The sequence below is a fragment of the Micromys minutus genome (genome assembly GCF_963924665.1).
Source record: "Micromys minutus genome assembly, chromosome: 2".
Taxonomy (NCBI): Eukaryota; Metazoa; Chordata; class Mammalia; order Rodentia; family Muridae; genus Micromys; species Micromys minutus.
The window spans coordinates 82,967,798-83,111,976 of record NC_137971.1 but is presented as its reverse complement, the minus strand read 5'-3'; the positions used below and the strand labels follow the sequence as shown (position 1 = coordinate 83,111,976).

The window sequence follows — 144,179 nt, the reverse complement described above, 5'->3', positions numbered from 1 at the left end:
CCTGGCAACACCAAAACCAAAAGTAAAACAGAAAGGCCTAGTTAGGAAACAGCCAGATCTTCAGTTTGTTTAAGAGGGTTTAGGGGTGAGAAAGGTTCTCCAAGTTATACAGCATATCTGGAGCTCCTTGTGATATACTTGTGTTGTGAACATTCATCGCATGTGCCAGTCTCTGTCCATTTCCCAGCAATCAGCACATCATTGGGCCAATCCTGGCAACAGAACATGAAAAGATACCATCTAGAGAGCTCACGTTGATTGTTAAAGTTGATAGGTAGACAGAATGTTCTCTTCCTTCCTTTATCCTGTTTGCACAGGCCCTGGAACCACACCAGCCTCTCCATGTTTAAGGCAATCTATTGTTGAGTAAATAAGTAAGAGAATTGTGGAGTCCCTCCCTCTCCCCAACCACCACCAAGTCTGCTGCCCCAAAGGTGGAATACATTTCCCTTTGGTTTAGTCCAGTTTGAGTGACGCTTTCTGTCACTTGCAGCCAGACACATTACACATCTTTCATTTGGAGAAGCTACTTATCTTCATTGCCACAGAGCCTTTTCCTTTGCAACAGTCCTTGTGCCCTTGCATTCCAGAGCTTCATCTGCTTGTCGCACATGGGACCTACCTGCCAATTTGGCACATGGGAGAATGAGTCTGCCCAATGTAGTATAGCGTGAGTGAAGTGCCCTGTTCCTTGCAGCCAAGAGTATTCCAGATCTCTGTCTGGATCCTCTAAATCTCCATTCTTTTATCCACAAAGACGCCTGCATTCCTGTGTCCTGAAATTTCAGTAAACTGAATTGAAGATCTCAATTCAAGTTCATGAAGACAGCACCCCATTATTACAGCGAGACTGATATTTTATTGCTTGGGTAAATTACATTTGGTTATTTGTTTACTTAATGTGGGTGAGCACATTTATCACACGTGGAGGTCAGGGACAACCTTTGGGAGTCAGTTCTTTCCTTCCACAGTGTGGGTTCTCTGAACTGAACTCAGGCGGTTAGGCATCTTTACCTACTGAGTCATCTCACTAGCCTGCCCTCACCTAGTTTAAAGTATAGCCTCACAATGGATTTTAAGTTTGTGTAGATTCTCATAAACTGATGAATTTGACCCCATGCAAGATCTGAACTGAAGATCTTTGAATAGAAATAGATTTAGCTCCATAGGCTGCTGGGCAGCATAATTTATAGTTAATTGGAGAGTTTTGCTCAAACCTATGTATCAAATAAAGCTAAGATGGTAACTTATGGGGTGTGTCTGTGTTCAGTGCTTTATTACTTACTTATTTTGTTGCTGGGACAAAACACCCGAGAAAAGTAACTCGAGGGAGAAAGGGTTTATCTTAGCTCACAGTTTGTGGGTGCAGTCAATCATGGCGGGGAAAGGCATGGTGGTGGGAGCTGCTTCCTCTAGCTATAGTGTCAGGAGAGTAAGGAAGTCAGACACATCTTGTCCACAAAAAGCAAAGTGTAGATGCCGGCATCCAGTTCACTTTCTCCTTTGTCCCTTTTATTCCATGGGTCCCCAGCCCATGAAACCCACATTCAGAGTGAAGTGTTCCTCCTTCATCTAAGTCTCTGTAAATAGCCTTAGGGGTATACCCAGGGGTCCTGTAGTACTGCAACCCAGTACCTGGTGGGAAGAGTACATGACAGTGCTACTGCTGTGGAAAGAACATGGCTGTTTCTAGACTGGGGCATAAGGTGAGAGGAACTTGATTACATCTCGATTCAGTCAAGTTAGCCATAATGACTGTTCATCACAGATGGAACTTTTGTAGTCACTACACGTAATAAGATTAAATTCAATCTTAGCATTGATAAAAACTTTTTTCTTTAAAAAAAAGTCTATTATTAAGAGACCAAAAAGAAAGTGAACAGGTGCATAACACACTAAGAGAAAGTATCATAACACAGCTCCTTGTTATTTGGCTCCTTCCAATGTACCCCTCATAACTGTCTGGAATTTTGACTGCTGGGGGCTCAGCAGTTGAGTTTGTATCTACACTCTGTGCTTGGCCAGAGGGAGCTGCCAGGTAAAGGACACCTCAGTTGTAAAGGGTTTTGGGAAATTCCAGTGTAGATGTCACTGTTATTAACTGAATCTGTTGTTCTGTGTTGAATGAATTTGGAAGAAATGGTTGGAAAACAATATGTTTACCACAGTTTTGAGGGAGATCTACTATTTGACATTCAGGTAGGTGAAGTGGAAGAGGAGAAGGAATTGTGGGGATCAACAGGTGAGTGTGTGAAAGGGAAACTGAGGTTACAAGGAAGTCAGAGGGGGAGAATGTGTCAGAAAAGATGTAAGGTGTTTAGTGTTGCTGAGGTATGGTGTAAGAACGGCATTGTTCCATTTAGCAATGCTGAGGTCACTGGGCCATAAGGTAAGAACAGCCAGGTTACACGATGTGGGCAGAAAGCTTGTTGCACTGCGCCAATAAAAGAATAAAAGCAAGTGCAGCAAGAGGAAGAGGCGAGCGCTGAGTGAGAAGCCAAGGTGCAGGTGACAGTCTGGAATTGGTGCCTGGATCAACGGACAACATTTTACAAATGTAATGTGACAACTTTAACAAATATTTTCTAAAATAGCTTTCCAGAGAAGGCATTAGACCCCCTAGAGCTGAATTCACAGGCAGTTATGAGCTCCCTGATGTGGGTACTGGGAATCCAAGTGGGATCTTTGCAAAGCAAAGGAGCTCTTAATCTTTTTTTAAGATTTATTTATTTATTCATATGAGTACATTGTAGCTGTCTTTAGACACACCAGAAGAGGGGATGGAATCCCATTACAGTTGGCTGTGAGTTACCATGTGGTTGCTGAGAATTGATTCCAAGACCTCTGGAAGAGCAGTCGGTGCTCTTAACCACGGAGCCATCTCTCCAGCCCAGAGCTCTTAATCTTCAAACCATCTCTAGTCCAAGCTTTAGTTTAAGCTATTATCTCACATGTTATAAGCTAGCTTCAAACTGGCTGTGTAGATGAGCATAATCTTGAGGGTCTACCCTCTGTCACTGAGTACAGTGCAATCACCAGGTCTTGGTAATGGGAATTCAACTCAGGGCTTCATGTTTGCTAGGCAAGCACTCTATCAACTGAGCTACATCCCCAACTCAGCTTAGTGACCTTTGAAAAAGTCATTTATTCACTTGGTTTAAAGATCTAAAAATTTAAATATTAAGAAGTCTTACTCAAAGCTGGGGTGGGGGGTGGTACATGCTTTTGATCCCAGCACTCAAGAGGCAGAGGCATACACATCTCTGTGAGTTCTAGGCCAGCCTGGTTTATATAATGTGTTCCAGGATAGCCAGGGACTACACAGAGAAACCCTGTTTTGAAAAAACAAAAGCCAAAACAAAAAACAAAAACAAACAAAAAACAAAATAGCAACAAAAAGGGCCCTACTCAGATATATTCATTCCTTTCCTTCACCCCTGTGTATGATTACCATTCATTGTTTTCTTTAAATATCTTTAAGCATATATGGAACTATTCATCCAAATTATATTCTTCCTCTCTCACACAAAAGCAGCCTACAGCCTTTTCTTTCTGCCCATAAGTATACAGATCCTGCATCTCTTCAGATTAGGCCCCAGAGGACCGCTGTTTCCAGCCCTTTGTACACTGTGCTTCACCGAATCTTGTACAGATGAGAATTCATCTATGCATGGATGCATTTTTAGGGGAAAATCTTGCAGCAGATTTTGCTGTAATTCACGGATCCATTTCCCATGTTTCTTTCCATGCTTTTTGGATTTGTCTGACTTTTAATTGCTACTGCTGTTGATGTATAGTTCCATAATCATTCTCCTCCCCCACCCCACGCAGTTTTCCTTCTTTCCCTATATGGTTCTAGGAATTATATAAACCCTGGGATTTGTGTAAGCCAGGTGAGCACTCTATCACTGACCAGTCCTTTCAGCCTTCGGTAGAAGTAAATTTTCTGGATAATGTTTTGATCTTGACAGTCACAGGCAAACTGCCTTCCATAGGGTTTGTATTACTCTGCTCTCCAAAGGAAGTTTGAGGCTGGGCTTTTTCTGCTAGCCTCCAAACATAAAATGCGGTTGCATCTTGGAATACTTTGGTGTCTAATAACTAATTTTATTTTGTGCTTACCTCATTGTGGAATTTGTTGAACATACATATATATGTGATATATATATATATATATATATATATATATATATATATATATATATATATATATATTAGTTTAGAATCAACAGGAAACAACAATGTCTGGGTGCAGCAACTAGCCTTCTAATTTGTAAGCCATTCTAAATTATAAATCCCAACAGATCCGCCACCTGAACCAGGGGCCTCCCCTACCTACATGTTGTCTTCATCTTTCTTCCCATCCAGAAGCAAAGTCTTTTTCTCCCTTCTCCCCTCTTTTTCTCTCCTACCTGGAAGTCCCACCTATTCCTTGCCCAGTGATTAGCCTCCTGTTTTGTTCAGTTAACCTCCCCCCTGTCACAACACTGAAAGGACCACACCGTCATTAGCCTTTTGCTCAGTCATGCACATGTTCCTTACCAAGGTGAAAGGTTCTTCATGGTTTGTCAACTTTCAAAAAGCCTGAGCAGTTTTTTTCTCAGTGGTGAGTGTTAAATCCTTCTCCCACATTTGTTCTCCTATTCTTCTTCAGTCCTTGGAGAAGGGGAAGTTGAAGAGACTGATGACCAGGAACAATCTTACTCTCCATTTCAGTTGAGGCATCAAACGTGTGTGCATATATTAGAAACCCAATTCTTACTTTGCAAAACAGACAGTAGAAAAATATGAAATGCAGATATAAGCATTTGGGATCATATTTTTTGTGTGGCACGAAATATCCCTAAGTCAGGTAGTTCAACTGGATGACCCTGATGCTTAAATTAAAAAAAAAAAGTATTCTGAAAAAAAATCTGGCTTTCTTTATTTATGCTGACTGTAATTTTTGTTAGGTTTATTTCTCACATTTCTTGATCCTCTGGGTTGCCTGTGAAAGACAAATAAACCCTTTTCTTCCCTGCTTGCATTTGGTCATGGTACTGTTCCATCTCTGCAGAGTAACCCTGACCTGTCTTATTGCAAATACTAGGGTTCCAGATGCTCCCCTCACACTTGAGATACAAAGTCCCCTGTGTACCTCAAGGTTCTTTTCCTGTATACTGTGGAGCTCCGTGGCTTTCGGATATGGTGTAAACTACTTGTTCAGGGTATAGCAGCTTGTTTAAGGTATTCCTCTTAAACACGGCAGACTAAGGACACAGCCTGCTGTATAATGTGTAACTCTGAAGCAGTTTTGCTGGCCAGAGGCAACTTAATCAAAGATGAATTGGATTCTTTTTCTTCTTGACAGGATGGGCAAGTATACTTAGCAGGGAGCCTGGATTTTGTCGAGAAAGCAGGCTTGTTAGAGTCATCAGGAGGAACAGGCATGATTTGGAGTTTGACATCAGGATGATGACAGTTGCTGGGCTAAGTGGGCTATCCTCTCTGAAGACAGATATTTCTCCTAGTCAGAGAGGTCTTTAAGCTCATCGGACTTTACCTGAGCAGGTGCCTGAGCCTCGTCCTTTACTGTTAAACTTTCAGAACTGTTGTTCCATTGTTCTTCTTCTTTTCTTCCTTCTTCTTTTAAACCCTTTATTAGTTTTTTGTGAATTTCACACCATGCGCCCCAACCCCACTCTTCTCCCCATCCTCTCAGACCTGCCCTCGACCCTTGCAACACTCCCTTCCAACAGAAAAAAAAAATCTTGTTGTGGAAGCTATGGTGTGTCACAGTATGTCCCACAATATACCCTTTTGTCTATACTTCTTTGCTTGCATATGTTCACTGCAGTGACTCATTGGTCTGGAACGTGGGAGTGGCACTCTGGCCTCTGCTCTACCATCAATGTTGGGTTGTCTCTGGGACTCCTCTCAGACATCCTGTTGTTACTCTGTGCCATGGAGATCCTGTAGTTTTGTATCTGTAAACCAACCCCTTCATGCACTCCTGCAGTTAATAGATGAGGGAGATGTTGGGGTGGGCCATTCAAAGTCCTGGATCTGGGCCTGAGAGGTATTTGAGCTGGTCAGCCTGCCAGCTCTTCCACTCTCACACCCTCAGGGCTGGCTCACTGGCAGCCTCTGCAACCAGAAACAGCACTACCCTGCTGCCCCAGAAAGGTGCAGGACCTGCTGTCTAGAGTGCTACAACAGGTGAGGGGCAGGGCCAGCTCTCTTGCTCTCATGACTCTGGGATCAACTTTTCTCCCTGCCATAGGTGCCAAGTGGGTGGGGGATGACATCTCTTCCTTACCCAAATCACTGCATCTCAGACAAGAGGCAGGAGCCAACTTTCCCATGCTCAGGCCCCCAGTCCAGCTTACCTGAGCCCCACCATCAGGATCAGCCACACCTGAAAGGGAATTCATTTACCTTTCCGTAGACGCACTTAGCTGTTGATAGCTCCTCAGTTAATGTCAGAGGCTCATGAGCTCTTTAAACCCTCTGTGCCAGAATGTTTACTATCTTGGTTATGTATAGTCAACTGCAGCTGTGAGATCATAAGCTAAGCAGTCCTGCCATGTTTAGAAGGAATTGTTTCAGACATACTGCATCACCGCTGGCTCTGACAATCTTTCCACCCCTCCATGCTGTTAACTAAACACTGGAGTAAGGGATTGTGGAGCAGATGTCCCACTTGTGGCTGAGCATGCTCACAGACATTTATTCTTTGCACCAAGCAGCTGTAAGTTTCTGCACTAACTGCTATAGATTGCAGAAGACACCTTTGATGATGTATGATAGCTTCATATTAATATTTGGGTGTAGAGACACTAAGTCAGAGGGTAGTTGATGCTATGTTCATATAATTAGTTTTACCTATCTGGGGCCTGCAAGCTCTTCATCTATGAAGTTTTGGCCATACTTAGAGTACCAGTCACATATTTCGTCCTGTAGAATAGGCCTAAATCCAGAGAGTGGTCTGTTATTCCTATAATATTTATAGCCATGTCACTATTTCTTCTGTGGGCTTATCTTGCCACCATGATTGTTGTAGCTCACTCACTTGGTTCATAGCTGGGTCAAACTGTTGATGCCCCCCCCCCCCCCAGCAGCCTGCATAGCATCTGATACTGTAAAAAGCTAGCCAGTAGGGAAAAAGCTTCTAGGTCTTAATTTCTTCATGTCCTGTGACCAAAGAGAATGGTGTCTTCAGCAATAGAGTTTTACCATTAAGTGCTGGTGGGCAATCAAGAGCAAGAGTGACAGCTTGTGCTGTTATGGGGATCTCTGGGTGCTGTCTTTGTGTTTCTTTTTTAGTGTCTTTTCTACTGGATATCTTGTCTCTTTCAACTCATAAATCCCTTTCTTCTCTAAATCTATTCACTCCTGCTTTCCAGTAAAACTTTGCATTTGTATTGGATGCTTTGTCTTATGTTCCGTGAGATACAGTAGCCAAGTTTTCACCGTGATTGTGAGAACTGATCTGTCTATCCTCCTATTTCCTCTTCATTATCATTCTCTTCTTAATGGTTACACTTTCTTTCCAGACTCTTTATTATGAAAGTCATCTAGAATTTCCTGATATCTCTCTTCTCCACTCCCCTTTTTTTTCTCAGATCTCTGTTCCTTTGGGGGTTCTTTATCCCTGATATTACCCGTGTCAAGTAGAAATTTGTAGACTCTCTATGGCCCTTTTAAGAAGTATTTCAGATATCAGATTTCTGATCTCTTTTATCAGGATAAAATAAAGACTGACTCTTAGACTCACCTCTCTGAGTATTTCGTGGTGTGATTTGTCACCTCGAGGCATCAGGAAATTATATGATGTCTTCACCTCTTCTAGGAGGTACTGTGTTGACTTGATCCATTCTCAGCATTCCTTTCCAGACCCAGTCCTTTCAGGTCTAGGCTGAATGACTTATGGCCACTAAGAGGAGACATTTATTTGTTTGCATAGTCAACTTCACTGATCACAGAGGTTTATGCTCAAAATGTACTCTAACTGGGTTGTGTAACAACAAACGAAAGACAAGGAAGAGAACTGAAAGACCAAGTTAAATGTTACCAGATGTGGATGATTTATTAAAGTCATTCATAGATTCACAAGGAACATGCTCAAATGTGCTTTTCACTTCCTTCTATAATTTACTTTCACAAAACTCTTTTCAAGGTTCTCCTTAGCTTTGTTTTCTCTCGAGACCCCTCTTTTGGACAAATTTATCTGAGGACAAGTAACCAGAAGATGATGGACTTGAAGATCTGGGAAAGTCTCTGGATTAGGAAGATTTGCTCCAGGATCCTAGCAGAAACATAATTTTAGACTCCTGGAACACAAATGACCTTGGACAAGAGTTTGCAGTCATCTTGGTTATCTTCTTCTTTCTCCTTTACAATAACCTGTATTAGTCTATGTTTTATTGCTGTGAAGAGACACCATGAGACACCAAGGTAGCTCTTACAGAAAAACAGCATTTAATTGGGGGCTTGATTACAGTTTTAGAGGTTTAGTCCACTATTGTGGTGGACAATATGGTAAGAGGCATGGGAGATATGGAGCTGGAGATGTAGTTGAGAGCTACCTCCTGATCTGTATCTGTATATATCTATATCTATATATATCTATATCTATATCTATATCTATATCTATATCTATATCTATATCTATATCTATATATATCTATATCATCTATATCGCTATCTATATCTATATCTATCTATCTACATATCTATAGATATAGATATCTATCTATCTATCTATCTGTAGATATAAATATCTATCTATCTATGTATATATAGAGATAGATAGATAGATAGATAGATAGTTAGATAGATAAACTGAGCCTAAAATGGGCCATTTGAAACCTCAAAGCCTACCCCCTTTGACATACTTTCTCCAACAAGGCCACACCTCCTAATTTTTCTCACATAGTGTCATTCCCTGGTGACTAACCATTCAAATATATTAGCCGATGGGGCCCATTCTTATTCAAACCATCACATTCCACTCCTTGACCCCTGATATAGGCTTGCATCTATATCATAATGCAAAAAAAAAAAAGGCATTCAGTCCAGCTGCAAAAGTCCCTATAATCTATTTCAGTCTCAATACTTTTTAAAAGTCCAAATTCAAATCTTGGAGACTCATGGTAATCTCTTAACCATAACCCCCTGTAAAATACAAACCAAAAAGCATATCACAGGATTCCAACTACAATGGCACAGGATAGACAGTATTATTTCAAAAGGAAAAAAATATTTTTCCAAAGCAAGACTGAAAACCAGCAAGATGAAGTCCAAATTCTGCATCTCTATGTCTGATGTCAAAGTGCTCTCCAACTCCTTTCAACTTTGTTGATTGCAACATACTTTTCTTTCTTGGGCTGGTTCTAATTCCTGTTAGCAGCTCTCCTTGGCAGGTATCCCACGTCTCTGGCATCTCCAACATCCTAGGGTCTCCAATCCAATTCAGGTTTCACCTTCATAGCTTTACATCACGACCTCTCCGGGCTTTTATGCAGCGACACCTCTGATATACATCTGATCTTAGCAGGTTTTCCTTAGCCATGAAGGGAGATTCTACAACCCCCTTCTTGTAGTCTTGACTCTAAGACCAGAACCAAGTGGCCAAAGCTGCCAAGTTCTGCTGCTTGATGGGGCCAAAACATGGTTCTCTCCTTCGATTACATTTGATTCAGCTCTCTGCTCTTGATGGTCTATTTCACTGTTTGAACTGTCCTTTAGTTCCTTTTCAGAAGTTGGAAGCTTACTCCATTTATCCTCAGGCTTTTCTTTAAATTTTTCTCTTTGAACTGGACTTGGCTCTGTTAAACTTCCAAGTGCCCACTTTCCCCACAAACTGTACATTTTGTATTTCGCTTTGTCCAACTTTTTTCTTTTCATTACAGATATGCATACTAGTTATCACTAATAATCACATGGCACAGTTAATAATTGGCTGTCTTGAAATTTCCTCTGATGATGTGATATTAATTCAAAACTCTTCAATTTAGTCTCAGGCAGAGTTTTAGGACAGGGACAAAAAGCAGCCACACTTGTCACAAATATATCACAAGAATTGTCTTTATGTCATTTACTAATAGTCTTCCTCTATGAAACATTTTAAGCTGGGCCCCCACAGTTTAAATCATTCTAATCACTGTCTTCCATGCAGCCACTACAATGGCCTTATTTAAAGGGCATAACTACTTTTCTAGTTCAGAGTCCCAGTCTTCCATATTCCTCCAACGAGCATCATGGTCAGACCTATCATTGCAACACACTGCTACCTGGTACCATTTCTGCCTCAGTCACTATTTTATTGCTGTGAAAAGGAACCATAAGACACCAAGGCAACCTTGAGTTGCTTACCGTTTCCGAGGTTTGGTCCATTATTAAGGTGGGATGTATGGTAACAGGCATGTGCTAGAGAACTTGCTAAGTGATACAGTCGGATGCACAGACAGAGAGAAATGGGGGGACTGAGCTTGGCATGGGCTTTCTGAAGCTCAAAGCACACCTCAGTGAAATATGTTCTCTAACAAAGCCACACCTACTCCAATAAGCCACACCTCCAAAATTCTTCTCAAATAGAGCCCTGATGGCTAAACATTCAAACTAAGCCTACAGGGGCCATTCTCATTCAAACCACCACATACCTTTTCTCTACTCCTTCTGTCTGCATAAAGCCACCTTATTCCTCTATTATATCTGTAATTTCAGTGGTAATCTCTGTTATAAATATTATCCCTGCTGTGAGATCTTTAGTGTGCCCTATAACAAGAATGGTATCTCTTTGTCCAAGAGCCTTTATCTTGGTCAAGAACTACAGTGTGACCTACACTTTGATCCCGAAGAATGCTTTCTAGAACTGGAACAACACTGTTGCTACTTACCTTGGTCTTTGTGAAGGATCCAGAGGTCAGTGATGCCTGAGATACTACAGAAAGTCTTCCAAAGGTCAGGCGTGGTGGATTGTATGTGCAATCACTATGCTTGGGAGGCTAAGGCAGGAGAGTCTTATGAATTTGACTGAGGTCAGTCTGAATCACATAGTGAATTCTAGGTCAACAAGGTCTTCTGCACAGTAAAACGACCTCTAAAAAGACTATTTAGATAGACTTTTCTGAAAAATTAGACTGTAAATTCTAATTCTTGACACACTGAAGCATGATTCCTGAGATTTTTAAAAAAAATAATTTTTAAGGAATTTATGTATATATGTGTGTGTGTGTATGCTTGTATGTTTGTTTTTTTTAACTGTTATATTATTAGATCCCGTGGAACTGGAGTTACAGGTAGTTGTAAGCTACTCAACGTGGGTACTAGAATTAAATTCTTAACTGCTGAAGCATCTCTGCAGCTCCCTCTGGGATTGTTTTACAGACATTCTTTCAGCAGTTGGGGGTGTGCTGTTGCACACACATGCAGGTCAGAGGACAGCTTGTAGGAGTCAGTTCTCAACTTTCGCCTCATGAGTTCTAGAGATTGAACAGGTCTTCAGTCTTGGTGGCAAATTCCTTTACCTTCTGGACCCCGGTTAGGAATTTTAATAAGGTAGACTAACATTGGATTTTGTCACTATTAACCAGAAGGTTCTTCCAACTGTTGTAGAAGACTTGGCTTTGAGAATGGTTTTGTGGGAGGCAGGTTCTCAATGTCACCACAACACACAACCCCTTGTCTCATTGCCTTAAGACCTGTGGCACATCAGATGTCCCTTGTTTTTTTATGTTGAAACATTGATGTGCACATTGAAGGTGACTAAGGAAGAGTGGAGAAGACATAGGGTTGGAGAGAAAAGTCCTCAGTGAGTGGGAAGAATAGGAGAAAAGGAAAATCCCCTAGGCTCATATAAAAAGGTTACCCTTAAAACTGAGTGCTTGCTAAGCATCTATCCCTATTCTAAGTACATCTAGTACTCATGTAAGCCTCCTGAATAACATGGTGAAGAAGTTATATCTAAGCCACTGTATTTATCAAATGAGAAAATAATAGAAGTTAAGTAACTCTCCCATTGACGAGTCATTCTTACTCACACAGTATACAGCACAACAGGCCTCAGGGCAGCTTTAGCTCTCCCAGTCATGCCCTTACTGCTCTGCAGTCCCATTTCCTGCCAAACACCATCCGGGTCAGCCTGCCCCAGAAACTGCATTAGCATGCCTAGGGCTTCCAGAGTCTTCTCATCACCCCTCAAAGAGAATCTTAAAACAGATTATCTTGGACTGGGAAAAGAATTAAATTTGAGAGTTGGGGAGCAATAGAAGCTGTTTACAGCGCTCAGAAAACAATAGCAAGCAAAGGGGAGCGGGCACGAGAGAAAGCTCAGCGTGCTCAGCAAGGTGGAGACACAGTCAGGCAGTCAGAAGAGTTGTTTTCTGGTCTCTGTGACCCTCCCTTCTGTCGCTCTCTTGACGCTGCCTTTTGCAACTCTGTAAAAGTTATGAAGGCTGGAAGAACTCTCTGCAAACTGAGTTTCATGACGCAGCACTTCACACCTAGGATTTTAAAGAGACTTTATTTGTTGCTCTCAGAGTGGAGCTTAAAAATCTCTAAGCCCACAGTCAATTCTTTGGAGCATTAAAAGGATTCAGTCTAGATTACGTTGGTGTTTCAAAATATAGCAAAGTCTTTGCTATGACTATAATGCACCTGTTTTATAGGTTTTTTTTTTTTTTAGTTATTTTGTTTTAAACCAGTTCTTCAGGACTGCAAGTCATAAAACCATGCACTGTGTGAGACCTGATCTCCACACCCCCAGCAGCAAAGAATGTCTGAGTTTCTTTTGCTCTGCAGCCTCACTAACAGTTTATGTTTTGGTTTGGCCATTTTGATGATCCATTCTAACTGAGGTAAGGCAGCATCTCCTAATGGTTTTGATTTGTATTTTCCCGATCCAAAGGATTGAGCATTTAAAAAAACAAATGCACTGATTACTTCTGTGTCTTCTTCTGACAGATGTTTGACACACGTTTGACAGATTACAATAGCCATGCTATGAGATTGGTCAAGGTGTCCACTGCTGAGTGAATGGATAATGTTATACACATTGTGTTAAATTACCCCACTGGATCCCACAAATACACATACATAAATGTCTTCATTTTCATTAAGAGAAAAATCTTTTAGATGTCACATGTGACCAACGGTAGTCAACTCCAAAGAGCTATTCTGCAAGTTTCTGTATTCACTTTTTGCATTTATGTTTTCTTGGCTTTTGAAAATGAAATAAAAAATTTAAATAGGAAATTAATCATAACATCTAAAGTTAAGTAAACAAGAAGATTCTTCCAGAAAATTCTGTCTTGGAATCTGTTCCCCTGTGCATTGGATTTCTCTTAGAGTGGACCTAGGAGGTCAAAGGTGAGAACATGTCTTCGCTCTGTAGCCAATCACAGCTGGGTTTGAGTTCACCTGATTCTCTCTGATGTATTCCTATCTTGGAATCATCATATTGGTATTGTCAACTAGGCCTGGCCATGGTTCTCCATGCCCAATACCGTCACCCGAGGCGGGGAGCATGCTGCCCTCTCTACTGCACACAGTTCCATCCTCAGTCATATCTGGAGCTTTCTGCACCAACATTGCCCCCACTACTGCATTTCTGTCATTTCCCCGATGCCCCCCCTCAGTCATGCCTGGTCCCTGATAACCTACAATAGTAAATCCCATTTTCAACTTTTAAAGGGTAGGAGGCAGGGACAAATGTACTCCATGATGTGGGGACTAGAGAACAATCTGGGGTGTTGGTCTTCCCCTTCCATGACATCTCTTGTTCCTCCTCCCATGTAGACCAGGATAGCTGGTGCATGAGCTTTTAAGGATCCTTCTGTCTCTCTTCCCTCCCCCTCCTCCTTCTCCCCCTCCTCCCCCTCCTCCACAGGAGTGCTAGGAATAAAACAAGTGGGATACCACATCTGGCTTTATTTGTGTTCTGGGATCTTGGGTCTTCCTGTTCGCACAGTGAGCGTGGTGGACCTGTCTCCCACATCTCCATTGACACATTTAGTTTTCATGTCTCAGTAAATGCTGCTCCTAAAACTTCCTCTGGGGAGGTTAGCAATCCTCCCCTTGTCGGCCTCAAAAACAAAGTGTGGCAAAACCATTTGTGTAACTTTTCCCACTGGAACTTCAGTGGGGTTGCTAGGCCGGCACTATCCATATGCCTGTTTTCAACTTTTTCTTGCCTTTGACTTAAGTGAGCTGAGGGGCTGAGTCAGGCTCAGATGTCTTTCCTTGGGAATTCTAAACAAGAGTCATTTGAACCTGACAGGACAGTTCCCTGGAAGGGAAGAGAATTTCTGCCAGGCTGTTTCCCCAGATTTCTCTGAATTCCTAAACTTTTTGAGGTATCAAACCTGCTCAGGTCACATGCTCAGTGCCACATCATGTCATTTTTCTCCTAAAGAGAAACAGTTTGATGGTAAATATTAACCAGGACACACGAACAATGCCTGTGAGACTGAGCTAAGTGAAGCAGAGTGAAGAGAATTAAATGGAGAGAGATATGGGATTAACAACATGGCTTGATTAACAACAATAATTCTTGAGACTTTTTGCTAATTTCCTAAAGATGGAGAACATCTCATTTCCAGAAAATGTATTTCTTATAATGTGAAGATTAGGTTTTCATTATTTCAAACACCCAGAGCCTTTAATACATGGTTGAGACCATTAGGAAAGAAAAAGGGGGGGGGGGACAACTAGGGCTCCAGTTACACCACATCTAGTTATAATCTGAAAGACTGTTTCCTACTATAGAGATATTTGCATGTCTGTGAGTATTGCTAATTAATTCACAATAGATAAAAAAAAATGGAATGAGCCCAGATGTCTATAAACTGATGAGTTGATAAGAATGTGGTATATACAAAATGAATTTCATTTATCTGTAAAGAAAAATGATTATGAAACTCCTAGGGAAATGGTTGGAACTGGGCTGGTGATACAGCTTTTGCTGCCAAGACGGATGGCCTAAGTTTAGGCTCTGGAACCAAAATAGTGAAAGAATTAACACCTGAAGGCTCACCTCTGATGCCCTCACGCCAGATAAATAAATAAATAAAACGGAGAAAAAAAATAACAAAAATATTTAGAACTGGGAAGTGTTGTATTAAATGAGGCAACCGAGATTCATAAACAAATGTACGTGCTCTCCTCTTATATGTGGACTCCTAGCTTTCAGTTATTGTCTTTGTAGAGATCAGGAGGCTAGGAAGAGACGGGAAGAGGACTCATATCTGGTCAGCGTGCTGAGAAGAAGCGACTGAAGACTCACCCTACGTAGGACATATCTCTATCCCTTTCCAGTTGCCAAGACTTAGAGAGCATCATGGGAGATACGGTGGGAAGAACGTGAGAGCCGGAGGATCGGGAAGGGTGCAGTGAAACACTGTGTTCTGGGCTTGACACGGCACCTGGACCTATGGACTCTCACCCGTTGCAGTTGTCCACATAAGACCTGCGCAAGACTGAGCTGTCAAAATTCCAGCCCCTAGCTGAGAAACTATTGGCAATTAATGACTACCGTGAGAAAAGAGTCTTTTTAAGGGTATGATCACTATTAAGTTGCTCATGATCCAGTAAATAACCCCATTCCCCCACACATGCTAGCAACCACAATAAAACTCAGTGAGTTATAGTAAAAAGGAAGAGAGAGAGAGAGAGAGAGAGAGAGAGAGAGAGAGAGAGAGAGAGAGAGACATGAAAGTAAAGAAGGAAGCAGAAGTGATGGGAAGAAGGAAGCGTAGGGATAGGGAGGGGCTAAGAGATGTGATATTCATGTATGGCCTTGTCAAATGCTAAACACATTTTCTTTTTAACCAAGGATGAAATATTGGAGGAGAAAAAGTCAAAATCATGTGGAATTTTGATTGGGGAAAAAGTGAAGAAAGCCAGTGGGGGAGTGGAGAAAGAGGGGCTTACCTGATAGAAATGTCCCGCTAGAACACTATCCAATGCAGTGTGAGCCCAGGGGTTGAGGTAATTGCATGAATGCAAGGCAGGCTCCTGAAGGCTGTGGTTTGAGTATCTAAGGCAAAGGTTGCCATGACTGATGTGCACAGCCAAGTTCTCTCTGTACTGAGGATATGTGGTTCTGTGGCCATTCGTGGACTGAAGAGACCTTTCGGTGATCATTTTGGATTGACTGTTTGGATCTCCTGGATTCCCATATTTAAATTTTGAGCTTAGCTTTTCTTTGCAGTGGATGACTTGTAACACACTTCAGGAAGGCACAGAACACACCATCTGGACATGAATGCTGGGAACCATACACTTGGTCTTTTGTTTTGTTTTGTACTTCAAGACAGGTTTTCTCTGTGTCACTGGCTGTCCTGAAACTCACTCTGTAGCCGGACTGGCCATGAACTCAGAGATCACCAACATTGCCTCTGTCTCCTGAGTGATGGAACTAATATGTGTGGAGACAGATATACCTGGTCCATACACTTGTTTCTAAGCACTCTTAATGTGTGTTGTGACACTGTGACATTGATACTCTGAGTGTGACACATGAAAGTCTCAATGGGAATTTCTAATTCCTGACACTTGCACTTTTCAGATAATAATATTAAAAAAATGTGTTCTTTAAAAGATGGTCTGGGGTGGTGGTGCCATAGCTTGTGTGTGGAGCTCAGAGGACAGCCTTTGGGTGTCGGTCCCTGTGAGTCCCTGCCTTTTCACCTTGTTTAAGACAGGGTCTTCACAGCTGCATATGCCTCTGGAGATTCACCCATCTCCACCTCCATTTCTTGTAGGTGGCCCCATATTACAGATGCTTAAGCTACTGTATCTGACTTTTGCGTGGGTTCTGAGGACTCCAATTCAAGTCATCAGGCCTGAGTGGGAAGTACTCTTATCTACTGAGCCATCTCACCAGCCAGAACTGATGGTTGTTCTCAACTCCTGTGACAGTCAAGTTGAAATGAGGAGCTCTCACTCCTCCCCCCTCCCCCCTCCCCCCATAACAATGTCTGTGTATCCATTTAATTTCCTTTTCCAACATATAAAACAGATTCTGAAAACTCCTTGTCTATTCAGCTCTTCTTCATTGTGAAAGCATCTGCACTAATCTCCTTTATCTAACCCAGATAAAGTATTTCTTCATTGTTGAAAGGTAGCTCCCTTGCTCACCACTCACCTTGTTTTTGCCAAGGACATCCGAGTTACCACATCCAGCGACCCATTTTAACTTTGCCTCATTTCAGTCTGTGCTTCCTCGGGCAGAGCAGTCTACTGCCCACAGTGAGTACACTCTCCCCAGCACTTTCCCAGGGCATGCTCTAGGATATCTTAATCCTTGCTTCTGGGTTTCACAACCTATAAATACCTTCTCTGGGTCTTCTGTCTTAATTGTCCTATTGTGACCCATATTTTTTTTTTTAACTTTAATCTAATTAGTCAAGCATGTTGCCATATTCCAAATTAATTAAAACAATTCCTCCTGGAGACTTTATAGCGTTACTTGGTACATGTAGACAGAGCATCAGGTCACTTGGAATTTATTTTATATGCACATATTAGATATTGACATTTAATTGACCTATTTTTAATAGACCACAGTAAAACCTTTTCATGGTTAATATCTACCTTTGTGTGTGTGTGTGTATGTGTGTGTGTGTGTGTGTGTGTGTGTGTTTACCTGGATCTTCATCCTATTCTTCTGATCTATATGTCTATATTTGCAATAGTTCAACATGGTATGAATTACAGTAGTTTTATAAGGAGCTATGCTATCCTTCAGAATAGGAGCTTTATTTTATATGTGTAATGTGTGATTTTATACTTTTTAATATAAATTTAAATTATCTCATCAGTTTCTTCAAGGATACACATATATATGCTGGCATATTAATTACAATTGGATTAATTGCACTAAGGAGAAAAAATGATATTTTTAAGTGATTTATAAGGCAAACTGCACATAATTAGGGGTTTTATTTGTTTTTGAGGTACTGGGGATTCAACCTAAGATCTTGTACAAACAAGACAAATGCTCTACCACTGAACTGCATCCCCAGCCCCAAATAATTGGGCCTTAATTAACCATTCTCAGCATTTTGTCATTTGTGACTGAGTGCTGTGGTGCTGCTTTTGCTTTAGATACAGTGTGGCTCTAATTTAAAAGAAAATGACATAAAAATTCATTTTCTACTTGTTTATTACTGGTTCATACAAATAGCTCTAGATTGGGTTTTCTAATAGTTTGCTTAGGTTTGCCCACATGGCAACAGCCACCTGCAATATTCTTCCACGTACCATCATTGATATTAAGATATTCTTAGATTTATAAATGACTTGAGACATTCTACCTCATATTATGTAAGTATTTGTGCAGGATTGATATAATTTCTTCCTTAAATATTTACAAGAATTCACTTAGGAAGGTTTAAATTATAGGTTCAATTTCTTTAATAGATACGCTACTTTTCAGATTTCTAGAGCTGTTAAATATTTTTTATGAATTTGTCATTCTTATCTATATATAAAGATATTGGCAAATCTGATCGTCTCAAACTTTAAGTGGCTAAATCATGAAGATCTTGATTTTGGGGCTAGTGGGTTCTCTCTGTCTCTCTCTCTCTTGTCTCTGTCTCTGTCTCTCTCTCTCTCTCTCTCACTCACAGACACACATGTACACACACAAAGGCACATGCACACACAGAGAAATCAAAATGTGGCATACTGATGTTCCCACTATCCTCTTGAAATCATTTAGTGTCTATATTTTTATTCTCTGATATGGGTATTTTGTGTCTTCTCATATTTTTAGAAATTAATTGAAATAATGATTAATTTGTAAAATTTATCATATGTCAAAGAAACACTTTGCCTTGAGGATGGCTGCCTAGTTTAGCATATCTAATTTTTCTTTTTCTTGCAAAAGATGTGTCCAAGACCACCCATTTCCACTCTAACCTAACATTTTCACTATTATTTCTTTTTTAACTAAATTTATTTCAAAATATTCAAATATGCATGAAAAAGTAAAAACTAGTCATGGAGATGTAGCCCAATGATAATTTTTTCAGTGTTGCCAAATTTGCAATTTTGAAACATCTCTATAGTTAACAGTATAAAGACAAAAATAACGGTGTTTTGTTTTGAGTAAGGGTCTTACTATGGAGACCAGGATGGCCTCCATCTCAGAAGTATCTAGTTGCCTTGGACTTCTGAGTGTTAGGATTAAAGGCATGTGCCACTACTGAGCCCAACAAAAGCAATTATGCCATCAGAGTACATTTGGGTACATCAATTAACAAGACCTGAGACTGAAGAATAGATTCAGAGCCTGGAGGGGGAACGTTTGAGATTGGTGTCTCATCCATCATTCCTCAGGGAATCTTCTTACTGCAGTGGGCAGGGGTTAGCGCAAGAACACGACTGGCCACCATGATGACAGGAAGTGACACTGGAGTGCTTGGCCCTAAGTGGGACAATGGTGTCACCTCCTCCAAGGCTCAGAGAAATCATGGGAGAGAAGGCAGAGAGAATTATGAGCCAGAGGTTGGGGGAGTGGACACATGACAAACACATGTCTTCTGGACACAATGGCAGACTTTCTGTGCCATTAGAACATTAGTCAGCTTTCTGTCACTGTGACAAACTGCCCAACAGGAACCAACATAAACAAGAACAGATTTATTCTGGCATGATTTTAGAGCACCTGCTTTGGTGGCTTTTCGCTCTGTGGTGAGACAGCACATCACAGCAGATGTGTGTGGAGGACAAGCCAGGATAAGCCAGGAAGTAAAGAAAGAGAGGGGAATGTCCTACTTGCTCCATGTAGGTCCTGCCTCCTTGAGTTGCTAATACCTCTAAACAGCTCATTAACTTATCAATCTATCACTAGATTAATCTACATTGTCCATCTTTCAAGGGCCTTGCCTTAGCACAGTACTGTACTAGGGATAAAGTGTTCAACACATGAGCTTTCCAGGGACATTTAAAATCAAAATCATGCACAGAGACACAGAAGACAAATAAAGCAGTTTTAAAGAGTCACTGCAGATAACACTCCCATGTGCAATACACAAAATGTAGCAGGTGACATGATCTGCTATACAAATAGAAGCTTCAATAACAAGATTTCCAGTCTTACTGCTTGAAACAAGCTCTCCTGAGATATAGTCTTATATCGTCAGTGAGAACTAAAGGAGTTATAGAAATCACCAGAGACTCAATAATAATGAATAAATAAATCAAAGTGATTTAAAAAAAAAGAAAGAAAACCAGGAACTGTGAATGAGCCAAGGGGAGAAGGTACAGCAACGACATACAATGATGGAAAATCATCCACAATGAAACAGTCATGGAGTAATTGAGTGTTGAATGCTAATGTGAAGATCAGTAGATTCTTGCTAGGAGCTGAAGCACTGCCCCAGATATCTTTTCTCTTCCTGTGTAGCTTGGCTGTACTGTAGCTACTTCCAGTGGCCCAATGGTTAACGTATCCCTGGGTTCCAATGCACATGGAGCTGACTGTAAACAGGCGTTGCCAGTCACAGAACAGGTAGAATATAATACAATAACTAGTTAAACAGGCAATGGAAGCAATAAAAAGGCAAGTAAGATATAATCCAGCCCAGAGACTAGCACTAGTACAGGTGGACTGTAGGATGCCTATTATGGGCTGAATGATGACATGTCCCAGAAAAGGGCTTATGTGTGATAGGCTTGGTCCCCAGGTAGCAGACTGCAGAGGAGGACCTTGGGGAAAGCAATTGGATCATGAGGGCTCTGATCCTGTCAAAGGATTAGTTACCAGTATGTCACACACTGTCTAGAAGCTAAGTAGTGCAATGCCAAAGGAGAAACGTAGTATAACAGGAACAAGTGTTGTCCGGAGGGTGAGGAACATGTAAGGTACATTATAGCCTCAGACAATTGCCATTTGCTGTTTGAGCTTGCTGTGAAGGTCTGACGGCCCAACAACACTGAACCTGTTCTTTTATCAGCCCCACCACCACTAGGTTACTCTGGCTTGATGTAAATCTACCCATATTTGCCTCTAGGTGGTATGGGGCAGCCCCTCTGTTTGGCTTTTTTTTTTCTTTGTATTTGTTTTTACTTGTTTAAACACCTTACACATTTGGCTTACACATTGTCCTTAACAAGTTCAGTCTGCCAAAGGCTCTTTATACTTTACAACAATCATGGCCCAACACGGAACTCACCAAAGCCACTAAGGCTCCAGTCCCAAGGTCCCTGATAAATGCACCTCTTTCTTTTTCCTTCTATCATGCTAATTTTAAGAAACAGCAAGACAGAATTTTTGTCTCCCTTTCTCTTATATAAGGAAACACCCACCGAGCAGCCATTTTGTCCTTAGATGCACCATCTACTATACTTAGAAGTGGACATGTAACTCTGTCAGTCTGCCTACACTCTCTTGTACCATGTATGGATAGGAAGCCATATTAGCACTTCCCTCATGGACTTCCCACCCAGACTTTCCCTCTCAGTAGAGAACTCGGCCTTGGATGCATATCTCAGCACCTATTTCAGTGTCTGTGAAACTGATGACATAACCCAAAACAAACAAACCAAATAACAACAACAAAACAAACAAACAAACAAAAAACTCAGAAACTAAATCAACCAACCAACCAATCAACCACCCACCCAACCAACCAACCAAACAAACAAACAAGCAAACAAGTAAACCAAAAAGCAACCATTCTTTTAGGAATATAGAGGAAGATAGCCACATCAGATCATCTACCCCCAGCCTCTCAGATGCTCCATCCTCAGGCTGCTCAGTCTCAGTTTCTTGCCTTACTGCCTATGGTCAGCATCACACACTCCTTCTTCTGTGACTCCTCTTTGGTCCTCTGTCTGTCCAGGTTTCAGACGCCAGTTGTATCGTGTGATACCATTCCTGGAGCAGGAAAGTAGCAACAGACCAAAGTATAGATACCACAAAACCCAACTTGGAGAATCAATATGTTTCATTAGGATTACTTACAGGAATGGGCAAGAGGTTACTTACAGGAGCAGAAGTCATTCTCAGCTCGTATGAGAGTGTCTGTCAGCAGTCCTTGCTGCTGCAGGAGAAATGGACCTAGTAAGTATGGTCGGTTTGGGGAACTTCATGAAGCCTTTGTGTTGTTAACTTTCTATGCTTAGGGAGCCTCCCTGCAGGATGAAATGTGTCATCTCCCCTTAGAGTATCCTGTTGATTTTAATCCCTTCAGAACACCCCGTGTCTTAAGGCACTTCCCTCCAAGAGAGATGGTTTTATCTTAGAGGAAACTATGACAAGCACCATCCCCTCCCTTTGAATACCACGCTATAGAAATAATAAATGCTCAAGAAATTAGAATTTCTCCAGGAATCTCACTCACACTGTGGGAAGGAAAAGGTCTAGTGTTGTCCAGCAGGTCAAACTCCTATACAAAAAAAAGGGTACACACAGTTCTGGCAATTGCCAGGTCAACTTTCAAGAGAGACTGGAGCCAAGAAAATGGTGATGGGCAGGAACTCACTTTGACAGGCACTACTTAGTAATCCATACCCTTTCCCTCTATGTTGAACCTCATGCCAGGACCCTAATGATGACTTGGGGTGACAGCAAACCTCTCTGTTTATCCTCCCAATGTTTTCACCTTGAAGAAATCTGCATTTGTTGATTTTTTACTATTAACTTGTTTGTTTATTGACCTATTGAGGATGGGTGACTGAGAGAACCTTATTGGGATGCCAGGATCTGGCCAAGGTTACCTGGTTCCACCAGGGTAGTAGTAACTCCAGCAATTAAAAATAGTGGCTCCAGCAATTGTACACAAGACCCCAAGCCCATGAGGCAAAGTATATTCCCCTCTTACAGCTTAATTACCTTCCATGCTTCATTATGATGATGGAAGGTTATGAATTTACTATGCCACAGGAGACTGTATTAGACTCCACTTAAATAAATAATGCCGGATCCTTTTCTAAAATAGTTATACCAAGTATGTTCTGCCCCCAACAACAGCATATTGGAGCTGAAGGACTTTCAATTTGATATTTTCAATGATCATGCTTGTTATTTGATTTCTAAACGATGTAACATTCCTATAAAAGAGGCCTAAACTGTTTGGACACAGTGTGGGATTAGGAGTGCAGATGCTATTATTTAATAACGGTATGTGAGTCCTGCCTAAATTATTCAACTTCTTCTTAGCGCAGTTTCCTTACAGAACTATTTTTATGATTATGTGAGCTCACATAAAAAGCTCTGTAACTACCCCCTAGTATATGGTTAATGCTTTGCCTAATCAGATCTACTAAAGTATGTCTGTGGTCAAGGTCATGATCATCACTTTATGAGACTGGGTAAAGATAGGAGTATATGTTAAGACTAGCTCAGGATTGTTGCTGATGTGGATATTATACCCAGGAGTCCAGGAATACTTGAACTTATAGATGCTGAGAAGTCTAACTGCCTCTAGGTGGAATGAGGAAGCTGGATGTTTTTCCTTTCTTTGGTGTGTGTGTGTGTGTGTGTGTGTGTGTGTGTGTGTGTGTGTGTATGTCTTTCTGCCCCCTCTCTGTGTGTGTGGGGTATATATAAGTGTATATGTGTCTGTATCTGTCTGTGTCTGTCTGTGTCTGTCTGTCTGTGTGTTTTCGTACACATGTGTGTCATGCACATGTATTCAGAGGCTATAGGTTAACCTCAGATGTCATTCCTCAGGAAACTGCTCACTTTGTGTATTGAGGCACGGTGTCTCATTGGTCTGGAACTCTCTGATTTGGTGAGGTCACCTGGACAACAAACTTCAGGGATCCTTATGTTCTGTATCCTGGGATTGCAATCACGAGGCACAACTTGTTTTTTAACCTGGGTTCTAGGAATTAATCTCAGGTCCCTGTGCTTGAGCGGCCATCACTATATTGATTAAGCTATCTTCCCCCACTCTCTGTTTTTTTTTTCTCTTTTTTTAAAATTAGATACTCTGTATTTACATTTGAGATGTTATCCCTTTACCCCTGCCTTGCTCCCATTCCCCCTCCCCCTCCATTTGCCTTCACAAAGGTGCACTCCCTCCTGATCACCCTCTCCACCCCATTGCCTTGGCATTCCCCTACACTGGGAAAACATACCTTCTCTGGAACAAAAGCCTCTTCTCACATTGGCACAAGACACTGCTATCTTCTGCTACATATGCAACTGGATCAACAGGTCTCTCAAAGTGCACACAAAGGTTGGTGTTTTACCCCATGGGAGTTTTGTAGGGTTTGGTTGGTTGATAATATTGTTCTTCCCATAAGGTTGCAACCCCTTTCAGCTCCTTAGGTCCGTTCTTTCGAAACTTCAATGGGATCCCCCAGTTCAGACCGATGGTTAGCTGCAAGCATGCACAACTGTATCTATACGACTCTAGCATAGTCCCTGAGGGGGCATCTCTATCTGGTTCCTGCCAATAAGTACTTTTTGAGATCAGCTATAGTGCTTGGATTTGGTGACTACATATGTGGTGGATCCCCAGGTGAGGCAGCTTCTGAGTGATCTTTTCTTCAATCCCTGTTCCTCTATTTGACCTTGCATTTCCTCCCATGAGAGTTTTGTTCTCTTTTCTAAGAAGGACTGAGGCATCCCCATTTTGGCCTTTCTTCTTTTTGAGCTTCATAATGTCTATAAATTGTTTCTTGGGTATTGGGTATTCAGAGCTTTCTGGGTCTAGTATCTGCTTATCAGTGAATGCATACCATGTGTGCTCTTTTGTGACTGGGTTACTCACTCAGGATGATAGTCTCTAATTACATCCATTTGCCTACGAATTTCATGAAGTCATTGTTTCTAATAGCTGAGTAGTACTCCATTGTGTAAATGTACTAAACTTTCTGTATTCATTCATCTGTTGATGGACATCTGGGAATCTTTCCAGCTTCTGGCTATTATAAATAAGGCTACTATAAGCATGGTGAAGCATGTGTCCTTGTTATATGTTGGAGCATGTTTGGAGTATATGCCCAAGAGTGGAATAACTAGGTTTTCAGGTAGTACTATGTACAGTTTTCTGAGGAACCAACAGACTGATTTCCAGAGTGGTTGTACCAGCTTAAAACCCCACCAACAGTGGAGGAGTGTTCCTCTTTCTTCACATCCTTGCCAGCATCTGCTGTCACATGAATCTTTATCTTAGCCATTCTGATTGATGTGAGGTGGAATCTCAGGGTTGTTTTGATTTGCATTTCCTTATGACTAGGAATATTGAGCATTTCTTTAGGTGCTTCTCAGCCATTCAATGTTCCTCAGCTGAGAATTTTTTGTTTAGCTCTGTGCCCCATTTTTAATAAGATTATTTGATTCTCTAAAGTCTGGCTTCTTGAGTTCTCTGTATATATTGGATACTAGCCTTCTATCAGATGTAGGATTGGTAAAGATCGTTTCCCAATCTGTTGGCTACCATTTGTCTTTCATAATAGTGTCCTTAGCCTTATAGAAGCTTTGCAATTTCATAAGATCCCATTTGTGGATTCTTGGTCTTAGAGCATAAGCCACTGGTGTTCTGTTCAGGAAAATTTCTCCTGTGCCTATGTGTTCTAAGCTCTTCCCCTCTTTCTCTTCTAATAGTTTCAGTGTACCTGGTTTTATGTGGACATCTTTGATCCACTTGGACTTGAGCTTTGTACAAGGAAATAGGAAAGGATCAATTTGCATTCTTCTGCATCCTGACTGCCAGTTGAACCAACACTATTTGTTGAAGAGGCTGTCCTTTTTCCATTGAATGTTTTTAGCTCCTCAAGTCAAAGATCAAGTGACCATAGATGTGTGGGTTCATTTCTGGGTCCTCAATTCTGCCTGTCTTTGTACCAATACCATGCAGTTTTTATCAAAAATGCTTTGTAATGTAGCTTGAGTTTAGGGATAGTAATTCCCCCAGAAGTGTTTTTATTCTTGAGAATAGATTTCGCTATTCTAGGTTTTTTTTTTTTTTTGTTGTTGTTGTTGTTATTTCAGATGAATTTGAAAATTGATCTTTCCAACTCTTTGAAGAATTGAGTTGGAATTTTGATGGGGATTGCATTGAATCTGTAGATTACTTTTGGCAAAATGGTCATTTTTACAATGTTGATCCTTCCAATCCATGAGCATGGGAGATCTTTCCATCTTTTGAGATCTTCTTCAATTTCCTTCCTTAGAGTCTTGAATTTCTTATCATAAAGATCCTTCACTTGCTTGGTTAGGATTACCCCAAGGTATTTTATAGTCTTTGTGACTATTTCGAAGGGAGTCAACTCCCTAATTTCTTTCTCAGCCTGTTTATCCATTGCATAGGAATATGGTTCATTTGTTTGAGTTAATTTTATATCCAGCCACTTTGCTGAAGTTGTTTATTAGTTGTAAAAGTTCTCTGGTAGAATTTTTGGGGTCACAAGTATACTATCATAGCATCTGCAAATAGTGATATTTTGACTTCTCCCTTTCCAATATGAATCCTTTTGATTTCTATTTGTTGTTTAGTTGTTCTAGCCAGAACTTCCAGTACTATATCGAATAGGTAAAGAAAGAGTGGGCAGCCTTGTCTAGTCCCTGATTTTAGTGGGATTGCTTCAAGTTTATCTTCAATTAGTTTGATGTTGGCTACTGGTTTGATGTATATTGCTTTTACTATGTTAAAGTATGGGTCTTGGTTTCCTGATCTTTCCAAGACTTTTATCATGAAGGAGTGTTGAATTTTGTTGAATGCTTTCTCAGCATCTAGTGAGAGGATCATGTAGTCTTTTTCTTTGAGTTTGTTTATATGGTGAATTATGTTGATGGATTTCCATATGTTGAACCATCCCTGCATCCCTGAGATAAAGCCTACTTGGTCATGGTGAATGATTGTTTTGATGTGTTCTTAGATTCAGTTTGCAAAGATTTTATTGAGTATTTTTGCATCGATGTTCATGAAAGAAATTGATCTGAAGTTCTATTTTGTGGAATAGTTGGAGAATATAGGTATTAGGTCTTCTACCAAAGTCTGATAGAATTCTCCACTAAACCCATCTGGTCCTGGGCTTCTTCTTCTTCTTCTTCTTCTTCTTCTTCTTCTTCTTCTTCTTCTTCTTCTTCTTCTTCTTCTTCTTCTTCTTCTTCTTCTTCTTCTTCTTCTTCTTCTTTTTCTTCTTCTTCTTCTTCTTCTTCTTTTTCTTCTTCTTCTTCTTCTTCTTCTTCTTCTTCTTCTTCTTCTTCTTCTTCTTCTTCTTCTTCTTCTTCTTCTTCTTCTTCTTCTTCTTCTTCTTCTTTTGGTTGGGAGGCTTTTGATGACTGCTTCTATTTCTTTCAGTGTTATGGGACTGTTTAGATGGTTTATCTGATCCTCATTTAACTTTGGTATCTAGTATCTGTCTAGAAATATATACATTAACTCCAGATTCCCCAGTTTTGTTGAATATAGGCTTTTGTAGTAGGATCTGATTATTTCTTGAATGTCCTCAGTTTTTGTTGTTATACCTCCCCTTTCATTTCTGATTTTGTTAATTTGGATACTCTCTCTTTGCCCTCTAGTTAGTCTGGCTAAGGGTTTATTGATCGTGTTGATTTTCTCAAAATACCAGCTCTTGGTTTCGTTGATTTTTTGTATAGTTCCTTTTGTCTCTATTTTGTTGATTTCTGCTCTGAGTTTGATTATTTTCTGCCATCTACTCCTCTTGGGTGTATCTGCTTTTTTTTTTTGTTCTAGGGTTTTCAGCTGTGCTGTTAAACTGCTAGTATATGCTCTTTCCAGTTTCTTTTGGGGGGCACTCAGAGCTCTGAGTTTTCCTCTCAGTACTGCCTCCATTGCATCCCATAAGTTTGGGTATGTAGTGGTGTCATTTTTGTTAAATTCTAAAAAATCCTTGATTTCTTTCTTTAGCTCTTCCTTGACCATGTTATCACTGAGCAGAATACTGTTCAACTTCCATGTATATGTGAGATATTTGTTGTTTTTGTTGTTATTAAAGACAAGTCTTAGTCCATGGTAATCTGATAGGATGCATGGGAGTAATTTGATCTTCTTGTATCTGTTGAGGCCTGTTTTGTGACCAACTATATGATCAATTTTAGAAAAGGTATCGTGAGTTTCTGAGAAGAAAGTATATTATTTTGTTTTTGGATGAAATGTCCTATATATGTCTGTTAGTTCCAGTTGGTTCATAACCTCTGCTAGTTTTGCTGTATCTCTGTTCAGTTTCTGTCTCCATGACCTGTCCATTGATGAGAGTGGGGTGTTGAAGTGTCCCACTATTATTGTGTGTGGTATAATATATGCTTTGAACTTTAGTAGGATTTCTTTTATAAATGTGGGTGCCCTTGTATTTGGAGCACAGATGTTCAAGATTGAGAGTTCATCTTGATAGATTTTTCCTGTGGTCAGTAAAAAGTGTCCTTCCTTATCTTTTTTGATAATAATTTTGGTTGAAAATCTATTTTATTTGATATTAGAATAGCTACTCCAGCTTGTTTTCTGGGACCATTTGCTTGGAAGGTTTTAGTCCCAGCCTTTTACTCTGAGGTAGTATCTGTCTTTGTCTCTGAGATGAGTTTCCTGTAGGCAGCAAAATGCTGGGTCCTGTTTATGTATCCAGTCTGATAGTCTATGTCTTTTTATTGGGGAATTGAATTATTGATGTTAAGAGAAATTATGGAATAGTAATTTTTGTTTCCTGTTATTTTTGTTGTTAAAAGTAGACTTATGTTTGTGTGCTTTTCTCCTTTTGGTTCCTTGCATGATTACTATTATTATTATTATTATTATTATTATTATTTGCTTTTCCTTGGGTGTATTTTCCTTCCTTGCATTGGATTTTTCCATTTATTATCCTCGTAGGGCTGGATTTGTGGATAGATATTGTGTAAATTTGGTTTTGTCCTGTAATATCTTGGTTTCTCCATCTATGGTGATTGAGAGTTTTGCTGGATATAGCAACCTGGACTGGCATTTGTGTTCTCTTAGGTTCTGTGTGATGTCTGTCCAGGATCTTCTAGCTTTCATAGTCTCTGTTGAGAAGTCTGGTGTAATTCTGATTGGTCTGCCTTTATATGTTACTTGTTCTTTTTCCCTTACAGCTTTTAAGATTCTGTCTTTGTTTCGAATATTCAGTGTTATGACTATTATGTGTCGGGAGGAGTTTCTTTTCTGGTCCAATTTATTTGGAGTTCTGAGGCTTCCTGTATGTTCATGGTTGTCTCGTTCTTAAGGGCAGGAAAGTTTTTTTTCTATGATTTTGTTGAAGATATTTACTGTGCCATTTAGTTGATATTCTTCGCCCTCTTCTATTCCTATTATCCTTAGGTTTGGTCTTCTCATTGTGTCCTGGATCTCCTGTACATTTTGGGTTAGGAGCTTTTAGGTTTTTGTATCTTCTCTGACTGTTGTCTATGTTCTCTATGTTGTCTTCAGCCCCTGAGATTCTCTCTTCCATCTCTTGTAGTCTGTTAGTGATGCTTGCATTTGTGACTTCTGATTTTTTTTTTTTTTTTTTTTTTTTTTTGGTTTTCCATCTCTAGTGTTGTCTCTTTGTGTGTGTGTTTTAATTGTTTGTATTTCCATTTTCAATTACGCTATCTGTTTGGTTGTGTTTTCCTGTAGTTCTTTGAGTGATTTTTCCTGGTTTCTGTAATTGTTTAAGGGAGTTATTTATGTGTTTCTCCAAGATCTCCATCATCATCATGAAGCATGATTTCAAGTCTAAGTCTTGTTTTTCTGGTGTGTTTGGCAATTCACTACTTGCTGTTGTGGGAGAGCTGGGTTCTGATATTGTCAAGTTTTCTTAATTTCCATTGCTTAGGTTCTTTCGCTTTCCTCTTGCCATCTTGTTGTCTGTGATTATAGGTGCTCTTGTTGTCTCTGACTAGAGCCTGTCTCTGGTGTGGATCTGAGGGCCCATAGGCTCAGGAAGAAAATTGCTTCTGAATGTGTCTCTTTGCGGGCAGGTAGTGAGTTCTGATTGCAGTGGCTCCGTTCTGTCACTGTGGGTTCAGGTGGAAGAGCTCTTGCAAGACTTCTCTGGGAACCTTGTGCAGGCTGGTCCTGAGTCTTGATGGAGGTCACCTGGCCCTCTCCTGGGGCTGGAAAGGACCCCATCCCAGAGTGCACTACTCTAGCTGTCCTCCAGGTGCTCCAGGCTATCCCTTCTGGGACAGCCTTAAGGGTGCGTGGCAAGCTCCCTGAGGGCTCCGGTGGAAGAGCACTTGCAAGGCTGTTCTGGGTCTCTGCAGTCTGCGGGCAGGTCCTAAGTCCTGATGGCAGTGACCCTGCCCTCTCTCTCTCCCCACTCTTTAAATGAAGTAAAAGTCTAACTTGTGTGCTCATCTATAAGAGCTGAGAAATAAGTTTCTTTAATCAAGATGCAGAAAAGATCCATTTGCCCTCTAGTTGACCCAAGAAGATAAAGAGACTAGCAGATTAATAAAGAGCTAACCGTTTTGATTGGTTGCTGTATGCTAAATAGTGCCTTAAAAATTAACATATGCTTTATTATTTTTTGTTCAGTTCTGCATTTGAAGAGCATTCTCAGTCCCTCTTACTGACACATGAGAATGAATTTTCCCAAGTTTCTTACCCATTTTGGTATGAAGTTTCACTTTAAACCAAGTCCAACTCATCTGGAATCTTTGTTTTAATTATTCCATGATAGTATCTCTCTTGCTCCCTTCCCATACAAACAACCACCAATTACTCATTATTGGTCTTCTAGAGTGTTTTCTCTAATTTATGCACACGTATACTGGCAAACACATACTTGCAGTGCCCGTGGAGAAAGGGGCTTTGGATGTTTGAGAGCCGGAATTCAGGAGGTTGTGAGCTGCCTAATATGGGCGCTGGGAACTTCACCAAGGTTCTCAGGAAGAGTAAGTACATGCTCTTAACCACTGAGCAGCCCCTCCCCAGTTTTGTCCTTTTTAAGCACTTTCACATCTGGAAATCTGAGTTAAGTTGTCATTTTGCTAATGTGACTTGTCCTTTTCTTATCAGTTCGGAGTTTGGTCTCCTTTCTTATCTTGGGCGATCTATAGGATTTGTATGAGTTATTTGCTTATATCACTCTTGTAAATGATCTTTTTTGGCTGTAAACAGGTTTTATATACTGATGAAAATAGTTGATAAATTGTCGTGTGTGTGTTTAAATGATCTCACAGTGTGGCTTTGGCTGGCCTTGTGCTTTCTGTCTGTCTTCCTGCTCAGCCTCCTAAGCCTGGGATAACAGACATTCCCCATAGTGCCCAGATTTTATTTTATTATTTTTTCCCTTAGGTAAAAATGCATATTGCACAACAAGTCACTCTTAACTATTTTAAAGTATACAATTCATGGATTTTAGTAATGTCGCAGTGAAACCATAAGTTTACTTCAGAACATTTTCACCACCCAAATATGGAACCCTGTTTTCATTTGGCATCCTTTCTACACCCCCCACCCCATCCCAGTCCCGGGTCACCACTGAGCTGTTGATGTATCTATGCATTTGCCTGCACAAAGCATTTCAGACAAGCGGTTGATTCTGTTTTTCTGAGCCTTCTTTAAAGATGTGTATACTTTTCTCCTGTTAGTTTATTTTTATGTCGTTTAATTCTCAACACCTAAGAACATTCAGGAATGTTTTCTCTCTGTGAGTGTGTTAAAGTCACTGGAAGTCTGATGCCCAGAAACTGTGAACCAAAAAAAGACCAAAATTGAGGAAGTAAACTGATAATAGAAAATGTAGATACAGAGCAGCAGATACATGGAAATGATCCTTGGGTTTCTGTTGCTTGATGTGTGTGTATATGTGTGTAATATATATATATATATATATATATATATATATATATATATATATATATATATATATATATATATATATATAGATATATATATATAGATATACATATAGATATACATATATATCTATATCTATGTATATATATATTATCAATTGTGTGTTTGAGCATACATATATACATGTGAGCACTTCTATGCATGGCTGTGTGAATCCTGAGTCCAAAAGAGGGAATCAGATGTCTTGGAGATAGAGCTACAGGCTTTGTTAACTACCTGTGTGGCTACTGAGAATGGTATGTCACTCTTCTACAAGAGCAATATGTACTCCTTAAAAGAAAATTTCAATGTATTTTATGTGTATAGGTGCTGTGCCTGCATGTCTATGCACATCTGTGCCTCGAACCCAAGAAGACCAGAAGAGTTCAACAGATCCTGAGACTAGAGTTATGGCCAGTCATGAGCTGGGAATTGAACCTGTGTCCATTGGAAAAGCAGCCAACACTCTTAACCACTGAGTCATCGTTCCTGGCATTCAGTACTCACTCTTAACTGCTGAGACATCTCTTTTGCCTCTAGTTTGCTTCTGATTCTGCATGAATTGAGTACTAAGGAGTAGGAGACATTCACTATCAGCTAAACTAAGACTGACCAAGTATGGTGGCTTTGGGTCCTTTTCTGAGTTTTCATAGGCATTCCCATATAAATGAGATTCTTGTCTTTTGGTTTCTGTAAGTATCCATACTCCAGTTATTTCCTGTCACTTGGATGACTTTGGGTTTTAAAGTGATCATCCCCCAACCCCTGCAAAAAAAAAAAAAAAAAAAAAAAAAAAGCTAAATAAAATTGCCAAGGAGAAATGTTTGTTTGCTTACTTTGGTGTGTTTTTAAAGTAATTATTAACAAGTCCCTCCCTCAAATATGTTTCTTGAGTGATATTTGGTTTTACTAAATGCTTTTTTAATTTTGAAATCAAGACAGCATTGCTATGTAGTCTGGTCTTGAATGCACAGACAGACCTTTAACTCCTGCTGTCTCAGCCTTCCTTCCAATGCTGTACTAAAGTCATGTGCCACCACACTTGGATTTATTGGCTATTGTCTTTTCTGTCAGCTTTCTCTTGGGGCACTTTCCATGGGGGAAGGGAGGGCTCATAATACACTTATTTACTTTCTCAGTTAATGTTTTAGCTTGGTGTGACTCAGAAGAACAGTTCAAATGGGCAATATCTGGGCCCTCAGGTGTAATTCACAGTAATACAGTTCACCTTTTAAAGAGTTGGCCATTACTATATATATATATATATATATATATATATATATATATATATATATATATATATACATATATATATATATATGTATATATATATATATATATACACACACACACATGTACAAGTCTGTACAACCACTGACACTGTCAGAAAACCCTGACCTTCATCTGAGAGGCTGTGACTTGCAAGAGACTCCCAAGGTCAGGAAGAATGTTGAGGATAGAGGAGAGGGTAGAGAGAGTCACTGGACTCTCACCTCAGATTCCAGCCACTCCTTCCTGCAGATCCCAGGCATTTGTGTGTAATTCTGTCCTAATTTCCCATGGTGTAGCCTCTCAGCATGCGACTGGTGTTCTTGGGAGGTGCCTGGGTGTGCCTGTGAAAGGTTGAAAGGTGGAACTCCATCTTTGAAGTTACCAGAAATTCATCCATGCTAGAGTGACACTTAGCAGCTGTGCTGTGTGTATTCTGATGGGAAGTACAGTCAGTTGCATGTTGAAAATGCAAGCCAATTTGAGGAGTACTGCCATCTTAGTACAGTTATATCTCCTGGTCTGTAAACAGACAATCTTATTTGGCTCCATCTTTACTTTCCATTTGAGTTTTGTTGTTTTTCAAGACAGGGTCTTACTGTGTAGCTCTAGCTGTCTTGGAACGCACTAGGTGGCCAGGCTCACAAAGACCCTTTGCCTCTGCCTCCCAAATGCTAGGAGTAAAGGTGTGTACCACTGTGGCTAGATCCATTAAACTTTTGTTTTCAGTTATATGTAATTCCTTGAACATAAATTATGCACTGGTAACATCTTACACCACACTACCTCAGCTATAATCCTTTATCCTGAAAAGAGGCATTAGAACCATGATCAGCTAATATTTAGCAAGGCACTGATAGCATATGAGTTCTTCACTGTGCTTGCTTCTTTATGACTCTGGGGGAGACTGTTTGAAATAAATTGATACTTGAATTAAGGTTCATGGAGTCAAAATACACACACACATACACACACACACACACACACACACACACATGCACACATGCACACATGCACACATGAACTGGAGGATATAATACTACCTACATAAGCCACTCTGGTAAATGCACAAACATGGGGTATGACATCCCTTGTATGTGGAGTATGAAGAATCAGTAACACGGGACCTGCAAGTAGAATAGTAGTTCTCAGATGCTGAGGAGGAGATAATGGTCTGCACTGGGCACAGTAGGAATGGCTGAGATAGTAAATATGCCAGTCACTCCGGTATGATCATTACACAAGGCACTCATGTGTACAAAGTTCATATCAAACCTCATTAATATGTATGATCATATAAGAATGAAGAACTAAAATTCACCTTTTATTCAGCTCTCTCTTTCAAAGAGTCATTCAATCAGAAGTCATACTCTTTTTTCAATGTAATATTTTTACCAATTCTTTGTGGGCTTCACTTCATCCCCCACCTTTGTGACTTCCCCTCCAGAAGAAAAAGAAAAGTCCAATTTGCATTATCTGTATACTCCCCGGAGCATGGACAAACTCTCAGTGACCTGCTCCTTAAATAGAGCTGAGCCCTTTCCCTCTCTCACTCCTGCTGGAAGACATCTATTGTGGAGAACAACACTTCAGGACCCTATCATAGCTTTAAGCATTTTCTTTCATGGCTTCCTGTTTAGGCTGTTACTGTTTTGGGGAGGGGGAGGTTAGGGTACAGGCAGGGGTTGTCGCAGAAGTCTTCCATGTCTCTCTTTATCAACTGTGTATCTGTAGTCATTGATATCACTGCCAACGTAGTTTATTTGGTCTTCAGGGTCCATGGAAACATGAATCATGGCCTTCCACTTGGCTTCTGGCCTCTGCACAGACCAGGACCAGGGTTCCAGTTGTAGTAGGGCCACAGAACCAAATAAGGCCCTCTGATGCAGCGAGGATCACTGACATCACTATGGCTTCAGGCTGCAGCATAGACCTCTCACATCCACTCAGCCTTTGGTGGCAACAAGGACAAGGGACATCATCACAGACCGGCACAGTAAGACCACTGTGGGTTGATGTCTATATGCAGGGGAGGGAGGCATGAGATAAGGCAAAGGCCAGTGATTGGGTGGTGAAAGAGAAAGGTGGGCACAGAGCTTTTGAGAGGTAGGAGAGATAGGAGAAGAGAGGGGAAGAAGCTAAGATGGAGGCGGGGAAGGATAAACCAGCCCCGTGTGCCTTTAAATAAACACAGGTAGCTATGGATATCTTATAAGGGATGGATAGTTACAGGACAATTTGTCTTATCTAGGTGGGCACTTTATATCAATATCAATTGGCTCTGAGTTTATTGTGTGGACGTTTTCTTTGCAGTGAGAATTTACTGATAGAAATCTGATTGATAAATTACAAGCTTCTAGAGTTTTGATCTTACCGGGTTACTATAGTCATAATTCCAACCCACAGGGGGCAGATGTTGGGAATGTGATCAGAGTCTGAAACAGGAGAACCATGAGATAAGGGGGCTGGCATGGCTGTGACTAAGCCTGGGGCTATCCGTGGAGGCAGGGAGACCGCTGGGGCCAGAGAGTGGCAGGCGGTGGCATGGCATGGTGCCTTTTCCTTTTTTATTATTTACTGCAATAGACCACTAATCCAGACATGGTCCTCTGCTGAAGCACAGACCCAGATATCACCATAGCCGTAGGTAGCAGCGGGCCACTCAGATGGATTTAGAAACTGTTCAGTCCTGTACTAGATCTCAATGCCAGGTTGTCAGGCATTCTCAACCCTCAGCCAAATGCCTAGAACAACTTAAAGTAATCTTCTTGCAACCGTCTTTGAAAAGGCTGAGCACATCTTCCTGGGAGCCCTCAGTGTTCAGTCCCTCACGGCTTCAGAGGAGAATTGGACAGAGGCCCTGGGCCAGCCTCAGCCCTGGTCTCAGCATTCTCATAGCTGCCTCTGGGACATAGGTGGCTTTACCTCCACAGGACTCAGCTGTGGCCTGCAGTCCAGGGGACCAACCAAGCAGAAGGTGCCCAAGTGCCTTCAGCTTCCTACTTCTCTCCAACTCTGGGCTCACAGTCCTCAGCACTGAACTGTTAAGGATGCTGGCCACAGGAGTCTGGCAATCTGGGAGCTGATGGGTGTTGTGGAAGTTTGAGGTGTGAGGTGTAGTAGAACGTTTCAGTTTTGTTTGTTTTTGTTGTTTGTTTTGTTTTGAACTCATCAATAGAGATGGTTACAGGATTTCTGGGGTTTTTTTCTTTTTTCTTTTTTTTCTTTTTTCTTTTTGAAATGGAACTAATGGCTTCTCAGAGAATTTCTTTTGTAGTTTCAGAGTATACTAAGGAAGACAGCATTTGCATGTTTGGTTTGGTTTGGTTGGTTTTTGTTTTACTTTGTAACTGTACAAAAGTGTACAGGCTGTAAGTTAGTAGAACATCAAAACTCTGACCACATGACCACAGTCAGACTGGACAGCATTGTTTAAAGGGTCATGTGTCTTTTTGTTTTCTTGTTAGATTGTTAGCATATTAGGGAAGAAAATGAAATTCCATGTAGATGTTTTCTGAAGTTCAGTATTTGTGGTCCAGATTTTAGATTCTTGAGTAAATGTTGTTTTTCTCTTGTACTTCCCATCACAATACTTTTAGTTTTATCTAGAGTTCTTTGATGTCATTGGCTGCATCTGCAGAATTAGGGCTTCCACACTGCTTCTGAGATGCTTGTCTTGCTTACCAGCAACACTCTTCTATTTTGCTGGTGTTTCCTGACCTTTCTTGTTACTTTACATAGGAGTCCTATTGTCTTTAGATGGTTGAAATACAGCTTCGAGGCTCCCCTTAACAGCCTCTGGAGCCCAAGGAAGGGAGCAGATGTCCTCCGGGCCATGAAGGTTCCACCACTCACTGGTCCCCTTCTTTCACTGCATCCCTGCCTTTGCCAGGTAGCTGTATCCACTGCATCCTTACCTTTGCCAGGTAGCTGCACCCATGATGGGGATGGCCTGAGTCTCCTGAACTCTGGGAAGTGTGGAGGACACAGCATCACCAGGCCATGGAATCCTCTCCATTTAAAATAATGTCTTTCTAAGTGTTTTTAGTCTGGGTGTTATTACAAACACTCTGCTCTCATTCCATTTTCAGACCACCTGTTACTGGTAAATAGAAATCTAACTGATACTTGTGTACTTACTTAGTATCTAACAACCTTGGCAAATTAATTCATTTATTTTAGTGGTTTTTAAGTGCATGGCTTGGGGTTTTCCACATAGAAGATTATTTTTTTATTCATTCTTGTTAATCTATATCTCACTTATGTGTTTCTTGCTTATTTGTCCTGACTATACTTCTAGGATGATGTTGCATGTAAGTTGCAGAGGACAGTTATTTATCAGGGACATCTTAAAGTCCTTCAGTAAGTCACTGTAGTTTTTTCTTATAGGTGCCCTTTATTAAATTTAGAGAATTTTCTTAAATTCCTAGGTATTGAGTGCTTTCATCAGAAATGCTGAAATGATCATAACTTCTTAACATTCCTACATCAATAATTTATTGAATTGCTTCATTACTATGTTAGATCAATTTTGTATTCATGAAATAGATCCTGCTTGTTCATAGAGTATGGTTCTTGTATGAACAGCTGTGTTAAATGTCCAGTGACATCCAGTTAAGACTCAGTTGAGAATTTCTGTGACAATACTTTTGAAGAGTATTGGTCTTGAACTTTCACTCTTGTGATCCCCTCATCTCGTTTTGATACCAGGTTAGTATCAGTTTCCTAGAGCAAGTTAAGAAGTCTTTCCTCTTCTATTTAGAAAGGTGCTTTTGTACTTAAAAAGAACTTTAGAATTATTACTAAAGCCGTGAAAAGGAGAGATCCAAGTTTTTGTTGAGTAGTTCCAATTGTCTAGAAACCACAGTGTGTATATGAAAGTGCTGTGAGATAGGGTGTCCAAGCCTGATCCTAGTACTCAGGAGGCTGAGGCGTGACGCTTTAAGTTCAAAGCTTGCTTAGGCCACATAGTGAGGCTTTGTCTCAAACAAATAAAAATAAAAATTATTATATGCAATGTTCTTATGGGAAAAGACACTACATATCTAAGAGACACAAATCAAGAGAAAAGGCTGGCTTCTCTCAGCTTCTCACTGAATTTTTCTACCTGGCCTTAAACTAACTCTGGCAATCTGCTCTAATCTTCTGGCTCTTTCTTATCTCTGGCTTTACCTGCCTCAACTCCACTGCACTGCACTCACTGCCCTAATTCCCAACTGACTCACTCATTCCCTGTGAGGCTCTTAAAGAGCTTCTCTTTCCTGTGCTGCTCACAAGAGCATTGAGAGTGTCCCATCGCTGACTCATTCTGTCAAATCTTTCTCTGATTCATCCCTTGTCTGCCCCTCAATTAGACTTCACTTTCAAACATGGCTGCTTCCTTCCACAGACCCATCTTACCTACACTGTTTGAGATTAAAGGTGTGCACTAAGGGCAAGTCTGCATTGCAAGCAGAAGGGGTAAAGCTGTGTCTATATTCTGGCTGGATCACACAGAGCTAGAAGTCTGTGGATGTAATTGCTTGCCTGCCAGAACAGCCTTGAAGAATATTTTTGTATCCTCAAAATTTACTGTCATTAGGTTTCATCTTCTTTCAATCAGCTTTCCCGCCCCCACCCTGGATTAAGACTGACGCTTTAATTTTCAGATCTAACTCCTTTTACTGCATTTTTCTCCTCTACTTTTTAAAGTTTGTTCTTTCATGACTATAGCTAATCTTATGTTCCATGTTTGCCCTAACTTCTAATTATTTTAACTTTACTCTTTTCTGGTCACGATACTGTTGCAAATCTCATTCCAAGGCTTGAATTGTTCTCAGTTGGTAGAGTGCTTACCTAGGATGCATGATGCCCTTTGTCTTAGTTGTTCTATGGCTGTCATAAAACACCAAGACCAAGGCAGCCAATAGGGTTTATTCTGGAAGTGTAAGAGTCAATCATGGCAGGAAGTGGCAAACAGACATGATGGTTGGAGTAGCAAGCTGAGAGCTGACAGCCTGAACTTCAAGTAAGAAGCAGAGAGACAACTAGAAATGTGTTCGTCTTTAATCTCTCAAAGGCCATCTCCAATAGTATATTTCCTTCACTAAGGCCACACTTTTAAAGACTTTGCATTGCCCCCCAGAGTATAACTTTTGTATGAGCATTACCACCTGAGGACCAAGTATTCTAATACCCCTTACTATGAGGGACATCCTGATTCAAATCACCACCCTGGGTTCCAGTCCCTCATGGACCATGACTTTAAGCCACCTGCTGCATTCAGAAGGCTGAGATGAGCAAAAGAGAACCATGAGTTTAAGGTCAGTCTGGGCTAGGTAGCAAGTTCTAGGTTAGCCTGTGCTACAGTGTGAGAGCCTTTCTTAAATAATCAATCCCCTCCCAAAAAAAAAAAAAAAAGAAGGAAGAAAAAAAAGGAAAAGATGAGATGGAGGAAGGAAGGAAGAAGAGAGGGATGGAGGGAGGGAAGAAGGAAACTCTCTTCAGTTGTGCTATCTTGTTCTTATTTCACAATATTGATTAGAAGATAGTTGGTAGCATTTTGGTCCTCTGGTTGTTTTCTTAACTCTATGTTATCTTCCCCTGTCCCCATCTACTGATGTGTTTTACCTGATATCTGAGACCTTGCTTTGTTACATTACTGTAACTCAATTTTCCTCATGCAAAAAGCATCTACGTTCATTTTCTTCAGTTCTTCAATACTGACTGTGTATAGTATTTTATAGATGTAACTAGGTTTATTTTAAATGCTCCAAAATCCTCTAAACTTGTACCATTTGGGCATGGCATGGGGAGGGGGGAATTAATACATTTTAAAATAAACATAAATAAAATAAAATCATTTTTTAAATAGTGAAGACAGTCTCAGAAAATTAGTTGGCAGATATAGTCAGCTTCAAGGCTGACTGAGTAGTTTACCTACATCATCAAGAACCAGGGCTCTTCTCGTTGTTCTACATTGAAGAATCAAGAGCCAGAGCAACTGAGCCAAGATGCTGTAGTGTCTGCTTGTTCTTCATCAGTCTGACTAGAGGACCATGTGCCCTGCTTCATGCAGGTACTTTAAGTAGATTCTGAAGAAACACAGCTTTGAGGATAGTGGGATTCCAGTACATCTAAAAGGCGATAACCTTTGTATCCCAGCCCCAGTGTGCTTCCTTTGGTGGTACATATATCTAGAGCCCTGTTGCCCCAAGAAGCAACACTGACTTCATTCAACTCAGGGCTTGCTTCCTCCCATTTCGCTGGGCTCTCAATGAACCAGTAATCTGATCAATAACTGAGCTCTTCCTTGGGAATCAATAGCATTGACTTGTTCTAACTACTGCCAATAAAACAGGCTTTCTTAATGAAGGAAGTCAAGTTTGTACTGCAGCACCCTTGGCAGCAAGAAAGAGACCAGGAAGACCTTGTCCCTTTTCAGCCTTCAATATGGAAGTAGGAAATATCTTCAGACTATTTCTTTTTATAGCTGCATACTCCAGTGTTTATCTAACTTTAGTGTTGCTAGAGCTGAATTGTAAGTCACTGATAAAGAAAAACTGGGCCGTCAGCATTTCTTGATGATGGAAATTTCATTTGAGAGTAACTTGGCCTCACAAGGAAAATTTTACAGCATCTGGCAATGCCTTCGGTCATTAAACTTGTGAGCAGCTAAGGCATTTACTGGCATTTCTTGGGATCATTTCCTAGAGCTAAACACACACACACACACACACACACTACACATACACACAGTGCACACACAGAGTTATCACCAATTGTATATAATAGATTCTCAACAGATTTTATTTTATATCTTTCCCTAATATTGATGAATGGAATTTAGTCAATAAAATTGCACTGTAGTTAATTTTTAAAATGAGATTTTTTTTTCAGAGGCAACTTATTGGGACTGCGCAAGTGTGATGTTTGTACTTCTGAGTTAATTGGAATAAAATGATTTTAAGAAAAAGAACCAGCATTGTAGTCCCCGTATTTTGTGTGTGGGGGTGGGGAGCTATTCAGTTGACACATAGCAGTGACTAGCATTGAGATGCTTTCTAGCTTTTTAGAAATTAAAAAACATTTTTTTAAAATAAAGTTCTTCAATAAAAAAAAAGAAATTAGAAAACAAATCACACAGAATTCTGAGCAAATAAGTAGCCAGTTAAGTGTGTCTTAGGATTTAGAAACAGCTATGCAGTTTTAATTTTTCATGTGTGTATCTTTTTATCTGTGCACTCACATGCCATTTTCCATGTGTAGATCAGAGGGCAGTTGGTGGGAGTCACTTTTCTCTTTCCACTATGTGGATCTTGGTGATCAACTTCATGTCATCATCAGCCTAGAAGCAGGTACTTTTACCCTCTGAGTCATCTCCCAGTTCCAACAGCTGTGTTGTTTCAGTGACTGAATTAATTAAAAGCAAATAGGAAACTGCAGACTCTAAGGGGGATTCATATGGGAATTTCTGGGACAATGGAACTATTCTGCATGATAGAACTATGCTACTAAAGACATGTGATTTAGACATTTGTCAAAATTCAGATGTGTACAGTATCAGAAATGGTGAACGTTTCTGCATGCAGTTCTTAAGGAAACAAGCTAGAATGCTTGGGGGTCCCAGGATGCACTTCAGATAGCAACACGTGAATTCATTCACCGGAGATCTACAGAATACCCTCTGAAGAGAAGGTGAGGTGGAAGGAGACATCCGAGTAACTGTGGAGAACCATTTTAATTGAACGTTTTGGAGACACTAAAAAACAGAGTTTATGGACACCGTTCTTTACATGGGGATAGCAAATCTGAACTTGGAGCTATGTTTCTGTCAGAGTGAGAAATTCTAAATGTATTGCTAGGGAGTGATAGAATAATCCTGTGGGAAACATTGGAGCCATTCGTACACATGCACAGACTTGCTAGTTCTTTGCACACTGAACAGTGCCATCAAAGTCAATGTTCAGCACTCAAACCTCACTTACTAAATACATTTTTGTAATGAGAAGCCACAGGGACTGGCTCAGAAGTTCTCTCAATGGCCGACTAAAGATACTATTGTTTTTAAATAAAATAATAAATATACATTGTATAAAAATGTTGATTGCACAAAGGACGGAATGAATAAATGGATATTGTTAGGGCCTAGGTAACTGTTACCTGTGTAGCCTGCCATTTTGAGCTGTTACTAATGTTATAAGGACGTTTTCCTATATATCGTCACTGCTGACACTAAGAACCTTTCTCATGTCCAAGTCCATTGCATATTCTGCTATAGTCTCTGTTCTTGGAAACCAACCGCTACAGAAGTCAGTTAGAACTACTTTGTATAGATAGCCACAGTAAACATGGACCCGAACTAACCACCCAGCAGCACTTCCTGCACCTGTGTCTGAGTTTTTTATGGTATTTGCCTCTATAAGCTGCCCTTGCATTGGACCCCAACAGGTATGTAAGGAAATGGACCAGAGATTCCTTACAGAACATTTAAAATACTATTTGTAGATAATTCATGCTCTGGGAAGTGGAGCTTACTTTCTTTCCCCTCTGAGCTTGGGCTGACCTTATCTTCCAAATAACAGAATATGGGGAGAAAAAAAAATGATGTCACAGTGGAAAAGCCAAACGAGCACCACCTTACCCAGAATGTAAGGTCAACACCATCATGGCCAAGTCCTGTGGACAATATGGGTGCTCCAACAGCTGCAAGGGACAAAAACACACTCAGCCTTTGTGATCGCCATCAAGGCTCATGGTGCTTGTATAACTATGAGCAAAATACCAGGAAGAGACAAACAACTGGAGTGTACTCTGCCAATAACCGACGAATACACCCCAGACTATCAAAGCCATAAAAGCAAGACTTAGAAACTGTCAAAGATGGGAGATTACGAAAGCATACTGGCTTGAACACACATGGGAACATAGACTGGCTTCTCGGTCAGAGAAGGGCTGTTAGTGGGAAAATGGACTAAATCTAGATAATGCTTTCAATCAGTTGCATTAAACTAATGCTATTTTCTTACGATTTGTACATGCACAACACGGGTAGAGGCCAGAGTATGGCCTCAGGTGTCATTTTGAGATAAAGTATTGCAGTGACCTGGAGCTTGCTAAGTAGGCTAGGCTGGCTAGGTTGTAACCCCAGAGATAAGCTGTTTCCACCCTACCAGCCCTGGGATTACAAGTATGTGACATCTGGCACATTTCATGTGGGTTCCAGGGATCAAATCGAAGTCCTCAGCTGAGTTACTTTCCTATCCCTAATTTCTTTGTTTTGACAATGACTGTCAGTTGTCACAAAGGTGATTGTGGGCTGTGTAAATGTTTGAGCTACTGGGTAAAAAAGTATTAAGCAACTTACTACATCTGCAACTTACAGTTGATCTAAACTTATTCCAAAAGCAATTAAAAATTTTTTAGCATGTTTAGAAATTCAATTTTGGGCAGTGCCGTGTAAGAAAAACATTTTTTATGGGTCATGGGCACCTCCCTAAGCCCCACTATCAGATAACTGAAAAATGCCTGTAGTCTAATTTTCCCCATCAAAAGTAATTCGCAGCTCACCCGGCAACCTTTGGAATTCAGCTTTTAAGGTATGGTTTTGGGATTAGGAAGTCCTTGAAGGCTCATGAGCCTCCTCTTTCTGGAAAGAAATACTCTCTAATTTCAAATCTGGCAATTTAGACCAATCATAGCAATCTCAGATTTTGAGATATTGCATCTTTCAGTGGGAATTGAATTAATCTAGGGCCCAAAGTCCACCCTCTAGGCCAAGGCTCAGAATGAGATCTGCATCTCCTAGCCCCATTGCTTCGCCTTTCCCCTCTACCGTTGCTCTAGTCCATTGGACTTTTTGGCCACCAGCTCTTCCACAAGGACCTCCAGTAACACCATGCTTGCTGGAGACAACAAAGGCGACTTCAGATATGTTGGCACCATTACTACTTTTAAAAAAATAATTTTATCTATTTTATCATTTATCATTATTTAGATTTTCACCATTTTAAAAGGACACTCCTTGGATCCTTTATTAAGTAAAAAGCCATGGCATATTCTCAAAACCATAAACATATAAAGCACGAAGCTGACTCCAGAATCTCAGCTTGACCAGTTCTTCAACACATTGACAGAAATTTCCATTCTTTATGACTAATGGGTCCTCAACCTCCATTTGTTTGCCTGACCTTCCCCTTATCAGTTGTTAGCTTAAAGTCTGGTGGAACCCGAATTGCTACTTTTCATATGTGAAACAAGAAGTTTGTGTTGTGTGTGTATTTCAACTCCTGGGTCCTTGTTATTTCACTTTGTTTTTATTTTGTCTGTTGAGCTTCAAGTTCCTTCGGCCAACATGACTCTAAGCTGGTGGCCAATTTCTTTCAGTAACTAACAGCTGTCATTGGGAAGCAGCTGTCCCCTGCTGATAGCTATAGTGTACAGCCAGAATAAGAGTTAAGGCTGATACATGCATCCTCTGTCCCCTTCAAAGCCTTTCGGTGGTTACTATAGTAACTGTATATAGTAAGGACAGCAACTTTCACTTTAAAGAGATGGACTGCCAGAGTAACAAGATGTTCGTTAGTAAAGACAAGCTTACACTAATGAACATCTGATTTTGTTTTCTATTTATCTTCTAGGACTAGGTTGAGAGTGGAGAATTCTTTCCTCTTACATTGTACATGCCCACTTAACCTCTCCTGAAAATGCTCTCTGGAAGTTGCTATCTCTGCCAGGGCCTCCCTAACCATTTTAGTCTTTTTCTGGTTTTGCTCAAGATAAGAGAGGTGAGGGAGGCCAGAGAGCCTGGAGATATGGCTCGGCCATTAAGAACATTGATGCTTTTGCAGAAGACTTGAGTGTGGTTCCCAATATCTCCAAGATAGCCCAGCACATGTATAAATCTTGTTCCAGGTCATCTGATCTTTCTTCTGGCTTCTGTAGGCACTAGGCACGCACATGGTGTGTGTGTGTGTATGTGTGTGTGTGTGTGTGTGTGTGTGTGTGTGTGTGTGTGTGTATGTTTTATGTATGTAGACAAACACATTCAAGAGTTTTTTTTTTTTTTTTTTTTAAATTTAAGGAAGCCTGATGAGAAAACAAAGAACCACACTGCTGATGCTGCAGTACCACTCCACAGTGTCCTTTAGCACACCCACTTCATGCCTCCTAACTTCTGTATTAAAACTCTGGTCCAAAAGGATGGCTAAAGCTAGGAATGTAGCTCAGTTGGTACAGTGCTTTCCCATATTGCTTAAGACCCGAGTTGTCTCCACAACAACCCCGGAAACTAGGCGTTATATGTATACCTGTAACCCTAGTACTTGGGAGAGTTTACAGAAAGACAGAAAGATCAAGAGTGCATAGTCATCCACATCTACATAGTGTGTTTGAGGTCAAACTATTACACGTGAAAGTTTGCCCCCCTCAAATTATAACAATAATAAAAAAGAAAAAGAAAGGATGAACAAATAAAAGGAAGGGAGGGGAGAGAAGAAAAGGGGGAAATTAGACTACAGGCATTTTTTAGTTACCTGATAGTGAGGCTTGGGGAAGTACCCATGATGCACCTGTTCTTTTTAGTTGAGATACTTTGAAAAGAAAGGTGATTGAGGTAAATTCACTCCAAGATTTCTGACCTAAATTCAGCAATTTCGGGTTATTTTATCGCCCTTTCTCTGTAGCCTCCTCTGTTATGATCCTTGTCTCACCCACTTCACATCTTGTGGTTCAGCCTCTGGGCACACTCCATCACTCCACACCCATCCTGTTTTCTCCTGTGCTAATGCTAGTTAGTGGCCTGACTCTGGGTGAGTCACACTGTCATCATTAGGGAAGGAACACAATGGTACTTGCTAGAGAACGGCAATAAGGAGAGACATGTTTTAACCCCTCAAGCCATAATTCTGTCGTTTATCTTGATAACGGTAAAAGAGGCACACACTGCTTTCTCTTGATGCATCTTTTTTGTTTTTGTTTTCTTGGACAGGCTCTTACTGGACAGAGCAGGATGGCCTTGAGGTCACAGAGATCTTCTTGCCTCTGACACTCATTTGATCTATGTTTTATTTGTAATTCATCTATAAGCTTTTTATCTCTTTAATATATCTTGGAGTGAAGATATTTAATAGGCAAAGTTCAAGGAGAACATAAGCCTGAATATTTAAAGTTTGGAGCTGGCAGAATTTATTTGAGCTGTATACTGAATGGCATTGCCAGTGCTGTAATTTAACTCTCTCTCTCCTCCCTCTTTCTCTGAGGTCACCTCCCACCGTTGTACTGGGTATTGAACCCAGGAACTTCTGTTTGCTGGACAAACATTCTATCACTGAACTACAGCCCCATCGTTCCTATATTTTGAATATTGAACACCTATCAAAGGCCTATGTGTTAAGAGACATGAGTCAGCATGGCTCTGTGGATTAAATTATGTGCCTGTGAAATCCTGACAACTTTAATTTGACCCTTGGAACCCACAGTAGAGTGGCTCCAACACCTAAAAGTTGTCCTTTGACTTACACATGTGCCTATGGCATGCTTGTGTTCAAACACACACACACACACACACACACACACAGACCACCTGATCTCCAGCCTGTAGTAATTGTGGGAGGTGGGATACCATGTGAGAACTGAGGCTTAGTAGAAGGAAGGTCACTGGGGACATGACCTTGAAAGGGGATATTCGGACAGTGAATCTTCCGCTTGCCTTTTTTCTGTCACCAGGTTGTGGAACACATGGTCTCCTTTTCCATGTGTCTAAACCATTATATACAGCCTCACCACTAAAGTGACCATGAACTGAAACGTCCACAGTCGTGAGCTAAAATAAGTCCTTTCTCTTGCAAATAACTTTTATGTGTGATACGGGGGAACAAACTCAGGACTCACATATGCTGAGCAAGTGCTGTACCACTGAGCGGTATCCTGCACTACCTTTCAAAGAGTTAACTTTTCAGGTGTTTTGTATAATTGGTGTCAATTAAAGCTCGATTTCATTTCAACTTAAAGATAAATTTTTTTTTCTTTCTTAATAAAAATTGAGAAATCAGAAACTTTCCCAGCTTCCTTCCCGTGCCGGACCTGTAGTAATAGAATCTTTATGAAGCAGAGTTTGGAGACACAGACATTCAACGGCTGAATTTCTGTCAATGCGTGTCTTCAGTTTCGAAGCAGACTGCCAAGTTGCTCTGCAGAGTGTAATTAGCGCCTTTGCAGAGAGCAATATGCCACCCTGCAAGCAGTTTATGAAAGAGTTCCTGTTTCGTCACCCTTCCTGAACCTTTGTGTTACTTGTCTTTACTGGAGACCCACCAATAATTAGGTATGTATTTAACTGCTTTTTTTTTTCCTGAACCCTAGTCAGTGGATTAACCACATAAAGTTAAAACACTGTCACTGAGACCCTATTTAGCTCTAATATACTAGTATAGTACCTTAGATATAACAGAAGTAAGCCCACAATAAATATTTGCTTGGTGATCAGAAGGAGGCCAGCACTCATAGTTATATCACCTGGCAGAAATACAAGAGTGTGCCTCTTGGTTCCTTCCCCTCCCTCCCCTCCTCCATATGCAGAAATACAACTGAGTGTGCCTCTTGGTTCCTCCCCGCCTCCCCTCCTCCATACTGAACGAGGTCTCCTCGGTTCTCACTGTCTTATCTTTAATCTCTGAGCTCCTGGCATTCCCTTTACCACCTTTACCAAATCATCTATGGGGCCATCTAAATCTCTGCCTTGGTTTTCCACCTCCTACTCCACGTCTTTTCTCTCAGCTCAATATCCGTGCAGCGACCAAAGTTATCTTTCTGGGGCTTAAGTAAATTCTTTTTACTGAAAACACACCGATAGTGTGTGACTCACATGGTTTTTCATTCTTCCTTCAGCTGGTTTTCCCAAATCCACTTCTTAATCTCACCCACATTCTTGTCCTCTGTCTCACTCCAGGGAAGCAGCTACGCATCTTTTTTGGCTTTCTGGCTACTCTTTCCATTTATGCAGCATCCCGCTGCCTAGAAAACACTCCTCTGACAGCAATGTCCCTGCTCGGCCTTGACAGTCGGTCCAATACTAATTCCACCCTAAAGCCTTCCTTGAGCCCCTGACCCTGCCCCTCCTCCATGCCCCTCCTCCATGCCCCTCCTCCGTGCTCCCACTGGGTTTCTTTGGACCCTTCTTATATTGTATACTGTATTTGTCTCCTGCCACTGACCAAGATGTCCAACAGAAACACAAAGCAAGCCATGAGTAATTTCAGTTTCTCTAATGGCCACATTTTTTTAAAAAAAGAAAGAAAGAATTTAACATTTAATTAACTCAATATTGATTTTTAATACAAAGCAAACATAACCTTTAATGGGATATTTCACTTTAAATTTTTTGTAAGACAGCCCCCCCCTTTTGTAAAGAAATATAGAATTATCTGGACCAGCCTTAGGAAAAGTGCTTAGTAACGCTCGTATTTGAGAGTTACTGTGAGTTTCAGGAGGAATGTGTCTTGATTACTTTTGTATTTCCCAGGTGCTGGCATCGTAACACATCTGAGTGCTGGCTAACTACTGTGTGGACAATGATAAAAAGCAGCTAGCACTGAATGATGACCACTATGGGAAACGCACTGTGATGAGGAATAGAAGTGTTTATGGCTTTTCCTATCAGCCTATGATTGGCTGGTATTCAATGGTTTCTCGATAGCTGTTTGGTAATTATGTAGTGGAAAGCAAGTCATTTAGATTCTCATACTACCAATTTGTTTATTTTTGAACTGAGGCAGAGGATGGGCAAAGTAACTTTAAGACCCGTTCTGAGACAGTATGGCTGTAAGTAAGTGTAGATCTCTTAAAGAAGTCATCAGGACACTGGGTGATGGAGGAACCTCACGAGCTGGTGCCATGTGGTCTTGGGGAATTTGGTTAAATTCCTCTATATTCTGTGTCCTTGTCAGTAAATGAAATTAGAAAGGCCTATCTCATTGAGAGGCTTAAAAATAGCACTTACTAACTACCTGACATACAAAAACTAGGCAGTAGATAGGCATTATTATTGGCATTTAGGAGGTATTTTGTTATTTCCATTATTTCTTCTTTGAGAACATAGAGACACCTCAGTCTCTCTGGTGCCAGAAATGACTCGTCAGTGATATAAGATTTCGTAGTACCCCTATGAGGAGGAACCATTAAAACCTCTGTTTTACCTTCAAGAAACCAAGGTGAACAACGCTTGCTCCAGATCACACAGGCAGTAGGAAGCAGAGCCACGGTTCTATTCAGGAGTCAAGCATTCAAACCAGGACTCATAGTCAGCATGCCTCATTTTCTCATGCCAGCCACTGCCAGTTCCATTACGCTGTTCCAGAGAAACTGATCTGCACACTGTGCTCAGGACAATAAGAGATTACAAGTGACTCAAATGTGTTTTATTTCCTTAAACAGCAGCCATACCTTTGTAGACACTTTTCTGCCCCACATAGGTGTGGTTGGCAACTTGAAGTTTTTCCAGCTTGGGGCCTTTATTTGCAACTATGCCCAAGAGAAAGCCTTTCTTCACAGGCTCCAAGGTGTGTCTGTGAAGTCTTACACACTCAGGTTCTGTTCTCAAAAGACCTAAAAAGCAGGAAACAGGCAGGTCAGAACTTGTGGTTTATCCTGTGGAAGCACTGTGGTTTTAGAGTAAAAACGACAAATTGCTGATTCTCATCTTTGGGCATCCCAGGCAGCTCCGTCCTGATGCAGACACAAAGGCAGCAAGTCCCTAAGAAAGAAGGAAAAGAAAAAAAAATGAGAAAACTTCCCAGGCCTCAGGATTTTACTGTTCCATTGCTGCTAGGCCAGTAAGAGATCCAAACCATCACACACACACACACACACACACACACACACACACACACACACACACGGCTTGGGTGACCAGATGTGCAAAGAAACTGGCCAACAGGATGCCTTACCCATTTCCTCATGATAAATGGAAATCTGAGAACAAATAGCATCTGAAGAAATACTACAAGGCCTGTGTTTAGCCAGATGTGGCAATAGGTGCCTATTCATCTCAGCACTTGCGAAGCTGAAACAGAGGGACTGTACGTCTAACCTGGGCTATGCTATATAGTGAGACCCGGTCTGAAAAACCAACCCCAAACAAACAAAACAACAACCCCCCCCCCAGTGTTTTGTTTCTCTTTCTAAGACCTGTGAACTAAATAACATCAGCACACCTTGTCAAGAAGTGAGGTTTAATATAGGGCTTTTCAAACATATGGTGAAAAAAAAATCAAACATTTTTCACCAAAGGATATTTTTACACTGCCCTGGGAACATAGGTATATAAAACATATATAAAACATAAAAAATAAATGTTGATAATAAATTACGAATTTATTTTGAGACAATTCTTTGGTATTGAGATATAATTATACTATTTGTTACAGGCGAAAGCAAACTTACATTCTAATGACACTAATGAGATGGACACATTGGTTTATCTTTACATAAAGAATTAAACTTTGAGACAGGCAATGGTGGCACTCGGGAGGCAGAGGCAGACGGATCTCTGAGTTTGAGGCCAGCATGGTTTACAGAGCAAGTGCCAGGACAGCCTGGGTTACACAGAGAACCCTGCCTCCAAAAACCAAAATGAATGAATGAATGAATGAAAGAATGAATGAATGAGAGCTTGAATATTTGACACTATAGCATGCAAAGCTTCTTTAACACTTGTCAACAGGGACTGATATCTCTATAGCTGTCAATGCCGAGAATACCACTATACATGAATATGTTGTGCTAAATGTAGGTATTTGCTTAGGGTTATCCCTGGAATTGTTGGAGATCCTTACTTAATCCCAAGCCAAAGTTCATTTTATGATTCTCCATGAAATTCAAACAACCTAAACAAAAAAATTTAAAATCAAACATTCCAACCAAAAACCAAAGGTAAAACAATGTAATATGTGGCAGAGAACAATGGTATGAAAATATCAAACCTGTATCTTCCACAGTTAAACTGGTGGTTGCTATAGGAGCAGAAGCTCTGTGGATTTAGTAAAAAAGGGCAATTCGTAACACACAATGGTCTTGAATGGGAACTGGTATTTCAGGCAGGGTTCACTGTCCTTGTGGGTTGTGATGACATATGCAGAACAAAGTGTGTGTGTGTGTGTGTGTGTGTGTGTGTGTGTGTGTTCAAACCAGGGCTTCAGTGAAGTTGTGAGACATAACACAAGTGAGCACTACTAGAAACCTTGGTTTCATGACAGGTTTGATTTTGAAGCACTTTCTGATTGTTTCCCATTCAGAAATGTTTTAGTTTTGTTCAAGTTTCAGGGTCCCCACCCAACCCACCAAAAGCCCGCCTCTGGGTCAGAACTAACATCCTGTGGCTAATAGATGAAAACCATTTGGAACTAATGAACATATCAGACCAATGGTTTCTATCAACCTTGAAGCTAAGAATGTCATCAGATGGCACCTTGAACCTCCTGAGAAGCTTTCTCTCATCTTGCTCACCTCCCTCTCTGATGGACTCACCACTGTGCTTTAAACTTGCTTTGATTGATGCTTTTCTTCTCTTAAACTAGGAAACTTCACGAAACTGCTTACGTGTTGGAACATGAAATCCGGGGTAATGTAAATCTGAGTTTCTGAGCCATGGGCACTTAAAATGCCCCCAGGATAAATTATCTCTTACTCCCTCTAAGAGGACAACTGCATTATTTGTCTGTATGACCATGACTCTCAGTTTAAGGACCTGGGAGCTACAGGAGACAGCTGAGAACCATAGTCAACAGTCAGAACACAAAGAGGGTTTTCAAGAGCCAGGAACACAGCAGTTTTCACATTTGCTCCACCTAGGTTAAGCCTGCAGATGAAAACCAAAGTTCTCTTACAAGTAGCAGAAACGCCCACGGCAGATAATAGGAAACTAGGAAAGGAGACCGAGGAGACCTGTGTATACTTGTTCGAACTCGTGATTGGTAGACCAGTGGACACCTTAGAAAACTGTCAGCATGTCTTCATTGTTTGGTGTTTTCACTAACTGCCTTTAAAAAAGGACAGGGATGTAGTTGAGTGTTAGGGTATTTGCCTAGCATGATGAAAGACCCTGGGTTTGATAATTAACAACACACACACACACACACACACATACACATACACACACACATCTAATTCTGGGTGTCCCGATTGGATACGGGACAAGTAAGGTCTTATTAATGAACTGTGAGAAGAACAGCTATAAATAGAGTTTAGTTCGCCTTGGTCAGGTTGCCTGAAACTGCAAGTGAAGAGCGTCGGTGTATTTTCGGTAGCTGTGATGGCACAGCACTGTAACATCAGTTTTGTCAGGCGAACTTTTTTCCCCCCTAATGAGTAACAGCTGCTTTTGAGTTGGCATAGCAACCGACACTAAAGCATGATGGAAATAATTATGAATCTTAAGATTTTTATGAAGGATATGCATAAGAGTGTAATGAACACATAAACATGCACACATGTGTGCGCACATGCTCACACACACACACACACACACACACACACACACACACACACACACACACACACACACACACACTGGTTTAATCTTATCTTAGTAAAGACACACAGAGCATAGTCACACAGTTACGCTTGTTACCATAAATAAATTTGAATGTCGATCTCACTTCTGCCACCTAACAGCTGTGCAACTTTGGGCAAGTTTTTTGTTTCAGGGAGTCTCAATTTCTTCTAAGAAATTCAAATGAAAGCTTTCATAGGGCTGCCGGGAAGAACAGAGTAAAGATCTCATTAGAACTATGTATAGTAAGAAATTGAAAAAATATCATGAGCTAGAATATTACATATATATATATATGAAAGTGTTTCCTTGGATCAGGAATAATATATATTATATATATACCATATATAATTATATAGTATATATATATAATTGTTTGGCTTTGATCTTCTTTCTTTCTTCCTTTTCCTCCTTCTCCTTCTTTGGTGTGTGTGTTTGGAATACGTGGTCTCTTTTCTGTGAGCACACATTGGAATCTGTGTGTGCGTCAGGGGTACTGGTGCTTAAGTGGACATCAGGTGTCTTCCTTGATTGTACTCCATTTTATTTTGGTGAGAGAAGCTGTCTTTGCTGAATCTGAGGTTCTCAGATTCTGGCTAGAGCATCTACCTAGCTTGCTGTAGGAATTCCTTGTTTCTCCCTCATCAGTACCTTCAGAGGTAGCTCCACTGTGCTGCCCAGCCAAGGTTCTGGGCCCACTCTCCCAAGTGCTACAGCCTATAAGGGAATGGGCCAGTTCTCCTACTCTCATACCCTGGGGCAGGTTCACCTGTGTTTTTGCCTTCAGGGCTAGCTCTACAGTATTGCTCAAGTAAAGTGCAAGGCCCACTTTCCCAAATGCTACAGCCAGTGAGGGGCAGGGCTAGCTCTCCAGCTCCTCAGAGGCAGAGGCCAGCTCTCTTGACTACCAAAGGTGATGAGAAGGGAGGGAGGATGGCATCACCCCCACACCCATGTGATGTCACTGCAGATGAGTGGTAAGGCTAGTTGTTCCACACTCTGGCCCTTGGGGTTGGCTTACCTGCACAGCCGCTAATAGGGCCAGCTCTACTGTGCTGCCTGGGCAAGTGCAGGGCCCATTCTCCAGCAGCCCACTAGGGACAGGGCCATCTCACCAGCTGTCATCACCCCAGGGCCAGATCTCCCAATCACCACAGGTGGTAATGGGCGAGGGTGGAGGAGAACATCACCTCCACACATATACCAGTCAAGGCAGAGGAGTGCTTTTGTCGTTGTTCTTGTGGTTTTGTGTTTTCTAAACAAGGGTTCTGGAAAATCATACTCCAGCTTTCACACTTTATCCAGATTTCACTCCATCCACTTGGCCATCTCTTCAGAGGACCCTCCCCTTTTTCTAAAGAAGTTACTAAACTCTCAAGGATTCATGAGCAGCAGGAAATACATTTATTTTCATATGTAGAATATTGTGTGTTTTATTAGTAAATATATTGAACCTGTATGTGTGATCTAAAACATAAAATCACACTTTTGGCTTGGTGTAATTTGCCTTCATTTATAGAAGGCTGGTTCTGTGCAGCTGTTTCACATTTGAAAGCTGCAGTGCAGCTGAGTCCCAGGCAACACCATTATTTTCAGGGATATTATTTAGAAGGGAACAAGGATGCTGTTCCCTGTCACCTATTTTCATTTGTATGTTTGTGCTATAGATGAGTGTGTAGGTGTGCACATTGGGGTGCAGGTAAGCACATTCACGAGCATATTGATGTGTGTAAGTGTGTGGAGGCCCAAGGTGGATGCTGGCAAATTTCCTGATTATTCTTCCACATTATTCTTTGGTGTAGGGTATTTCATCCAAACGCAGAGCTCGCTGATAGGGCTGGTCAAGCTAGCTGGCTTGCTCTGTGGATCCCCTTTTCACTGTCTGAAGTCACAATTACAAGTGACTTCAAAAGTACCCAGTATTCATGCGGGTTCCCAAAATCTAGTCGCCTTTATTTGATTGGGAAGTGCTTTACCTGCTAAGACACGTCCCTGGCACTTAATGTTGCTTTTGTTTGTTTGTGGAATGTGTGTTTTGGTGCATGTGTGTGAGGGTACATATGTGTGCATGTGATATAGAGGCCAGAGGTCAATGTCAGTGTCCTCCTCAGTTGCTCCTCTACCTGACTTTTTGACCTAGAGTTCATTGCTTAGGCTAGGCTTTGCCAGTCAATGAGCTCTCTGGATCCATCTGTCTCTACACCTCCTCCTTAGGGGCTGCAGATGCTCCTTGCTGCTCTGGCTTCTCATGTGAGTGCTGGGGCTCTGAGAGCAGGTCCTCATAATTGTGCAGCAGGCACTTTGCCAACTCAGCCATCTCCCAGCCCAATTATATATATATATATATATATATATATATATATATATATATATATATATATATATATATATATATTTGGTGTTTGTTATGAACTAGATTTCCATTACAGCAACAAACACCTGAGAGCTTAAAGAAGAGGAACATTTGTTTTGGCACAATACTTTGGAGGTTTCAGGCCACAGACACGTTCTTTTTGGATACATTCCTTCTGCCTGTGCCAAGACAGCATACCATGGCAGGGAGCATGCAGTGAAGCAAGGTTCTGATCTCATGATGGATAGAAAGCAGAAAGGAGAGGTAAAGACAGCAGCCCCACGGTCCCCTCTGAGAGCACCCCACACACAGGTCCCACCTCTTAAAGGTTGTACCATTTTCAAAGGCACGAAGCTGAGGGCCAAATCTTTCAAACACAAATCCTTTGAGTGACAACCCAGGTTCGAGATACCATAGTTTTCTTTCCTTTTCTGGGGCAAAATTTTCCATTGTCTTTTGTGAAAGCTACTGATCACTCTTGCTTTTTGTTTGTTCGTTTGTTTGTTTTGTTTTATTTATGCTATTTTCTTGGGACAAGGTTTCTCTGTGTAGCTCTGGCTGTCCTGGAACTCACTCTGTAGACCAGGGTGGCCTCAAATTCAGACATTCACCTGTCTCTGCCTCTCAAGCGCTGGGATTCAAGGCATGTGCCGCCACTTCCTGGAGATTGATCACTTTTATAAGTAACAGGTTTCATTCAAGTTCAGGATGAATGTGCACTGTAGGGGTTCCAGGCATATAACATATTCCAGCCACGGCACCACATGATCCTTGGATCTGAATCTTTGAAATCTTACTCTAGAAAACATTTGCTCCTTGATGGGCAAGTCTCTGCTGCATCACATGTGATAGATACACAGGCATTTGAGCCAAATGGGATGCCTTTGTATTCTCAACCCTAAAGCTGTTGTTAAGATTTATTTTTATTTTCATATCCATGAGAGTTTGCTTGGTAGTACATGCAGCTCACATGTGCCCGGTGTCTGAGGGGCACAGGAGAGTGTGCTGGAATCCCTGGACGTGGAGCTATAGATGTCTATGTGCAACTACTGTGTGCTGCCAATGGAATCCGGGTCCTCTGTGAAGACCCACTCCCTTTCTAGCCCCAAGAGATATTGTTAAATCTAAATGTAACCATAAAGGAATAACTTAAATAATTCCACTGTTTTTCTCAGAACTAATTATGGACTTTTGTAATTATGTACAGATATTCCTTAAAGATATTTTTGTCTTAATTTTTTTTGTGTGTGAACAATGTATTTTCTGAAAATAGTGCCTGGATGTATACATATATGTGCTGCCAAGCCTGAGTAGTGATTAACTTAGTTCTATGTCTTTTGAGAAGGTACTTCCAAATCCCTATGCTGGTTTAAACTCTTGTGTATTTCTTCAGTCTGTATAATACTGGGATTATCTCATTACTTCCATGTTCTGTGGGAAAGACTGCCACATTGACTTTATGTGCCCCATAGAGTGCTAAGCACTCTAAACAAAGGCAATTAAACACATTACTAAATGAATGAACATGAATATTATCATCTTTATTCTGGTGTCCTTTCAGAGGGTCTCTCCCTCTCTTGCTCCATCCTCCCCCACACCCCTCTGTGTGTGTGTGTGTGTGTGTGTGTGAGAGAGAGAGAGAGAGAGAGAGAGAGACAGGCTTTTGCTATGCTGCTCTGGCTGCCCTCTAACTGAATTCTTAAGCTCAGGTGTTTCTCTTCCCTTGGCCTATCCAGTAGCTGGGACTTCGGCCATGTGGCTGAGTGGCACAACACTTGCCTACCCTGTCCCAGGCTCTGGAACTGATCCCCAGCCCTGTTTCTAACACTAGGATGCATCAAACCTGAAGGTAAGCTGCTATTAACCTAATGACCTGTGACCTTCAGAAATGACTATGCTTGGAACTGAACTGTAGATTCCTCCAGGGTAGATGTCATGGTATTCAAGTTCATTTTCTGGACTAGGAACTTAGGTCTGCCATTAAGCAGGCCACTCAGTAAGAGTTTGGAGTTTCTCACTGGGTACTGCACCATAAGTGCTTTTACGTTATCAACCAGGCTGGACACTAAAACAAGCCCCAAACCCCTCAGGAAAAAAAGCACCATCCAGTTTCCCCTGGAAAGCTATGTCTAGTAGGTGCTTCCTGAGCTTAGAACTTTCCTGTTTTACAACTCAGAAATCCCCTTTCTTAGGTATTATTTTCTTCAATGGCGTAACTAATGTTGTCATTAAATTTGGGGGTCACAGCCCATGCCCCAAGCCAGGTTAGGCCACCTTCATTAATTAGCCAATTAAAAGAGTCAAATAAATAGTAGAAAGCAAGATAAGTTGATTTATTCAATATGATTACATTGGTAGGAGGGACAAAGGGATCCAGTGAGCCCCGAAGTCTGTCTCTGGTCTTGAATTGAGAGTAAAGTTTAAACACAAGGCCAGGATAAGCACATTTAAGGAAATCACATCTGTACCTAACATCGACTTTTTTAATTAAAGGAGAACCAATACAAATAATATAATTTTTCCATGCTGTATGGAACCTTGATAACATGTTTTCCCCAAGTGCCCAAGCTACTGGCCCCTAAAACCAAATGACATCTGTTTGAAGTGAATAATGATGAACCTTTGGAATTCTCCCACTCTGTTAAAAGCTCTCATTACAAGTATGGTCTAATGCTGACCTCTAAGTGTCTCACAGGCTTAAAATGACATTTGAAAAATTGCTCTCTAGACAATATGTCTAATTGAAACCTGCACATATGTCTGTTTACTCTGATAAAATAAGTATATTTTCTATTGTATATATGAGGTAGAATTGTATATTATCTGTGTGTAATAACTAGCTGGCACTGTTTCCTAATTTTGTAAGAGATTTAAACATTTGATTGTCAAGGCCTATAGACTTACTCTACTAAAGATTTTAAATTTTGCTTTAGAAGTACATTCTATATGCTTCTGTGCTACGATATTAATTGTTCCTGGCTCTATGTGATACTTATTAAGTTCTGCAAGCCTTTTAAAGATTGGCGGGTAATAGATACTTATAAATCTATATGCAACTGTTTCATTTTCAAAACAGATTTACTCTTGTGCTTTTATAAAATCTTATAGCTAACTATTTTCTGTTGTGGTAATTTTGTTTTCTTGAAGCCTTCTAACTAAGCAGTCTGTTAGAGTTCTACAGAGGTACAGCTTCTGAGTGAGGAATGTGAACAAGATTTGTGAAAAGTACAAATCTTGTGAGAAGAACAATATTGTGAGTGCTTTTACACTAGCAATGGGGATGGACAACAACACAAGCCCCCAAGACCCTGAGGGAAATCTCCTAGTTCTACCCTGAAGCTATTCTAAAGAGATACTGTGTTTCTCAGTCAGACTACAGAAACAACTCACTTTAGGTGAGTACCCATGCCCAGGTAGATAGCTCATTTAAAGATGTTTCATCCTCCTGGTTTCTGGGGAGGCAAGCTTGTTTTTGAGTGGCTTAAACAAGTGGCAGTGGTACATTCCAGAGCAGTCTAAAGGCAATTTGCCTGGGGGGGGGGTTAAAAGCTAGATCTTTCCTCCAATAAAACCTGTTTTCAAGCTTGTGTGGCAGAGAGAGGGAGAGAGGGAGAGAGAGGGAGGGAGGAAGGGAGGGAGGGAGGGAGGGAGGGAGGTGGGGGGGGGGAGATATTGTAAAGAAGAAATGGGAATTTCCCTAGAATCTCATGCTAGGGGGAAAAAGAGGCCAGAGAGGGAATTAGTTTTCTAGAAAGAGATTTCACAGATTTTTAACAATGTATCAGACAAAGTAATGGGATAAGACTGAAGGGCAGACAATGGCAAGTGAGATAACACATTGACTGTGAGGGCAGAGATGAGGATATCCTTGGCCGTTTAGTTAAACTTTCATCTCATGTCAGGATATTGAAGACAGACTGCTGTGCTGGGGGTGCAGTTCACTGGATCTCCTTTTCCCTCCTCCCAGTGTGGCCAAGTTGAACAGATCTCTTTATTCTGCTCTCCATTATTAATGACTTTTAATTGGCTCGAGGACAAGTGGCTCAGCCTGGCTTGGAGTTCCCAACCAAGTTTCAATAATAACATGTTGCCTGTGTTCCGGTAAATGCCACCCCACATCTTCCAACACACTTGTGCAAGCAACCATAATTAAACTCGGTGGGTTAAAAAAAAAAAAAAAAAAGATGTCGAAGTAGCAGGAGGCTTTGTTGGGAGGAGGGTTTCAACAGAAGAGTGAGCTGATTAATGGGGGTGTATGTGTTAGAATGCCTCAGACATTCATATGAGATTGTCAAATAAAGTATAGAGTTAACGAAAAGGCAACCCCTTATGCCCGCAGTAGTTTTTAGTTAAGTATTATTTTTATTTTTTTTAAATTATGTGTATGCATGTGTCTGTATGTGGGTATTTGCGTGTGAGTGAAGGTACCCATGGAGCCCAGAATGGGGGGGGGGGCATTACTGATAGGTAGTTGTGAACTACCAACTGCAGGTTACTGGGGACTGAACTCGAATTTTCTGAAAGAGTAGTATCTGCTTTTAACCACTGAGTCTTCTCTCTAGCCTGGGTTTGTAGTTTTTGAATAAGAGCTAAAGCTTGGTGTTGATGATGACCAGGCTCTTGTGTAACCACCACCACCACAAGAAAAAAACCAGTTCCCAGCTTGAACATTGTAATAAGCATAGTTTTTTCTTCTTTTAAATGCCTTTTAGGCATGTAAAAATAGCAGTCAGGATTCCCACTACACCCAAGGCTGCACGTGATAACCAGAATTCAGTGGCATCATTCACTCAGGATAACAAGACAGTCTTAGAACTCCATGATGCACAGTATATATAAGCAGAGACTGTGCTCTGTCTGCACATCTGGAGAGATGCCACCTTATCTGCCCTGCAGCTGGAGAATCTCATCCAGGATCCTGACCCTTGAATTGGAGATTTCTGGATCTGACCTTCAGCTAAGATAGTCACATAGGTGAAGAAGCCTTGGGGAGATAGATAAGTTTAGGACGGTAGTTTAGGAATTGGGAGTGTTAACGTTGTGTGATGACCCAAAGAATAACTAAATAAAACTTGTTATATTTAACTATGCCGTTATCTACTTTCTTGCTCGCGACACTTATCAAATTCCGGTGCATCCTAGCCCTCAGCACACGCCCCACCTTTTAACGCATAAACTTCGCTCACTGTCCCTACATCTTGCACTGGATTGTCTTGGAGGAGGAAGGTCTAGGCGGATAGTCTCGTGGGGAGGATGGACCCCGGCTCCAGTCCTCCCTATGGGCCTTTCGGAGAGTCCACGCAGCGCTGGCTACGCGTTCAGAGAAACCAAGCTGGCAGTTCTCAGGAAGGATCCTCACACTCAGCTATGGCCGAGGGTGGGGCGCGCCGGGGTGCAACATTGGCAGTACCTAAGCACGCCACGACGGCTGCCGGGCGGACCGTCGCGCTCGCCACTTGCCCCGCACCTTTTGCGTGGGCTAGGCTCCTGTGCCAGGGTGGTCGGGCGTGGCCCGGGGCGCGACCCTTCGGGAAGCGGGCGGCCGGGGGCGGCGCTGCTGAGCGGGGATGTGCGGCGCGCGCCCATTGGCTGCGCTTTCCCCCACCACGCCGCCCAGCCGCCCACTTCCCGGTTTCTCTCCCGTCCCCCATTGGCCGTCCCGCCCGGGGGGTTTGGGGGTGGGAGGCTGAAGAAGAGTGGAGGGTGAGCGGTTCTCCCGGGAAGAGTGTGAGCGAAAGCCAATCAGGAGCAGACGTGGAAAAGAGGCGCCACTCCAACCAGTCAGACCCCGAGGCGCGGTCCGGACCCGTGACGACATAGTGGTCCCAGCCAATGGGCGCACCGCTGCCTGTCCGCTCTTCAGCAGCCGGTCGGGGGCGGTGAAAAGCGAGTGAGGAGAGCGCGACGGCGGCGTAGCCATCGCTGAGGGGAGAGCGAGGCCCGAGCTTCCGCGTCGAGGTGAGCGGCGCGGGCTCCGTCGCAGGCTCGGCCGCGGCCCTTCCGCGCCCGGCCGCCGTTTTGCTGGAGTCCTCGGCCGGGCTGCGCTGAGGTGGGGCCTGCGAACCGCCCCGCCCCCGCCCCGCCGTGGCCGCCTGGAGGCGGGGGCGCCGCCTCTGTCGGGACTGTTCCTGCTCGGCGTGGCCGGGCCGCCGCCCTCCCGACGGCCGGGGCCTCGGAGAGGGAGCGTGGAGGCCCCTGGCCTGCATCCCCGGGTGGCAGGGGTGCCGCCTGCGGCGGGGGGGGGGGGGAGGCCTCGCAGAGGCGGTCACGGTGGGGCCCGGAGTTAACGGAGGAGGGTGGCGGCCTGGGATAGAGTCATTCCGGGTCTGAGGAGGAAGAAAGTGATGGGAAAGGGGTGATGCTCTGGAGAGGGCGTCCTGGGAGGAGGCCCCTGGTCCGGAGTGGGATTGGCCCCTGGCAAGTAGGCATCGATGGCGTTGCAGAGAAATCAGCTGAGAGATGGAGAACTGGTTTGGGGTTTGAAGGTTAAGGTCTCTGGACCAATGGGGATAGGGCATGTGGAGTGTGAGAAGGTACACACAGAAACCGGAAGGTGTCCGAGGAGGGAGAGATGTTAGATGAGGGGTGGATGGAGGCTGTCTGACTAGAAGGCATTATTTGCTTTCTTGGAAAGTACACAAGGAACAGTCAAGGTGGATTTCTGTGTGCATGCTTAAGGGTGGGGATCTTTTGTGAATAGTGGAGTTGAGAGAGTGTCTCAGGATGACAGCTCAGAACACTCAGCTTAGCTACCGAGGCTGATCATTATCTTGCCATCTCAACTTCATCCTGTTCCCTGGATGATCCCATCTGATTGTTTTGCCACAGCTCACACAAATTCAGCCCTCAGAAGTAATGGGTATTAAGTATTACTTGGTTTTGATTGGGAAATTGCTTAATTCTTAAAGAAAAGTGCTAAGGGCAACATTTAAAGAGTCAGTTATCTGGTTGGGTTTGGATAATAGGGCATGAAAATGGGGCAGGTTGTGTTACAGAACCAAAAGTGAGGATACTGTGTGAGTGTAGCTGTGCAGTTCTGAATGAGCAATCTTTTTTAATGTAGTGGAATTTGTATTATGTTTGTTGGGCACTTGCTTTCAATTTTGAGAATAGATTTGTAGTTAGATAAACAAATATTTTCAGTTAAGAAAGACATTAGGTTATGTATGTTGGTGTTACTGCTTTCCGCTTTGAAGCTTTTATTTGTAGTGTGCAGGCAGAATTAGGAGGCAGAGAAGGGACCATATTTTCAGTGGATTTAAATGGAAGAGGTAATTTCTGCTTGAAGATAGGACAAAAGGCCTGTGAAGAGTTACAGTGTGAAGGGCAGAATTCAGGAGAACAGTTGTATGGCTGTTTCCTTGTTCACCAGATCAGCGTAGAATTTTAGCTAATGGTTCATTCTTTAGGACATACATGGTATTTTTGGGTAACATATTATTACTGCAACCACATTTTGCCTTTAGTATCTATATAATCTAGTTCAAGTGAAGGGCAAGTTTCTTGGAAAAGGTGAATTTTGGAGCATTTGCACATGGAGTTGGTATGTGGGTTATTGCTAGACACAAGAATAATTACAGTAGTTTGGATGAACTATAAGCAGTCTGTGGGCCAAAAAAAAAAAAAAAAAAAAAAAAAAAAACCCTCACAAATGTAAATAGTTTTTAATGTCCAATTATAGATCTTTCTGAATGAATTATTATATATGTAGTCATCAACCAAGCCTCTTCCTGCAGCTTGGTTGGTAAATAGTGGTTCCCTGTGATGGCTAGAAGGAAAAAGAACAGTTGGACTGATGATGGGGTATATATGCCCTAAAGTTTTTTATTTTTATTTTTTATAGTTAGATGTTTGTTGGTTGCTACTTTGTGCCAGAAACTGTTCTGAGCTTTCCAAGTATCATTATTTGATTGTATTTCATGGGTGAGGAAGAGGTTCAGACAGATTTAACTTGGCTAAGGTCACACCAGCTATTACATGGCAAATCAGAATTGGCAGAATCAGACAGTAAACACTACTTGAGCATTTGCTTGATGGTAGGCACTGGTAGACACTGGAGATTCATGATTTACCAGAAAATCCAAAGGTCAGACCTGACCTCTTATAGAAAATAAGACTACAAAAGAAGCCAGTAGAGTGGGGGAGATGGGGGTGGGGTGGGTGGGTGGTGGTGGTGGTGGCAGCAGTGCCTTTAATCCCAGCACTCAAGAGGCAGAGGGAGGTGAGCTGTTTGAGTTTGAGGCCAGCCTGATCTACAAGCTAGAGTCCAGAACAGTCAGGGCTGTTACACAGAGAAACAGTGCCTTTAAAAAACAAAACAAAGTCAGTAAAGAAGTATAAAGGTTGCTTGGAAAGATTTTGTAGCTACTGAAGAGCATGCTGTTTAGAGAAGCCTAGAGCTGAAAGACCTAGAGACTGGGAAGAAGATGGTTAAAAAGAAGCTACTAAGTTAAAAAAGGAAAAGAGAAATGTGAAGTGAATGTAGTGTCAAGATTGCTGAAGTGAGTTACGGTATGGATCAGCAATCGTGTTTGGTGTGGTCACAGTTATGGCCACATTCAGTGGGAAAAAATCATAGCAGGGCTCCTTGTAATGTTTTAGTCTTTGACTAAGAAGATCCAAGTGTGTAAAATGCTTGTACTAAAAAAAAAATCCAGATAAAAATGAGCATTGCTGTTTTTATCACTGAGGGATAACATTCATTTAACAGAAATGGGGCAGTTGGGACTACATAGGTCTAATCTTGGGATGAGAGCAGAGATGGACTTACTTGACATCTGCCCCATGTGAGCTGTTTTGGAAAGCGTGTTCTTATATTGGAAATGACTGATTTGTTATTAATTAAGATGGTATATCCTAAAAGATGGCATTTGCTTAATCTGAAGGATTAGGTTTTTAAAGCACCTTGAATCTTAGAGACAGTGTCCTGACTTTTCTGAATATTTATTTTCTTAGAGTTTAAGAAAAGAACTTAAGGTTAAAAGAAAGCCATGAACCACTCACAGAACAGGGACATTTTTAACTTTCTTTTGGCCTTACATTCTTCCTTCTTTCCATACATAGTTTTAGTTCCTCCCTTTGTTGGGTTTGATATGGACCTAAGAGTTTCAGTTCAGTGAACAGTATAAAAGTGCTGCATTTATGTTTAGCTGATCAATTTAAACAGTTGAAAGTTCACTACTGGGACTGGTGAGATGGTTCACTCAGTAAAGTGTTTACTGTGCAAGCATGAAGACCTTGGTTTGGATTTCCAGCACCTATTGGCATCACATGGCTGAAATCTCAGTATTGGGGAGGTAGAGACAGTGGGGATCCTTTGGGCTTGCAGGCTTGCTAGTCTAATATACTCAAAGGCTTTGTTTCAAAAATAAAGTGGAGAAGCAATTGGGGAAAATATCTGATGTCAACCTCTAACTTCCACATGTAGAAGACACACTTGTATAATCACACATACAGCATATACACACACCACAACACTTCACTCTTGTGTTCCCAATTCAAAGAGACATAATAACAAAATAGCTCTTTGTTTAGCAAGTAATTATTCCCAAACAAACTAGGAGGATTTGTCCAAGGGTCAGTACAGATTCAGTCCAATCTTATAAATGAGCAGGAAGAAATATTATAAACCCATTTAGTTTTAACCTTCATTTGGCATGTAGAGATTGGAATACATATACATGTGATTTCTGTCTTATCTAGACACTGTGTTATATTAAATAATCACAGTTAACTTTTTTTTATGTGCATACTGCATTTTACAATTGAGAATGAGGCTCAGAGAACTTAGGTTAGAGAGCTAAGTGACAGAAGTAAGACATCGTTCTTACTTTGGCAGGGCATGGTGTTATGTGCTTGTAATTCCAGCACTTGGGGAGGCAGAAGCAGGAGGATTCTGAGTTTGAAGCCTGCCTGGGTTGCATAGCAAGATGCTGTGTGAGAGAAAAATAAACAAAACCCCAAACCCATGTTTTGTTTCTAAAACTCACACAGATAAGGACTTATTACTATCTTTAATTGAAAAAAGTGTCATATAGCCTCCAGTATTTAATAGCTATTTAAATAGCTTAAAAGATAGGCCTCAGCCACCTCCCCAACTTTCTTTGAAACATAATCTAACTGTGTTGTCCTGGCTGGCTTGGAATTCTTCAGGTAGACCAGGCTGGTACTGAACTCACAATAGTACTGACTTTGCTTTCTGAGTGCTGAGACTCCAGTGTATGACACTGTGCTAAACCCCTGCTGCAGATGTTTGTGCCCTGTGATCCTTCCTCTAAATATTGTACAGTGTGTTTCATACATGTTCTATTATGTCACATTTTCCTGTTATAGAGATAGGCGTTTCCACATTTCAGTATTTTTAAAAAGAAGATAAATTTGATAGTTTATCTTTAAAATGTTAGAAATGGATACTGTATCATAAAGTCAAGTATACATGAGAATTGAGGAAGTAGGATATATACATGTTGTTTTTATGTGTAATGCTTTTAGAATTTATTTTCTTTCTAGCCTCCCTTTTCATTTATTATTCATTTATTTTAAATTATTGTTCATTCTCTTGAGTTAATATGGTATAAAAGATGTGTCATAATGTATAATATTCACATCAAACTGCATCAACAGGTTTGAATTTTAATTTTGGTCTTGTTAGCAATTTCATGTTAACTGTAGGCAAGTCACTTCCCCTCTCTGGGCTTTGGTTTCTTCATCTGTCATGGTTGCAGGGAGAACTTTTAAAAATGAGTATTGCTTTTTACCTAATTTCTCCTTTTTATCTCTCTTTTCTTTTGAAACTCCTGACATTTTTGTCATGGATTCCAAAGGATATGGTTGTGTTCTTAATTATTATAAAGGATGAATTCTACTTGTTTTCTACATTTACTAAGACAGGCTAGCTTAGATAGCAGATACTTATTAAATTGTTAGTAAAGAAATAGATGAATGGCATTTCTTATCTAAGCTAATAAAAACATGTTGGTAAAGTATATATAATTTTTTTTAAAGTTATTGAAAATCTAGCATTGAAACTTAGTGGTAGAAAAGTACTTAGCATGTGTAAGGCTTAGTTCAGGTAAAGTTCAGTTCCCAGGACCACAAAAACAACAGCAATAAAATGTCAATCTCAGCCCTTGGGAGGCAGAGGCAGGTGGATCTCTGTAAGTTCAAGGTCAGCCTAGTTTACATAGTGAGTTTCAGGACAGCCAGATCTAGATGGTGAGATTCTTGTCTGGGTGCAGTATGTGGCTGTGTGTATGTGTGTGTGTGTGTGTGTGTGTGTGTGTGTGTGTGTGTGTGTGAGAGAGAGAGAGAGAGAGAGAGAGAGAGAGAGAGAGAGAGAGAGTGAGAGACGGAGACCGAGACCAATCGACCGACAGACAGAGACAGACAGATAGAGGAGTTTCATTGAAAGGTACCTTTGCCTAAATAAATGTGTTTAGCAAAACTAAATCAGCTCTAGTTTTAACAAATGTCCAAAGGAGAAAACTTGTGGACCTGACTTTAAGAATCCTTCTATTATTTACCAGCTTTAAAAATTATGAAGTTTTTTTGTCCATATTGCTTCATAGCTGGTACTTCCATCCACTTTCCCCACAATTTTGATGCAAATTAAAGAAATCTAAAAAATTGTCATACAGCCTAATAGACATGTTAATAGAAGTGAATGAAAATTTTTTCATATAAATGTATTTTGAAACTCTGCTTTTTACTGTAATGTGCAAGAGAAATCAGATATAGCAAGGAGCCCAGAGGCAGATAAAGTGTCAGGGATCCTAAATATGTGCACCAGAATTAGTGTAGTAATGCTGGACCTTGCACTACAAACAGGTAGTGAATTGAACTACTTTGAAATTAAGTTGAATTTAGATGGATTGAAAGAAGGAATAGTAGGTAGTGTGGTAAAGTAACTTATATATTACCTATATTATGCATATAGATAAAAAATCTTTGGTTTTACAGAATAAATTATATCTTAAATCTGTGTCTCTTTATCTTTTAGACCCAAATAAGCTATTATGGGCATAGTGAAGATCTTGTATCAGTTCTTGGAAAAAGCCATTTGTTGTATGAAAATCAAGACACAGTGTTTTGTGAATGTATCATTTTCCCTGGTGGATTGTTTGGCACATTCCATTAAAACGGGCCAGTATCTTATAAATATTGTATGCCAACATGTAATAATCGATGTACTTTGGCTAAAGTATTAGTGGTTGTGTGCCACCAGCTTTTAGGTATAAATCACTTGGAGCCTTTAAATAATGGCTCTTTTGTGTATATTCACACGAGTTAACTACTTCAGAAACAGAATTTTGAAATATATAGTTTATTGCGTTTCATGGAATTCTTAGAAATGTGGGCATAAACATTCATGAGATATCTTGAGGTAATTTATACCATGGCTTCTTATGAAGTATTCTCAGAATAACTTATTTCCTAGAATGCAGATGTTCTTAAGGTCTGAGCATCTTCATAAAGACTTGTCTCTTTAGAAGAAAACACACTTAATTTTTTGTATAACTTTAGTGGCTTCTTAAAATGTTCAGAACCTAAGCCATAGCTGTAGCTCAGTGGCTCCCCAACTTTCCTTTCAAAGCTTAGTTAAAAAAATTTTTTTGAGGTCTGTGGCTCCTGGCTTAATATCTGTTACTCCTTTGTGCAGTGCTAGAGATTGAGACCAGGGCTTTGCTTTTGCTAGGTAAGTGCTCTGTCTACCTATGAACTATACAGACTTAGTTAATAATTCATTCTTTAATGTTAGGCAGAAAACATTGTGTGAAAACTCAACACTGTTTTAACAAGTAAGCGATTTAATAGGATTATAAAATTATGAAGCTTACCATGCAAATACTAGCTTTAAAAAATAGACCAATTAGATTCTTGGGGAAAACGAAGCTATAGCCAGGTTTTTGTTTAACTGTTGTTTTGAGGTTGGGTCTTCTTACATATGCTGTACTGACTTGACCAACCAACTTTCTGCCTTAGCTTCCAGCGTGCTGGGAGTACAGGTACATGCCACCATTTTTAGTCATAAGCTGTTCAATAGTATAGAAGTAACTACAGATTTTGGAATAGGTGTATATATAGTGTTTTTTTTATACATGATGTAGGGCAGTGTCTGCTTGAATGAAAAGAATGTGGAATATAGTAGAATGCATAAATAGGTTTTATTTTTCTTGCAGCAGAAGAAAATTCTTTAGCTTACTCTTAAACAACAAGATCCGTGGAGGAAAAGAAAATTGTTTTATTTTTGACCCTCACATCTGGTTTGAAAGTAATGCAGGGTTTGTAGCCAGTGGGATTGATTGCTCCTGAAACTCTGAGGTCCATAATCACACATGATCCCCTTAGAATGAAGAATTGTTTTTAATATGTTTCTTAAAACATGTGATTTTTTAAAAGCTGGTGGACTGTACTTAGAGTATAGGTCATAATAATATTAGGTTGTTACCATAAGCAGAATCCTCAGGAGAGAGGAAGCAGGTAATTAGCTGATAATGGGACATTTGATAGATTGACTGATAGATTGTAAATAGTAGGTGAATTGCTTTAAAGTGATAACCTTGGTGACCTTTTGGAGTTAATAATTTTCTAAGTATCAAATGTTAGCCTAGGAAACAATTTATTCCTATGGATAGTAGTCAGAAATACAGACTTTGTGAGCTGGAGGACGATAGGTGATCTGGCCTCTCAGTGAACTGAACAAGGCACCAGAGATGTTAAATAACTTGCCCAAACAAGGTTATGGTGGTCCTTTAGTGTAGTAACTGATTACCCTGATTCTTTTATACTTTTTACAATTTTGGCTAGAGCCAGAAAGATGACTTAAAAAAAAAAAAAACTGTTTGTTGTGCAAGATGTGACCCGAGTTTGATCCCTGGTATAGAGACCATTATGTTTTAGCACTAGTGATTTTAGCTCTGTGACTGATAATTCGACCATGAAAGCCCTGAGTTTATATATTCTCAAATGTTTATTTTTGCTTCATTCTTAGTATTGTTAACTATTACAAGGCTTATTTTAGGGTAGGGTGCCAGGTACCCAATTAAGTTTTACAACTGAAAACATACTGGAAATCCAGAAAATCACTAGACATTCCTACTCTTATGAGTTTTGCATAGCCTGTCCTTCATGATATTTCTTAAAAGATACTGATTTTTGAGAAGACATAGGATTTAGTTCTTTAAAGACATCCTTGAAAATATTCCTTCTCACTCAAAACTGGAGACCAGAAGGATCATTGGCATCCAATCAGATGGCCCTGATTCTGAATTTTTTTTTGTACTTTAAAATTTTTTTCTTATTTATTTGTTTGTTTATTTGTTTATTTATGTAATACTCAAGATTTTATTCCCCTCATGGTTCACCCTCCAACTGTTCCACATCCTATACCTCCTCCTCATCACCCCCCCCCCCCATGAGGATGTCCCCAGCCTACACACCCACCCAGACCTCTAAACTCCCTGGGGCCTCCAGTCTTTTGTGGGTTAGGTGCATCTTCTCTGACTGAACCTAGACCCAAGAGAGTCCTCTGCTATGTATATGCTGGGGGGCCTCATATCAGCTGACGTATGCTGCCTGGTTGGTGATCCAGTGTCTGAGAGATCTCGGGGGTCCAGGTTAATTGAGACTGCTGGTCCTCTTATAGGGTTGCCCTCCTCCTCAGCTTCTTCCAGCTTCTCTCTAATTCAACCACAGGGGTCAGCAGCTTCTGTCCATTGGTTGGGTGCAAATATCTGCATCTGACTCTTTCAGTTGCTTGTTGGGTCTTTCAGAGGACAGTCATGATAGGTCCCTTTTTTGTGAATGCTCCATAGCCTCAGTAATGGTGTCAGGCCTTGGGGCCTCCCTTGATCTGGATCACCTTTTGGACCTGTCCCTGGACTTTCTTTTCCTCGGGCTCTTCTCCATTTTCATTCCTGCAGTTCTTTCAGATGGGAACAATTCTGGGTCAGAGTTTTGATTGTAGGATGGCAAGCCCAACCCTCACTTGATGCCCTGTCTTTCTGCTGGAGGTGGGCTCTACAAGTTTCCTCTCTCTACTGTAAGACATTTCATCTAGGGTCTCTCACCTCCCAGGTCTCTGGTACATTCTGGAGGGTCACCCCCCACCCTCCTACCTCTTGAGGTCCCTATTTTCATTCTTTCTGCTGGCCCTCAGGGCTTCAGTCCTTTACCCCCCAACCCAATACCAGATTTCGTGTCCCCACTTGTGTCTTTTCCCCTCCCAGGTCTTTCACTCCTTCCCCTCTTGTGGCTGCTTTCTTTTCCCTCCCAAGTGTGACTGAGGCGTCCTCACTTGGGCCCTTCAGCATGTTGACCTTTTTGAGTTCTGTGGACTGTATCTTGAATAGTCTTTCCTTTATTTTTATTTTTTGGCTAATATCCACATATTACTGAGTACATACCATGCATATCACTTTTGCTTGCTGTAGCCAGAGAGAAGTTTCCTCCCCCACATTTATGTCCCCTAAATCAGAGTGCCTTTGAGCTTTTTAAACATTAAACTTTCTAGTGGAATAATAACTCTTACTAAGATACAAGTGCCTTTTGGGTGAACTTCGATTAGGAATATGGGTGGTTCCTAATTGAATTACAAAAACTGAGTCTTGGTTAGTTAGAAAGCCAGTGATGAAATTGTAGAAATTTAATAACTATAACTAAATTGGCAATGACTCTAAACTAATGGTGTTTTTTTCAGTTAAAAATTAAGACAAATAATTGAAAACCATGACTACATATAAACAACAAAATTTAACTGGCAATGGTATCTCTTTAAAATTACTGTTCTGAGAATCAGATGAGGTAGCATTATTAAAGTAACCAGACTTACTAATTGAATATAGATAGAAGTCTTGCTTTCATGTATTTGATAATTTTTTTCTTTTGGTATTTTTGGTAATTTTAGTTTAACATTTTTATTTATATGTAGCCCCATGCATCAAAGGACAATTGTCTTTTCTTAAGTGATTTATATTCATAGGTTTGTCCCATTTTTAGAGAGCTATTACTTAGATGGCTGATCTGGTAATCACAAATGAGCATTGTTTTCCTAGGTGTGTTGAGAAATTTGTGAAGGGCCTGACTTGAAGTTCACTTAGTTTCTTTCTTTACCTCTGGATATCTTGTAGTCTTTGATATGCTAATGTACTTTCACTAATCTGATTGGATATAATTTCAGTTTCCCAACCTCATTTCACAACAAAACTTCCCTGTTTAACCTTAAAAACAGATTTAAAAACCTTATGAAGAAGTAATACAAGAGTAGAGTCACAGCTGTGCTTGCAGTTATGGGTGCATTTGCAGAGTACCCAATTTGTTACCCTGTTTTGAAAGTTTAACTTTGTAAATAGAATTTAATAAACTTTAGACTATGTAATATATATGATTATTAATTTGATTCCATTTTGAGTCATATAATCTACATGTAATGCCTTAGGGTTAAAGTATACATTTTTTCTTTAATTTAAGCTCAGTGTTTTAATGAATATTAATCATGAAATATATTGTATACAGTATCAATCTTCATGACCTTTTAAAGCCAAACAGAGTTTTTTAGCTTCCTTGCAGACTTGGCAAGGCTTTGAAAATTACATCTTTGGTAACACAAAGTAGTAATAGTATACCATTGTGTATTAAACACCTTTATTTCTGTGGGGATAAAAATACAAAGATAAAAATTTCGTGATGTGGAAACATTTTTATTAAGGTAAGGAATAAATACAGCCTAGTCATTTTTCTATAAAGTAGTTTGTCTAAAATAAAATTACATATGACTGACTTAATAGGGCAAGTTTCTTTGAAGAATTCATTCCCTGTAATGGAATTGAATGATTCCCATTTCCCCACCCCACTAAACTCATTGTTAGGATTGTTTGTAATTTTTTTGGTCATTTCTTTCTACTTACTTTTTAAAAATGCTATATATGAACAGAAGCATAGTTCATTTTCTATAGGTTTTATAGTAATTACCAGTTTAGGCCTTATGCTTACAAACTAGAACAAAAGAAAATGGATAATACTGAAAATTTTACAATATTTTGTAAGCATGTAATTTTATGTAATGTCTCCACATCTAAAATTTTCAGGACAATAAAATCCTAGAAGTAATCTAGTTCTTGTGAAAGTGCTGTATATAAGGTCTTATAGAAGGTCATCAGTGTAAAAATGGTCCTGTAATAGCCCAAGAGCTAATGTAATGCACCATTGCGATTCCTCACTACTAACTGCCTTAGACATTAGGGACATAGAATACAGATACTGCTATATCAGTGTCTTTGTAGGCAAACAGAGTAGCTATTATGTCTACTTCAATGGATGCTTACAACAGAGTTGGACAGTAGCATCTTTTATTGAAAAAAGAAATGTTATCCAAGATGCTAGAGCTATTCTTTTGTCTGTGGAAAACTGCCTGATAAGCCTTAATTTTTGAGAAGAGGAAAAAGAACTCATTGTTCTTTGCTGTGTGACCAGAGTTTGTACATTTTGAGTTTGCATTTTGGTTGCTTATTTGTTGTCTGTATTATACTTTCTTAATGAAAAGACTACATAGAGATTGCATTCACTATGTACATGGGCTCAAAACATGTTGTGTATAATAAAAATATACAATTTTCTTGTTAATAAATGTTTTTGTTTACCTTTTGTAGTTACCAAAATAGAGTATAAAAGACGCTAACTAGATCTTTTTCTTCCAATATGCCTTCAGAACTTTATATGTGTGTGTCAGTGTGTATAAAAGTCTGAAAGCATGAGGTCCATGGGAACACATTAAATAATAATGTGGGAAGGGGACCTGGGGAGAGAAATGATGGCTCAGTAGGTGAAGTACATGTCACTCAAGCATGAGGACCTGAGTTTGATTTCCCGAACCCTCAAAAAGCCAGCTGCAGTGTATTTGTTTTCCCAGAACGGGGGAGGTAAAGGTGGGCTTATCTTTGGGGTTCACTGGGTTACATAGCCTCCCATACTCAGTAAGGTAAGACTTTTGAAAATCAAAGTGGGTGGTTCCTTAGGAGTGGCACCTGAGGTTAGCTCTGGCTTCCACATATGTGGGCTCACATACACGCACACATACCAATTATTTGCTGTACTCATTTGGTAAATAAAAATTACAGGAAGTCTTTGTAAGGATCCTATACTAGTCCCTACCGTACCCTGTGTAAATAAAAATGGAGTCGTTCATGTCAAAGTTTTGTGTTACCAAGCTGAAGCTCTCAGCTGTTTTTTGACTTCCTGGAATTTTAGGATTATAGCTATGAAGTGAAACATCCGTTTTTCTCTTCCTTAATCTAAAAAGATAACCTTTAAAATATCTAATATTAAACAATCAGTTATTTTTCTGTTCTAAACCTGTCTCTAACTTTACAAGGAAGTATAATTTGTTTCTTCTTCCTTTAGCCTTTTTGTCTATTTGTTTTGGAATTGAAAATCAACCTTTTTATAATATATGGTATATGCTTATAATCCTCACATTTAGGAGATGGAGGTTCTTGAAGGCAAGGCCTGCCTGGCTTGCATAGCAAGACCCTGTTTCAGTGCAATAAATAAATAATCCAAAAAGTTCTAGGAATTTCTTTTGTCTTATGGAGTGAAGTATAGTTTGATTATAGAATAGAAAATGAAGTTAGTTAGGGTTTATTAAGCTGCATTTTGCAAGGTGCTGGGGTCAATCTCTGTCACTGAAAAGCAAAAGCAGATTGTTAAACTAAAATTTTTTTTTTTCTCTGACAGATTTGGTGACTGAGGAAGGGACCCAGAGGCTCCTTGAACAACTAAGGCAAGGTACTGTTGGGAGTCCCTAGCTGTCTTATGGAACCTCCAATGGTTTCCAAATAGATCCCTCCAGGCCACACTCTGTTCTTTTTGCATTGAGCCTATGATTGTTTTTGGTTTGGGAGTACCATGCTTAGTTTGCCTTGGGAGTGCTCGTCTTGGACATGTCCCCACAAAGACGAGTTTGTGTCCATGCTATGCTTGTATGTAGACTGTGCATACTGTACAAGTGCTTGCTCACTCACCTGCTGATCTAGCTGCATCTGCATCCTCCAGCTCTAGTTAAAGGTAGTGTTTGGTGAAGGCAGTACTAAAAGGGATAAGACACTTGTCCTCAGAATTTAATTCATCTTCATCTTTTTTTTTCCCCTTGGACATTGAACTGCAAAAAGCATTAGCCAAGTGGGGTGAGGGAATTCTATAGTCACAGCCACAACTTGAGGCACCATTCTAACCTCATTCAAAAACCATTAGAATGTTTGTGTTTATATCTTGACTTTGGGCTGTCTTTAGGTCACTTGTCAATAAACTTATACTGTAGTTATGTCTGACTGTCAGAAAACGTGAGAGATCTTATGCTTGCACATTGAAATTCTGACTGTAAGTACATTGGCAGCTCTGTAAGTAGTCTAACTAGCCTGAGGTTACTGTGCTGTAAAGGAGCCCAGGCTACCTTGTTGAAAGAGGCAATGACACTTAAGATCAAGAACCAGGGCTGTTGTTCACTTGCAGTTGTTTTGTGGAACTTTCTCTAAATTCCTGACTTGAAGAAATTGTGAGAGAATTAAGTGGTTGTTATAAATTTGTTAAATAGTGATATAAAATCAGAATGCTACTTTTTCTGTATCTGCTGCTATTTACTGAGATTTGGTGACATGCAGATATATAATCCATAAGCACATGTACCCAAATGATGTATTCTGTGTTCCCAACCTTCGTGTGATCTTTCATCTTTGGTATGTAAAACATTGTTTCTCCTGTTCTTTCCTGTGCTTGTCTGAAAAGCTGTTCCAACCATAAGTATTTAGTGTGTACTTTTGTAGCTGCAGCTGTCTTCCTGTGTGTTGGGAAGAATGAATATTTATCTTGACATGAAGCTTAGGCATCTTCTTTAGAAGGCTATTTGCTTAGGGCCTTAATTATAGTCACGGTGACATTTGGCCTTCTATCAGTTTCTTAGGGTGGTGGATACAAGTCTTCATACAGTTGGTTCCTTATTTCAGTGGAAATATATTGTCTTGAGGTTCTGGAGGCTGGAAGTGTGAAATAAGTGTGGGGAGAGCCATGCCTGACTTGATGCTATATAACTCCAGTCATTGCCCTTGTTAGATGGTGTTCTTCTGTGTTAGTAGTAGTGTGTTCTAGACTGTATTTTTAAACTGTGGTGCTTTTCTTATTCATCCTTCATTTTCCTGAATGCTTGTGAAATAATAGAAATTATTGTGTAGAACAGGTCTTGGCAAACCATGGTCTGCAGATATTGGCTTTCTGGCTATCATAACTGTAATGAAATATCTGAGACTGAATCATGTATAAAGAAAAGTTTCTTTATCTTATTAAAGGCTCAAGGGGCTGCATATGGTGATTTCTTCCTTGTTCACAAAGTCCCAAGATTATGACATGAAAAGAGACAGGGAATGTATGTATATCTGTTTGCTGTGCCCCCTGCCCCAAAGCTATCAATCAGTACTTAGTCAGGGGAGGGGGTTCCATTTGATGACCTCATTACCTTTCATAGACTGTCTCTGAACATAATAGCTGGATTAGATTTCTGCTCCCTTAATAATTCACAGTAGAGATTAAACTGCAGCATGAGTTTTGGTGGGATGACAATTTCAAACACAAGCTGCTTTATGCTATAATAGAAGTTACAAAGTTGTTTATGAGCAATGGGTCACACAACTGAAAATAATTTACTCTTTAGCCCTTTATGGAAACCTTTGCTGACCCATGGTTTAGAATATTTTGAATTTCTTCCATTTAGGGGATATTTGAAACTATTTTCTATTTCATTTTTTAAAATAAGATTTATTTTGTTTTTAAGTGTGAGTGTGTATGTATGTATGTGTATGCGTGCACATGCACGTGCAGCTGAGTACTAGTGGCTGCAAAAGCCAAAAGCATTTGATCCCCTGGAGCTGAGTTGCAGGTCTTTGTAAGCTGTCCAGTGAGTGCTGGGAACCCATCTAAGGTTCTCTGCAAGAACAGCATGTTCTCTTCTAAGCCACCTCTCCAGCTTACATCTTACTTTTAAGTCATACAACTTAAGGAATGTAAAAGATCATTTAGCTTAACTATATTGCCTGTCTGCTGCTGACAAGAGATCTTCCAGCTGAGATATAGAAAAACAAAATAAGCAAAATTAGAGAATAAATGACAAACCAGCATTGCACATGATATGGTAAACACAAGAATTATACCAGATTGAGAGCTTAAAAATGAATAAAGACAGATTTGGTGGTGTTGACCTATAATCCCAGCTGCTAGGGTGGTTGAGGCACCAGAATAACAAATTTAAGCCTGTCTGGACAATTTAATGAGATATTGTTTTTAGAAGAATAAATAAAAAGAGGGGTGAGGATATAGAACCCTTTTTTATATATGCAGGGGTCTTGGTTGTACACAGACACAGAGTATGTGTGGAGGACGGAGAGAAGAATGAGTAAGAAAATGTGAATGAATGAGACAGAAATACTTTCTTCTTTGTCCATCTGTTCACCCAACTGTCTGCACTAGTGGGCCCTGACTAATGTGTTTGTATATTAAATGCGTAGAGGAGCCAGATTTACAAGAAAAGTAAATAGAGCCAACCTTGAGGTATAGATTTAGGAGAAGAAAATTGGTAGAAAGCAGGACTGAATAGTTAGGCATCTGTTTGAGACCTTCACATTCAGTCCTTAGTTTCTCTAAATTTGTAGTAGGGAAAAACAGGGAAAAGCTAAATCTCCGCACTCCCACTTTACAGTTACAGGTACCTTTCTTCAGAAGCAGCCAGTATTACCAATTTTTTGGTTCTTCCTCTAGAAATAATCTATAAGAACATGTATACATTAAGAAATTCCTTTCCAGAAAAGTGGTATCAATGTATTGCATTTTACTGGTTTAAGTAATACTTAGGAAGAGGCAGGAGAGATGGCTCAGCAGTTAAGAGTATTGGGTTGCTTTTCAGTGGACTTGAGTTTGATTCTCAGTACCCACGAGGCATCTTAAGACCATCTGTAACTCCAGATTCTGGCAATCCAGCACTCTATTCTGACCTCCATAAGGCACTGCATGCAAGCAGTCCACTGAATATGTATGTAATCAAAATACACACACATAAAAAACTTAAAAGATTATTAAATGTTTTAATTTCTTATTTTAATATTTCTTAAAATACTAATTTTTAATACATTTTGTTAGAATTTCATACATGAATACAGTCTGTTTTGATAATATTCACATAAGCTGCTTCTCCTTCTAACTGTTCCCAGTTATTTTATATATACATTATATATAATAATCAGTGGGTGTGAAACCATCCTCTGGAGTGTGGTCCTTATACTAGGATCCACACCATTAAAGAATATCACTTTTCCTCCCCCAGAAGCCAACAGCTGTCAGTAACTCCTCAGCCAGAGGTAGAGGCTTTTCCAGGCTTTAAGGCTGAGCGGCTTGATCTTTGCAGGTAACCACAGCTGTGAGTTCATAGTGCAGCAGTCCTGTCATGACACTGTTTATTGGTCTGGTCCTCCCACAACTCTGGCTTTTTAAGACTTGTTATCCCTTTTCTGACACCCTCACAATATGCCTAGCTCTCATGCTACTCTCTCCCCAGAACCTAACACTAAAGTAGTGGTCTCTACTGAAAATGCTAGTTAGTCCCTAATAGTCCAGACACAACAAAATAACAAAGCAAACCCTGAACCTTATGGGGAAGGGATATGATATTGATGTCATCTTGGTTTACTTAATCATGAATGCTACTTTATACCAATATATTCAATGCCAAGCCACTTTATTCTTTGTTTAAATACACAATATACCACCAGTGAAACATTCTAAGTTTTACCTGTTCCTCTGTAAAAGTGGACATTAGGGTTTTGCACTTGCTGCAGTGGATACAGCATTTTCACACATGTGGAAAGAACTGGGGGATACTTTTTAGAAATAGTTTCAAGATCAAGAGGTAATGAGCATTTACATTTTATAGACATTGCCAAATTATATTCCTTCATTAAGATTCTGCTCCTTTTGTATACTTTCTTAAAAAAGAACAAACCTTTGTTAGTTATTGGAAATCTGCTAGATAAAAGTGCATCTTGCTCTACCAGTTAGAGCAGTTTGAAACACTGCTTCATGTCACTGTGGGTATATAAAGTCAGTAAGTATCTTTGTATAAGAGGAGTATAAATGAAAGAAGGAATATTCTGATACTTCAGTTTCTTTTCATCAAAACTAATCACTATGGGACTGATGAGATGGCTCAGAGGTGAAGACTACTGGCTGTTCTTCCCGAGTTCCTGAGTTCAATTCCCAGTATCCACATGGTGGCTTATAGCCATTTATACAGGAGGCTGATGTCCTCTTCTGGCATGCAGATATACATGCAGACAGAATATTCATAAAGAAGATATATAGCTAAGAAAAATGATTAAAAAACAAAACAGACAACCACAAAACAAACACACACACAAAACAACAGTAACAAAACCCGAATCATTATAAGTTATTAAATAGCCTTGCTACTCAGGGGCACAGGCCCTCTATCAGCTTGTGGTAGACATGGGTCGGTTCAGAGAGAGGCTCCATGATCACTTAGCAGCTTTCAGGAGCATGGGCCAGTTGAATTAGAATCAGCATTTTAACAGGCATTGGGTGATTTCTGTTTGAGAAGTACCTGTGGCTCCCAAGGAGCACATATGAATGATATATCTAAAGAAGGGTAGGCGTGGAGGGGTATCGTCAACTTGGTTGTTAATTGGACTGGTAAAGACATTTGAGGTATGTGGCTTTACCACATTTAGAGGGTTTGTTTTGCTTTGTTATTTTGTTGTGTCTGGACTATTAGGGACTAACTAGCATTTTCAGTAGAGACCACTACTTTAGTGTTAGGTTCTGGGGAGAGAGTAGCATGAGAGCTAGGCATATTGTGAGGGTGTCAGTATTTGAGTCAAGAATTTAAGGGGCAGTGATAAATCAGAATGCATTTTCAGAACAGGAACACAGTCAGTATCCTTGTCGAAGGTCCCTAGGCCTTTTCTATAAAAGGCTAGATAAAATATTTTAGGCTTTGGGACTATATAACTCATTGGGATTGTGTAACTCTTATAGTGAAATGTAGGTTGAAATTCTAGGATATTTATGGTTATTACAATAAAATGTTATATGGAAAAGCAGGGAAAAGGAGAGATTTGGCCTTAGGGTGGTGCTTTGTTGCTTTGTCTAGTGCCTTTGGAGAATTGGGAATGAGCTAGAGTGTTGTGGGTAGGTGAACACCTTAACAGTTGATATACTAAGTAACAGAGTTAGGTTTCAGGTATAGGGCTTCTTATGAGTTGAGGCTTTGTAAAGCCATGCTTGTCTTTCTTGTTAGCATAGTGCCTAAGCCTTCAGACTGAAGTTCTTGAGTTCTTTGGCTACACAGGTTATATGCTTGTAGCTAGTATGTTTTAAATACTGTTTTTTTTAAAGGAGGTATAGACCAGTGGTTCTCAGACTTTAATACAGTTCCTCATGTTGTGGTGACCCCCAACCATAAAATTATTTTTGTTGTTACTTTGTAACTGTAATTTTGCTACTGTTATGAATTATAATGTAAATATGTGCTATACAGGATATTTGATCTGCAACACTTTTGAAAGGACCGTTTGACCTTCGCTTACATTAGAATCCAGTTAAACGTGGAGGGCTTCATGAAGTACTACCTAGAAGTGATGATTCAGCTTAGGAATGATAAAGGAGATGCTGTGTAAAACCTGGTTCAAGTCTAAGCAGTACAAGTACAGCTTTATCAGTGAATAATCATAAGGCAAGTGAGCTCATGTAGTCACCTTGTGCCAAGGAAATGGGAAGAATTAGATCCCCATAAATCCTATATTGTACCCCTTCCTTCTTCCTGAGGTGAGGGGTAGGGGTGTGTGTGTGTGTGTGTGTGTGTGTGTGTGTGTGTGTGTGTGTGTGTGTGTGCACACGCGCAGGGATTGTATGAAGAGAATCCCACAGACTATTTTTCTTCATCTGTATTCTTCGGCTAATATTTGAGAGTTCTTTTCAACTGTATTGCTATATAAAATATGTTGCTTTAATTACATTTTACTACCAATGGGTATTTGAGATTTTTAAAAGATAATATTGTTTAGTGCCCATGTGTGCTTTAAAAATGTTCCTAAATACTGCTGGGAAACTTTCAAAAGGTATTATACTCATTTTTTACTCTGTTAGTACTATAATTGTTCATTTCCATTTCTATGTTTCAAAGTTTCAGACTAAACTGGGTAAAGGGGCTACATGTATGGCCAGGGTGGTGGTGGTGGTGGCGCATGCCTTTAAACCCAGAATTCTAGAGGCATAAGCAGTTGGATTTCTGAGTTTGACCAGCCTGATCTACAGAGAGAGTTCCAGGACAACCAGCGATACACACAGAAACCCTGTTTTGAAAATAAAAGGGTTTTTTATTTTCAAATAAAGTATATTGTATCTACTAGAGTAGTTAAATATAATATATTGTATCTACTAGAGTAGTTAGTCTGAGAGTAGCACCAGAGCCCTTAAGAGTGTTTGGGGGCTCGTTAATTACTGTCAGCCAGTGAGTAGTTATGGTTTATTTTTTTGAACCTTCATATACTTGATATAAGCCTGTTTTTGCTAAAATTGTTAATTTCCTAAACAATTATTTGTATATCATTAAGAAGATAACTTTGTCTTTTAAATAATCCCATTACCGAGGCTTAACAATTACACTATAAAATTAATGATTCTTTGAAAAATTTCTTGTATATTAGTTCAAATATATCTGTTATGAGTGCTGGATTTTGCCTGTATCACCAAATGGCTTACTTTTCTTGAATTTTTAAATATATTTTCAGTTATTTTGCCAGTAATTTCTATTCATTGAATTTTGTGGACTTTGACAAACAGAATCCTGCTGTCCATGCTGGTTGCCATGAATGAGCTATGACAGTTATACAAACTGTGGCTTGTGTTTTTCTACAGCATCAGAAATATATTGAATGTGAAGTTTGTAAGTCATTTAAATTTTATCAGCTTATCTAAACCAATATTTTTGGTTTCACTTGAAATTATGACTCTTACAGTCATTAAATTATTTGCTAACGAGCTAAGAAGATAGCCTTGTGGCAATTTTTGGTAGTTAAAAGTCATTATGTTTAATCTTTACACACCAAGAAAAGTTTGACTATTTCAATGTTATGTTTTGTTTGACATATACTTTACGATCATTGTAAATAGTAAGATTTCAATGCATACTATCAAACCTTTAAAAAATCAAGTATTGACAAATATATTCATATATTTTTACGCTAAAATGCTTTTAATAATCTGTACACGTATCTCTGTTTTTTTTTAAAAATAAAGTTGTAAGGAAAAAAATATTTCCTAACAATGCAACACTAAAATCGCATATTATACTTCAAGTAATATTTAGATTATAGATTATAAAAAGTTGAATATAAGGGAGCTAAGCAATCATAGATTAAATGCAGGTGGCCAGTATTAGGCTTACAAACCAACTGATAGAAAGGTGGAAGGTCTGGGTGGTGTCAAAGTGGACAGTGTTAATTATAGGAGAATTGTACTGAACCGAGTACAAAAACAGGAGTTTGTTGCCTGATGATCTTGGCAGAGGCTAGAGGGAAACAGGGTTAGTTCTTGAGAAAGTGATGTTTAGTGCTCCATGTTGCAGTCTATGTGCCTTAGTTTTGCTTTGATTTATTTCTGTCCTACGTTTGCTGACCATATATTTACATATATTTTTTATTGCCTTGTTCTAGTGTGTGTTGATATGTTTAATGTACCAAGTGACTCCTGATATGTAGTGGTGGTTGTTTATTTGTATAAATAAGGTACTGGGTTATTCACTTTTACAATGGTATCTAAATGGAGAAGCTTGGGACAAGGTTCAGTCAAGAAGCTGTGGCTGTACAGTTTGTTCATAGCCATAGTTTGCTGATTTTCAAAATCATTTAAGTCCAGTTCATTTTCAAAATTCAGTGACCTGCATGGGGCTTCCTTGATTACATGTAAAAATGTGAATTGAACAAGACCTCATAGCTTCTTGTTTCCTGATCTGTTTCCTCTACTGACCTGTTTTCTTTTTTACTAGTGTTCCAGTGCATGAATTTATCTGGTAAGGTCTTTAAGTAGGTCATGTTTGGTAGAATAGGAAATAAATCTACTGATGTTAGTTATTTGCTTGCTTCTTGACCAAGTATGATATATTTTATTAAATTTGATTATGACAATTAATTATGATTAATTAAATCTAGCTGGTGATTTTCCAAGTCTAGTTCTAAGTTTGACAATAGGTTTCTTTGTATTTTCCTCCCTGTGGTTGGCTCTGTTTGAAAATGTCTCTCAGAGATATCTTTGGAAAGTGAAATTGACTGAACCAGTTAACAGATTTTTACACTGCTGCGTTGGGCCTGTCAGCTTTGTATGTGGAACGATCTGAAGTCTTGAAGGATTTTTCACATAGTATTCACTTTATTTCACTTCCATCTCTTCACAGAGCAGGTTGTCATCTATTACATACACTCAGTAAATGGCAGGACCCCCTTTGAAAAAGGATATGATTTTGCCTCTGTAGTTGAATTGTACAACTTGGGATGGGGTGGGATCTTTATGGTAATCCACTCCAGTCAGCCTTTACGATTTCTTCGAACTTACCTTCTGGTGCTGTGCGCTCACAGATTTCTGTGATTGATGTGTTTTATCTCACTGAAAAGTATGTAGAAATTTTGTTAAATTTTTTGTTACTGTGGAGTTTAGTTAAAAGACACTGGCTTTTGCCCATGCATGTGTGCTGGGAAATAGTATCTGAAGGTATTACTCAGTTCAGGACCCCAGCCCATGAGAGTGCCACCCATATTGAAGGCGGTTCTTCCTTTCCTGTTTTAAGCTCTCTGGAAATATCCTGCAGTCTCACTTGGAGGAGTGTCTCATTAATGCCTGTTTTTTTTTTTTTTTTTTTTTGTTTTGTTTTGTTTTGTTTTTAATCTAATCAAGTTGAAAATTGAAATTAACCATTAGAACATTGTATTGGAAGCTTTAATTTAAAATTTTTGTTTCATCATGTTTTGTTTCATTATAGGGTATGGGGATGTCTATTTCTTGGCATTAAAAATGTGGTTTTTTATTAAAGTGATAAATTTTTGTGCTTTTATTCTTAGACTTAAAAATGAAGAGGACCTTAATTTTAATTACTTATGTTTCCAAAACTTTTAGCCTGATTACCCTTCCATTAATAATAGGATATTTGTTAAGTGAATGCAGTTAATGGTAGTTTATTTTGTATGTCAGTTGCTATTCTAGCCATTCTCTAATTCATCATGTGGTCACTTTAGGTTTTGTTTGCCTGTAAAACCTGCAGGCTTTACACACAAAATAGATTCTGAATAGCTTTAACTTAAGTGGCAGAATCTGGATTTGAATTTTTAGTTAAAGATATATCTTTAGTAGCTCTGTGGTATGTGTCTTTTAATGAGAATTTAAATGAATATTCTTTTTTAAAAACAACTGTGGGAAAATACTTTTGGCAAGTAGCCTGCGTGAATTCCTTGAAAGCAGTGGTAATATTTGGTATTCAGCACTTTGTTTGACTTTTAACTTCTTTTTGCCAAACTTTTGAGTCAGAGAATAATGTCACTTGGAGAAACTTCTAGTTGCTAAGAGCTTTCCCCTTTCCTGGAGGGAATGATAATTTTTTGCTGTTCTTAGGGGTGCAATACCATCCCATCGACAATAGGAACTTGCTAAAGTCATTCACGTAATTCTTTGTAAGTTATTTCTTGATTTTCTACCTTTATCTGGCTTGCTGATTTCCAAACATGGTATATTGGGTTTTTTTTTTTTTTGTAGTACTTATTTTGTAGATGTAATATTTTAAAACTTTTAATGAATTTGTTTTGATAACTTTATACATGTGTATCCCTTGTGTCCTCTCTGTAATCCTTACCTCCTTTCTAATCCCGTTATTTCTCTACTATAATTTCTCCCCCTTCTCTCTCTCTCTGTGTCTCTCTCTCTGTGTTTCTCTCTGTGTGTCTCTCTCTGTGTGTCTTTCTCTCTGTATCTCTCTGTCTATCTCTGTGTCTGTCTCTCTCTCAGATCCATAGAGTTTAACTGGGATTATCTGTGACCTTGAATTTGGGACTATTCATCAGCACTTGGTGGGTACACAACTTGAAGACAGTACTGCTCCTTCCCCTGGCTCCACTAGTACCCAGTAATTCGGCAGGGAGGAGAGAGAGATAAACTGTGAATAGGCTGTCTTGTTTTGACCTATGACAGATAGCTATAGCAGTTGTGACATGATGATTACATTGGCTATTCTATGCCCAGAAGACAACATTTCAGCAAGCCTCTTTTCCTGTCTTGCAGTTTTTACTTTATTTTTGTCCCTTTTCCTTGAAGTTTTCTGAGACTTAGAAGGGGTATAAATGTCCTGTTGAGGGTTACACACTTAACCCACACTTAACTCTTAGCATATTGAGCAGTTATTGATCACTGTATTCACTACTGTATATTGCAAAGAGAAGTTTCTCTCATTCTTAGAATACCATTTATCTGAGCATAAATGTAGATATTTGGAAAACAGCTTGGTGCTATGGTAATTTACCTGAACAACAATAGTAAGTTTCCTCTTTAGTAGCTAAGATGTCTGTAGCCATGGGGTTTTAGATCAAATTACAGTTTCAAATATGAATTCTCTGTTTTGGAGTAGGTCTAAATACAGTAAAATAAAAAGCAGTTGGTTACTCCCATAACAGTTATGCACCATTGCATGGGTGAACGTGTCTTGCCTGGTGGGTTGGTATTGCACATTTTAGGATTCATGGCTGAATATCCTCCAGCAGACTGCATAGTACCTTCAGGCACAATGAAAGCTTACTAGTAGGGAAGAAGCTTCCAACTTGGTTCTAGTATGCCTTGTAACCAGTGTATGTGGTATCTTCAGCAACAAGGCCTTATTAAAGTAGTTCTGGTGGGCAATCTACAAGAGTGGTAAGAGCCTTGTATCCTTGACCCTAAAGCTTAGTTTATTTCAGCACCTATCTGGATATAGATACCCTTCTCAAACACATACAAATATTGGAGCAGTGTTTATACAGGAAATCAGACTGGCAGGAGTAAGATTTGGCTGTTCTGTATGCATGCTTTCTGAGAACCTTGATGACTTCATTTTCTAATCCAGCTTCTTAATCCTGAGTTTGGTGTTTTCTCTTGGGTTTCAGTTAAGGAGATGATAAATGGTCTCTGTCTCTGCCATAGTCTCTGTTTATTCATTCTCATCTGTCCTTCTAGAAGTTATTCTGTTTTATCCCAACCCCCTTTTGCTTATCTATAGTTCTTTGTTTATATATTTTAAAAAATGCGTTTAATTGAAATACAATGGCATCCCCTTCCTCCTCTATTTCCTCCCTCTAAGCATTCCTGACTATCCTCTCTCCAACTCCTCCCACACTCCCCACAACTCTAAAGTTGATAGCCTTTTTCCTTTGGTTGTATTTGTTACATCCATATATGTATATATGTGTATGCAAAAATAGATGGAACCCGTTGAATCCATTTTTACTGCTTTTATATGTATGGCTTCAAGGCTGACCAGTCTGCAATAAGGGACCCATAAGGGAGAGGATAATTCTTCCAGCATTTTGGAGTTGCCTGTAGTTCTTTGTGTGAGGGTGAGATGTTGCTAAATTTCCCTCTCCCACTTTAACTTGCCCATTGATAAGTCCTATTGTTTCAATCAGCCATTTCCAGTTTAGACTGTTTTATGGCTGACTTCCTGATATCCTGGCTTTTAAATCTTTCATTCCTTTTAAGTGATATTACCTGATGCTGGAGCTGTGATGTAGATGTAAATGTTGGGGCTGGGCTCCCCATGATTTGTTGGTCTCTGCCTTGTGTACAGTTGTTTACTGTGATGCTCTCCATTTGCTGTAAGAGAAGCCTTTTTGAGGAGTGGTTGCCATATTTGTGTAGGGAAGATGACTCATACTTCCAGAACACAAGTTAGGAGAACCTGAGACATAAAGTACATACATCTGTTAGACTTTTCAGCTTAAATGAGACTAGAGTACTATTGAAGCTTTTTTTCTTTTCTGATTGTCCGCCGTGCACTCAGGCATGTGTTAATATTGCATTCTATGCATATGGATTTCTAAATAGCATAGAGCTTGGATTTCAATACAGTATCATCTCGTATAGTAACACACTTCATAGATCTTCTTATAATCACCCCATTCACACATACCCCATTTTCCCGTGTAGTTCTTATAACTTCTTTTTCCTTACTGTCATGAATGTGTAGAAGAAAGGATTTGATGTCCCCTCCTCCTGTTTCAGTGGTTGATGACTGGTGACGTGATACCCAGCAGTGTGAGTCAGCTGACATTCATCCAGTACTATAAATTTCTTTGGGAACAGAGAACCCTCATTCACTTGTATTTAAGGTTTAACAGAGGTTTAATCAATATTTGAGTTCTTACTGTAAGGAAGTTTTAGAGATCTTTTTAATATAACTGTACTAAAGAAACTTGGGGCCAGAAAAGGTGAGTGACTTGTCTGAGATAATCCAGGAAAGAACAAGCTCTTGAAGGAGCTGCAGTCCTTTCTTGCTTCCACTTTAGTATAATGAACTAAAGGTTAGATTCTTCTGTTGTCAAATTTAATTTTGATTTTTGTCAGTCTTTTAAGATATTTATGTGAAAACTGGGAGGTTTTTAGTAAGATTGAACATACATTTATAAACTAATATTGTCATGTTTCTCTCATAGTCAAAATGGTTTCAATCCCAGAATACTATGAAGGCAAGAATATCCTCCTCACAGGAGCCACTGGTTTCTTAGGGAAGGTACTTCTGGAAAAGTTGCTGAGATCTTGTCCCAAGGTGAATTCGGTCTATGTTTTGGTGAGGCAAAAGGCTGGACAGACACCCCAAGAACGCGTGGAAGAAATCCTCAGTGGCAAGGTAAGTATGGGAGTTGATCATTTGAAAGGGGAAAAATACATGCTTGTGTGTGAATTTTGTGAAGCTTTATTAGCTTAGAATATTGCTTCAGTATTCAAAAATAAATCTGGGGAAATTGTTAAGTTCCTGCAGTATGACAGTGAACTAGGGTCAGGAAAAGAAAAAAGCTTTCTTTTATGATAGACTTAAATTTTCTAATAAGGTTTAAACTACTCTTTGTTTTGTTATTTTTGAGATAGGATTTCACTGTGTAGCCTTGACTGTCCTGGAACTCACTCTGTAGTCCACCATGATTTTGAAAAAGAAATAGAGAACATAGATAGAATATATATGTATATTCATTCTACTGATGTATTATTGGGTGATCAACAGGATCCTTTACATTAGGACCCAGTTCTTTCTGACAAGTATTTCACACATCACCAAATGTTTCCTGAGGATCAAAATTATCTCAGGTTGAGGACCACTGAGTTATAGGAATGCCTTAAGGAAAAGAAACTTCACTGGATGAAGTAGTTGATGATGGGCTGTGGATGTAAATAAATAACTCAGAGGTAGAGAGTGTTTAACAAAAACATGTGAAGAGGCCTCAGTATTCTCTGAGCAAGTAAAATAGCTGATGGTGAAGTATGTTTTGGAACATTGAAAAGTTATCAATAAACTTAAAGTAGGAAGTAATGGGAGTACTAGTGGGTTTAAAGCCTGGAGATAATGCTGAAAAAGAGATAATGGCTGGTAAAGGGAAGATTAACCATTGAAGCAGCATGAACATGATCTACCCAGACTGAAGTAATAAAAAGAACTTGTGGCCCTTTCCTAGGTTCTTCTTTTCCTGCTTGCTACTTAAATATTGGTATTCTTGAGATACCTGCCATAAGCCTTGATCCAGTTCTATTAGATCCAGTGAAGTAGTTGTACAACACTCTGTTTTTGCAAATCGAATGGTTGTTGTTTAAGTTAGATTTGGAAGTAGTTTTGTAGAGTTTGGATTTGGGTTCTTCATTGCCGTTGGTATCTGGATGATCTCTTTCATTCTTGGGACTTTCATCCTTCAGTGAACTGTATGTGGTCATTATAATCTATATTGGTTCTCCCTCCCTTACCTCCGGACCCCAAAACCCCAAACTTTTATTAGACCTGTTTTCTGGTATGTAATGTAGGTGATGTGTTGCACCATTCCAGTGATTGACTTTGAATCTTCAGAATACTTTTAGTGTTTATAATCTAATGTATTTACTAACTTAATACTAAGATTGTATCTTGTAAGGTACTCTGTCAAGGGTTTGTCTACTGTGCAGAGTAGCTATCGTCCTTTCTCTCCCAGAGTCAGCATTTATCTATCCCCCACACAAAAGAGTTAGTAACTAAGTCTTGTTGCTATTACTTTCTAAAGTGTATGTTACTTTCTTAAATGTATGGTTAGGTTTGTTTTGTTTTGTTTTGTTTTGTTTTTCAACCTATGCAGTAGTACTGTTCTGCTTTGAAATTTTAGGGTCCTCTCTTTCTTACTTTTGTCCCTGTCACTCACCCATATGCCTATAAGTCCTGTTGATTCTTCAGGATTCTAGTTCAATGTTATTACCTCAAAGAACTACCTGAAACCCTTAACTCATGGAGATACCACATCCTTTCAAGACTGAGCATTGCACTCAGGTGTATAAATATACACACATGTAACTAAACATTAAAACTGTTTTAGAAGAGTCCGGCAATTAGTTGGGAATTTTGGAGTAGGAGCCTATTATTGTCCAGATGCCTGTTATTCCTTACACCTGTTCTGAAGCATAAGGAGGTCTGATTTAGCCAGAGCATGGACAGTTGGTGTTTGTATTGCTGACTACCATCTGTTTCCATGGAGCATTTGAACTAGCCGAGTCTTGACTCTGTGTATGTTAGGTGAGCAGTCTTCTGTGTCCCATGAAATGTAAAATATTAAAATAGCTGTCTTTGGTGGGGAAAGGGTTTAAAGTAGGCTTTATGAAATAGGATATAGGAAAGTGGAAAACACTACGAGAGAATAAGCACCTTCCTATTTGATAGCTTTTTGACAGGTTGAGAGATGAAAATCCAGATTTTAGAGAGAAAATTATAGCGATCAACAGTGAACTCACCCAACCTAAACTGGCTCTTAGTGAAGAAGATAAGGAGATCATTATAGATTCTACCAATGTCATATTCCACTGTGCAGCTACTGTAAGATTTAATGAAAATTTAAGGTAAGTACAGATACTAACATTTGAATTTTATGCTTTATAGATGTAATGTTAATTTTTTCATTGAAGTTGTTTTGAGAGTGATATGAAACTGTCATATGTTAATAGTGGCTTTTGATGAACAGAATTCTTTTTTGTTGTTACCATTTTGAAATGAAATGTAGAACAGCTAGTATATGGAAGATAGCTGGTATATGCCAGTTAGAATGTCATGACTTTATGAAGTAGGATATAGGCAAGCAGTGAACTAGAAGAAATAGAACGTACTTGAGTAAGAGGTAGGAATAGTTTACTCAGTGGCTGTTTTGGTCACCGTTTCATGAGGTATCAGAATACTTTATTCTTCTGCTCTGCATATTCCATGTATTCCAGAACTAATCAAAATCAGGTTCAAGTTTTGCACATTAAGAAATGGCTTGTATATTATAGTCACTTTGTTTATATTTGAAAAACTCTGCTTTGATAGCATTGTTAAGGGACAAGGTAATGTCAAAAATTAAGTTTAATTTAGAACCTAAGTTGAACTTAGGATACATCCTGCTTCTTGGGGGGAAAAGCAATTCAAGTGAAAAGTATTTTAAAAATAAGATGAAGGGCTGGGGAGATGGTTTGGCGGTGAAGAAGAGTACTGGCTGCTCTTCCAGAGGACCTGGGCTGATTTCTAGCACCCACATGATGTGACGGCTCACAGCCATCTGTAACTCATTCTAAGGGATTGACTGCTCTCCTCTGGCCCCTGTGGACACCAGCACGTATATGGTTCACAGACACATATGCAGGTACAACATACACATATGCATATTTGCATATAGAACTAGCATTTTATTTTAAATAGTATTTTCAAGACTATGGGTATAGTCTCTAACTTTTATTTTAATCAGGCTAACCTTAATCTACCTGTGCCTCCAAATGTTGGGATTACATACACAACTGTGCTTGTCTATTACTGGCTTTTAGTGAGTTCTTTATTTTTTTTTAGAATTCATTACTATAAAATGGCAAGTTTAGCATATTTTCCCCTCATAGTTCATGCATTCATATTTTCTCTATAATCAAAAGGAAGTGTTAGATAGCCACCTTAAACTTAGTGTGTTTTCAGGGCTGGTACACAATAGATGCTATAGTTCTGGTCTACCTAAAGAGGGAGATTAGGTGCTTTTAAAGGGAAGTTTTGTTAACAGAAAATATTAAAGCACATCAAAATAACCTTAACGTTTTTTGATGACTTTTTAAAAATATTTTTATGTACATTGATGTTTTGCTTGTATGTATGTCTTTTGAGGGTATTTGATATCCTGGAACTGGAGTTAGAGACATGAGCTGCCAAGCTGGTGCTGGGAGTTGAACCAAGGACCTCTGGAAGAGTAGCCAATGTTCTTAACCTCTAAGCCATTTTTCAGCCCCCAAAATAACCCTTACAGGAAGGATCACAGTATATTACTTTTGTGTTCTCCTTAGATTATTGTAATTTCTTACACTAGAGAGATCATATTAGAAAGCCTAGGTAAATTATTATTTTTCTCTTCTATGTCAAGACATGAATGTTTAGTGTCCTAGCCCTAGTCACCATATCATAATTATTTCTGTGAAGCAGATTTAATGCATGTTTATATTTAAATATTGATAGAACATTAGATTTGGGCCAGGTATTCAGAAATACTAGAAATAGCCTATATCAGCCATTTAGAGAAAAACCACTTTTAACAGTCACCATTTGCAAAGCCACAGATATCACATGGTGTAAAACTTTTACTACCAAGGGGATACAGGAGGAGGGGACTCAGCATAATCTGGTGCCTTGGAGAAGAACCAAGATAGGTTTGTATATGGACTCTTTCACAAAGCCCTGGGGTATGTGCTAACTTTGTTGATATAAAACTAAATGCAGGCAGTACTGGACAGCATATGTTGAGAGTTGGGGAGGCAAAGCTCATTGATTTTTAGAAACTGACTGGAATAAAAGGTGAGGAAGAGGGGAATAAATAGTTGCTTAAGTAGTTAGTCATGAGGTCTTATATTCTGTAGACGGGACACTATCAGTTGCATGGAGAGGAATATTAAGAGATGAGAGACCATCCTGAGGTCAACAACAGTCAGGAGAGAGAAGAATAAACAAGTGGCTTTGGGAAAATATATGAGAAAGAAGGAATGGAACAGTTCTAGGTGATGAGGCTCTAGGGGATGAGTATGGAAGTAGATCTTCCAAAAGGAATGAAAGTACCAATTAAGATATAGGGCAGTAGAGTCTTAAGTGTATTATTATCAGACTTTAAGAATGTCATTTGACTAGAAAATACTGGGAGGGCTTGTGGTGGATCCTGGTGCTTGTTTGGGCATTTTGTAATGATGACCTTTTCTAGTTCTGTCTCTGGCTAAGAGGCTCAGGCTGTGAGCTTTTTAGAAGTGCTTCTGCTGGGAAATCTGCCCTTTTCCACCTCTAAAAAGAAAACTATAATAACCAGAAGACATGTTTTAAAATGTAGGTTTCTTGATTGTACTTGACCCAACAGTTTTGGAGAAGCCCCCTCCTGTTTAGCAGAAACCTTGGCTGTACTGAAGAGCTGCACTTGCATTGTCCTTTTAGAGCCATTGCTTTACACATTACAATCACAGATGCCACTTCCAAGTTTAATTTTACCCCTAAACATCTTTAAATTTAATTGACCCCTAAACATCTGTCTCTATGGAGTTTATTTTCTAAAACTGACTTACTGATAAGAGCTCATTGAAGCAGTAGTTTGTGGGGAGTGAGAAGAGTGGGAAAGAGATGTGTCAGAATGGCCTGGTCCTCATTTCAGTCATTAAAATGTTACCTTCATTTTTAGTAACTCCCAAGTGTATCTTAAGCTTAGTATAAGCTATAAAGTTTACAAAAACATCAAATACATTTTGAATAGTTTGGGATATCTTTAGGAGACAAATAAGAAAGCTTACTGGCCATTGAAATGGAATATTTTTCGCTTATTAATTTTTTCTTTCTGAAGTGATTTTTATGTCCTACATTAGGGAAATGCCACACTAAACTAGCTTATTTGCTTTCTAGTAAGCCTGTCTTAAGATGCATTTACAATTTCATAAAACAAAACATAATTTTATTTCTGTTTACTTTCTGGTTTAGTATGTAAAGAACTCAGCCTGAAGTTAAGTAAAATAGAAATTAGGGTTTCCATTGAGTAAGGTTAACTAGCCTGGCGGACACTAAAGTAACTTGTGTTACTGTATTATGTATTACTGTATTACTGTATTATGTGTTACTGTATTACTGTATTATAGCTTCAGGCTTGGGCTCTCAGGTACAGAGCGAAAAGACTAAAGTCATAGGAGTGTGTCTTTTGAGTTATTCCTCATGTTCTGTGACCTAGAAACTCTGTCACCATTCTCAGGACAATGCAACAATATCCCTTGTGTCCTTTCTCCAAAACATTACTCTTCTTATCCTTGGTGTTTTGCAAATGAGAAAGAAAATAGTGCATTTTCCAGGGCTCTGGTGGATAGGTTCCTCTCTGTGAAAGGGCTCTTGTTGGCTTGCATTGAAGAGATTTTTTTTCCTTGTTGAGATTTGAAATCTTTTTAAGACCCCACCCTAGCTTCATTAGAAATGTTTTGTTTTGCTTTCTAATTTTTCTCAGTAGGATCTCAGGTGCAATTAAAAGAACAAATAAAGTCTAAAGTCATTTGCTTATTTATTTTTTGTTTATGAAGTACTCCTTGTTTCTGGTGACCCAGAACTTCTTGTCCTGTCCTCAGGAGCTTGTAATAAAATATTCTGTTTCTCAGTATACCTCTTCCTAAACAATAACCTTCTTGTTCCCATTATTTTCAGACAGATAGATATCAAAGTATTGCTATACAGTCAGGTAGACCGAATTGTTTGTGACATATTTCTTAAATACTGACAATATGAGCATTTTTGCAAAGTGCTCAAAGGCATTTTCACTTTTATAAATTTATTTCACACTTGGTGTGATGCTACATATTTATAATCCCAGCATTCGAGAAGTAGAGGTAGAAGAATTTAATTAAATTGAGGTCATCCTAAGCAACATAGGTAGTTCCAGGCCAGCTCTGGGCCACATAACCCTTGTCTTAAAATGACATCCCTCAAAGATATTTAAATCTATATTTGAACATAACTGTTACTGCTGTGAAATGACATCATGACCAGGACAGCTCTTAGGACAAAACTTAATTGAGGCTGGCTTGCAGGTTCAGTCCATTATCATCAAGGTGGGTGCATGGCAGTATCAAGGCAGGTATGGTGAAGGAGGAGCTGACAGTTTTACATATTGTTCTGAAGGCAAACAGAAGACTGACTGACTTCCAGGAAGCTAGGAGGAAGGTCTCAAAGGCCACACCTACTCCAACAAGGCTATATCTCCTAATAGTGCTCTGAGTAAATCATATACAAATCACAGTAACATTTTAATATAATCTTGAATATTAATAACTTCACCTTTTAGATTTAGCATAGAAATCATTTACATTTCTTTCCCCCACCCCTCTCTTTTTTCCAAGACAGGGTTTCTCTGTGTAACCTTGGCTGTTCTGGAACTCATTCTATAGATGAGACTGGCCTTGAACTTAAAGAGATCTGCCTGCCTCTGCTTCCCCAGTGCTGGGACTTAAGGTGTCACTACCACTGCCTGACAATTTATATGTTTCTAATATTTTTCATAGTTATACTTTTAGTGACTATATGATTGATATTTTGTTATGTTGATACATAATGTGTAATTTTCACTTAGTATAAAATGTTTCTTGTTTGAAAAATTAGGCAGGATGAGTTTTTGCTCTGAAAATTAGGTTACTAGATTAATAAAGGCATTAGTTTCTGTAATTACTGGTACTTTCGTTTCTTTTAGATTAGTTGTATTAATTTGTTGTTATCACAAAATTACTCTGCCAGTTTTACCACTCAGTAATGTTGAGTATTCCAACCTGTCACACTACCTCTACCTTTATATATGTGTAGGTATGTGTATGTATGTGTGTGAAAGCCATAGGACAACTTAAGGATTACTTAGATACCATTCAGTGTTCTCTCTCTCTCTCTCTCTCTCTCTCTCTCTCTCTCTCTCTCTCTCTCTCTCTCTCTCTCTCTCTCTCTCTCTCTCTCTCGTAGAATATCTTAGACTCAGTCATTAAAGGCTATGCTAGGCTCACAGCTGAAGAGTACATGTGCAGTGGCTAAACTGAACTAATTAATATGTGTGTGACCTCACATAACTTTTCTTGTATTGAGAACACTTCAAAAATCAATGATTTTCAGTAGTCTTGTATTTTGTTATTAAGTCTAATAATAACTATGTTGTACAATAGATGTATTGATGGACCATTAAAAAATGCTAGGAATGATTGTATAGAAAAAAATACTCACAGGAGGAAATACAGAGACAAAGTGTGGAGCAGAGACTGAAGAAAAGGCCATCCAGAGACTGCCCTACCTGGGCATAAGCAGACACCAAACCCAGACACTATTAGAGATGCCAAGAAGTGCATGCTGACAGGAGCTGTCTCCTGAGATTCTCTGCCAGAGCCTGACAAATACAGAGGCATATGCTCACAGCCAACCGTTGGACTGAGAGTAGGGTCCCCATTGGAAGAGTTAGAGAAAGGACTAAAGGAGCTGAAGGGGTTTGTAACCCCATAGGAAGAACAATATCAACCAAACAGATCCCCCAGAGCTCCCAGGGACTAAACCACAATTCAAAGAGTAAACATGGAGAGACCCATGGCTCCAGTTGCATATGTAGCAGAGGATGACCTTGTCAAGCATCAGTGGGAGGAGAGGCCCTTGGTCCTGTGAAGGCTTGATGTCCCAGTGTAGGGGAATGCCAGGGCTCAGAGGTGGGAGGGAGTTGGTGGGTGCGAGAGGGAGCACCCTCATAGAAGCAGGGGGAAGGGGGACAGGAAATGGAGGTTTCCAGAGGGGGAACCAGGAAAGGGGATAACATTTGAAATGTAAATAAAGAAAAAAAATCCAATTAAAAAAAGAAAGAAAGAAAGAAAGAAAAAGAATTTTTTGCTATTTCTTTATCTTAATGCTCAGTGGCTGCCTGTGGGATGCTGAGAAGAATGACAAATACTAAGTGCAGGGTACAAGTTATTCTTTTCTTTTAGTCTTTGCTAATTCTGATAGTTGTTCCCATTTACAGATGAGGAAACTGAGGATTGAGTACTTGTGCAACTTAGCATTTTAAGTGAGACCACACCAGGATCTGAGCAGTCTGATTCCATAGCTTTATCCATAATCTTGTTTTACATTACAGAATATATGCTTTGTTTTTCAAACCCTTATTGGAGTTTATTTTATATTCAGAAAATTTACACATAATTGATATGATATTCTTCATACTAAGGTAAAACACACCAACTCAGAGCCAAAGGAGAAATTGCAAATTACCCAAATTCATGCTTTTTTTTCCCTCTGTGCTTCTTTAATACAGTTTAGATTTGGTTTGTAAATAATTAAAGAAAAAAAATAAGGTTTCTAAGTTTCATTGTCTCTTTCTCTTGCAGAGATGCTGTTCAGTTAAATGTGATTGCTACACGACAGCTTATTCTTCTTGCACAGCAAATGAAGAATCTGGAAGTGTTCATGCATGTCTCAACAGCATACGCCTACTGCAATCGAAAGCATATTGATGAAGTAGTTTATCCACCCCCTGTAGATCCCAAGAAGCTGATTGATTCTTTAGAGTATGTTTGAATTTATACACATTGCTTTTAATTCTAAGACTCTGGGTCCAAATATATACCCCTTACTCCCCCCAACCTCTGCTATAAACACACATGTGCATGTATGTATTTATCTCTGCATATCTTCTGCCATATTATACAGGGTTATGTCTGTTGGTGAGGTCAATATAGAGTTTTCCCTTGGGGTCAGCTAATGATTAGAGAAAGGCCTCTGAATAATTTACCCATGTATTAGAAGCTTTGTTTTTTAGGTAGTCAACTCGAGCTCCTGTGTATCAGAGACCAATGGCTGCTTAATCTGAGGTTCTACTTTACTAAAGAACCCCCTCCCCTGCAGTGGACAATACCTGTAGAGAAGCCTTTCGGGTTTTGAGAATAATAGGGGTTATAATCCTTCAGTTACCATCTTCCTAAGGACAGGGATCTCATCAGCAGTTGTTAATATGAACCACATTAGTATTTGGTAGATGCAGAGGATTATGTGAAATGTATACAACACAACTGTCACTTGCTTTTTAGTCTGTGCTTTTTTACCACGTAAAGCATAGGTTTTTTTTTTTTTTTTGGACTTCAACTATAGAGGCATTCCAACAGCTATTAAATCTTATACATAATTTGTTTGTTTTTAAACAGTATATCTGTGGTGTTTTTTTCTTAGTTTTTGCTTTTCCTTGGTTCCATCTTTGCTCACAGATAATTCCACTTACTTTTGATTCTTGCCATACCTTGATTTCTTCAGAATTAAGCACACATGACCTTTTAAGAAAGGTTTTTCATGGTGAGGAAATGAATTGTCGGAAAAGCAATGCCAGAGATGAATGAGACATTTTTTGTGAGAATTTTATGAATCAGTTTCATAGATGTTCCTAAATATATACCTCATTTTCCTTATAGATCAATATGTATTTACAGTTCTGGAGAAAACTGAAATTAATGAAACTTACTACTTTTTGACTTCTTAGTCTTGGCGTATGCAGGCATGTAAAGAAATGAGAAGAGCTTGTAATCTAATTGTAATCTGATTTTTTTCTCTTTTCTTTGCTTACAAATAAATCTATCTAGTAAATAATTAAAGAGTTTGCTCTGTAAACTCAGGAGAAATAAGGTTTACTGTCCCGAGTCTTTCTTCAGCAAGTTTTTTTTTTTTTCTTGATGGCGTGTGGGTAGGTGGTATTTTCCCATCTATCCTATTCACTTTTTAAAACTCACCCTGTGTAGTTTCTCTCAAATTGGATATGTATTTGCCTGCAGTTGAATGGTCTTATTCTTCCATATACACAAAGTACTTACAAATGTGAAGCATTTTAAATTCCCTGGTTGTTAGAATACTTAGCACCAGTTTGTGATTATGTAGAATCTAATTGTATGCTTAGTAAACAAAAAAGACAAGTATCTGGAAACAAGAACACAGCACCACACCACCATAGAGTAAAATAATTAAAGGCTGTGACGTCACCTGATGACGTTTCTTTTACAGGTGATCTTCAGAGATGTTGAGATCATTAAAGAGATCACTACATTGTAGGTTGTTAATTGAATTTTCATAACATGCTTCAATATTTTATTACTAATCCTAGTATTTGTTAATCTCACTTGTGAGGGTGTATAATTCCAGTGGTTCATCTTAAATATTTAGATTATTAGGCCTTTTATATTATGTGTAAACTATGTGAATAACAAATGTGTTTATTAGCCAGTTACTCTATTAGATAGTAATAAACAAATCTTTAATTTCTAATGAAACATTTGAGGCCTGATATATTTTGGAATTTGTTTGGACTTTGGAAAGGAACTCTAAGTACTGTTTAATAGTAAATTACTTCATTTTGGTTTACAGTAACACCCCTGATCAGATCATTCTGACCAAAGACACATGAAACATGAAATGCTAAATGTTTAAACCAAATGATACTTTCTAAAGAACTTTGGTTGTTTTAGGTTTGTTAAGTTTGCTATCTAACATATGATTTATAAAAGGACTGTTAGTTCTTCTTTGATACCAGAGTTGCAAATTGTGGATCTGTGGTTGATATTTAAAGACACTACCTTTTTTCCTCAATTATTTTGAAAGCTGGGTGTGGTGGCACAGGCCTTTAATTTCAGCAGTCAGGAGGCAGAGCAGGTGGATCTGAGTTCAAGATGAGCCTAGAGTACAAGCAAGGTCCAGGACAGCCAGGGAGGGGTACACAGAGAATCCTGTCTAAAAACATCAGTAACAACAACACACACACACAAAGAGAAAAGAAAACAGTTATTGTGCACCTGTTTAAATCAGAGCAACACATAGGTTCATACAGAGTTCAGTTAAGTAGGTTTTTAATCTATGAAATATTTGGAATTTTTGTACATGAAATTTTTTTTGTTTGTTTGCCAGATGGATGGATGATGGCCTAGTAAATGATATCACACCAAAACTAATAGGCGACAGACCTAATACGTACATATACACCAAGGCATTGGCAGAATATGTTGTGCAACAAGAAGGAGCAAAGCTAAATGTTGCAATTGTAAGGCCGTCGATTGTTGGTGCCAGTTGGAAAGAACCTTTTCCAGTAAGCTCTTTAAAATTGTTAAGCACTTGGGATTTAGAGTGTTAAGTTATAACTGTGTAGAGTTGGGTTGTAATTTAAGAGCAGGTTAATGTGCTGAGTGTGTTTTACCATGGTAGAGCTAATGAGCATAGAAAGAGGTAATATTACTCATATTTCTAAGGTACTTCTTGAGTGTATGGAAAGCAGATGAACAGTTTTAAGTTTTAATGAAAAATCACAAGTCTGACACTGTATTCACTAAAGAAGACCATGATTTTATCTGTTTCCATTGCTGAAAGCAAGTCCTGCAAGAAGTGTATTTCTCCATGTGTAGATTACAAAGCTAAGAAAGGTATAAGAGATTTCTTTTGTAACTAGCTACTAAAGAGAAAAAAGAGAGAGAGAGAGATGTTGGGATACTTTTAAATTCTCCAGATAAGAAAAGGCAGAAACAAAAGCTAGTAAGAAAGCTGATACAGGAAAAAAAACAGAAACAAAAAACCCCTGAGGTCCGTATAATCGGCAGTAAGTGATAGCCTCTCTGTTGTTTTGATAATTATTCTGTTTTCTTCTGATTTACTCACTAAATTTGAGGAACATGTATCATTTTTCCTCAAGATGCTGAATTTGTATAAAGTCAGTGGTCAACAGGGTGAATTTAGGAAAGTTATGGCAGAGTATATACTGTTTTCCCCTTTTAGAGACTCAGCAGAGCTGGGTAATCCTTTACAATACTTTGAGTTAGTCATTTAGGACCCCAGAGGAAACTTTTTGATACATTCTTGGGGACTAAGAACAATATTCTGCATGAAATGTAGATCTTTCATAGGCATTGGGAGAAAACTACCAAGTTTACATTTGGAGTTAGTACTTTCAAATAATAAATATATTTAAATGTTAATTTTAATTTCTTCTTTTTTTACTTTAATATTTTGCATCAGGGATGGATTGATAACTTTAATGGACCAAGTGGTCTCTTCATTGCGGTAAATAAACTTCTTATGATTTACTACTTGTATAAAATTCCCTATGTCTTTATACGTATGTGCATGTATACATACTTTGGCTATGTATTTTAAGGTGTTGTTTTTAATTTCAACAAAGGCAGGGAAAGGAATTCTTCGAACAATGCGTGCCTCCAACAATGCCCTTGCAGATCTCGTTCCTGTAGATGTAGTTGTCAACACAAGCCTTGCTGCAGCCTGGTATTCCGGAGTTAATAGGTATATGAGGCAACGATGTTGCTTATTTACTGTAGTAACTGAGAGAGAAAAGGAGCTTCTTATCTTAATTCCCTAGTCCTGGTTATGCTATATTGACAAAGTGCCTTTAGGCTGTAGGAAACACCAGGGTTCATTCTAAGAGTTTGTACAGTGGATGCAGTACCATGTGGATCCATCAGTGATAATGAAGAAATAATATTCAGTGTCATGAATGTACAAAATTTATAGGAACTGAAAATGGGGCTTGGGAGGGATCTTCCTGAAGGATGAATTAAGTCAAAGTCAAACTTAGTATAACTCAGAACATAATTAACCTGTGAGCATCCTTTTATAAAGACAGCATCGGTAGCATTTATAGTTAAAGCCTAGACATTTAAAAAATAATCCCTTAAGTGTACCTTTTATATATAAAAGAAAAGGGACTCGTTATCATTATGTCTTCCTACTTTGACAGTGCATAAGACTTAGCTGAGACACTTTGACTTCCTCTTATGTCTCTTTGCTTTCATCTTTGTCTTTGCAGACCAAGAAACATCATGGTGTATAATTGCACAACAGGCAGCACTAATCCTTTCCACTGGGGGGAAGTTGGTATGATTTTATGTATTTTTTGAATGTTAGAACATAAAGTGTTCACTGACTTTAATGTTAGAATATCCATAAGGTATTAGGGCCACTGAGTTACAAAGGTATCCTGATTTGAGTTGCTGTTTGGGAATAATTACCAGTTGTGCCTTGTAGTCCATCTTTAATGTTTCCCAGTATAAGAGTAGCCTGGTGTATGTGTCCACTCACTGAGGCAGGCCCCAGCTGTTCTCTTGTTACCTGCAGCGCCCTCATAGACTACATGTAGTTTGGGGCCAGTTTTTCCCTTTTTTCTTTTTCCCTAACTAATGAGCACACTCAAGCCTGATGTTGCCAATCTGTAGTTAATATTATTTGCACCTGTAAGAGTAGGTGTATCAGTTGGTCCCCTAGAGTGACAAGTGAGGGAGTTACGAAGTAGGAGACATTTGGACAAGGTATATTCTTCTAGAGTCAAAGATTGATAGCAGGTAGTACATTTCTTAACTAGCTCTAAAATAGGGCTAGTAATTTGAACCATGTTCGTTTTAAATTATTAATTGAGCCAAATACAAATGTATTTATGACATTGCTTTTTGCAGTAGATCATTTATTTGTAGCTGAAATTTTGTTATCCTTACAGAATAATTTGTTTTCAAAGTAGATTTGTGCTGGGAATCAGTCTGCCCCTTCCTTACCCACCCACCAGGCCTTGTGCATGCTAGCTAGGCACACGCTGTACTGCTACCTTTCTAGCGCTTGTTCTGCCTTGTCTTTTTTTTCAGATAAAGTCTCACTAAGTAGCTCAGACTGGCCTGGAACTTGCAGTATAGCCCAGGCTGGCTTCAAACCATTTATCCTGCCTCAGCCTTCCAAGTGCTGGAATTACAGCATATACCACCACACCTAGCTACCTTAACACAATCTTATGTGACATTGTCCTCGGGTTTTTCTGTAGCATTTGTATTTAATTTAAAGATTAACTGTCAAAGTGAGTAAGAAAAAAACTCTAAAGCGATTTCACAGTATTTTACGTCATGGTCCTTCAGGGATATTGAAGCATCCTAAGTGAGTGAGGTTTTATAGACATTTGTTGTGCTATACAGTTTTGTGAAAAATTCAACATAATATTCTTTGCCTAAGTATACATTTCCATTGAAGTGTTAAAATAGAAGATACCAAGTCTGATTGTGCTGATGTTGAATAACGTAAATAAGCTACAGTAGAGGTTAATTTTGGGTTGTTTTAAGCTTGTATGATGTATGTTGATTGAGTAACTAAATCATTCATAAACAAAGAATGATGATTTTCCTTTTCTTTTTTAAGTAAGTACAGTATTAAGAATCTGGAAAGAGGAACAGAAAGAAAGAAGCTATCGTGAGAGGTGAAATATAGAGAGTGACATTGTAAACTGACCTAGGTAAAACATTAAGATTTTCAGAGTGAATTTTAGTAAAAATTCATTCATTTAATTAAAATACTGGAAATATTTTAGCTCCTTGGAACCAGCAGTTTAATACAATCTTCTCTTAGCTGTGGAGAGTAGAAAAGCTTGTTTTTTAAATGAATGAACTCTGACTCTTTGGTAAAATATTTTGCATTGTACAAACATGATTTTTTTTCAAAACTTCATTACATGGTTATTATCAAAGCTGTTACACAACTTTTCTTCCTCAGAATACCATGTAATTTCCACTTTCAAGAGGAATCCTCTCGAACAGGCCTTCAGACGGCCCAATGTAAATCTAACCTCCAATCACCTTTTATATCATTACTGGATTGCTGTAAGCCATAAGGCCCCAGCATTCCTGTATGATATCTACCTCAGGATGACTGGAAGAAGCCCAAGGTAATGGTGACTAGCTCTGTCTTTTCTGTTCCTCTGACTGTTAAACAACCCATGCTTAACACTGAAATGCGCATTAACTCTGTATCTGTTCGTGCTTATGATAAGGCTTAAGGGCCTTTTGTGAATGAGAAGACTCTTGAATTGTCAGAAAAGCAAAGGTAGTGTTGTAAGTCACATTATTTATTCTCAAATTTGGGTGATAAATTAATGTCATGTTCAGTTCTAAGTCTAACTTTAGGTGCTTTTCTGAATAACAAATAATATTCAAAATGCTTTAACACTTATTTTTCCTACAGGAGATTATCTAAATCATTCCTTCAAGATGAATCCTTTAAACCAAGTATTCAGGCACCCCTATGTTAAGTTCTGTTCCAACAACCTAATGCTTCATTATTGGAAGGGTGTCAAACATACAGTACCTGCATTATTGCTCGATCTTGCACTCAGGTTGACAGGTCAGAAACCGTGGTAAGAAGAATAGCAGTAATATACTGTGTATTGGTAAGGTGGCGGAAGCTTGCTGGAGAGACACCATGTCGCTAGCATGAGCTTACTTAAGAGTTACTAACCTGATGAAGTGCAATCACAATCAAGATGCCAGGACATTTCCTAGAAATTGGAGATTTTTGGAGGCCAAGAATGGACCTCATCTTATTGAGTCTCCAAAATCCCATTGTAATAGGAAATGTCCTACTTCGGGATTGTCATTGTTATTATAAGCTGAAATTGAGTCTCTTTCCCCTCTTCCTTAAAAAACTAGGGGTGAGTTTTTACAGGGGATTCAGAGTAAAAATATTTTGCTTTAAAGTAGATGGTTTAGTTTTATCTGAAAAAATATAGGCTGCTTCTAGAAAATTACTTGAAATATCTTAGCTACCTGTTCAGCTTATAATATGGTAATTACAGTTTTTTACTAATGTTCTAGTTGTTAAAAGTTTAAACACAGAAAACTTGCTATTTTCATCTAGTTTTGATATCCTTTCTTCTTTTCTTGTTTTCATTGATGAAACCCTACAAAGTTCTTCTATTGTCTTAACCAGAATAGTTAGTGAAATGTTCTACAAAATGTTTATTTTAAAGATCGTGTTAGTATCTTTGATGGGCAAGTTCAGGATTTGAGTTTTTCTGTTTAAAGATGATGATTTCAGGACCTCCATCAGCTGCTGAAAAAAAGACAAGTTAGTCATTTGCCAGTTGCACTGTCTCAGGATCGGAGTAACCGTAGAAACTTCCAGTATATTGAATAGTTTAGAATGTTTTAAACTATATATTCACTATTGAAATAAGAGGGAATGTTTAATAGAACAACTTACAGAAGAAACATTTCAGGTTTTCTAGAATGATTTGCAAAAATAGTTTTGCTATGTTGGCATTTTTTCACGGCTAAAATTAGATGAAAGTAATGATTTGCTAATACATATCTGTATTAGTAAAGTTGATATAATTAGGGCAAAAAAGACAAAACTGGTTCCAAAACAAAGTAGATTTAACACCTACCTTACAGAATGAGTTAATTCCTATTAATTAAAAATTTAGTACCTTACAGAGAGAATGAGTTAATTCCTATTAATTAAAAGTTAATTCATTTTTGTTAATTCTTTGAGAATTTTTGTACAGCAATCAATATATTTTTATCATATTTACCCCAACTCTTTCTGTACCCACTTTTGTATTGTTTTGGGGGGAAGGAAGGATGTTAGTTTTTTTGAGACAGAGTTTCTCTGTATAACAGTCCTGGTTGTCCTGGAACTTGCTGTGTAGACCAGGCTGGTGTTGAACTCAGAGATTTGCCTGCCTCTGCTTCCCAAGTGCTGGGATTAAAGGCATGAGCCACCACCACCTGGTGTGTGTGTGTGTGTGTGTGTGTGTGTGTGTGTGTGTGTGAGTGTGTATACACACATTTGATAACTCATTGAGTACAATTTATGTTGTCTACTTATGGTGTAGGTGTGGGGCATTCCACTGGAATGTGTTAGGCCTACCCAGGGCCACATGCCTGAAGAAAACTGACTCTCCACTGACAGCTGTCAACTATTATTTGAGTTAAGGGTGGGGACACAAGAGACTCTCCCCCTCCCTTTTGGATGTTAACGGGCCTTACCTTGTTCAGCTGGGTGCTCAGTAAACTTAATATTTATAATAAAAAGAACAAACCCCCTATAGTTACTAAGAGTACAGAGGTCATTTTACTATCTAACAAGTCACCTCAGATTTAGTGATTAAAAGTCACCATTTCATTCTCTCTCTCATTAATCTTGGGATCAGGAACTTGCAGAGGAATTGGCATGTGTGGTTTTAGTTTAAGACTTTTCGTGTGACCTGAAAAGAGCTGAGGTCTGAAGGGAGGATGGGGTATTTGATCAGCCAGAGGTCAGGTATTGTCTCTTTCTCGTCAAGATTGCTTTTTGTAGGATCTTTTCAAGGCCTAATGGTTGCCTCTAAGAATTAACTTTTGCAGGGCAGCTAAAGTTGTTGAGCAAGTAACATGGAAGCTAGAAAATACTGCATTATCACTTTTGCCTTGTTTGTACTTTGAGATAGGATCTCATGTAGCCCAGGCTGGCCTCAGATTGAGATCCAGAATCATAAGCAGATGCCCTCATGTTTGGCTCACCTCTTTTATTTTTTAGTCACAAGCAAGTCACAAATCCTCTTAGATGTAAGGAAAGTGGGTGTTCTGGAGAGCATTCAGATCCTGGAAATGAGCAAGTGAGAGGAATGGCTTTCAGCCGTTTTTGGAATGTACAGTCTGTAACAGTTAACCTTCTGGCCCAGAGAATTCACATTCTTCTGCCTGAACAATGCAGTTAATTTTTTCTTCTACAAACTCCCTATGGTGTCAGCTGGATGTCAGGGTTTTACCATTTAAACCTGATCCAGTCGCAGATGTGGTTATTTATTGCAGATGATTCTCTTATGAAAGCTGAAACAAAGTAAGTTAGTAGCTGCCCATACATTCTACTTACGTTGAGAGAAGCATAATATAATGGCTTCATGGAAGGCACACAGCAAACACTGTTCTATAAATAGTTTTCAAGTGAAGTTCAGGTATAGGTTGACAGCTGGACTCATTCCTACTCTCCAACACCCCACCCCCGGTTAAAAGGGGCCCATGTAAGACTAAACAGACTAATTCTACTTCCTGCCCATAAAAAGTTAGACTCCAGGAAAGGTTCAGGACACTTTTTATGTAAAGGGCCATGTTGAAAACATTTAGACCTTGTAAGTACATGGTTCTGTTGCTACCACTCTGCCTTCATATTAAAGAAGGGAAGCAGTCATAGACAGTTTATAAATAATAAACATTATTGCTTCGATAAAACTTTATTCATAAGATAGTAATAGAGTGAACTGAGTGTTTAGGCTTTTGTTTGCTGACTTATGTTACAGAGACATTTTTATTGGCACACTTACCTTTTTTATATAAATTCATGAGGCTTTAAAACGTTTCCACTGTGTCTATTCTAAAGATAATCTGAAGATACGGACTCAGATTAGATAGATCAGCGCCTATTCATAAACCTCTTTGAGACAAGCTTTTGGGTCTCATTAAGATGTTGTGGAATAGTTCCTACAGATACTAAATCTTTTCTCCTTAAAACCTGTCATCCAAACAATAGAGAATGTGATATGTGTCTTTATAATCTAGAAAGATTTTTTTTTGTTTTTTATTTGTTTTGGTCTTTCTGTCTGAAGGTATCACATTGTAGTCTTAAAGAATCATATATCTCTACCCTGAATTTGATTTATGCTCAGAAACTATCTCCCCCCCCCTTTTTTTAAATTAAATAGTTGATGGGATATAACCTAGAATTTCTGAATTCCAGATATAAAAATTGCACTTTATGAACATTTGCTCTGTTACTATTCACATAGCCTGACAGTAGGTTAGCATCTGTCTTCTCCTGCCCTGTCAAGTCTGCTGCTGCTTTTTACTTTCCTCAGGGGTGACCTACTGTCTTTTTTTAATGAAATCTTAGCAGACTGGTTAACTGTTTATTGCAAAGGTGGCACCACTGGAGTGGTCCACTGAGTTCCTGTGCAGTGAAATATGCTGCATGCTTTTCAGCTCCCAGTCAATACAGCTGTGCTCCTCTGCCTAGCACTGCTCCACCCTTATAAACCTACAGTGCAGGACTTGCACGAATGAGAGAGATAAGCTACAGTAAGAAATTACTTTTTAAAGGATTCCTAAGTAACCTTTTATATTTTTTCCAAATTTCATTCAGACAGTTTACTTTCTAAGATCAGCTTTGTCTTCATTCAAGAAATCTTGAATAGATTATATTTTAGGAGTTTAGGACTAGCTTTTATTATCTTTCCTGTTACATAGCTTCAAATTCTGTAAAGCTTCCTCTGACTTTCTTTTCATAGCCCTTTCAGATTTCATTAAATGAACTCAAAGATAATAGAGTCATAATAGAGTCTTTTATTTAATTCTAAAATGCCACAAACTTTAGATTTTTTTATTATTGCCAGTTCTTCCCAGTACTTAGATGTATTTCTCTGTTGCACAAGTCACCACAACCATAATGCCTTAAAGCAAGTCATTTAAAAAAAATGTGTCACAATCTCTATGAGTAAGGAATTTTAGAAAGATTGGTGTAAATGGCTTTGGCTAAAGGTCTTTAAGCGTGGTCAGATGGCCCAAGACATGAACACTAGAAAGAGTTGTTAAAGGATGTGTGCATAGTGGCCAAGCAGCTTTCTCTCTTCATGTAGAATTAGACTGTCCATGTGTTGTCTGCACATGGTCTGGTTTGAGCTTCTTTGCAGAATGACAGCCCCAGGGGTCATTGAAGGTGACTGAAGTCTTAAAGGGTGAGTATGATAATGAGCAAGGCAGACCATTCTTAGTACCTTTCTTACCTAGCCTGTGAATTCACCACCTCATTCTAATGTGATGGGATATTAGTCTAGATACCAGTGTACCTTACAGGATGGGCGATAATAATCTATCAAAACAGGAATAACCTGAGTACTCTGTAAGTGTATAACATACAAACAACAAGGAGTAGGGTATGGTGCTGCAGACTGTAATTTGGGCACTCAGGAAGCTGAAGCAGAAGGATTTCCATGAGATTGAGGCCAGCCTGGGTGACATAGTTCCAGGTCAGCATAGAATAATTAAAACCCTGTCTCAAAAAAACAAAAGTAAATAGAAGCATCATGAGTTATAAAAGTTTACTTAGGCTATGTACACATGTTAACTAATGTCTCAGTTTATTTGGATCTTTACTTAATCAAGAGTAAGTAAATGTTGCAACTTATATAACCCTAATTTAATACCTCATTCTACATTAAACTAATGTAATTCATGATATCCAGTTTATTCATTTGCATGATTTTGAGTTAAGCTAGATGAAAATCTACTTGCTGTATATTTTGAGGTAATTGTAAATTCTGTTTCATAATATTTGGATTCTTACAGAGACCAGAGAACATATGTAGAATCATCATTAAGTTATTCTTCATTTAACATTACATCATTATTATAAAGTTCTTATAGCAACTTTTGAAAAGTTGCTTCATGTTTTTGTTGTTGTTATTGTTTAGTTTAGCATCTCTGAACTGTCATTTTTCATTGGTGATTCTCCACTTGGAGTTCATCATCCCAATGGGGAAGGGTGTGCTTTCCCTCCACCGCCCCCCCCCCCCCCCCAGTGTGCTAAGGCCATGGAGGCTGCCAAGTATCTTAGTACATAAATATCTTTATTTGTGATAGCTAAGGTTCAGAAACCCTAGATTTGGTAATTATTAAGAGCTGGCCTTGTTGTTAACTGTGATCATACTTTAGAAGTTATTGTAGTAAAGAAGAAATACATCCTCAGCAGGTACAAGACAGTGTAGTCACCAGCATTCACTCTATGGCATGATGAACCCGAGTGATGGTGCAGTTTTAGGTGTACCTTGGTTTCCTGATAATGTTGTCTGTAACTTTTTCATGTATATGAATTTTCAAATCTTCCTCCCTTTCCTCTTTGGAGACAGGGTCGAGTTGTAAAGCAGGCTACCTCCATGCTACATTCATGGCAGTTCTCTGGCCTCGCCCTCCCAACTGTTGGATTATAAGCAGGCATGAGCTACCATGCCTGGGCCCTCTCTTTTTTTAATAAATATTTTTTGAATCAAAGATTGATTTTAGGGCAGCTATATCATATTGAATGAAAATAGGCAAAACCTGATGTTTAAGGGATTAGGGAGAAAATGTTTCAGTAGAATACGCATTGGAAAAACGGTGTGAACTGTTTATTTGGGATGAAATTAATGTATATTATACTACTTGTGATACTGTATTGTTACAGCTGTTACACCTGTAAAGAAAATTTTATAGAAAAGTCTTGTTGATTAAAGCAACTCTTCCTAATCTCTATGGTTTATGATAGCTTTGGGTATTGGATAATTCTTTCATGTTTAATGGAGAATTTATTTTGGAATTCTTTAGTGAATGAAATAGTTTTTCTGTACATTGTACTGCCTCATTTTCTTTAAGTATTTTGGTTTGGGGGTTTCTTTTTAAATGTATTAAATGTGTTACCATAGTTTCTTGGCTAACGATGATGCTTTTATTTTCTTCACTATTTTTCATATTCTGATTTTTCTCCCAAGTTCCTCATTTGTAAAGTTCTTAATTTGGGGTCTTTCTAAATTTCATATACTTTAAGCTAATTCTTGAGGGAATGTAAATGGAATTCTTATATTTCTTGATTGTGTGTTTGGTGTATATTTGATTCAGAAAACTCTTAATTATTACTTGGATTAGCGCTTTGATATCAATGACTTGTGGCAAGTGATAATAAATAAAATGTCAGAGAAGAATAAGGTTCCTTGCCTTTAAAAAGAAACAAAGAAGTATTGTACTAATTTGTTTCTCTAAGGAAGAACATAGGTGAGGCCTGAGGAGAATATTTCTGAAAGTCCTCAGCATCAGTCATTGATTTCACAGCACATCCAGATAATCAGGAGTGGTGCCAATCACTGTTGAAGAGAAAGTTCTTGGTTTTTCTAATAGAGTTGACTAAGTAGCAAAAGAATATTTCTGTATATCTGCTTCAGTGATGCTGAAGCACTGGGACTGTAACATAGTTGTAGAATCCATATTATGGGTTCTCACTAAGAACAGGGTAGCTAAAAAGCAAAGGGAGACTAAACTGAATCCTTCTTGTGGAGCATGATATATAGAAGATTTGAATTTAAACTTTAGTGTTGGATATCATTTGAGAATTCTGTGCCAGCAGAACTTTTATATATGCAGGCAATATAAAATTTTAAATTCCCTTTGCTGCTGCTTCTAATTTGTTTTTCCATTTTGGAGTTATAAATTATTCTCCTGGGATGCAGAAATATTCTAATTCTCTGCTGGTTTGGTATACTTACTGAATTACAGTTGGGAGTATGTTGTTGGGACCTGTGTGGTAATGGAATTTTACCCATTCTATATAGTATATGAATCTCTTGATTTTTCTTGAAACACAGGATGATGAAAACAATCACTCGTCTTCACAAAGCCATGGTATTTCTTGAATATTTTACAAGTAACTCTTGGGTTTGGAATACTGATAATGTCAATATGTTAATGAACCAACTAAACCCTGAAGATAAAAAGGCAAGTATTTTCTATTTTGGGGTTAGAAAATCTGATCAGTAGGTACCCTGGAACATAGGCATTTCTAATAACCATGACATAGGAAAGTCATTGATCTCATTATATTTCTCAGTGCTTAAATCTTAATGTTTATAAGAAGATAAAATTTGTTTTGTTTTAAAATTGATACGAAGTATTTAACAAAGGCTTTTCAGATTAGTTGTTATTCCTTCCTGTAAAGTTGAGTTCCAAGAGAACTTTTAACATTTTTATGGGTTGTTTTTTTTTTTTAATTTGGGGAGGTGGACTCCAATTGCTTTTTTTTAATAATATGCTCTTTGTCATTTCATTTTGCTTGTTTGAAAGTTAAACTGTGCATTTTGTTTTGTTTTGTTTTGTTGAGACACTGTCTGGTGATAGCTGTGGCTGTCCCAGAACTCACTATGTAGACCAGGCTGGCCTCAAACTTGCAGAGATTTATCTGCCTCCTGAATGCTGGATTACAGGCCTGTGCTGCCATGACCCAGCTACCTCATATATTTCAGCACATGTATCTGTCTTAAGTTACACATATGCAGTTATTTTCTTTTAGGAATGTAGAAGTGCTAGGGATTGAACCTAGAGTCTGTTCTCAGTAGTTTACTCATGGTAATTATGACTTTGCTATGCTAATGCCTTGAACCCTCCAGCCATGTGCATGTTTTACATCTAACTGGTTCTCCAGTTCAAGCCCCACAATTAGGAGACAGTTGCTCCATCTATCTTCATTCTTGGAGCTTCTCTTTATTATCCTCTTCTTTCTGTCTGACATGTATTTAGAATACCAGAGTACGGCTTAGTTAGGAGACTGATCATAGTGAACTTTCAGCCTTTGATTGTCTGTTAGTCTTTAGTTCACCCTAGGGTTTTTGTTTTGTTTTTTTTTTTTTTTTGTTTTTTTTTTGTTTTGTTTTGTTTTTAACACTAGTGCAGCACATTAAGGATTATTTTATGGTCTGTCCATTTGGTTTAGTTGTTTGTTTTGCTGGCTCTTTGCTAAGTTTTCCACGTTTGGTGTTCTGGAACTTTCTTTGGGCTTTCTATATATAACTGTAGATGGGTGTTTTTCAGCAATTTGGGAATTTCTTAAGCATTTGTTTCTTTTAATGCTGCTACTTCTCTACTGTCTCACAGAATTGTTGTATGGTAAACCATGGTGTCCTTAGGTCTGTAACTGCAGTTAAATATTTTGCTTTTGGAATAAAGTGTAAATAATTTAACTTCTTCAACAGCAAGTTAGATGGGTTGAAACCATTCCACTGAGTTTGTCTACTTTCATTTCTAGAAATTTCATTTCATTAAGTTCAACTTATCTTAAGTATTTCTGCATACTTGCTGTAAATCCTTTCTCTCATAGCTTACATTTAAATGATAGGCAGTATCTAATTCTGCTGCTGGAGCCCAGTCGAAGTCATTATTTATTTTTCTTTAATTCATATTCTTTGAGTATTCTATTCACTTTTGGGGACATAGATTAAAGTTGAAGCTTTTTATAGAATTTGCTATCAAGGAGGCCTTCATAAGACAGGGCCTCTAAAACATGTGTTGAGGATTTCACCTTTGTGGAGGTGAATGTAATTTATATAGAACAGAAGACTGGGTCAGGGTCAGTTTTCCAAAGAGACTTTTTGTTTTTCATCCAGGGCATTAATTTTTAAGTATTTGATTTAGCCTGATCTATCAAAAAAATACCTTGGACATATAAACTTTAAAATAATTTAGACATTTTTGGTTAGCTTCTTTCATATTTTGCATTTGAAACCCAATGTGTCTAGCATATCTAATGTGGATAAGCCATAATCATTACATGTGGCTTGTGAATTCCATATTGAAAGTAGAAAACCAACCCATTTCACTAACTTGGTAGATAAGAGGTTTCAATCTAGGTGTTTTATTTGATTTTCTACTCTTGCTCTGAAGGTATAGCTCTTTTATTTTACTTAGTGTGTGTGTGCATGTGTGTGTGTGTGTGTGTGTGTGTGTGTGTGTGTATTTGTGTCTTGATATCAGTATCTGTTTTCTACATGCTTATGTAGAAGTGCTGTTCAGTATTCATAGTATCATAAGCTAAGAAGATGAACAATTTGCAGAAAACGATTTGTAACTATTTAAAAACATTTGTAGGAATGGAAGTCAAAAGTAGACTGAATTTTATGTTATTTACCAAATTTTTAAATCTGCAGGCTTTGACAGTATATTCTAGTAAGGCTTTGGCCAGCTTCGTGTATTACTAGTGGTAATGTGTGGTTTGTCTGTCTTCAACTTTATGGTCTAGTAGTCTGCATTCTTTTTTTTTTTAAACTTTATTTTAAAAAACAAAGATAAAAGAAAAAAATTTTAAACATTTTTGCATAAATGTATACAAATACAATTGTGTCAGTGCTTGGCTTTTTTTTTTCTTTTTTTTTTTTTTAAGGTTTGATACTCTGCATTAAGGTCTTACTAGTTACAATGAGTAAAAAGTACATGTAAAACAGGAGGTAACCCGGAATTAGTCAACGTTTTCTTGGTGTGTAAGGATTGAGCATGACGTTTTTTTTTTTTTGTTTTGTTTTGTTTTGTTTTGTTTTCTTTTCTTTTTTTCTTGAACTTCACACAGTCTGTGAGTTGTTTCTGGGGCAGTCCGAGCCTCTGGGGTTAGCATCCCACTATCAGTGACTGCATATTATGTCTGTTCTTTTGTGACTGGGTTATCTCACTCAGGATGATATTCTCTAGATGCAACCATTTTCTTAAGAATTTGGTTAAGTCATTGTTTCTGATGGCTGAGTAGTACTCCATTGTGTAAATGTACCACAATTTTTGTATCCATTCATCTACTGAAGGACATCTGGGTTCTTTTCAGCTTATGGCTATTATAAATAGAGCTGCTATGAACATTGTGGTGCATGTATCTTTGTTGTATATTGGAGTGTCTCTGGGGTATATGCCCAGAAGTAGAATAGATGGATCTTCAGGTAGTACTGTGTCCAATTTTCTGAGGAATCGCCAGACTGATTTCCAGAGCGGTTGTATCAGTTTACAACCCCACCAACAGTGGAGAAGTGTTCCTCTTTCTCTGCAACCCTCACCAGCATCTGCTGTCATCTGAGTCATCTTGGCCAATCTGACTGGTATGAGGTGTAATCTCAGGGTTGTTTTGATTTGCATTTCCCTGATGGCTAAGGATGTCAAGCACTTCCTTAGATGTTTCTCAGCCATTCGATATTCCTCAATTGAGAATGTTTTGTTTAGCTCTGTACCCCATTTTTTAATGGGGTTGTTTGATTCTCTGGTGTCTAGCTTTTTGAGTTTTTTGTATACCTTGGATATTAGGCCTCTATCTGATGTGGAGTTGGTAAAGATCTTTTCTCATTCTGTTGGCTGCCGTTTTGTTTTCTTGACAGTGTCCTTAGCCTTACAGAAACATTGCAATCTCATTAAGTCCCATTTGTTAATCTTTGAGTAGTCTGCATTCTTACCTTTTAGTCATGTCTCTTGTAAACAACACAGTTGTTGTTACAGTCTGATAGTTACTGACCCTTTTTGGAGAATTTAATCTGTACTATAACCTGTAATGTTGGAGTTAGATATTTGTTGTGCTGACAGACCCTTGTATGTGGTAATCGAGAAAGCTCCATCCCAACCTCAGTTTTAGATTAGATTTTTTTTTGTGCTTCACTTTTTTGTACCTATCTTAATTGTCTTTTCTGTTCTCTTTTTGCCTGGTCTTTAGTCTCTTGGATAGAATCAAAGTAAGACACAAGCTGGCCTTAAACTTAAACTTCCTGCCTTCTCAAATGCTGAAATTGTAAGCATGTTCTATACACCTGGATACCTGGCCCTTTAGGTTATGTGTTGTTTTTCAAAATTTTAATTTTCCATTTCCTTTAGTTGTGTCAAAATGCATTATTTTTTCAGTTGTTTCTTAGTACCTTACTTTAGAAAACACAAGTATTAGGAGATGGTATTCATGACAGGATTTTTCTGGAACTCTACCTGTAAACCAGGTTGACCTTGATCTCACCTGCCTCTGTTTCCTGGGTGCTGGGATTAAAGGCATAAGCTACCACCACCAGTTTACAGTAACTTTTCTTAAGCCTAACATTTATGGATACTCGGACCTTTTTTGGATAGTGAAAAACCAATACCTCTATTTTGCTGTTACAGGTCATTTGTTATTAGAGTTTATCTTAGTCTGTTGTATGCTGGTATAGGAGAATAGCAAATGGGTAATTTCTAATGAATAGTAGTTAGTTCACAGTTCTAGCTGCTAAGCAGAGAGTGACATCTGATAAATGCCTTCCTCCTGTGTTATTTCATGGTAAAAGTGCAAGAGAGACTAGGAGATTGAACTCACAACCTTACATCCTTTATTTGGCATTAATTCATTCATGAGGGTAGACTTCTCGTGATGTAATCAGCTCCTATTAGTCTTCCCCTTTCAAAACTTCCGTTGAAGATTAAACTCCCACCATGCAGTTTGAAAGGAACACAAAATTAGTGCAGTCTATGCAATACATACTCATATAATTAGTCGGGATCATCATCTTCCTTCTGCCATCCTTTTCGTCCATCTTCAGGCATTCACAGAGACTTCTGTGGACAGTATGGAGTCTGGCGTCATTCTACTTCATTCCGAAAGAATACCAGTTAGTTTGATTCTTCATTGTGGATAATACCAGATTGCTCCAGTTCTTATTCTCCTGGAAATATCTTTATTTTATATTATTTTTCAAATATCTTTACATTGGTATAGATTGTTAGATCTGTAACATTAGTTACATCTGTTGAACACTTGGAAAACATGGTCTTTTGGCTTCTACTGTTTTTAAACGTAAAAAAAGCAATATACAGCAAACCAGTAGCCAGCATCAAACTAAATGGAAAGAAACTTGAAGCAATTCCACTAAAATCAGGGACTAGACAAGGGTGCTCACTCTCTCCCTACTATTTACAGATACATACCTTCTTATAACATCTCCTTTGTGAAGTCCAGTCTGCATCATGTTGGTGCCATGATCTTTTCATTTTAGTACTTTGTAATACTTGTTATTTTTGGATAATGGTTCATAGTGAATAATTTTTTTGTCATTTCACAAAAATACCAGACTGCCTGTTTGCTCAAGAGTACCAAACAGCCGTAACCCTCGTATTTTTCCATAGACTAAAGTAGCATTTCTATAAAGTCTACTTTTCTAGATTTATCTACACTTTTCATCAGATTACACAATAGCTGTTACTAAAATCCTAAGCCAGAATTCATGCTAGGTTTTGCTTTTTATTGTTTGTTTAGTGTGTGTGTGTTGGTGGTGCTTGGTTGAAACAGGGCCGCATTGTGTAGCCCATTGACTTAGTCACTGTGAAGAGACATCTTGACCAAGGCAACTCTTCTTTTAATCAAGGTCTTGCTTAGACTTTTAGAGTCCGTTGTCAATGTGGAAGGGTGTGGTATCCTGCAGGCAGGCTCTGAAATAGTTGCTAATTCTTAGGCAGAGAGGTAGAGAGCCTAGGCCTGGTATGGGCTTTTGAAACCTCAAAGGCCACCCCCAGTGTCTCTTCATCCAACAAAGCACACTTTCTAATCCTTTCAAAGTGTTACACTCCTTGGTGACTAAGCATTCAAATATATGAGCCTATGTGAGTGATTCTTACTCAAACTACCACACAGAGACTAGCTTCAAACTGGTGACTTTCCTGCTTGCTGTGTGCCACCATGCTCTGCTTGATTACTCTTGATGTAAAATTTTTCTTTAGGAAAATTAACCTTTATCCTACAGAAAGTATATAAGATGAAGGGGAGGTTGCAGATGGAAAATAACTTGAAATGTATAATATCAGTGTAAGTAGTGAGGAGGAACATAGATATGTTGAAAGTAGAAAAGGTAATACTATAATAAATGTTTGTAATCTTTTCATTTGGGATTATAGTTCAGAAATAATTTTTGGCAAATTATAAAAAACTAAGGAAAGTAATAACTTTTTCTTACTCTAGACCTTTAACATTGATGTACGGCAGCTACATTGGGCAGAGTATATAGAGAACTACTGCATGGGAACTAAAAAGTATGTGTTGAATGAAGAGATGTCGGGCCTCCCTGCAGCTAGAAAGCATCTGAACAAGTAAGTGTGGCATGGGCTTGATGAATATTTTCTTTCCTTATGAAATATTACACGGCTTGCTTTGTTGAAGTAGTATTATGAATAAAAGTAATGTATTATATTTAAGAAATGCTTATGCTTGGGTATGTAACAATGCGGTATTTACCTAACTGAAGATTATTAAAAGACTGGAGAGATGGCTTAGTGGTTAAGAGCACTGGGTACTGTTCAGGGACCAGAGTTGGAGTCAGTTTGCATGGTGGGTCACAACTACCTGTAACTCTAGTTCTAGAGAATCCCACACCATCTTCTGGTTTCTCAGGCACTAGAAACATGTGGTGTACAGACATACATGCAAGCAAGAAACCACACACAAAATAAGTAAAGATTACTAAAACTTAATATCTTTATTAATGTATGTGTATTCCTGACTATGAACTTCGGGTAGAACTTAGTTTTGAAAGTCACTATTTGTTTCTAATAAATTTTTATTGAAAAAGTAAAAGTATTAGCAGAAAATGAAAATATTTTTTGAACCAGATGTTGCTTATGTAGTTTTTCTTTAACGTACAGCACCAGAATAATAGTTCCTTAGTCTTAGTAGCAGTAGTACTTGCTGATTAAATCATAATAAACTCAGAAAACAGGAGTCACGATCAGCTGTAGTCAGTCATTCAGAGATTTTTAGTACTACTAAGAGTTATCTCATTATAATACTTCTTAGGATTTCTAAGATTCATACTATTCACTTCCCAAGGCCACAACACAATGGAGCTGACAAAATGCCAGGTTTGTTGATGAGGAAACTGGGGTTTGCAAAACTGTATTCTACTAACTGGAAAGGAAACTCGAACATAAATGTTTCGACTGCTTATTTAAAGCCATAGTCTCTACTTCTACACCTTCATTTCTCTACTACAGTCCTGTCCTGGACTGTAATATTAAGTTCCTGGAATTTATATGTACCTTAATCTGAAGGGTTAAATTTCTTCAGACAACTATCAAAGGCCATAAAAAAATGTTTAGAAATATGCACATTGTAACATGCTTGCTGATCTTTGAAAAGCAGAAAGGTCTTTTATGGAGCTAATGCTATATTATTCTTAGATGAGGACTTGTCAGTTGACTCTTGAGTTTGGGGACTGACTATTAGTTATCAGTGGTTCTTTTAGATCAGATCGAAGCTCCAGAAATTTAAGACGTACAAATGACTGTTTTATTTCCTTTGTTTGTTTACTTGTTTGCTTGCTCACTCTTCCTTCTTTCTTCTTTCCTCCTTTTCTTTCTTTCCAGGTTCCCCCACACTTCTTTATTTCTAACAGGATCTCATTCTGTAGTCTAGTCAAACTCAGAATCTTTCTGCCTAGATCTAGTCTCCCAAATGCTAGGATCACAGGAATGAGGCCACTATGCTTGGCTTAACCTGTAGTCTGTTGATGTCTACCATAAGAATGGGTACACATGATACTCAGTTTAATTGTTGCTTACTAAGTCTATATAGTCCAGGCACCGATAAGACAAGACTTGGTTGTACTCCTTGTCGCTAGAGTAATACATTGATGTGCTACTGGCCACATACAAGCAGGGATGTTTGAATTGTGCTAACTTCAACTTAATAACTCTAGTTTATTTTAGTTTTTAAATGTTGAAAGTTAGAAGATGGTGTAGAATTTTGATTAAATTTATAACTATGAATTAGCTCCTATCCAAAAATAATTTTATTCTAGAAAATATTTAGAGTGTTTTTTGATTTGCTTTTCAGGTTGCGGAATATCCGTTATGGTTTCAATACAATCCTTGTGATACTTATCTGGCGCATTTTTATTGCAAGATCACAAATGGCAAGAAACATCTGGTACTTTGTGGTTAGTCTGTGTTACAAATTTCTGTCATACTTCCGAGCATCCAGCACTATGAGATACTGAAGACCAAGAATTTAGCATTAGAGCATCTATGCATATGGTGATCTAAATGCACAAAATGTAAAATGTACTTAACTCATCTCACCTTCTGTTAAGACATTAAAACCATCTTAAATTGGAGCGTGGAGTAATTATGGTCCATTTTATGTAACATTTTAATGTTTATGCTCAAAACCTAGTGAACACACTGTGGTATGCCAGCTCAGATCTGCACTAGTCACTCAAAACTATGATTTGACATTTTAGTCCTTGGAATGCAAAGGAAGAGGGCAGAAGTGGGCTATGAGAACATTGTCCAGTATAACTGTGCAGTTCTGGAACATACTAATTAAAACATGCCTTAACATGCAGTCCTGATATTTAGTACAATGGAAAATATGCAGATAGAAGGCCTAGATAAATTAGTTAAGTATTTGATTTGATTGTTCATTGTTGATTTTTTTTCTTTTTAAATCCTTTGAGAGGTGAGGCTTAGTTTTGCTAAGACCACAGCCATGTATTTTTTCTTCCTATAAGTTACAAGTGGTATCAAATTCAAAGACTTGTTCTAATTTTATTTCTGAATAAATGTGTGTTGCATATCATTTTTCTATAAGTAAGTAGTTGCTCTTATGACCAGAAGACCAAATATTATTCTAAAGACACTAATAGATCTGAATGAATTTAAGTTTCTAGATCAACATATACTCTGCATTTGAAGCAAAGTGAAAACATGCACAGTAAAACTGTTCATATCAAATTAATAGGAAACCTTTTTAGTCAATCTGTTGATCAGATGGATCTCTGGAGATGTTGATCAAATGGATCTCTGGTGAGATGTGTTTTCATTTTGAAGAGGATTCCTTGAGTCTCGATTATAGGTGGAGTTGGGGAAGAATTCATTTTACTTATTATCTCCTCCCTTATAAATTTTCTCACAGGACTTGCCCCATATAAACATGCATTATTATGAAGGAATATAGTTGCAGCTTTTAACATTAAGAAAATACCCTCAGGTGTTGCCAACTTATACTAATTTTGACCTTGAAAGCTGAGTTCCTTTAAAAATGAATAATGCAAAAGTATGTGTATAAAATTAAATAAAGGATTTTACCATGTAAAGTAGCAAATTGTTGAATGAGTTTCAAGTCATCATTTCTTTGCATGTTGTTTTAGCTTTAGAAAGACATGCATTATAGAAACAAGTCATAGCAAGAAATTGATGTATATTTATTGATACATTACAATTCCCTTTAAATCTTAATAGTTTGTTACTATTTTATTATATTTTTAATGGCTTGTTCAGCATAACACTTATAATTAAGCTGATCAGGTTGTACTACATTTAAATCATCAGCATTGTATCTTGAAAGTGCTTAAAGGGTTAGTTCATAGTACAAGAAATTAAATGTTTTAATTTTTTGTTAATTAAAATACAATGTAGAAGAAGTTTATTTTACTATTGTGGAAAACAAAATGTAAAGAAAACCAACTTTTTCCATACTGGTGTATAATCTTGAAAAGGAAAAAAAAAAAGTGCTTCTGTGTTGAAGCCAGACTTTGTGTAGTAAAACTTTTAAACATTATTTTAAAAGAAATATGTATGTAAATATCTGTGTATTCTTTGGAATGATTCTGAAGTTTCTGGTCTAGGACCATGCCTATGTGAGGTATGAGAGACCACAATAGTGTGTGAAAATGGAATAAATGATGCCTTGGATTTAAGGTGGCCCGTATGACACACATTGAACACTCCGTGTCCCCAAATGTATTTCCATGATGCAATGAAAACACTCTAACCTTTTTATGATTTTTATACATCTGCCAAAATATACTGAGAATCTGATAAATTGTCTTCAGGTCTCTGAAAAGAATCAGGTGCAATGTGGGCAGGCCTGTAAAGTGAACCAGATATGTGTCTTCTGTTTTATTGCTCTTGTAATCTAATTTAAAGAACCGTTAACTAAGGCTGAGCTAAGGTCAAATTAATTTTTATGTGTTTAGAATTCTATTGTCAAAAGAAAGGTAATGAATAAGTGATACTCATCCTGGAATTTATGATTTTTGAAATTAGTATGGCGTAAAATGTGAGTTGTTGATCTTTATCAACTATACTTTGGATTCAAGTCATATTTAAAGAGTTTGGAGATGTATTCTGTTTGTAATTTGATAGACAGTGTTTTTAGTTCTGATTATATTTTCCATATAGATTATTCAATAGGACAACTCTGTAAAATAAATTTATTTCATTCACCTCATTTGGCAAAACTGTATTCTGAACCATTTAGGGTTTTCCTTTATCTTTCTTTCTCTGAACTCTGGCATACATGTTTGTACACTGGTCTGTCATTGTAACTATTCAATTGCCTTGGCAATGCTAATGTCTCTTAACACTTAGTTCAGAAAAGCATGACTGGGTCATATGTTGTTTAACTTAAGGGTGACATAGAATAAGTGTTTTTCCAGTTTGCCAGATAAAGCTTGGTAGTGGGACGGGGCTCCGACTCTCCCCTTTTTGTTTGTAGAAACTGATTGGAAAACTTTTGTTTTGTGTTGTTTTTTTGTTTGTTTGTTTGTTTAAGTGTAAACTGATAATCTTTTATAAGAAGTAAATAGAAACATTATTGGGTGCCTTTGTTTGTAAACCAAAAAGTAATAAATGAATCCCTATATTTCTATTATAGCATCTATTGTATTTTTACATTGTGGAAACCATCCTTGAGTTAAAATGGCTACAATGACAGGAAGTAGTCCTTGAATCTTTTTTCTTTCTTAGGTGTCCTCATCTATTCTCGCCATCTTTCAATTTATGTTTTGAGTTGTTCACACAGCACTTTAGGGGGAAGCATATAGGCAGAATGAGCATTTATTTAAAAGTATTTTTATATAGTAATTAATAATGAGGCAGATTTTTTGTTTTGTTTTTTAATGTAAATAGAACCAAGAGACCACCAGCATGTTTCTAGGATGAATGACATTGTGTTAGTTTATAGGCTCTTCACCAGTAATTGATATGACTTCATTTAAAGGATTATTCATTTTCATAGGAATTGAGTGAAGCACCTGGGGAGGCTGAGTGTGTGTCAGGATGGGGTAAATGGCTTTGTAAACATTCCTTTCTAGGCTGACTTTCAGTTCTGCCTTGAGACCATTTGCACTGACTTGCTCTGCTTTAAGAAAAAAAGTTCTAACTTTGCATGAGAAGCTTAGAGAAAAGGGTATGTGCTGCGTAACTTATTACAAGAATGAGTTTATCAGTCTGTTTATATATGAAATATTTTCTTAATAAAGGAAATTTGAGCAACATTAAGTTTGACGTACTCATTTGCAAATTGATGAGTGTAAAATGCATTTACTTCAAAAGGTCCCAAGTGGCCTAATGAGCTTAATAACTTTCCCATTGGCTTGAGCTCTGAGGAGGAAAGCTCTCTTCGTTCTGTATGCATTTGCGCTAGGCTGAAAATATGGACTATCTGTCAAATTCGTTAAAGTATATAAACATTGCTTTGAAATGCTCTCAATATCTTATGATAAATACGCTAATGACTTTGACATAGTAAAATTTTATATGAATAAGCCTTTTAGAAAAGGAAACATTCATGTATACAGACAAATGGGGATAGTTATATTTGAAATAGTTGTTTAGGGAGATCATGTATTTTGTTTTGTCAGTATTGAGTTTGATATTTAATGCTCATTTTCCTGCTTTATGTCACATCTTTCTCACTGAGTTCTTATCTTTTCTTCCAACTTGGTTCTTTGCATCCTGAGGACAAATCTAGCCTGCACCTAGGATGCTGTGAAGACACCAGCTAACACTCATTGAGTGCTTACTGTTTGTTAGGCACAGCTCTAAGCATTTCCATGTTGTTCTGTTTTTGCTTTACTATTGTCCCTGTTTTAGAAGTATGATAACCAGGGCATATGACACATAGTACTATCAGTTGCAGAGCCAGGAGTTGAACTCATTCTAGCTCTGAAGCCTACAGTCTTGTATGCTTATGTATGGTTATATTGGTATAACTAGCTGTTTCTCCATATCAACATCTGTGAATTTAAGCAACCATGACTTGAAAATAGTTTCTTAATTACTTGCAAATTTCTGTTCCATAAACAATATAGTATAGCTTTAGTCTTGTGCCCTTAATTATCTGGGTGTGTTTCTCAGGTGATTTTGTTGTGTCAGCCAATATGTACTTAAACCTAGATGGTTTATCTATTCTGTACCTAGTGCATGTAGTATACACTGTTACACATGTGGCCTGTCATTTGGAATGTTTTGTGCTGCATGACTATTTACATAGTGTTTATATCATATTAGGCATAAAGTATTTCAGAAGTACTGTTTTGTGTACAGGTCAGTGTGCACACATTAGACAACTTCTGTAAAGGACTCGGGCATCTGAAGATTTGGGGTTTGAAACCTGTTCATTGTTCAGAAAAGTTCCTTGTCAGGGTTCATTTTTCATTCTTAAAACTCAGCATTCATTCCTTCAACAAATAGTGAATTCCTGTTATGCTTCTTAGGAACTGGTTTATATTACAAATGTCTAAATGATAAGCTTCACAGTAATCTATCTATTCCTGGATGTGACACAGTCTTTCCTTGAGAGATTTTTGATTTGATAAAAGCAGGTTAATATATACCACGAATAAGGACAAAATATAGCTGAGAGGAGGGAGCACTTGTTTAAGAAAATCTCATACAAACATAAGATGCTTGGATTGTGATTTGAACACCTAGCAGGAGGAGGGTGGTGAAGAGATTTCCAGGCTTTACCAAGTGTCTCTGCAAAGACAAGAATGTGGTGAACCACAAGATTTGGGGGGTCAGAGGGTTGCTAAAAGACAAGTAGTCAGGGAAACTTGAAGCTGGGAAGGGAGGGGAAACCTAAGGCCTTTGAACTTACTGTTGTGATCTGCCTATCAAAAGACTACAAGATTTTCCTGGACTGCACATACCTATTAAATTAAATATGAATAGATTTAAATAAAGAAAACTGTCCAAGAGAGAAAAGCATTGATTTAGTGTCACTATATTTTTGATAGTATAAATCACATTTGTATTTAAATAAGCCGTTGCTCTCAGTTTTCTCCAGGTAGCTTGGTTATCTCATAGGATCCCAGAAATGTACATTTGAGTCATGAGCCCTGGGTTTAGCATCCTGTTTTAAAGATGCTCCCTATGTAATGCTGATGTCCATCAAAACTGGAGAGAATTGCTGGTTGAGTCAGTGCTGGTGAGGTACAGTGTTCTAGGTTAGCTCACTGGGATTTTGAGAAAAAGTCAAGTAAAATAAAGGTGATGGGATATGGACATACATAAAGGTTTGAAATGGCCTGAACTGAAACGAGGAGACCAAATACTAGATGCTACTGCCTGTGGGAGATGGGGTAAGCTAGCTTTTGTTCCACCCATTCTTACGTTCTTTGTTCTGCCATGAGTATGAGCTGTTTTTAAACCAAAACAAAATTTTCTGTTTTAAGTTTCAAATAAGTGCATAATATAATGGGGAGAAACAACAACAAAGCAACAAAATGGCAAAGGTTAAAATGTGGTTTTGTTCCAGTCAGAGGTCAGGGTCTATTCATTTTAGACTGTTGGCTTGAGGAAGAATGTCTGGCTCACAGATGAGAATGATTTACAGCAGCTTGTCTGGGGCTTCTGTTTTAGTATTTCCTAAGTATTCTCATACTTAACCAGGCTGTGACTCAGCCTGTCTATGTCATCTTGTCAGCTAGGAGCAGTGCAGGTAGTCACAGACCTCAGCCAGCTTTGTTTTTCAATGATAATGCTGTTTCGGCATTCTCATTTATAAATCGGTGGACCTTGAGTTTATAGAATGGACTAGCCCAGAGGTGGTTATTGGTGTGGACTGAGAAGGGATTTCTGGTCCTTAAAGCTGAGTTCTAGAGTCCTATGTCATGGTAGCCTCTCACCACCAGAGCATGACACAGCCAGTTGAAAGTATTGATAATTTAGTCCTAGTTTTCTTACATACCACCTTAATGGGAAATACCTGTTCATGTTTCCTCTGTTCCATCTGTGAGCGCTCTCAGCAAGTAGACTTTACTTTGTAAGATAGCTGCCATAGAAGATACTACTGATTTCAACTTAAATGATGAAATAAGGCTATGTACAAAATTTTGCAAAAAGGATAATACAAGTTCATGTCAATAACATTTATTATTGTTGTTGTTTATCTAGACATGTTAATAATACAAGTGGCCAAAATTAGAAACTCCACAGCTGTAGTTTCATTCTTTGCTCTAATAAAACATTCTACCCAAAGCAATTTAGGGGAGAAAAGAATCTATCTGGCTTGTACTTTACAGTCATAATCCATCACTGAGGGAAATCAAGGCAGGAGTTTGAAGAAGAAAGAAACAAAACACGTAGGAACACTTTATTTTGCTCATAGGCTCATTCTTAGCCAGCTTTGTTCTATAGCCTTTTCAGGGGATGATGCTGCCCATACTGGGCTGGGCTTGCCTATGTCAATGAACAGTCAGGACACATTCCCATAGACCAACTTGATAAAAGTAATTAATTCTTCAACCCAAGCTTTACACTTAGATGATTCCAAGTTGTGTCAAGTGACAAACTTGACAAGAGTTGACAAGCTCCATTGAGTAAACACTGATAGGCTATTTGTTACTCACTAATTTTAAAGTTATCTTCTAAGGTCTTAGATCATGGACTTTTTGTTTTGCCCTTTTTGGTGGTAGTGTTCTTGTGACATTTAGCCAAAGAAATTCAGTTGTATAGATTAAGGACCATTGATTATTACTTAGCTCAATAATACCAAGATGGTTGGAAGGCACACAGTAGGGTAATCTGCCCTCATGTTGACTTGCCCTCACATATGTCTTCTCCACATTACCAAAATGCATCACTAGGCCTGGGCCAGTGCACTATAAAACACTATTTACCCGCTTAGATGTCCACCCAACACAACGCCTCAGTTTTCTCTTCCCATACTTGTAGGGTTATTTGAACTCATACCAAGTTATGGGTTACCTCTTAACCTGGAATGTCAGAGACATTCCCTACAAGCACATTGTTTTTATCCATATTCTTGTTACTTTAACAGACTGTCAAATTCTGCGTCATCACAGAACATATAAGATGGTTTCATGAGGAAACACCACTAGTTGTTTCCAGGATACCTGCATGGCACTGAGATGAGTTAATACATAAAGGCATTTTCAAAACCACTTCTTAAAAAGAAAAATGGAAGAGTTTCTTGGGTCAGAAAAGAAATCAATACTCTATTCTCAACAACAGGCACAAGGGGGAAATGTGGAACTGGAGGATTTTTAAAGCTCCATTGTGGATCATTTTCCCTTAAGTCCAGGAATATGGGTATAGCCAGCTGTATATATGGTATATGTATATGGTATAGCCAGCTGGGTATAGAGGGCTGTGCATTGTCTGTCTGCCAGTCCTGGTCCATTGCTGCTCTGCCCCTTGCTGCATATTTCTTGGTTAACCCTCTGGTTTGTGTTCCCACCTCTCTCTTAAGTCTCAGAAGCATCTGGTATCCATTTCCCACTCCATTGAGTAATGGACGAGATAAACACATAAGAAACAGGTTTAAGGTTTGGGACAGACTCACAAGGTTAGATTGGGGTTGACCACTTCTAACTTGCTGACTTGATTCTGTTTGTCAGTCTGTGGGTTCTTTTCCTTTTATTAGGTAATTCAGCAAATAAGAGTTGTTATCAGAGAAAAGATTTTTCACACATGCTTTTTGAATTCCTTTAAAGTTGGCTTTTCTGACCTTACTTACATTCATCACCTTATTTCTAGGTTTCTTGAACCATTGGGTCACAGAAACTCCCAACTTAAAATGCCATCCCTCCCTGACTGGGGCAGCCTGTAAACCACACTCTTCCCTACTAATCCTTCAAATCAAAGCTCCATAGCTAGCTGACCAGTGACCAAAATAACCAGGATAGCATGTCAAACACACCCTGGAGCTTCTAGTTAGTGCTAAAACGAAGCTCTAGAACCTGAATGTTTTAAACTCTTGTGGTGATTCTGGTGATGAGCCAGTTTACCCTTCCCTGCCCTAATCTCATCCACAGGATTGAGCTTTAAAGAAGTGCCTAAGCCCAACCTAGGGATCTGGCATTAGTATTTCTAACAAGGCTTGTACCTGGGGAGACCAGGAACCACTCAAATCTTTTGGAAGAGTTGCCCTTACAACTCCTACAGTGGGGAAAGATGCATTATTTATTTTCCAGATGCAGACCACAAAAATGTGCAAATTTACTACCATTGTTTAGCATTTTCCAGGAAATCCCATTGACCCTTTTCAGTAAAGTGCAGTTGTTTGTAAGTGAACATGCTGCATTGTGTCTCTTGATAACTGCAGAGCAGAAGGTCCTAGTCACTTCCAGAAACAAAAAACAGCAAACAAAACCTGTTCTGTATGGACAGAGGCCAACAGACATCTCTATACAGACTCACCCAATTTTTCCTGTGTTTGTTGTAACCTTATTTATATTCTCTACTGTATACCATGGTTTTTCCATGTCTAGTGTTTTTCATATTTTCTCACCTGTCAGGAATACACTTTTTTAACATTTTTAATAAAAATGTTAAAATTAATTTCTTTTTTCTTCTAGTATTCATAGTTTTATTGAGCACCCTTACCTGTTCACATTTCTGTAACCAACAGCCCTTGCCTGGGATAGAGTTCTTTGAAAACAACCCCACCAAAGACGACGTTTCCACTAGCCTCACCCAAAAATTGAGGGATTATCCCATTTCAGATCAAGCCGTTCCTTTGGATTCTGTTAGGCACATCTTGAGACAACACACCCTTTTCTATTTCCTGTTGGTTGTAGCCCAGCCACTGTTTGACAAATAAGTTGATCTTCTCTTTCTTAAGGGGCTAAGAGATTTGTAGCTGGTAACCTGAGTTGCGCCTGTATGCCAAGGGTGTTTTGGAGTTTTTCCTCCTGTTAACTTTGAAAGACAGAAAGCTAAAAGGTAAAACTTTTCCCCCTAACTGTGCAGCTTGACTCTTCTAACAACTTCACGTGCCATTAGCCTGACCTTGATGCTGAAGGCACGGTGCAAATTCTGCCCTGTAATTAGTAAGAACTCCAGAAGCTAACTTGAGAGCTAGCCAAAAAGGGGAGTGGGGTAGTCATCCCGCCCACACAAATAAGGATAGAAAATGCATCTATTTGGAAGAAGGAAGATGGAGGAAAAAAAGAACATTTCCTGCGTGAACTAGATTTCTTTCTCAGAGCCCAAGATGTTCCATTTACAACTGCACATTGTAGGGTTCGTTTCAAAACTGTTAGATCATGGCCTTGTTCTGCCTTTGTGTCTGGCTACTCTGTCTCTACTGTCCTTCCACAGTGTTTTCACTTATTTTAAAGAACGGGCAGTTTACCACAGTAAGTTACCAGCTTTAAAATTTTACTACTTTAAGCTTGTGTATTGCCTGCATGAATGTGTTTGTGTGCCACATGCATGTTTGGTGCCTTGAGGAGGCCAGAAGAGGTCATTGGTTCCCCTGAAACTGGAGTTACAGATGCTTGTGAGTTGCCACATAGATGCTAAGGAATTAAACCCAGGTACCCTGGAAAAGCAGCCATTGCTCCAACCCTATCAGCTCTTTTTATGGTTTAAATTACTCTTTACATTGTAGTTCAAGTCAATAGTTAACAGGAATAACACTTTCTCTCTCTCTCTCTCTCTCTCTCTCTCTCTCTCTCTGTGTGTGTGTGTGTGTGTGTGTGTGTGTGCACCTATGGGAGCCAGAGGAAATCATCAGCTGTTATTCCTCAAGTGTGGTCTGCCTTGTTTTCTCTCACTAGCCTGGAACTAGCCATGTAAATTAGGCTCACTGAGTCCCATGGATCCTCCTCTTTCCATCTCCAAGATCAAACTCAAGATTTGCAAAGAAAGGACTTTACTGAGTAAGCCTTTTCCCTCCACAGCCCTTAATTTTTCAGTAGCCAGAGCTTTTTATTTCTTGTAGTTTCTAACTGGGATTCTCTAACCCCTCAGGGGTTTCCCAGCCATCTCCCTTTCTTCTCTCTGCACTGTCCTCTTTTTCACACTGCACTTGCCACAGCAAACTGACCTTTGTGAGACCCATTTGGACTTTTTGCTTTTAGCTTCCAGTTGGGTTCAGCTCTTGAGAGCCAACTGCTAGAGTAGAGGACCAGAGGAGGAAGTTGTGTTTTCTGGACTCTGGACTGCACACTATCGGGGCTGTTACACCTCTCTGCTCACCACTATGCAGTGTGCTCCTTGCCCTCCAGTTCTTGCCCTGTGGCTCTCCCACTAGTCAGTAGACAGTATTTCATCACTTTTGGCTGCCATGACGCAGCTCACATTTTTGTAGACTGCTCTCTTCCTATCAAGTCTGAAAGTCCTAGGCTTTTCATCTATAAAACAGTCCTTCATCCTCTCTGTAGGAGCAGTTCAGCTCTGGAAGAGATTGCTCAAGGCTATCCAAAGTGATTATTCTTTCTTGCACCTATACACCTTGTCCCCCCAGAATTCTGTTGTGTCCCGTCCATAAAGACCATCCACGTGAGCTAGAAATGAGAATCATCCTTGAATCATCCATCTCCTTAAGCAAAATACTACATCTATGACCACATGTTGTTCTCTGTCTTCACACTAACACTGGGAATAGGTAAACATCCACCTTTACCACAGAGTGGTAGAGAAGGCCTGTACTTCTTTACCCAGATTGTAATGTTTCTAACCAGTCTCCATGCCTCTAGTTTGATTCCTCCACAATATACGCTCTCCAGCTGCCCGAGTAAATTTTCTGAATCATGGATCTGATTATTCTAGCTCCTGCTATGCTTAAGCTTTCCCAACAGCCCTTGCTGTCTGCGCATGGCCCCTAAGACCAAAGTCACAGCTTCTAAAGCTCATTGTGATATGAACAAAGGCCCTCGTTCCATATCTACTCAAGGGCCTTTTGTCCTGGCAGAGTTGTACTTAATTTTTGGTTATGGTGTCCTTATGCCTATGACAAATGCACAGCACTGAAGGGACAACCTTGAGTATTAGACCTTTGCCTTCTGCCTTTTTTGAGAGAGGGTCTCTTGTCCATCCACTGGACGCCCCAAGTCTCAGAAAGGCTTGCTTCTTGCTCCTGAACTTGGAGGAGGTTGTATTAAGGAGTTGACTGGAGACAAAGTTGGTGGAGCTGTCACCTGACTTACTAAACCCTTCAGGGGGAGGGCTTTGGCCACCAGAGGGAAACAAAGACTAGTTCTCACAGTGACAAATGCTCTGCATGTGCCTCAGTCTACCTACACTGTTTCTCAAGCTTCCAGTGCGGTAGGTGCTTGAGGCAAATCTGTAAGCCTTTACTGTCTGCTCTTTAACCTGGAAATACTTTCTCTGTCTGCTACAGAGACATAGCTCCCATGTCTGTGACAAACACAATTCCAATGCCTGCAGACTCGGGCAGAGTGTCAGGAAAGATGGACTTTATCAATTTGAGGCTCACACTGGTTTATAACTTGCCTGACAGTGGCCCTCAGGGACCTTTGGAAGTCCCAATGTTGGCAATGTATATGACAACTGTGGATCTTCCGTTGAAGCACTGGTGACTGCTGCATGACTGGTATGGACAGTATAGCTGAAGTCCTCAGAAGACCACTGTCCCTTTGAGAAAAGATTTCTGGGTGCTGTTTCTTCTAGGGCAAATTCTCACCAAGAGAAAGGAAACCCAGAAGGAAGTTAAACCAAACAGTTCTGTGTGGCCTTGGGGGACTGCCTAACCAACTGCCCTGTAATGGTTGTTTTGAGCCTGCCCCACTTTCTGTGACTTGATTTTGAGACAGGTTCTCCTGACTGGCCTTGAACTCCTGTAGTTTAAACTGGCCTACAACATGATCTCACTATCTTGGCCTTTGGAGTGTTGAGATTACAGCTGTATGTTATGTAGTGGAATTACTGTAATGGTTTGAATAGATATGCTCTCCCCCATAGACACATTTGTTTGAATGTTTTGGCCCATAGAGAGTGGCACTATTAGGAGGTATGGCCTGGTTGGAGGAAGTGTGCCACTATGGGGGGAAGGAACTTTGAGGTTTCCTATGCTCAAAGTACATCCAATGTGGCACACAGTATTCTTCTGCTACCTTCAGTTGAAGGTGTAGAACTCTCAGCTCTTTCTCCAGCACTATGACCTCTGCACTCTACCGGTGTTTCCCACCATGATAACAGTAGACTAAACCTCTGAAACTGTAAGCTGGCCCCAACAAAATGTTTTTCTTTATAAGAGTTGCCTTGGTCATGGTATCCATGCTTGCCTTCACAAGTTTTTAATCAGTCCAGTTGACTTCCTTTCACATATCAGAAACTCCATACCAAGGCATGAAGCCACCTCTATATAAGACTTCCCCCAGGTCTCAGAACTTGCATCTGGGCTATGCTCTCCAGTTGATGGCTCCAGGACATTCACCTGTCAGCAGTTTTTTCTAAAACTTCCTGTATACAACTGTTGCATTAATAAAGAGCCACCTCCAGCCTCCCAACCCTTGCTGTTGCCGGCATTGTAGAGCCATGTGGCGTTTTCATCTCAGTTAGTCGGACTCAGCAGACTCTGGCCCAGAGCTCTCAAAACCTCTCCACCCAACTAATTAAGTTCCCATGGTGGGTCACCGCCATACCAGCCCCATAACCCTCACTATTCTCAGCATCATAGAGCCATGTGGCATTTGTGGGGTATTTTCATCTCAGCAAGACTCAGCAGACTCTAAATTTCCAGTTTCCATCCCAGTCTGCTGCTGGCTACTCTCTGGCCCCAGCAGTGGTCGAAGCTTCCTGCCGCGGAGACTCTGCTCACATTCCCTGCAACTGCCTCCTATGGTTATTGTCACATTTCCCAGTAGCCCAGCAAAATCAGATTTATATTAGTAAATTCTCCACAAAACATCTACACAATAAACTCAGAGCCAATTGGTATTGATACAGACTGCCCACCTAGATAAAATAGATTGTCCTATAATAACCCATCCCCTATAAGATATTCATAGCTACTTGTGGCTATGTAAAGCCATACGGTGGGGGTAGGAGAAGTATAATCTTCTTTCTCCTCCATCTAGGCTTTTCTTCCTCCTCTATCCTGCCTCTCAAACTCTGTCCTCACCTTACTTTTTATCACAGGCCTTGCCTTATCTTGTGCCTGTCCTCATCTGCATAACAACCACAGACAACATACAAAGTGCCCTTCCTTACAGGCTGAGTGTACCTCGCTAAGAAACAGGGGCCCTGTCCACTGGATCTGCCTCATGCCAACACCTTTCTCCATCTCCAGCTTTGAGAGTGCCTTTCTAACAACTTTCCCCCTGAATTTCACATTGCAGTGTAGATACTAGCCATCGTATCTCTTCTCACCCCTTGGCACTGTTGGCCGATCCAATTCTCTGGTTATAAGCCTCCCCTTTATTGCTGAGCCATTTCTTTAGCCCAATCTCTTTAGCCCAACCACTCCATACTTTTCTGAGTGGGGGGTTTAAGTTGATTTGTTCCCAATTCTTTTTATTAACTAATTAATTTTACATCCCTGCCACAGTTTCCCTTCACTCCTCCCAGTTTTTCCACCCTGCATCCTCCAATTCACTCCTCCATTTTTCTTCAGAAAGGGGAGGCGTCCTATGAATATCAATCGGTCTTGGCATGTCAAGTGGCAGTAAGCCTAGGTTACATCCTCTCCTATTGAGGCTAGATGAGGCAGCCAACTAGAAGGAAAGTGTCCAGAAGGCAGGCAACAGAATCAGAGACAGCACCTGATCCCACTGTTAGGGGTCTACATGAAGACCAAGCTATACAACTGTAACATGTGAAGAGGGCCTAGGTCTCTGATTGCATGCTCTCTGGTTGGTGATTTAGTCTCTGTGAACCTCTATGGGGCCAGGCTACATGAGTTCTTGGGTTTGTCCTTGACCACTCTCCTAAAATCCTTCCTCCCTTTCTTCCACAGACTCCCCAGACTCTGCTTATTTGTCTACGGGTCTCTGCATCTGTCTCCGTTAGCTTCTGGTTGAAGCTTCTTTGATGACCATTACACTAGGCTTTTGTCTGCAAGTATAGCAGAATAGGATCAGCAGTGTTGGTTGGGCTCCCTGTCATGGCCTGAGTCTCAAGCTGGACCAGTCATTGGTTGGCCACTACCTTAGATTCTGCTCCATCTTTACCACAGCACATCTCATCGGCAGGACAAACTAGGTCAAAGGTTTTATGGCTGGTTTGGTGTTCCAGTCTCTCCACTGGGAGTCTTGTCTGGTTATGGGAGATACCCTGTTTAGGCTCCATATCCCCCAAGTCTCACAGATTGCTGGGGGTTTCCATTGCCCTCGGGTTTTAGTTTATCCCAGTGGTGCCCCAACCCCATTCCAGTTGTCTTTCTCAGTACTCTCTCCCTTCATCCTCCCACCACCTGATCCCTCTTGTTCCCATCCCCACCTCCACCCCCATCTAGTGTCTACTTCCCACTTTGGGCCTGTGAATTGTAACATGGTTATCTATTATGGCTAATATCCATTTATAAATGACTACATACCATGTCTGTCTTTCTGGGTCTTGGTTCCCTCACTCAGGATGATCTTTTCTAGTTACATCTGTTTGCCTTCGAATTTTACGATGTCATTGTTTTTAATAGTTGAGTAGTATTCTATTGTGTAAATGAACCATATTTTCAGTATCCATTCTTTGGTTGTGAGGCATCTGGGTTGTTCCCAGTTTCTGGCTATTACAAATAAGGATGCTATGAACATATTTGAACAAAAGTCCCTGAGGTATGATGAAGCACCCTTTATGTATATTCCCAGGAGTGGTATAGATGGGTCATGAGATAGATGCCTCGTGGCCTCTACTTCCTACCACATGGTAGCTCACAACTCTCTGTAATGGGACCTGATACCCTCTTTTGGTGTATCTGAAGATGGCTACAGTGTACTCATATACATAAAATAAATAATTCTTAAAAAATAATTTAAATTTTTTTCTTACTTGCTTTATATCCTGATCACAGCTTCCCCTCCCTCATCCCAGTCCCTTTCTCTCACCTCCCTTCATTCTGCTAACCCCTTTCTCCCCAGATAAGGGGAAACCTTGTTGGGAGACTTTTAATGACTGCTTCTATTTCCTTAGGGGTTGTAGGCTTATTTAAATTGATCTTCATTTAACTTTGGTAAGTAGTAGCTATTGAGAAAATTGTTTATTTCTTTTAGATTTTCCCAACCTTGTGGAGTACAGATTTTTTAAAATAAGATTTTAAATGATTCTTTGGATTTCCTCAGTGTCTGTTGTCATGTCCCCCTTATAATTTCTGATTTTGTTAATTTGGATATTTTCTCTCTGCCTTTTAGTTAGTTTGGTTAAGGGTTTGTCAATCTTGTTAATTTTCTCAAGGAACCAACATTTTGTTTCATTGATTCTTTGTATTTCTCTTTTTGATACTATTTTATTGATTTCAGCCCTGAGTTTGATTATTTCGTGTGGTCTACTTCTTTTGGGTGTGTTGCCTCTTTCTGTTCTAGAGTTTTTATATGTGCTATCAAGTCTTGAGTATGGGATCTCACTAATTTCATTATGAAGGCATTTAGTGATCTTAGCACTGCTTTCATTGTGTCCCATAAGTTAGCATATGCTGTGCCTTCATTTTCATTGAATTCTAGGAAATCTTTTTGGTTTTTTTGAAACAGGGTTTCCGTGTGTCATAATCTTAGCTGTCCTAGCCTCAAACTCAAAGAGATCTGCCTCTGTCTCTGGAGTTCTGGGATTAAAGGTATGCCACCACCAACCAGCAGGGAAGTCTTAAATTTCTTTATTTCTTCTTTGACCCAGTAATCATTTAGTAGAAAGTTGTTCAGTTTTCATGAGTTTGTAGGCTTTCTATTGTTTTTCAACAAGTCCAGCTTTAATCCATGGTGGTCTGATAAGATTAGGGTGTTATTCCAGGTCTTTTGTTTGTTTGTTTGTTTGTTTGTCTGTTGAGACTTGCTTTGTGCCTGATTATGTGGTCAATTTTGGAAGATGTTTTATGAGGTGCTGAGAATAAGGTATATTCCTTTGTGTTTGGGTGAAATGTTCTGTAGATATGGTAGGTCCATTTGAGCTATAATGACTGTCAGTTCATTATTTCCCTGTTTAGTTTTTGGCTGCATGACCTGCTCATTGGTAAGAGTGGGGTTGAAGTCCCCCACTATTAATATGTGGGGTTTGATGAGTGATTTAAGCTTTAGTAATATTTCTTCAACAAATGTGTCTAACTTTGTATTTTGAGCATAGATATTCAGAATTGAGGCCTCATCTTGGTGGATTTTTTTTCCTTTAATGAGTATAAAGTATCTTTCCCCATCTTTTTAAAATTAATTTTGGTTGAAAGTCTGTTTTGTTAGATATTAGAAGACTAATCCAGTTCACTTCTTGGATCCATTTACTTAAAACAAAACAAAACAAACAAACAAAAGAAAAAAAAAAAAAACTTTCCAGCCCTTTACTCTGAGGTAATATCTTTCTTTGATGTTCAGGTGTGTTTCTTGATTGCAGCATAATGGTGGGTCCCATTTTCTTACCCATTCTATTATCCTGTGTCTTTTTATTGGGGGATTGAGTTCATTGATGTTGAGAGATATTAATGACTAACATTGATTAAGTCCTCTTATGTTTTGATGTTTCTGGTGGTTTTGTGTGTGTGTGGATGTTTGTGTGTCCGTTTCTTTAGTTTTGCTGGTGTGAAATTAGTTATTTCCTGTGGGTTTTTTTGGGGGGAGGTGTGCTTAACATTCGTGGCTTGGAATTTTCCTTGTATCTTCTGTAAGGCTGGATTTGTGGATAGATACTGATAAATTTGGTTTTGTCATGGAATATTTTGTTTTTTCCAATGATGGTGATTGACAGTTTTGCTGGGTATAGTAGTCTGAGTTGGCATCTGTGGTCTCTTAGAGTCTACAAGATGTCTGTTTAGGCCCTTCTGGCTTTTAGAGTCTCTGTTGAGAAGTCAATTGTCATTCTAATGGGTCAGCCTTTCTATGTTGCTTGGCCTTTTTCCCTTTCAGCTTTTAATATTCTTTCTTTGTTCTGTGGATTTAATGGTTTGATTTACTATTTGGCAGGGGGACTCTCTTTGGTCCAATTTACTTGGTGCTCTGTAAGCTTGGTGTATGTTTATAGGCATCTCTTTCTTTAGGTTAGGGAGATTTTCTTTCTTTCTTTCTTTCTTTCTTTCTTTCTTTCTTTCTTTCTTTCTTTCTTTTTTTCCTTCCTTCCTTCCTTCCTTCCTTCCTTCCTTCTTCCTTCCTTCTTGCTTGCTTCCTTCCTTCTTCCTTCCTTCTTGCTTCCTTCTTTCCTTCTTCCTTCTTTCCTTTATTCCTTCCTTTCTTCCTTTCATTTTAAACCTAAAAGAATTTTATTGAAGTATTATGTGGCAAATACCTTGGCATGGTAGGGCCTACATCTAGGTCAGACTTAAACCTCTTTAGAGGATAGGAAAACTCATCTGAGGATGGCAAGTACTTATGGGCCATTGTTCTGAACTGGGAAAGCAAGGGGTCTTGCCAATCACCCTTGTACTTCATCATTTCCCACCAGACATCTAGGAAGAAAGACATATCCTTGGAAGAAGTGTCAACAATCATGTGCTTCAGAAAGCTCTGTAGTTCTGAGCAGCCAGTGGTGGTAGGCAGGACCATTAGGATATGAGAGTCCAGAGCTTCCAAGGACTTGAACAGCTCAAAAGAGACTGTGTGGTTGATGGTAGTGATCATGCTGCCAATGGAGAAGAATACATCTTCCAGCCACTGAGTATCAGTGTCAGAAGGGCTGACAGGGGATGGCTGAAGAACCTTGGCCCAGATGATGACCAGTGCTTTCTTCTTCCAGGCAAATGGCTGGGAATGTGCTGTGGCTGAGGAGACCTCCTTCAAGGCCTCTACAATGGGCAGCTGTCCCACGTGTTCCCAATCAGACTTTGTCAACTGTACCAGGGCTTTGGGATGGAACAGCTGCTCAGCCATCAGGAAGCCCCCATGCAGAATAGTCATTTTCTCACAGATATTCAAGGGTCCTTTGACCATGGTGTTAACACTGGTGGTGGTTTAAACTGTTCCTCCTATTCCAAGGCCACAAATGCATCACCCTATAAATTTATTTTGTATACAGTGTTCTGCCTGCGTGTGTGCCTGCAGGCCAGAAGAGGGCATCAGATCTCATCACAGATGGTTGTGAGTCACTAAGTGGTTGCTGGGAATTGAATTTGGGACTTCTGGAAGAGTAGCCAGTGCTCTTAATCACCAAGCCATCTATCCAGCCCCTGAAAATTTCCTTCTGTGATTCTGTCAAAAATATTCTCAGGTCCTTTGAGCTGGGAATCTTCTATTCCTATTATTCTTAGGTTTGGTATTTTCATAGTGTCCTAGATTTTCTGGATGGTTTGTGTCAGAAACTCTTTAGATTTAACATTTTCTTTGACTGATATATCGGTGTCTTCTATTGTATCTTCTAGGCTTGAGATTCTCTATCCATTTCTTGTATTCTCTTACTGATGCTTGAGTGGGTAGTTCCTGTTTGCTTACATAGATTTTCCATCTCCTGGATTTCTTCAGTTTGTGTTTCCTTTATTGTTTCTATTTTCATTTTTAGGTCTTGAACAGTTTTGTTCACTTCCTTCACTTGTTTGTATTTTCCTGGATTTCTTTAAGGGATTTATTAATTTCCTCTTTAAAGGCCTCTATCATCCTCATAAGATTGGATTTAAGGTCAGTTTCTTGTGCTTCAGCTGTGTTGGAATATCCAGGGCTTGCTATAGTAGGATAGCTGGGCTCTGGTGGTGCCATATTGCTCTGACTCTTGTTGATTGTGTTTATCTCTGAATTTAGCTATCGGGGTTTGGGGTTATAATAGGTTTAGGTGCTGATTTCTGAGTTTATTTTTTTTAGATGTCCTTCCCCCATTCCCCACCCCCACTCCTGTTTTCTGTTATTTATTTTTTGTTTTTTGCCCCTCTGGTCTTCTGACGTGAGTGGTTCTGGTGACCAATGAGTCTTCAGTGGGTGTCTCCACTGGGGCCTTTGTGGCCTGGGTGATCTCTAGGGTTTGGAGCGCCAATGTTACTTCTGGGTTTCTTTGATATGGTATGAGCTCCTAAAAGCATAAGTCCTCTGCCAAAGTCGTGGGGCAAAATATGGAGCCCAGGGGATGGGTGCTCTTTAGGACTGCTGGGTATGCTTTAAAGGGGAGTTGGCAGTCTTATCTGGAGTGCCTGGTGCTGAAACGACCTTCAGGAAAGCAGCTGGAGTTTTGGGTCAGAATTTGGAACCCAAGGGATGCAGTTTAGGTTTGTTGAGTCTGCCTTAAGTGGAGTTAGTGGGCAGAGTACAGAGTCTTATCTAGGATCCCTAGTGCTGGTGTGCCCCTCCTCCCAGAAAGCAGCTAGAGTTGTGGGCTAGACTATGGGGCCCAGGAGTTAGGGTGCAGTTTGGGACTGTTGGGTCTGCTTTAAGAGCTTTGGTGTTTGACCACTCTTTTCATGTTGATGACTGCAGAGTTCTCTACACTCTTCCCATGGGTTCTGGTTAACACCTCACCCACAAGTACCCCTCTCTCCCTCATGATCTTGAGTTTGTATCCTTGGGTGGAACACCTCTGAGCTAGGGCTTCTTGTTTCTATAAGTCTGCTTGTACCTCATAAATATGAACCTTCAAGACTTTCAAAGAAGGGCTCGTCACTTTGCCACTCTCCCTTCTGCTGTGGTATCTTGGTCAGTGTGGTCTCTGTGCATTCAGTTAGCCAAGACAGCTCGTGGGTAATCCTCACCGCTGCCACTTATGAAACTGCATCTATCTTCCTGCTCCTCCTTCTCGTCCCACTTCACTAGCACAATCAGCTGTGGTTGTACTCTCAAACCCAATCCCTGAAACCATATCCCTAGTGGAACTGCTTCCTCTTCTCTGCTTCTTCCCAAATTCATTCTGACTGGAAACCTTTCCAAAGCACCTAGCTGGTCATCTTCCCAATTAGGCACCATAATTAACAACCTACCCCACCCCAATCATAGAGTAATGCACTATTTGACTTCAGCATACTCTGTAAACCACCTTCATCTCTGATTACCATAGTCTCTCTCCTATTTGGCATTTATACTGCAGCTGTGCTGAGCTGATGCCTCTGCGTGTGTTAATGCTATTCTTTCAGGCTGGAGTGTTCTCTTCATGTCTTGCCTTAACTGTTCCTTTATATTAGCCTCAATTCAGATGTCTCTCCAAACAGCATCAGATTTACATGCAACTGTGATTGCTTTGGTCATCACTGCACTGTAGTTTCTTATGCAAAAGAATGTTCTAGCTGAGCCCTGAGAGCATCAGCATGGTGGACTGGGTACCCTCTTGGATTCCACTACAGGAGCTAATATGCATAAAGGTGTTTCTGAGGGAAGTAATATGAGTTAGGAAGAGTGAGAAAGAGAGGACAGAGGATAGGAGAATACGGCATTATAGGTGTTTATTCTGGACAGGCAAGTCACAGATGTTTTGAAAATTGGTTTGATCTACACCAATTTGGGGTCTGCGGGTGACCTAGTCCAGAGCATATGTGAGGAGAAGCAATTATTTTTATCTTTGTATGGACCGCAGTGCCACTGTACCAACCTGAGGCCTAGAGGTTGGGAACTTTCCCCAGAACCCAGTAGTCCCCTGGAATATCGTTTCAGATTCTGACCTGCATACTGGCACTGGAAAGGGGGTTGGGAATGGGGCTTATGTCCACAAAAGCAGGATGGCTTTGTCTAGAGCACTTTGGAGTCTGTCAATAGTCTCATTTGTCATTTCTGGCTAAGGGTGGATCATATATGCAGCCATGAGAACAGAGGCCATTAGCCAGGTAAGACCAAAGTGATGCAAAGAATGAGGACCAAGTATGGGTTACAAAAATATATATGGGTTGGTTCATAATCATGGTTACATATTCCTTGGTAATGAAGTATTTGAGGGACATAGTATAGGGAATTAAAAGGCTTCCAGGGATTTGATGAGTAGGTCCCATGTGTAATGCAAACTGGTGAATCCTGGGAACCTGGGTATTATTTTGTCTATCTACAACTACTCTCCAAGGTTTGAAGACTGAGAGTCGTCATACTTAGTTTGCCACATGGCTGTGAATGGCATCTGCATACTGTAGATTTAAAAAGGGATGGATGGATGGATGGATGGATGAAAAGATGCCTCGCCTGGAATCAAGGTGGTGGAAGGGCAGACACAATAACCCTGCACAAACCGGTCCTGCAGCTTTGTTCTCTCCGTTCTTTATGCAGAATAATAGCCCTCTGATACTGAGAGACCCAGTTCTCATCCAGGAAGCTGCTAAGAAAAACAGCCACTGGGGAATTTGCCTTGTGCCCAGCTGCTGTAAGCTGCACCTCTGTGGCACCTCATGTGGGAGGAGCTGCCCTGGGAAAGCATGGTACCTAAGTGTTACCCCCATGGGCAGAGCCATTCTGCCCTTGAAAAAGCCTCTACTACCGGCTCACTTCTGTGTCTCCAAAGTATCAGCCTTGAGCAGTAAAGCAGCGGAGACTGGTTTGTTGTTCCTGGAAGGGAACATCCTATCAACTCTCTGTTCTCTGACTACCTCCATAGGCTGCAGCCCCAGACACCAGCTTTCTGGGAACCCAGCACAGCCTTCTGTGCATCAGAGCCTGCAGAGGGAGCTGGATTAAGATGACTTTTTTTTTTTTTTAATTGTCTTGTGATGACCTAGGCTTGAGTCTTTTTCCTCACCTTCAGGAGACAAAGATTTCCCAATGCATACAGTTATCTTCCCACCACTGGGACCAAATGCCAGCGATAAACCACTTACAAGGAGGAATGTTTATTTAGCTCACTGCTTCAGAGAATTTAGTCGGTGGTTTGTTGGTTTTGTTGACTGGGGGCCAATGGCAACACACTACATCACAGTGAAGGTGTGTGGTAACAAGGGAAAGGGTTTGTCTTACGGTTTCTGAAAAGTGCTGGCGTCTCAATATCTCCTTCAAGGGTACACTGCCCAATTAGGCTCGACTTCCTAAATGTTCTGTTTTCTTTCAGGAACACCAGAGGCTGACAGCCAAAGCCCTTCTTTTCAACACACTGGGCTTTGGAACACACTTAGGGAAACCGTATAGCATGCCATGCCAAAGACAGGTTAAGAAAGAACAAGTCTTTTCCGATCAGACAGCTCTGCAGTCAAGGGCTGGCTTTGTTACTTATGCTCCTTAGGCAATTCACTTCTCTGAACCTGTTTTCTCTCTAAAGTTGTCATGAGGATGAAATGCGATCATGTGTGTAAAGAACCTAGGCCACCGCCCGACTCAAAGTTAATAAATGCCAGCTCTTATAATAATTGGCAAGCCTAGCTCAGCAGGTTCTCTGGTCCCCCTGGAATGAAGACCCAGATCAGATATTCAGACAATCCAGTGGTACCAACTTTACTGAATGTTAAGAGGTGAGCAATACAGCAAGACCTTGCTTTCTCTGAAGTGACAGTGTGAGTTTGGTAGTTTGTCCAACTGAGCAACTACTTAATTATCTGCATCCATGTTAGTCTCGAGGCTTCAAAGGGAGAGTGGAGCTGTTCTAGGGCCAGACTTTGGGGAATCTAGGAACCTGTCTGCTAGAGCCCTGGAAGTAAAACTAGGCACCTTGTACCCACAAGCCTCCCTCAGGAACCCCTCAAAGACCAGGAAGAATCACCTGCAAGAGCACCCAAGTGCTACAGTCTCATGGCTTTCTTCCCAACTCGTCTCAGTTTGCCTTCTGTGTTGGTCAGGGTTCTCTAAAGGAAGAGAATTGATGCAATGAACATATATTAAAAAGGGATTTATTAGATTATATGACATAATATAGTCCTGGGAGTCCAGCAGTGGCCTTCTTACAGTGGGGAGGCTGGGAATCTTGCATTAGTTCTATGAAGCTGGATGTCTCCGCATTTCTAATCTCGTGCTGCAGTCCTAGAAGATTCCTGGAGCTACTGGTCTCAGTCCACGTTGGAAGCCAAAGCTGCTTCTAATATTAGCAAAAGGACGCTGTAGCAATACAATAGATGAATTGACCAGATGGAGTGAGGGCAGCAAGCAGAAAGGGAAGTTTCCTTCTTCTGTGACCTTTTATCTGCCTGCCACCAGAAGGTGCCATCCATACTTACCTGACCAAGACAAGTCCCTCACCGGAGTGCCAGGGGGGCTGGCTTGCATTTTAGTTCACTTCAGATTCAGGCAGGCTGACAAGCAAGACTTCAGTCACACCTTCCCAAGTCCGTCTACTCTTCCCTGTCTGTACATCAGTTGCTCAGCAGACACACTGCTGCTGCAGGTTAGGGCATGTTTCACTGTGCAAGCCTGTCCTTCCCTAATGACCGCACCCTTTCACGGGTGTCCCCAGTGTCCTTTGCACTTGCTCTTCCTGGAATGTCCCCTGTCTTCTCCACCAAGAGATTTCCTTCATGAAAACCCAGCTCAGATGTCACAGGAAGCTCCTCCACCCCCTGCCCCTGTGCAGGCCCCTCATGATGCCCGCAGTCGGCACCCCTCCCTCTGACATAGCAGAGAGTTTCTCTCCTAGATGTGGTTTTCATTTACTTGTTTCTTTTTGAGGAAGAGCAATCTCTTTTCTTACAGTTTTCAAAGGACAAAAATTACAACAAACATCATAAATATCAATGACGTTCCTTCAAGCTTGGTGAATCAGGGCTGTAAGATGGAACAAAAGCTCTCTGTTGTTAAGACAATCTCTGGCAATGTTAGAACAGTGGACTTTACACGCTGAGACAAAGGAACCAAAGAGGGGAAGTAAGCAGAGACCTACTAATGTCGAGGCACATCTCTGAGGAAAAGGCTGAAAGCAGAATGAACTTCCTTTTATTGGCTTTCGTAAGCTGGAATCTGATTCTGGGAAGCTACCATGTCTCGGGGCTGATTTACTTATATTTTTGATTGTGAGCCTAGCCTTTAACTCTAATTTACATACTTACATCTTCTGTTTGTGTGGTATTTAGCTCTAAAGACTCCATTTTGATTTGGTCTGGTCTGATGGGGCTCAATGCAAGAGTCTCAGTTCCAAACGGTGGCCTCCTATGATTGGTGTTTAACACACAGTGCTCCTGAAGCTGTTCCTGTTTCACAGAAGCTTTCTGTGTTCCTCACAGTGCCTGGCACCAAACGTGAGATGCAAGAGGCTTTTAACTCAGGAGACAAGGGTGGGTCCCTCAGGGACATTGCACATTTTCCAGTACAAGGCCAGCTGTGCATCTGGGACCAACGCAGAACTTAAGTGCAGTTTCTACTGCCACCTAGTGTCAGACCCAATGTTAGGTTTTGATGTAATTAGATGTAAGAAACGGCTGCTGGGCCTAGAGCCAGGCCATCAGAATAGTTCTGTTAACCAGTTGCACGCAACATTGCCTGCCAAAATATGATAGCTGTCTTTATGAATATTAATACCAGGGCAACCATTATTTATGCAATGATTTACAGTTTAAGGAGATTTCACTCAAACCATGTTGCAACCTGTGAGGTCAGCAGAATAGCAAAGGATTTTATTTACACAGGGCTTAACAGAGATGAGTAATACCAACAGTTATTACTTCTATTACTGCTCCTACTACCGAAAACAAAACATAGAAACCCCCAAACCCAAAAAGTAAAAGCAAAACACACAAAAATAAAAACTCTCTTCTTGCATTCCCTCCTCCCTCATACTATCCTGTGTTTAGAATGTGCCAGACAGGGGACTGAGATCTACACATACCGTGTCACAGGCCCTACAACTGGACTAGTCACACCTTGGAGTTTTAGTTCAGGTGACAGCCGCATGTTCATACATGTAACAGCAGTGCTGTCTGGTAGAGCCCTAGTACAAGCTGTTTATGTAGTTTAACTTTTTCTAATAGCCACATTTTTTAAAAAGGAAAGAAATGGGATCAGTTGAACTGTCTGTATTACTAACCCAACATGTTACACACAGTCCCCCGCCTCTTCATTGTGGGGCGGTAGGCTATGAAAGGTATCCTGGATCCCGGTTGAGGGGACGGTAGGTGTTACCCTATACTTCCAGGAAACCAGGCCCCTTTCATGTAGCTACAGCCCCCATCCTACAGCCTCTTGTAGAGAGGTTTGTGACCATCAGTCACGAAGGGCAGTGCCCCAAGCCCTTCCACAGGTGAGGATGTGACCCAAGACAGACCTAAAGGCCTGGAGGCTTAGCCAATTGACTTTTCTTCCCAGATACTCCTCGTGCAAAAGGTATTTAATCTCAGGCCCACCCTGAGAAGTGGGGTACGGCTTTTCTCATCCATCTTCCACCAGGACAATGCCTTAAAACTATGGACCACCTTTCTTCATCGGGGTCTGCTGTGGGGAACCATGGAGAAGGCCTTTGCCTTTCTTTATAAAGTATATGTGACTCCTTCCGTAAAGATGGGTTCTAGAGAATGACTTAGAAAAACAAGTTTAAAAGGAGGGTCTGGTCCAAGAAAGTCTTCAACCACACACATTTTCCAAGGGTCACCAGGCTAGAAAGCACTTCTGCTCCAGGCTTCTGGGTGGAAAACTGGTTTTGCGTTCCTTCCCTTGAAGGATCAGCCCTGTATGCCTAATCTTCCATTTCCCCCAAGTGCATGTCTGTGAGCATAGGGACCTTAGTGCCCCCTACAATTATATAATAACAAAATCTTTTCTTTCTACAAATCAGCACATTCTAAAAGTTTCTGCTATACGGCTCTCGCCGATGACATGTGCTTTGTTTAATCAGCTATAAATTTACCTACTGTTTGTGTCGTTGGCTTTTTCTAATAAAATGATTCCTCTCTATTCTAGTTCCCAAAAGAATCTCACTATGTAGCCCTTCCTGGCCGGAATTTGCTATACATGCCAGGCTGGACATGACCTCACAGAGGTCTTTCTTCCTCTGGCTCCAGAGTGCTGTGGTTAAAGGCATGTGCCTCCACGCCTGTCCTTCAAGCTCATCCCTGTGAGCTCACATCAGTACCTTACTCATGGGAGCTGGAGAGAAGACTCGGCAGTTAAGAGCATTTGTGGCTCACCCAGAGGGTCTGGATCCAGTTCTCAGCAATGACCTGATGGGTCACCACTGTCTGTAACCCCAATTCCAGGGGAACAGATGCCTTCCTCTGGCCTTCATAAGAACTAGGTGTCTACATTGTGCACTTAAATGCACATATGTAAAATATTTGTGCACATAAAATAAAAATATAATCTTAAAAAATACCGCACTAGGGCCAGAAACATCTTGAGTCTTTCATTTCTCTTGGAGTCCTCAGCTGGCTGTCTTTAATTTGTCTCCTAGGTCTGTCCCACCCAACCCTGCTGTGTGTCCCTGGAGATGGACAGTTCCTGCCACAGCAATGGTTCCTTCACCCTGTAGTTGGATTTCCAGTCGCCTTTGGTTAAAGGGTCAGCCATTGGGAGAAGACAGACTGGCTGGCTGATGTGCTTGTCCTCTGAGCTCTCCCAGGACAAGGTCACTTGAGTCTGACCCACAGAGAAAATGCTGTGCTCCGCGTGTGGTCTCCAGGGTTGCTGCTTCAGGGCAACCCTCCCCTCAGGCTCAGGCACGGATGCTGCCTCACTGTTACTAATCCAGCATACTGTCC

General features: G+C 39.5%; 1 protein-coding gene across 1 annotated transcript; it reads left to right on the top strand.

Moving 5' to 3' along the window:
• Positions 1 to 60,790: 60,790 nt before the first annotated feature.
• FAR1 (fatty acyl-CoA reductase 1) lies at positions 60,791 to 120,195 on the top strand. The gene is made up of 13 exons (XM_080911830.1): positions 60,791 to 60,847; positions 73,619 to 73,669; positions 86,659 to 86,852; positions 88,893 to 89,068; positions 95,585 to 95,764; positions 98,139 to 98,316; positions 99,237 to 99,281; positions 99,400 to 99,518; positions 100,042 to 100,109; positions 101,760 to 101,931; positions 109,408 to 109,537; positions 115,530 to 115,657; positions 117,399 to 120,195. Exons 3-13 carry the CDS (start codon positions 86,664 to 86,666, stop codon positions 117,559 to 117,561), a joined length of 1,548 nt encoding a protein of 515 aa, XP_080767956.1. The 5' UTR covers positions 60,791 to 60,847; positions 73,619 to 73,669; positions 86,659 to 86,663; the 3' UTR covers positions 117,562 to 120,195.
• The last annotated feature ends 23,984 nt before the right edge of the window (positions 120,196 to 144,179 follow it).

What these genes read in the sequence shown, in the direction of transcription:
- FAR1 (XM_080911830.1), top strand. Translation starts at nt 86,664, where the DNA reads ATGGTTTCAATCCCAGAATACTATGAAGGCAAGAATATCCTCCTCACA. An exon ending in AAGAAATCCTCAGTGGCAAG is followed by an intron (nt 86,853 to 88,892) that starts GTAAGTATGGGA and finishes CCTATTTGATAG; the next exon opens with CTTTTTGACAGGTTGAGAGA. An exon ending in GCTAGAAAGCATCTGAACAA is followed by an intron (nt 115,658 to 117,398) that starts GTAAGTGTGGCA and finishes TTTGCTTTTCAG; the next exon opens with GTTGCGGAATATCCGTTATG.